Consider the following 144,179-nt stretch of genomic DNA (forward strand, 5'->3'; position numbering starts at 1 on the left):
TGAGAGGCATTAGAGGAAATGATGTTTTAGTTTTATCTTCTCCCAAGATTATTTATTTATTTTTTTAAAAATAAACACAAGGAGAAAAAAACTAGTGTCATTTATTTGGTCTGCTCATCAATAGAATCAAGAAGCAATTTGAGATTTTAACTTTTTGGGTAAGACTACACAGACCTGTCCAGAGTTTTTGCTAGAAAGACTTCCCCTAACATTTCTAAAAAGATAAGGAGCTCCCTTTTCCCCCAACAAATTTGATCTTGTAACAAGAATGTTGTTTTTTCAATCACCGACTTGAGTTATGTCACAAATCATTCTTGTTTTTTTTGCTCATATGTTATGTGTTTTTCTTTTCATTCTCTTGTAAGCCTTGTTGAAGTGCATCTTCTTTCATGTTACCAGTTGAAGTGGCATCCAACCACTGCATAAATTTGTTATGTTCTTGGGTTGTGGAAGGGGCAAAGCAATCATGGCTGGCTACCTTTTGTTTATGGCGAGGTGCAGCCACAACCACTTCATTGCTTGCCGGAACAACCTGGAAAGAGTAGGAGAAAGAGAAGCTGATGGATCAGCTCCCTCTGCTTTTGTTGGCTACTACAAGCAGGTATGCCATTTATAAGGCCCTCAAGACACAACAAAAGTACTTGCCAGTAGAGCCTACTCAAGGTAGAGGCCAAGGAGCAAGGAGGGGTAGGAACATATGATCGTCTTCTCATGCTGTTGGGCTGGTGGTGGTGGACATCATTAGTGAGTCTGCTGTTTATTCCACCCTGATGCTGTTTTTGGATTACCCTTACTCTAGGAAAATCTGGGAAATGTGATAGATATCTTGTTTGTTGATGACAGTTACTTATATGGGAGTACAGGACTCAGTTTTGTTGGTTTCTATCTATGTTAATGTAGTTAGCTGTAAAGGGTTGGAATTGTTCAATTTATATATTTGATGTGGGAATGATGAACGTGTTGGTTTTTGTTTATACTAACTGAAATATCTTCTGATTATACAAATAAAAACAAGAAGATTTTTTTTTCCTGTCAATTTTCATGTGCACGTGTTTTAATGTGTGAGCTGGTTATTGCATACTACAAATGGATTGGAGTAGATTGATTCTTGCTGCAAATGGAAATGTTCGGTTTCATATTTGTCTTTGTTTTACAAAAAGTTGGTAGGTTTATTCATGTTTCTCGCAGTCAAGTTGTATTTGTTGTATGAATAGTTAAAACATGAGTTGTTTAAAATGTCTTGAAACATGGACTGATGTAATATACTGATTATGCTTATACATGTGTCGTATGTGGACAGATTATTGATTCTGGTTGTACTTGGGACAGACTATGATCTTACTTGAGGACAAATTTTTTAAATTTTGGCTAGTAGGAATTGATCTCAGTTTTTATGAGCGAAAGATTGTCATTTCTTTTGTTGACTTATTTCCTTCTTGAAATTTTGTCCTGAAAATCTGTGCAGCTGTTGAGTTCAGTTGGAATGAGCTGCACGTTTGTATGCCCTGTTTTAACAGGTTTGAGTTGTTTTGGACAGGCTTGACTCTTTAGCATGCTAGAAATATGCACTCATGTCCGACACTTGGTTTATATTATTTGATAGCAATGGAAATGTTGGCTGGAAACTAGTTCAGGGTGTCTTTGGTTCTAAAAAACTTGTATGCTCGTCTGATATTCATATTTGTCGTTGTATGTGGATGGCTTTTCATGTTCATGTTTCCTTCCAGTCATTTTGAGGATGTACAGGAACTGTCTGCTGTTCTGCCCTTTATTTTATTTGATATGATGCACTGAAATGGACTTAAAATGATGGAAACCATTGTTTTATGTTTGTTTTCTTGCGAAGTTAGAAGAGTCCAATAGATTGAACTTTTTATTCATGTTATGCTAGTAGACTGAGTGAAAATGCAACATGGGGTGATTGTTTATTTTGATTTTCAAGCATTATAGTGACAGGTTTACACTTTGGTACATTACTTGACAGCTTTATACTCTAGGGTTAGATGGACTAGTTTTTTATATTTACATTATAAAGAGCACCTTCAACATATGAAATCACACTTCCAAACACAATCATTGAAGTTCATCTCGCAGTTTCAGATAGATGTCAAGCAAGCTACGTATCTATAGTCTTTGAAGTTAAATCTTGCAGTTTCAGACAGCCATGGGGCATTCTACATTTCTATGCATTTCCCTTTGTTCTGCTTAGGTTACATCAGCATTGAGTACACACTTACCCAAAAATTGCTTCCAACCATGGCAGTGAAACTAGAAGAAAGGGACATGAGGGCCCCTGAATAGATGAACAACGTTACCCTTACAACCCACGTTAATGTTAAATTCCCCCGTATTCTATTTTTATCAGGAGACCCATAGAAGTTTTTGTTGTCCGTTCATGCCAATTTTCAAGGTAGTCTTTAACATTTTTTCCTTTCAGCATTCTCGTTGTGAAGCTTGCATTTGATTAGGCCATCCTAAAGAAAGGGAAGGAAGGTTAATATGTTTAGTTAATGTTGTAAAATTTAAACAAATTTAAAACTTAATTAAACAAATATCCAATTGTCTTTACGTAATTTTTAAAAAATATGATTAAAATATAAAAGTAAAAAATAATACAAATTAAAAATACTATGCAAACAAAAATTATTATAATTATTTTCCTTGTTATATTCAAAATCTGCTTTACAATAACAATCTCATTGTGCATGACAGTTGAAAAATGTCTTAATTTTTTTTTTTAGTTCTTTTGGGAAATTATTAAATATTTTTATTTTAAATATATTTAAATTTATATGATAATTTTATTTTAATTTTAACTAAGCATTTTGTATAAAATGAATGATTTAATTCAAAAAAATTACTTTTGAAATACTAGAATTTTCTGACATGTCAAAATGATTGAAAATCATAATATCAGTTTTCAACTATTTTTCCTAGAGCCATAGTTTAGGTAAAGAAACTTGACAAAGGTATTACAAACTTAAGGTAAGGTTTTCCTAGACAAACATCTTCTGCCTATAGAATCTCATCATAATCCAATTTTTCCTAGATTAACATCTTCTACCTATAGAATCTCATCATAATCCTATCACCATCAACATCCAAAGTGAACACAACCATTTTTCCAAATCCTTTAAATTTGAGTGGATGTGGACTAGAGATCATACTTGCTAAAATGTGATTTAGCAAGCTTAGGCTCAATCAGTTATAGGCTCAAATGTGTACATCCTTTATAGGAAATACTAATACCAAAAGAGCTCCAAGGAAATGGAAAAGAGAGCATTTAGGGAATTATCTTACCAAGATAATCTTGCTAAGGAAGCATATTGACATGATCTAACAATAGCAACCAAGATACCAGAATAGAGTGTAAGAGGAAAAGCCCAAAACTCTAGTGAATGAATGGATGGCACATGAAAAATTATTTTGGAGACAAGATTCCAGGTGATGCAAACACAAAATTCATCCACCTCTCAACAATAACCAAAAGAAGAAAAAACATCATTGACATATTGAAAAAGATGGGGGCTCTTGAACTTGTAATAGTAGGGAAATTGGGGAGGAATTCACAAACTACTTTGACCAAATATTTTCTAGCCAAAATACTTATAAGAAACTTGATCACCTAATAATCCCTTGCATCAGTTAGGATGAGAACATGAATCTATTTACCATTCATACATCAAAGGAGATATTGGAAACCTTTTTTCAATACATCCCATCAAAAGTCATGGTTTGGATGGAATGTCTAGAATTTTCTACAAAATCTATTGGTTTATAGTATGCAAAGAAGTGGTGATAATGGTGCAAAGCTTCTTTAGGAATGGAAGAATGCTGAAGGAACTAGCTACCTTTGTTCAACATTTTAGACCTATTGGCCTCTATAACACAAGCTATATGTAATAACAAAGCTCATTGCAAATAGTTTGAAACTTTTCACAATGGAGAAATGATCTTCCCTACCCAATTAGCCTTCTTAAGAGAGAGCAATCTCTAGCAACATAGTGCTAGCATAAGAAATTTTTCGTAGCTTTCAAAAATAAGAAAGGCAAAGGTGCTCTCATGGGAAGATTGATATAAACAAGTCCTATAACTCGATGAATTGGAAACTTACTCATTGCTCTAAAATGCTTTGGGTCCAACAAAATATTTGTGAGCCTTATCAAAGAATTATAGAAATAATTTCTTTCTCTATGTTGATAAATGGGGGACCATTGTGTTGATTTAAAGCAAGAAGGAGACTTGGAAAAGGACAACTCTCTCTTTCGCCTTTTTTTTCACAACGACCAAAGTTCTCTCAAGACTCTTCCTTTGTCAAGAGGAATTTAGGGAATTACAGGTTATAAAAATTGCTAGAAGTTGTCCTACTAATCATCTCTTATTTGCAAATGACATATTCATCTTCTATATAGCAGATATGACAAATGTGGAAACCATTTCTGAGGTGCTAGATACCTTTGCGGTTTGGTTTGGCCAAGAGGTGAATAAAGACAAGTCTAGCATCACTTTTTGTCCTAATATGAACCATCCTTAGGCTGCTTGAATCAAGGACAAACTACGACTCAAGGAATTGAAGAACAAGACAAATTATTTTGGGATTTCTTTACTTATAGGGAAGCCAAAGAAAGATAACCTAATACACATCATTGACAGAATAGCTAATAAGTTGAAAAGTTGGAATTCCAAAGCACTTTCTTATATAGGTAGAAGTACCCTGCTTAACTCTATAGTCCTTGCCATGCCCTCTTATGCAATGAATGTCCTAAAGATTCCAAAATCCTATTATAAGGAGTTGGACTCCTTTGTAAGAATTTTTTGGTAGGGAAGGCATAAAGAGGATGGTAAGAATCCAATCCTAAAAAGTTGGGTTCCCTTATGTACATCAAAGCAGCTTGGAAGTTTGGGCTTTAAAGCAATGAAGGATATCAATACAACACTATCATAAAAAAAAAAGACCATCCTAAAGATTCCAAAATCCATTTATAAGGAGTTGGACTCCTTTGTAAGAATTTTTTGGTAGAGAAGACATAGGATAATAAGAATCCATTACTAAAAAGTTGGGATCTCTAATGAACATCAAAGTAGCTTGGAAGTTTGGGCTTTAAAACAATGAAGGATAGCAATACAACAATATCATAAAAAAAAAATATATATGAGCTAGTAGGTAGCTTCAGGAAGAAAGTCTAGGTGGGTATATATTTTTAAAAAGATTCATATACCCAATCCCACCTAATGAGACTTAAGGGTTGATTTAATGTTGTTGTATTCAACTTCATGTTCATGGAAGAAGCTCCAAATGACTCTTTTATATTGGAAACATTTTCCGTGCCGAGGGGGGGGGGGTGCGAAGTGGGTAAGGGTATCATCAAAAGAGGTCTATGCTACTTGGAGGGTTCTAGAGAAGGGATAAACATCTGGAATGACCCTTCGATCCCTATAGGCCTGGATATAAGGCCACTTCTAACCCTAAAACAAAAAATCTTCTTGCATTGGTGAAAGATCTTATTAGCACAAACTCTAGCGGTTGGAATCATCCAAAGATTAAGGAGATGTGTTGTGCAAAGTGCTAAATGCCATGCGCAACAAAAACTACAAGTTGAATAAGAATGTGCAATGTAGTAACCAATGCTGAACAATACGTAAACAATCAATCACAAAGAGAATAAAGGAAATCAATAAAATTGCATGACATAAGAATTTACGTGGTTCAGCAATGTGCTTACATCCACGGGAGCAAGCGGTTGATTTTCACTATCATTAGTCAAAAGCTTACATCAAAGGTTACAAAATAATATTTATATGCTAACCCTATACGTACATGAGGCTTAGAAACTATCTAAAATACTCCTGTAGTAAATCCCAGAGGAAAATCCTCCAAATCTCCTAATCTACTGATCTGCCCGATTCAAAATCCGTGTTTAGCGTCAAACAATACCGTTGACGATTTCAGCACAACCGTTGACAATTTAATACTGAGGCTGAATCTACAGACTGAAACCCTCGATAGTTTCAGGTAAACCATTGACGATTATCTCCCGAGGGTAAACCGTTGATTATATCATCGACCAAACAGTCGACGGTTTCTTCCTACAGCCTACTTCCTTGTTCTTTCCTTCACCATGCTTTCCCAGTGCATGCGTTCCACCTAATATAGGCCACATATCCAACGATCTCAACCTTGGAGAATATTCAACAGTTAGGAGAAATATGAAAGCATAACCCGCTGCTCCACCTAGGACAGTAGATTGGGACAGCCTCCTGTCTAGCACATGGAGACGTTAATCAAGTCCAAGCAATGCTTGAACTTGTCCGTTGTGACAGACTTTGTCAACATGTCTGCTACATTCTCAGACGTGTGAACTTTCTCAAGTAGAAGTTCACCTGAAGAAACCAGTTCCATAATCCTATGAAATCGCATATCTATGTGATATGTCCTTAGATGATACATTTGGTTCTTTGCCAAATAAATGGAACTCTAACTATCACACTGTAGCCAAACTCCACCTTGCTAGATACTCAGCTCCTTGACCAATCTTGTTAGCCACAACACTGCCATATACTCCGATCCAGTAGTTGATAAAGCAACGAGCGATTGCACCGTAAACCTCCAACAAATAGGTCCTCCCACAAGGTGAATACGTACCCTGTGGTTGACCTCCTATCATCCAAGTCCCCTGCATAGTTAGCATCCACATAATCTACCACTAATGGATCACCCTATTGTCTATTGAACATAATGTCGTATTTGGTTGTACCCCTCAAGTATCTGAGAATCCATTTGACCACATCCTAATGTTGTCGACTCGGATTCGAAAAGAACTTGCTTACCATGCTAATAGCTTGTGCCAAGTCTGGCTTTGTACATACCATGACATACATTAGACACCCCACTGCACTGGCATAAGGGACTTTCAACATGTCTCAAACCTCGTCGTTCATTTTTGGGCACTGGGGGTGTACTCACTGGTTTAGTATTAGCCATGCCAAACCTTTCCAACACCTTCTCCACATAGCCACCCTGAGATAACCACAATCTCCTTGCAGCTTTGTCCCTGGGAATCTCCGTCCCAACTATCCTTTTGGCCACACCCAAGTGTCGAGCTCTTTACTCAACAGAGTCTTCAACTGATTTATCTCAATCATTTTCCTTGCAGCAATTAACATGTCATCAACATAAAGCAACAGAAATATGAGAGAATCGTCCTCAAGACTTCTCACATAGACACAATAATCGTACTCACACCTCTTGTAACCAATACGAATAATGTAGGCATCAAACCATTTGTACCATAAAATTAATGTTATGTCAGATAAAGACAATAACTTCATGTCATGCCATGTGCTTATATATACATTTTTATTTTTTGTAGGCATTTACTATTTCCTGAGGGTGTTTAAATGGTAGGAAGCTTAAGCAGTGTTTCGATGATTGTGTTGTTGTATATGGGGGGGGGGGGGAGGGGAATTATCACAGGAGTAGAAGGTATTAGTTATAGTACTAGGGTTGTTCGAGCAATTCAAATTGGTAATAGGGCTAAATTAAACAAATTGTATGTGAAGATATACAAATATTTACATATTGATCAAAACTAATATGCATTGTGGGTGTCTGTAAGATACTCTATATGGAGGTTAAATGATGTAGCACTACTCTATGAGGCTATTTGTATAACAGATGACTATGCTCTATGCATTGTGTTGGTTGCACACAGCTCAGGTGCAACACATATAACTATGTAGTTATATGTGGAGACCATTCCTCAAATTGGTGTCGCCGCAGATAAGCAGAAAAAAAGGCCTGCCAAACATGTGGTTGAAGTGGAAGAAGACACCCAACGAACACGTCATTATGAAATGACCGCGTCTGGTTGTATTGAACCATACATGAGTGCGGAGTTTTTGAATGAAGGTTTGGGACAGTCGTTTAAGCCACCGATGTATAAAATCCCTGTTTGATAGTTATGGTGTAACCCCAAGAGGAGGGAGGGGGGGGGGTTGAATTGGGTATTTAAAAATTTGTTACCTAGGTCTACAGATTTTAACAACAATGTAATTTAACCTAGGGTCAGTCTATGCAATCATCAAACAAACATACACGTGCAGTAAATGTAAATTGCGGAAATGTAAAGAACATGCACAATATGTTATCAGGGTTTGGCCAATTGTGCCTATGTCCCCGCCTTGGCCACACCGGCACAAGGATTACCACTATAATGCTCACTTAAACGGGTGGAGCGGCACCTAATACAACCAGGTCAATTCAAGGGGCTGACCTCAATCGACACGCCTTAATAGGATGACGCACCTAGCTTTCATAATTGGGTCTAAGCCAATCTGAGACTATTCCACAAGGCTAGTCCCCCTTTTCAGGCCCGTGCCTGGAATACAACCAATGTATATAAATTGTTTGTACACAGAATTGCGCTTCAACACAAGCAGATGTGTGCACCAATATAGCTCAGTCAATAATGCAAGCACCAATTATATGTAAATATGCTCAGTGCTCTAATGTGTGTTAAACACTCAATCACGTATATATTTTCAGTCCAGATCTAGAGTATATATCTACACAAGATTTGAAACATACTATTTGAATATCAAAAATAGATCAGGGTTTCAAATATGCTAAGCAAGATAAATCAAACAAACTCAATAGGATATTTCAATGTATAAAGCACAATGGAGTTGTTTGAAAGACTAGTTTTATAAAAGGATTTTTGCACACAAAATCTAGGTTTAGGTAACTTGCAACAATAATGCAAGAACCAGAAACCCTCAAAGGCTTTTCACACTAGATTTATCAAATGAAATCGGTGGAAGAACTTTAGGTTATACTCTCAAGTAAAATCAATCCATCAATCAATATACTAAGAGAGAGTATTAGCTAGAGAAATTTAAGCACAATAGCTTTAAAGAAATACTCACAATGCTTAGAGAAAGAGAATGAGGAGTATGTGAGTGTTCGCAAGAAATATTTGGCTAATATAGGGTTTTTCGGGTTTTGAAAGTGGAGAGAATTTTTACCCTAATCAAGTTTGCTAATCCTTGCTAATTAAGACAAATGAACTGGTATATATAGGCAAGAAATTTTTTTTGACCGTTGGGGACACAATGGGTATAATTAGAATTATCTAAAAGACCATTAAGAAAGTTAACCCAGTTTACCCCATTTAAAAAATTAGTAAAAATTATTTTAACCCGCAAGGTTTGGGTACTCGGCTTGAGGTTCAGGTGCTCGAACAGACAGTCAAAAATTTAACTTTAAGAGGTTCGGGTGCCCGAGTTAAGGACCAGTTGGTTGAACCAAAGTTAGTAGTCAAATGTCTGAGGTTCGGGTGCTCGAAGCTGAGTTCGATTAACCGAACCAGGCAATTCGGTCGCCCGAGCCTCTATTTGAACGTAAACATTCGGTCGCCCGAGCAGTTGAAAAGTGCTCTGACAAGCATTCGGGTGCCCGAGGAAGATACGTGCAAAAGAGGTTCGATAGCCTGAAGCTAAGTCAAAATGTTGACTTGTTCGGTTGCCCGAGCAGCTTTACACGGCATAGGTTCGGTCGCCCGAACCCTCTCAACCTTTTCAATTTTTCAGTCCAAGTTTAGCCAATTATTATTCCCTTGATATGAAGATGATAATGGGGACTGTTTGTGCATTTGTTTAAAGATCTAAGGACTTTCTATCCTACCAAAAAAAATTCGGTGTCAGTCGACCGAAGGGTGATCCTTAAGGTCTGTATAGGTACCTAAAATCCAACTATGGTCGTTTTGAGCATTCCTACCTATTATGCATGATGCAAATTATTACAAGCCATACACGTGCATAGTTCATAATAAATTACATACCAGAATGAAGAAATAAACAAATAAATATAAAATACAACGCATAGATCTTCATTCTTCGGCACGAACACCGCACACCATCATGATATGTCTTTCAGTCCTAAAGTGCGCACAAGGTGAACCTGCTTGCAATTCTCAGTACAACCATCAGTACCAAGAGTTTTTTTCATAATCAAAACTGGGTGTGACCAATGAGGTTAACACTGTTTATCACACATATGAAAAAGGAGGCTGCACTGAAGTTCCTGCCGAAGGTCCGAAATCGTTATTTGCGATAGCAAATGTTGCGTTAGACGAGGGGATGAATATTACGAACGATGTTAATTTAGAAGATGAAGAAACGTATGAGCTGTAAACCATAAATGAGTTCACTGATGAGGTGAACCCACCCCCCGATGAAACAAATGATGCCTCCAATGTACACTCAAATTGATGTAGATGCTGCAGATTTGTCACGCGAAGAGGGTCTTCCTAAACAATTGACTAGTTGGGATGAGTCGTCAGAGCTAGGTAAGGGGATGCTATTCCGGTCGAAGGATCGATTGATAGCTGCAGTGCGGATTTATCACGCTCGAACCCACCATGGTTTCTATGTTGTGTAGTCTAACCCAATGTTATGGGTTGCTAAGTGTAAGGAGTTTGATTACCGATGGAGATTGCATGCAATGTTTCTCAAGAAACACAATTTATTCGAAATCACTCAATATGGTGGTCCGCATATGTGTTTGAATGAACTGCTATTGTAGGACCATAAATAAATCACATTGTCCCTAATTGCTGGGGAGATAATGAATATGATTAAGGGAGATGCGTCGACATCAATCGTCACATTAAAAGAATTCATAGATCGTCGCTTCCTCTATTCGATCTTGTATAAGAAGGTTCAGTTGGGAAAATAGAAGGCAATTGTCCAAGTCTTCGCCAATTGGGAGATGTTATCTCCAAACTAACCTTGTGAAGTGTTTCAACGCCATCCTGAAAGAAGCTCGTAGACTCCCAATAATGGCCTTTGTGCAACTAATATTTTATCATGTTGTACATTATTTCTATAGTCAACGGGAGGCTACTCATAAGGCAATTGCTGGAGGAAATGTATTTACTCCACATATACTACTAGCCATGGGAAGAGGGAATCTTAAGGTGACTGGATATCGAGTCACAACGTTCAACACGTCCACTGGTACCTTTAGCATAACAACGGTGCAACATGGGCCACATAAAGGAAACAATATTCAAACTTTGAGCATCAATGGACGCGAATGATCATATGGGAAATGTAAAGATTTACACTTTCTTTTCTCCCACCTGTTAGCTACATGTGCCGAGACACAATTGAACACTATCAGGTTTGTTGACCCCTGCTATAGCACTGCCGAACACTAAGCGACATACGCAGCCAATTTTAACCTGATTAGGCACGAAGCGTACTAGCCAACATCCTCGTTGTCGACATTGCAAGCAAATTTTGCTTTTTCTTGACATAAAGGTCGGTCTAGGAGCTCATGTCTACGTAATGAGATGGACGCAAGGGAAGGTAGGAAGAAGAACATGTACAACATATGTCATGAAGGAGATAACCGCACAAGGTGTCCGAGAAGGACCCAACTTGGGGATGGAGCTGGCCCATCGCATTGACTAATAACATCTACGAATTCCATTTTATAGAATATGTTACTACTTGATATATTTTTTTAATTTTTATAGTGATTGTATTCAACTTTCTCATTTTGTAGCATCGATCTAGGTCGAGGGATTGTTTCGTGTTGACGCTAGGCAAGCGGCACCGGTCCAGCTGAGCATGGACCAAGGGTCACGTGGAGCCCTTATACTGCTGAGGGGGCATGCAGTTCTTGGAGCTCTTATTCGATCCGGATGGCCGCATCATTGCATGGATCCAGGAAGTGGGATTTTATGGTATTTACCATATTAGCCATATCCAGTTAGATTGGCATTTAGTCATGGCCTTCGTTGAGCGATGGAGGCCAAAGGCACATACATTCCACCTACCACACAGTGAGGCAACAATCATGCTACAGGACATCGCGATATTGTTCATACTGCCCATTGATGGAACACCCGTCACTGGTCATACCTGTGGACTAGTAGACAGTGATGCAAATCGGCAAGGATGAGTGGCATTGCGCCGTATGTGCCAGCAATTGTTAGGGCTTGTGCCACTTGACATCGAGATACAAGGTGCTTGCATCTGCATGCGCTATCTATAATAGCAGTTTGGTCTTTTACAGACAGATGCAGATGCCGAGAATGTAGCATGCTACGCACGAGCCCGTATTTTTTGGTTGATATGCGGGATACTATTTTGCAACATGTCGAGCAATTACGCCAATATGATGTTCCTACCACTGTTAGCAGACCCCGCGCAGACTCGCTCATATAGCTAGGGAATTTGCGACTTCGGTGAGGTTGTACAGAGAGATGTGTCGTGCCACACACCCATCAAGCGGGAGATATGCGGTCCTCTATGATTACTACAAATCAGGGCCTGGGAGAGATGCTCCACTCTAGCTCCTTTATGCCTTAGTGTGCTACAGATTCAAAGGGATGAAGACGGATGTCTAGTTGACCCATTACCACTGGCATACCGGTTAATGACAACATCTGTTACAATGAAATTGTGCTCTAAGTACTACAAATACAACTTTGTAGTACTTACTGCTCGTTATATTCTAATATTTACGTTTTCATTTTGTACAGGTGGAGGGACGAGATGAGGGCGCCGTCAATTGCACAACATACATTGTCCTGGTACAAGTTTGAGTTGGACATGCATTGGGAGCATGAGGTATTCAACTTTAACAAATCACGATTTTTTTATATGAGATATGTATAGTTTGCTTAATTTTACTTTTGTTTATGTGCAGTTCATATGGAGGTTGTACATCGATGTGGTTATAGCCGACTGACCCGTTGATTATGGCGTCAGGAGTGACTTGTGGGTAACTAGAGTGCCACTCATATGCTTTCATATTGTTGAGTGGTATCTCCCTGAACGAGTTCTGCGGCAGTTTGGATATCGCTAGGGCATTCTTGACCCCTTCTTGACATCGGGAGTACATCTACATCCACATGACCTCCATACAGCTGATGGACGCGGTCGAGGGGTGACTGATTGGACAACTTTCCATAGGATGTATTTGGCTGCATGGTGGCATCTGAGAGCGCATATCATCCCAGTGGAGTTGGAGGACAATTCTTTGCATCCGAATGACCAATACTTGAGGTTGTATAGGTCCATCACATGACGCTTCGTGGACAGGAACGTCGCTGTATATATAAGCCTTGTAAGTATACATTAACCCACACATTGTACTTTTGTTATGGGTATTTTATGATGTGAATATACTAACTAAATTTTGTTCTATACTACAAGCTGACATACTGCACGAGGTAGATCTGATCTCTCCAGATCCTGCAGTATAAGGATTGGTGAGAGCTACATTGACGATTATCCACGAGGACGAACGATAGACCCATGTACCTCGACTTGACCCGCCTGCACGAGGAGGTTAAGGAGCTCTAGTACGAGGAGGACATGCTCCGCCTGCATCCAGTAGTTCATGGAGCCGCTTGTTATACAAAGTGAGTACGTGTTTGGCTTATTAGCATTCTATGCATGTTTGGCTGGAGCTGATATTGCGGGGACATCCAGTAGTAGGTCGTACGTTGGAGATGTTCCTTCATCCTTTAGGCCTTCAAGTTTGAGTTCCCCGTTCGACACTGCTGCCACCCCATCCATGTCATTCCTCTTGGACGAAAGTGTAGATGCGAAGGACGTGGATGCACCAGCCATGCCACCTCATTCTCGTCCAACATCATTATATGAGTCATCTCCCCATCCGCTTCATATGGATGATGATGATGCAGTACCTTAGGGCGGAGATGATAGACATACAGGATGACAACGGGGCAAGAGACCGAATGGAGATGGCCATGAAGGAGAGGGCGAACGCAGACGACAGTCACCCCGAGACCGAAGACGACCTCCATGTGGCACTTGAGCACTTTATTTGTTGTATATATACTTTACCCCTACATTGTGTTGTACAATAGTTGATTCTTTTGATTTCATTTGTATAGCATTGATTCTTTTAATTTTATTTGTATAGCCTCATTACATTATTTCTGTATAATTGGGGATGTATATTTGTTGTTCCGCAATATGTATATGTGAATGAAAGTTGTGAACATACTGGTATTGATTGTCGATGAAAAATGTTTTTTTTTTAACAGGTGCATAGATGGATAGACATGATTTTAAGAGGAAACTATCGAAATTTTTACAGTTATTCAATGTACTATGAATGTGTGTGAAAATTGTGAAATATTGTTATCGATTGCTGGTATTTATACATTAATTCAACTTAGTGTGAATGTCAACATTGGTGCATGAAAGTTGTGAACATATTGGTATTGATTGCTGATGAAAAATGTTCTTTGAACAGGTACATGGAAAGACATACTCAATTTTAAGAGAAGACTGTCGAAATTTTTACAATAATTCGATGTACTGTGAATGTGTATGAAAGTTGTGAAAAACAAAATAATATTTATTGTAGTTATTTAAAGTCCTAATTGAACTCTTTGCTAGGCTGCTGTTTTACTCATCAACAACAAAATAAATAAATTAACAGGCAAATTAAACTGTATGAGCCTTTAAATAAATAGGTTATACATTTAACTAATTGCATAAAAAGAGTTATAGTCGTATTTTCAATTTTTTTTTTTTTAAATTTCAAAATCACCAGAAATTAAGATTGACAGTTAAAAGGGACCAAAGAAGTCCCTTTGAACACACTGGTCAATTGGCTAAAATCAGGAGTTTTTTTTCCTGTTACTGTTTTGGTTTCTTAATAGAAAAGACATTGTATGCAGCATGCCACGTCAGTTCTATAGTGACTTGGGGGCATTCTTCCATCCGCTTGCGCTGCTATGCTTATGCAAACAATTAAAAAAATGGGAAACTGGTAATGCCATATACAGCCTGTAAAGAGTGGGTAACACAGCACTTCATTAGCAATTATTTTGCTGTAATCCAATTAGATTACATATTCTTCAGATGAAACAAACAACAATGTAAAACCCTTATAAGTCCATAATATAAAATAGATAAGAAATAACTACTATCATATTTCACTATGAAAAATATTTGTTCTTTTTCTATTACATGTTAATTTTTCTACGCATTTCCCAACCATTTAATACATAAAAAGAACAGTAATACATACAAAGAACTGTCTCTGATCATCCTTCGGGGCTTTACTTTTCACTCTCTCTAGCTCCTTAAAAATCAAGCAAATTCTTTTGTGATATCTGGAATGAAGCACCCTATGCTCTAGCAGAGCCAAGGCTAAGAATCCTCGTAATGATGATCTGTCTCATCAAAGATCTCCTCCTGCATAAAGCAAAATGAGCATCAAGGTCGAAGTCCATCTATGAGACAATAGGTGTGAAATGAAAATAAGAAAATCTAACTGCAGCTTGAGTTTATCAATGGTACCTGTAAAAGCTCTTCTATGACATCTTCCATTGTAATTATGCCGACAGCTTCTTCTTCTTGGAGCTTTGGAAGTGGTTTGTCATCAATCTGTAATATTTCCGAGTAGATGTCCCTTGTCCACCTCTTGCTCCTAGATGTGCCTCTCTGTGAATTACTTGCACTGTGGGGGAAGCTCTTCCACTTCTGGAGTTCTTTTTTTCCTTTTAAGCTCTTCTCTTGGGTATTCCTTTCTCTGTCGATGTCTACCCTAACCTCTCTTACTAAACCAAATATTGAGACACAAATGGAGAGATTAAATAAAATAATCACATTACAACAGTATTCAGGACACACAATGGGAAAAGTTTATGTTTACCATCAGAAGCAGGGCTCTTGCTGGCAGCCTGCTCTGGTGCCTTCTTGTATTGTCTCACCACAACAGCCATATGGCTGTGACCTTTTTGAAACTCATTCAAAATGTCATACAAGGGCAAGGTTTCTGAAACCCTAGAACATAAGAACACACCTATACATCATTTTACAATTATGATGGGCATTAAACATGCACAAAATATTTTTTCAGAAAGAAAAACAGCAAACAGAAAATGACATTAAAGTTTTGCTAAGGTGATAGATGCTTGACTGTGAGCTCAGTATGTTAATTTCATCTCAACAGTCAGAAGTCTTGTGGGGTAAATAGTTTAAATTCCATTCACATGTGGTACATTATACAAGTCTAGATATCTGCTCCAAACCTACAGCACATTTGCATAGACAGATATGAACAGTAGATATTGCGTGCCAGAGCAGAAATTACACCACTCTAGGAGTTTCTACATTCCACAATCATTAACTGCAGTGGCCAAACATATTCATACTTTACAGAAAAAAAAAAAGGAAAAAAAAAGAAGATAAAAAGGATGTTAATAGTGAATATAATCGCACCATCATTAATTCATCAACTAAAATGATATCTCTGCCTCACAATTAGAGTAAGTTTAGAGCCACCAAATAGCATCACCCACGAGTTTAAAAAGATATATTACATTGGACAACACATGTATTCTATTTCTTTTTACAGAAGTGATTTGAAAATGTCAATAGCATTCTTGCTAAGGATTCTTAGGTTCATAGTAGAAAGTTCTGAGACTATTTAAAAGAACTGCTGATTAGAGGAATTAGTGTGGAAGACTGCAATCAAACAAATGGTCACCAATCAATTTGAAGCTACTACAGGCAGAGTGTGCCAGATTGAAGAGGTCACATGAGCGCGTGCGCGTCTGTGTGAGAGAGAGAGAGAGAGAGAGTTTAAGTGCTAAAATTTTGTGATTTTTGACTCCGGGAAAGTTATCCAGAGTTTAACCAACATTTTCCCCACATACTAACCTTCCAGGAAGTCTAGTTAGAAGCCTTTATTTAAAATGACCAAGTGCTTCCCTATAAATGTTCCAAGCTACAACAAGAACATTATTTCTTTACCCTGAATCAAGTTGGCAAGAAAAGTCTTTATCCAAAGGCCCTCTTAAACAAGGCCTCTTCTCACGCACCAAATCATCAAATTTCTTTCAGCAAGCCACCAAAAACAATCACGTGCACAAAACGTTCAATCAGCACAAAGTTATCTGGAACACAGATTGTTATGGTATGTGGGAGGGAACAGGAATGTGGAACGAAGGCTAGTATTGACTGTCAGACAGTGGGGGTAGGCTTCTGTATACAGAGTCAATTTAGAAAATAAAAACCACTCTAAAATGTCATGACGAGGCAAATGAAGTGTCATGGAGTCGCAAAGGACCACAAAAATTGGAAGTCTTCACTGTTTCCACTTTTATCTTATTTGTTTTGTTTATTCACTGACAATCCGATGTTACATATTAGGAATTCTATAAATGACGGTATGTCCACATTGTTCTTATACATTTCGCTGAAATGTTTAATATTGAATTTCAAATTGCACGCAATCCTACTTTAGATTGAAGCGTTCCAAATCACCATTTGTTAAGGGGATAACGTATTATATCAACTGAGTTAGGGCTCAACAAGAGCTCTATACAGCTGTAAAAGTAGAAAGAACATGTCCTCAAATAATTCCAAACTCACAACTTTCAGATCATGTTACTATCACTATCCGTACCTAACGTCATTGCCCTATATCTATTCAGAATTTCTTTCAAGTCAGCTCTATTCACACACCCCCCCCCCCCCCTTTTTTTTTATTTCAATCAGGCAACCTAACCCCAAATTGATTATCCCAGCATTCATCATTAGTAGGAAGAACTAAAGATCACTATTGCCCATCTTCTGCCAAGTTAAATTTAACTTTTCCCATAAACAGAACTAGTCAAGCACAGTCAGCCTAAATTTTGAATAGCTCACACTCCATATCAATGAGTGTCTACAAACATACACTATACTATTGGCATCTCCAAGTATGCCCCTCCGTTGATACATTCAATACATTAATACAGGGGACTGCTGCCCACAGACAGAAGCATAAAACAATTATGCTACATATGGCAAACTTAGTACTTATGAATGAAATTCACTCATGCTATGTTTGGAGAGGCCTTTGATTTGGATTTGTATTGGATTTGAATAAGACGTTATATAAAATTGTATTGAAATTTGTTCAAATTCACCAAAATCCATGCTTCTAAATGCAGCGTTTGAATCATCAAAGTACAAATACAATGTTCGCACATCCTTGTCCCTTTGGAAAAATGGATAGTCCAAATACGCATATTCACTAATCAACTTCTATTGCTCCCACTCCCTATAGATCATGCATCATAATAAGTTGATACTATGTTGATTTGTTAAAATTCATAACAATTTAAATTGATATAAATTTGCTTAAACTATATGGTCAGCAATACTTCCAGGTATTGATTCTTGATTTTCTCTTGCACAATAAATCCATAGACAAGCAATTTCAGCCCCTCTCCAATAGCCCATTTTGATACTGTACATAAGTAAAAATGAGCCACCCCCCATCTTCTTAGTTCTGCACATAACAAAAAAACAACCACTATTCTTTCCCCTTGTGAGAAAAATAGCATCCGCATCTAAAATTTTGATTCCAATTGAAGTTTCAAGGCTTCAAAAGTATGAAAAGTTTTCTTTTGATTTTGATATATTTCAGATAAAGTAAGGAATGAACAGACTTGTGATAAATTAGGTGTAGCAAGAAGAAGATAGGATAATGGGAGGGCAGATAAGACGGTTTGGGCACTTGCAACATTGACAAGACAACGCTGCAACATGAGAAAGAGTGTTTTAGTTCATTTAGAGGCTTAAGAAGTGGCGGTAGCCATGGTAGAGGTGGTTGTTCTAGTTTTTGATTTATTTAAATTTTAAATTCACAGACTAGCATTAGAAGGCAGAATTTTTTATGAAACACTAAGAAATGTTAATAGAAGTAATAATGCATGATTTGGAATTAAAATATTATAGATAAAATACATATATGACAAGTATACAATATGAAAGTACAACAAGTATACAACTGGTGAGCATATTTAATAGCGCAAATATAGATACAATTTACAAATTAACAAACATGCCATATTCAAATGCACACATTTACAAGGCCTAATAAAAGAATGTAAAATACACAACTAATTAAAACCACATTTATAGTCATATATATCCCAGACATAAAGATTTAATAAAGTTGAGGTAGGTTGTATATAAGCACAATACTGCATAAAATTCCAAAAGAATTAACATTAAGATTTCCATCATTACCCCATCTTTTCTAGTCCTAAGATTATTAGATATTCACAGCCAATTAAAGAAAAAATCTATCTACAATTACTACTAAATATGTTACAAGTAGTCGCTACGTGCCTGACTACGTGTAATTGTAATTATGTATAATAACTACTAAATATAGGCTAGCAAAAAATGGAAGATTTTTATGTTAAATCTTATTGTAGAAACTGGAACACAGACATTGCAGTGCACTGTTGTTGCTAGAGAGGAAGGGCAGCACAAAAAACAAGGAGCTGTGGAAGGTCGTTCCTCTCACTTGATTCTGTTGAAGGGAAAGGAATGCAAGGGCCTTGGATGGTGGTGTCAAGACCTCTTTGGAAAGCATGAAAGAGAAATGGTTCCACAAATTATATTTTCAGGTAAGAGAAGAATTTTGCTCATGTTGGATATACTCTTGTATATTTTGCTTAGCATTTTTGTTGGATACATTTAATCTTGCATGCATCCAATGAACATGGGTTGTCTCCCTTTGGAGTGTCTTTTTCTTTAAGGGTGTGTTTGGATCAAGGATTTTAGTTGAGGAAAGGAAAGGAAAGGAAATAGTGGAGGAAACTCATTTTTCATTGTATTTTCCTTCTATATTAAATACTATTGAAAATGAAATTTTATTTTAATATGATTAAAAATATGAAAAAGTCAAATATTAATGATGTATAGAATCAAAATATTGCCCATAGATTTGGTGAATTTTTTATTTTTTTTTCATTTTCCTTGGTAACCAAACATAAAAATGTGAATTCCTCGATATTTTCCTTTCCTTTCCTTAGTGTTTTCCGAGTTCCAAACGGAGCCTAAAGGCTTATTATAATTCTCAAATAAATAACTAAATAAATAAATAAACATATTGGAAAAATGAATTATTTAAATACAAATTTATAAAAATAAATTAACATGTGTATGACACTATTTAAAATTAGAAAATAAAACATATATTTTTAGTTACTAATTTTGCAAATATTTTGCAAATGAAGTATTTGAATCAACAGTACAAACTGGAGCAGACTATTAATTGAAATTGAAATGACATTTATGTATAAAAAATTCAATAGAATGTGAAATTATGACTCAATGTGATGAATCCATCAAATAAGTGAGAAGTTTTTAAGAAGCTAAAAGAAAAATAAGGCTATTTTTATTTTTATTTTTATATTAATACCTGGGATGATTTGTAATATTGCCAAAATTTTGTCCAAATTCCTATAAATTCATTCAGATCAGGTCATTTTCTAAACAAAATTAGTCAAAATATTATGTGTGTGCACCAATTGGAATGATCAAAACCTCAAAGCTCCCATTTGAAGTTTGGAAGAATATATTGACTTAGTGATGCAGGACAGTATCACGAATTTGCAGCCATGAGAGAATGTGGGAGAGACAGAGGGGTGCAGAGGGGAAGGAGAAGAAGAGGGAAGAGAAGGGGATACAAGGGGGAAAAAGAAGCATTTATTTCAATTCAAATTCATCAATAACCAACCTCCTACATGGATTTCACTCACTATTTCAATGAACTTGAACTCTTCCAAAAGCTGCTGCTTGATTGACATGACCAACCATGTACAAATGGCAGCAATTTGGTCTGAGTCTGATGCTGGCAGTGCTGTTTGATCCATAAAAATGTGTACCAAACTTCACAATCAAATTTATCTTAAAGTTCTTCAAAAATTTCCAGTTCGTTTTTTTAAGGAAAAATCAAAATAAAGTGGCTGGAAATAGATATTTTACAGTATGAGAAGTAGCAGAACAGGGGAAAATTTTCCCACATGAGCGTCGCTGGTGCATGAAGCACAAGTCGCCAGAGGTGACTTTTTGGCAATGATATGTGGCACAAAGGTAGATCAGAGGCTGATGGCTGAGTAGTCTTCTAGCGGTTTACACACGTGGTCAGATGGCAATGAATTTTCGGAGTGAGGCTAATCGGTAGTTCTGTTTTTAATGTTTTGGAAAGTGTAATGAGACGGTTCCTGGAAATTTGAGTCCGGATTTAAGGGACATGATCATAATTATTGAAGAATTGCAGTTTTTTTTTTTTTTTTTTTTTTTAAGGGGCTGAAATCTGGGATTGGTATTTAAATTTGTGGATGATTTTGAGAGAGAGAGAGATGTCAGATGAAGAGAAAAACAGATATCTAGAAATGCAGAATATCAGGAACAGAAAGAGTGAGAAATCGAAAGAGATTTGGGAGAGAAAACAGGGAAGAAAAGAGAAGTAGAAGAGAATTAAGGGAGAAAATTAGAAAGAAGAAGAGAAGAATAGGGGAAGAATAAGAGAGAGACAATAACTGAATGAGATAAATAGAGAGAGGAGATCAGAAGATCAGATTCATGAGAAAATAGAAGCAGAACAGGGAAGAGAAGGGAGGGAACAGAAGATCAGAGGAGATGAGAAGCTGTTTTGAGGATTCTGCAGAAATTTGAACACTGCAGATGGAGAGTAAAGGGCTGTAAGTTACAATAAGATCAGAAATAGAGTGAGAAAGAAGGGAGAAAAAGAGAGAGAAATGGGAAGAAAAAGAAGAAGATAGAACAAGGGAGAAAGGAAAGAGAGGAAGCAACAGATCAGGCAGAAATTAGAAGACAGCAGAGACTTAGAGACAGAAAAGAAGGTAGAAAAGAAAGAAGGAAGGAGGAAGAAGAAAGGAGTAGAATAGTGAGGGCAAAATGGGGGATTGAAAATGGAAGAATGATGTGACCATAGTTGGGCTCTGATACCAAATGATGCAGGGCAGCATCATGGATTTGCAGCCATGAGAAAATGTAGGAGAGATAGGGGAGGAGAGGGGAAGAAGAAGCAGAAGAGACGGAAGGGAGTACAAGGGGGAAAAAAACACGCTTTCATTTCAATTTAGATTCATCAATAACCAACCTCCTTCATGACTTTCACACACTATTTATAAGAGAGCTGATAATACAAGAAATTACACATATACCCGTAAAGATACATGAAATTACAAACAAACCCCTAAAATACACTAACATTACAAATAAGGCATTAAGGCCCCAAATACACATTATCTTATACTATTTAGACTAAGCACACAATAAACTGTTAAATAAACCCTACAATCCCTAGACCCAATTATTCTGAATTGGTCTCCAACAAGGGTCTACCCATGGTCTGGATTCTTGTCCCAAATCACCAAGTTTTTGTATTTCTGTAAATTTCAGATGATCCAATCAAAACCTTATCAAAAGGAAATCAACACCCTTTCTAAATGGATTTCAAAATGGTAGCTATACCAAATGAAAATGATTTATTCAAACCGTTCCTATGAAGAATGTAACTTATGTTGTGTAGGACAGGCTGGAGGTCAACCCTGTTATATAACCAATTAACCCCAAAGCTTATATTGTTAGAATTTGGCACCAGCAGTGTATAATAATCTATGCAACACTGTCTCACACATGCAAGTCTGCAACACCATCTTGCATGTGGAGATGTGAATACAGTAAACTTGGACTGGTACACAAAGGAAAACAGATCAAAAGCACCATAACAAGCATAACCTGGGAACAAACAAGACTGGAACCCAAGACATCTTGGAACTAGAGCTCTGAACCCATGTTACAATCTAGACCATAGTTTTAATTGAGGGAACAAGAAAGAAAAAGAGGGAAAAGACAGAGATGAAACACTCAACCTAACTCCTTAAAGGTGAACACTTTGCTCGAATCCATGCTCTAACCTCATTTGAGCAACACGAGTGTCACAGACATGCAGAATTCCAAGGCCATGAGGAATCCTTGTCTTGATCTGCCTAAAGTGTGATGGAATCACGCTCGTGTGGAGACGAGACTACACCACGTCCTGTTAGCCGTACTTATCCTCATCCATGGAAACACTCTAATTTCCGACCTAGTGGTCAAGTCTCGCGGCTTGAAAGCCCTCATCTCGATTGAGGTTGTCACAGAGGAACCATGATTTGAGTAGTAAGGGAATTGCATATACATTCCACCAGCATTGAGGGAAACTCTCATACCCACAGCACAATCCTCGTATTAGAGTATCTATCACTTACCACCCAAGCTAAGGGAAGTGACACCATAAACTACTTGAGTAAGACATACAAAGGATCAACATCCCTCGGTAGTCTAATCAAGTATGAGATGACACCGCCCAAGAGTATGGTTGAGGGCCAACAAGAACGAACAGCACAACCTCTGGATTACGAGTGATGCACAACTTCATTCTCAAATGAATCATCCATAGGGCTCTCAATCCCAGGTGAAAGCTCAAGACACCCCTCGAGGATGTCAACAGCCCACCCTTGAGCTCTCCTCAAGGTGAACACTTAGTACCCAATAGGATACCGGGGGAGATAGGTTGCTCACTTGGTGTTCCCCCAAGAGTAATCTCTCCAAAGCATTCTCGTTGGCGAGTAACCAACAAGGAGTCTAATGATCATACATCACAGCTCGAGAATGCTACCAACGCAATTACAAGATCAATAACAACGTCACAATGACAAACCAAATCCATCCCACGACATTTCCATAATCGAAACCATATTAATGAAAGTTCCCCCCAAGGTCGAACAACAAGCCAAAGACGTGCCATGGTTACAAGAATTGTAGCACTGTGACAGCAAGCTTTATATTTTGAACTTAAGTTAATATTAAGTCAACTTAGGTTCAGTGAAGCAAGAGTACATGGTTTAGCTAGAAAACAAAGAATAGAAAGATGGAATTAAGTAAATAGAGCCATTACTTCTAACAGAGATAATAACACAAATTTTTCTACCAAAAATTAAGAGTTAAATTCAAATAATTCTAGAACAAATTTGAACATTCCTTTTCCATTCACTAGAGAGGAAAAAAGAGGAAGAGAGAGAGAGAGAGAAGGAGCATAATACTTTGGAATCTTGCGAATAGTGACACTCTTTACAGGTACTTCATTTTCTGGGTAAATGGTTAACAAATTCTTCACCTAAAAATTTTGGGGAAACATTAACATAAGCATTTAATACCAGACAAAACTTTAGATACATATGCATGAAAAATAAAAGCAAAAACAAAAAATAAAGCACTGAAGTAGAAATTAAGGGCAAAAGAAATAATATTGACATTTTACTTCTGAATGATAAAACTACTTATATAGAATGCTTGGGCCGAACGAGTGCGCAATTCATACTTAAAGCTAAAAGAGAAGCATAAACCAAAAAATGATGGCCACACTGCACCTTTGCATTTTTTGTTTTTGTTTTTAATTTTTGCTTTTTTTTTTGGCTTCATTTTTTTATGAACTCTAAATCATGTAAACCTTTTTTATTGTTTATATTCTCCTTCAATATTTTCTTATAAAATAGGGAGTGAATCACCATTATCAATCCAAAACAGTTCATGACTAACAAATAGGCTCAAGCCATTCAACAAAGATTGGGATGACCAGTTTTTGAATTTGTTTTCTACCTACCTGGCAATGTAGAACTTTATAGTTAATAGATGTTCAAGACTCGGCTATACTAGGGACAGCTAAAAGGGCCTTGGCCTCCAAACCTCATTAAAAACTCTCTCTCTCTCTCTCTCTCTCTCTCTCTCCCCCCCTATACGCCGATTTTGTTAGAATAGACCGATCTTGATTCAAATTCTCTCCTCACACACACACACACACATGTATGTACATACACACACATACATATGTTAGCAAATTTGTAAAAATAATAAGTCAGTTTAGTTTATGTATTAAAAGCTCCAAAACCCCAAATACATAAATTTGGACCATTTATGGGTTTTAAACTTTTAATTTTTCAAATCAAATTCGGGAATGTGATAAATCATTTTAAGTTTACAGAATAGACCATCATTAACACTTTCCTTTTTTTTATTTATTTACATAATATAGAGTAGCTTACGGGACTACTTAACAGTGAATTTGAATTAAGATCGGTCTATTCTAACAAAATCTGTGTATTGGGGGCGGCCCGGGGTGGGGGGAGAGAGATTGATTGATCATAGTAGTGATGCTATTAATTCTGACCATAACACAATTTTATATTTAATTTGTACCTTCGTAAAACAATCCCATGGCTTCTTAATGCTCAAGTATTATATCGACATTGAGCTATAACATATTGGTGATAGCCTAATTTTTTTTTCACCTTGTTTAATATTTTTTCCATTTACTTTACATTTTTTTTAGTTATTTATTCTCTGCTATAATTAACGAGTTATATTTATCTGCAAAATACAAAATAGCAAATTCAATGTGCAACAAATAAACTTTCTTTTAAATGGTTTGCATCAATTTATCTTCCTTCCACATTACTTACTGTCAAAAAAAAAAAAAAAAAAAACATGGCAGGCCACAAGTGTAGCCTCCTGGCAAAAGGAGGGCCTTGGGTTCAATTCTGCACAAGGCCATCTCTTTACTAAATGGAAGGTTCTTTGAGAGCCCACCTCCCTTCCCGGTTTGTGCCACCTTTGAGGTTCCAAAGGCTCGTAAATGAAGGCAGTCCAGGTTACCCAAGAAAAAGAAAGAGAAATGAGTTTCATATTTTATTTAATTATGTTTTTCATCTGGACCTATCCAACCATGAAAATGAAACTTTGTCCTTGGGCCCACAAAATTTCTAGATTCACATAATAAGGAATTTAAAAATATTTGGCAGCGGATGACTCTTTTTCTGAGTCATTGCCCTGTACATAATATAACCTTTGCTTTTAAAGTGCAAGAGTGCAAGTTTGAGTTTCAAGAGTACCAACTCTATGGTAAAATGTTGAAGGTTAAGGTCCAGCATTTGTTAGCTAGCAGTAGAATGTCTACTTTAAACTTGAAATTTTTCTATAACATCCTGTTGAATTTTCTTCCAATTATGAAACATCTTTGCTAAACTATTCCATTGCTTCTTTCCTCTCATCTGGTTGATGAATTTCTATTCATTTAGGGCACCCCCATCGGGAACATTGTAAAAACTGCATGATGTATGAACAGGTAAGTTCAATTTCTCCTTTACCCAGTTAAAAAAAGTCCAATTTTGCTTTTGATTGACATAGTTTTAATGAACAGGGTTGTTTCTATATTGACAACCCTAATACTAAAGTCCTTCATCCAAACCAAGAAATGAAAAAATGTCTCCCACTACTATCTGTTTTTCCATTGCTTTCCTTGGATATTTGCTCCTGTCTTTCAAAATTGCAGGCATGAAACCAAGCTTTTAAGCAAGATCCAAATCCTTACCTCCTTTCTAATTTCTTATAATATAAAATAAATCAGCTTCTCATAATTTAACTTCAGCCAGAGCATCCTTCTACAAACAACAAAACAAAAACTAATTGATTTTCATTGGAAATGAAAAAGTTAGCAAACATCATACCAGAACAAGTCCAATTATGTTTCTAGGTTGCTCATAAAAAACTGGCAGTCGGCTATGCCCTTTCTCCAAAATTAAACCCATCAATTCCCTGGAGTTAAAAAAAAAAAAACAAATGTAATTTAGAGGAGCAAACAAGAGTAAGAACAGATGCAAGGTAACCTCTATACAGTTCATTATAATTTTAAGAGCATACCCCACCTGTCAAGCTTGGCATTGATGTCAAGTGCAAAAGTTTCGGATATGGGAGTCATGGCATCACTAGCCATTTTCTCAGTGAGCTCGAGTGCCCCAGCAATGATTGTTGTCTCATCACGTGTCAGTTCTCCACCTTTTCCAGCCTGTTTTAACTTGCAAGTCAGTCAAAAAGATTGTAAAGCTACAACAGTATAACAGCAGGAGAAAGCAGCAAGGCGCAGATGTATGAGGGGGAATTGATAAAGCAAAATTTAAGGGAATTTTATGAAAATAGAAATTGATATGAGAGAGAGAGAGAGAGAGGGAGAGAGAGAGGACTACAAATATGAACCACAACAGCTTGTGAGCACTTTCATAAACACCATTCTCAGTAAGCCATATAGCATCCAAAGTGGGTGACTTCTCCACATAGCTAAATATCGTCGAAAAGCATCTGGAGGAGAATGGAGAACTTTAGGGTCTGTTCAGAATAATTTATGGTTTTGCTTTCCGTTTTTGTTTTTGTATTGTGAAGAAACAGATCATGAAAATGCATTTGTTTTACTTTGTCAATTTTCTATTTTTGTTGTCGATTTTCAACTTTTTTTTTAAAAAACTTAAAACCATATTTTATGATTTTTAATACTTGGAAACTGTTGCCAGAATAATTTCGCATCCAAGATTAATTTCTGTGGATTAAATCATTCATATTACACATAAATTTCAATTAAAATGACTTATAATCAAAATAAAGAATTTCCATAAATTTTCAAATAATAATAATAATAATAATAAGAGCCATTTAGAAAAATGTTTGTACTACTTTTCAATTTTCATGAAGAATATGATTGTCCTTGTAAAGTGAATAATGAAATGCAATAATTAAGAAAAATAAGTACAATAATTTTGTATTATTATTATAATATTTTTTATTTGTATCTTTTGTTTTTTTATTGTTTTAATCATATTTGTTATTTGGTTCAAGGACATTGAGCATTTTTTTTTTATAGCAAAAGAAAATTATATTAATGGGAAAAGAATTTACAGGAGGGAAAATGAGAAATCTCCCAAAGAAAATCTGGAACAAACAACAAAAACCTAGAGAAATAAGAAAAACTAAACAAGCCAGCATGTTACTCCAATCATTTTGAATCTCCTGTAAACTATTTCCTTTGAAAAACCAAAACCAACACACCACGGTGATTTAAATTTGTCCAATCAAGTTTTAAATTTGTTTTAATTTTAGAAGTATTAACCAAATAGGTTGCTGGTTTTTGATTTTTAGTTTCTGTTTTTAGTTTTCATTTTGATTTTGATTTTCATAATCTTAGACAGTGATATCTAATGACCCCTTGGACGTTTATAAGCTAGGATTTTTATTTTAGTTTGGAAAATTTCAGGTTATTTTAGAAGTTCAGTCAGTTTGGTTTACTTTGTGTATCTTAAGTACTTTCGGATTATTTTGTAATTATTTATTTTAGTTGGGGTTATTTTGTGTTATTTTTTTTAGTTGTATTGTTTAGTGTTTAAAAACTTTCTTTGTATATTATTAGAACTGCTATCAGATTTGAATTCCAGAATTAAAATTCAATTACCCTCACTCTCGTGCAGCCTCCCTCTTCTCTCCTCCTTCCTTCATCTTCCTCCTCCCTTATTCTTCCTTTTTCTCCTTCTGTTTCTATTGTTTAGTGTTTAAAAATTTTCTTTGAATATTATTAGAACAGCTATCAGATTTGAAATCCAGAATTACAATTCAAATACCCTCACTCTCGTGCAGCCTCCCTCTTCTCTCCTTCTTCCTTCATCTTCCTCGTCCCTTACTCTTCTTTTTTCTCCTTCTGTTTCCTATCTGTTCTGCTTCCAATCTTCCTGTTTCCTGTATTCTGCTGTCCCTCTCTCTCTCTCTCTCTCTCTCTCTCTCTCTCTTATTCTGGTCTCCTTCTCCATCTGTTCTTTAACTTCTCTCTCTCTCATTTCTGTCCTAACTTATTCTCACAATATTCCTCTGCAGTCACAAATCAACCCAAAGAAATTTCAAAGCTACATCTAAGACAAATATACAGTAATTTCACTGCCTCTCTCTCTCTCTCTCTCTCTCTCTCTCTCTCATAATCTGGTCTCCTTCTCCCTCTGTTCTTTAACTTCTCTCTCTCTAATTTCAGTCCTAACTTATTCTCACAATATTCCTCCGCAGTCACATATCAACCCAAGGAAATTACAAAGCTACATCTAAGACTATTTTACAGTAATTTCAATTCAATTCCCATAGCTGTAAGTGTTGAGCACAACTACAAGTCCCATGAAGCATTCAAAGTTCAGAAATTGCAGTAAAAGCCCCTGAAACTGAAGCGCTGTACATCTACAACTTTCTAAGAAATTACAGTTGTGCCGCTCAGTTTTCAAACCCCACTTTTCCTGGATGATTTTCATGACGCCACTCACACCATCCAAAAGAAAAATCACTGAAAGGCCTACCTGTGAAGTTTCATCACCGCCCAACCGCCACAGAACCCCCACACCCGGCCAAATGCTTCCTGTCCAAACCCCTTTCAAAATAACAAATCTCTGACCTTTACTTGCCTAACTGAAATCAACACCCCCTCGACCCACTGCCATCTGGAAATCTGTCACCAGAGAAGCCTCTCTGGCAGTGCACTTGCCCCATGTGCCAGTGGTGCACATGTGGGACAGTTCCAGAGTCTGCTGCATTTTCTAGAATCACAGGAATTGAGTTTAGCCACAATATTTTAGATTTTTTGTGATATTTTGACTTGGCTTCTTGAAATATTTTGATTTATACTACAAGATCTTGGATTGCAAAGCAAATTTCAGTGTTTTGAAGGCCTACCAGCATCCAGATTGAGGCCCAGCAGCAATATTTTGATATTTCTGCAACAAATTAGTTTTCCATCTTCAATTGTTTGATATGTACTTTGGACGATAAATTCAATCTGCTAGCACCCTTTTTCAAGTTTATTTGTGGAGTTTTCTTCGAGCATCTGCAGGAAATTAAGTGAATTGAAGAATTAAAACTACAAATCTATCACAAGGACGTTTTGGTAACATTGCATAAGCACATTACCTACCTGTATTCCATAAAAAAATTAGAAATTGATTTAATGTTACTTATCTAATTGGTAGTTGTTTGAATTTGCATTGGACCATATTTTTTCTCTCATTTTCTTGTGGTTGAGTGGGGGAGAGTGTTAGGGATCACCTTGTAGGTTTGGAGACTCTGTGCACGTCTAAAAGAGAGGGTTTTGGTCTGGTAATTTGATGTCCAAAAACATTTCTTTTGTGGGAAAGTGGTTATGGCACTTTCCTTTAGAACCTAGTTCTCCTTGGAACAAGGTAATTCACAGTAAATTTGGTCTACTAGAGACTGCAGGATGCTAAAGTTGGGGTCAGTATTACTCATGCGAGTCCTTGGAAGTTTATATCTCAGATTTATTATTATTTCTTTCCAAAAATCCAGTATATGGTGGGTAATGGTGAACAAATTCATTTCTAGGAGGACCTTTGGGTTGGGGAGATGCCATTGGCTATTGCTCCTTTTCTTTATCAAGTCTCTATTCTTTATGATACCACTATTTCTGATTTTGCCTTTTTTTTTTTCAAGGGTATAGCCTCTAATGGAATTTTCATTTCAATAGAAATCTTAATGATAGAGAGAATTGATGAGTTGGCTCTTCTAACCAGTTTGCTTGATTTGTTTCATGCCCATTTGGGGAGTGATAGAAGGGTTTGGAGTTTAAATCCCTTTGGGGAATTCTCTTGTAGAAAAACATTTGAATCACAACCCTAATGCGGATCCTTTTGTTTTTGTATTCTTTGATCTGGAAAGGTAAAGCTCCCTCAAAAATAAAAGCTTTTTATTTGTACCGCAGTTTTTGATAATACTAATGATGTGCTTCAAAGAGATGGCATAGTAAGGCCCTACCACCAGATGTTTGTGTTCTTTGTTTGAGAAGTGGGAGATTTGCTAACATCTGTTTCTTCATTGCCCTTTTGCTTGGGTTGTCTAGAATAAATTATTTGGTATATGCGGGTGAAGATTGGATTTATTTCCCCACCTTGAAGGATATATACATTCTCACATTTACTGCACATTTGGTGCATCGAAATGGAACAGAATCGATTTTATCACTTGATTTCGTCATGTTTCATTTCAAATTTTCATCCCATTCCTTTCTTCCTCCCATTCCATCCACAAACAAAACATGACATATGAGGTTTTGGAAAAGGGAAGGATAGAAAAGCCTTGTGGCAATGCACAGTTATGGCTGTTATTTGGTGTCTGGTTGGAGAGGAACACCAGAATATTCAAAGGGGTGGCTACTACTAATAACTTGCTTTGGAGTAGAGTGGTATATCTTGCGTCACCGTGGGTGTCAGCTAATAGCCTTTTTCATCATGTTTCTTTGGAAGACCTGTAGCAGGACTAGTTGGCTCTGTTTCATTGAGTTGATTTTCAGTTTATGATGGTTTTTTTTGTCATCACTTGTTATTGTTGTAAAGGGATGATTTCTCATTCCCCTGTTTTTTTTCCCTTTTATTTTTATTTTTATTTTCCTCTTTTCTCTTTCTGATGTACATTCTTCTCACTTCTAATAAATTTCTTTGTTTAATAAAAAAATAAAAAATAAAAAATAAAAAAATCACTCTCTCATTAAATGAAATGATGAGTCAATTCCACATATCAAGTTCCCACCTAGTTCGCAACCTCAACAATTGATAAAACTTAGATGTCCATGTGATTTTGATGGTTTTTCAAGTCCTCAATTTCTTAGATTGGTTGGATCACATGGAGAAGTTATTAATTGATATTTGTGTGATCAACTATCAATTAACTAAAAATCAAAACCTCTTGGTTTAGCAAAGCAATATTGGCAAAAAGTTGGAAGGGACAATCATATAGAACCTCCTATCATATCTTGGTCAAACAGATATATTTTAAGCAAGAGAGATGCCCAGATTTTTATAGGGAACAACTAGAAGAACAACTTTGTAGTCTTAAGCAACTTTCTTCAGGTGTCGTAGCCGTCGCTAATTATTACCTTAAATTTAGAGACCTCATTCATTGGGTGTGCTCTTAGTAAAGAATCTAGAGTGGTGATTATGCTCTAAAATGGGTTAATAGATGAAATTAAGAGGGATGTTAGTTTGCAAACCGAAGACATCCCACCACTTTCTCTTAGACTTAACACATGTTGCTTTTGAAGCTGAGATCTCTCTAACTATCCACCCAAAACACTTCTTCTAATCTTGAATTTCAGTAGAGTAGATCAATTTCTAAGTGGTCAGGAGGTAGTCATAACTCCACCCAAGATATTCAAGAAAAAACTCAAAATTGTTGAGGATAAACAATCAGTTCAAGCAAATTGTTGCATAATTGAGTCTCAAGACTACATAAATGAATTGCATATTATTAATGTACAACTATTTGAGACTTCAACGTATATCTGCCATTAATCTTCTTATGAAAACTGGGCCTTGGACTTGTCTTTAAAGACCCTAAACACGGTTTCTGCTTCTAGGCTAGAAATGGACATTGATTTTTCACCTAACTTGGTTGTTGAGACTTGCGGGGAACTTCAAGACAAGTTGCCAACTACTAGGAGAGATATGTTTGTCCATGACCCTACTCTTGAACCTCAATTATCCATTTCTAACCCAATGAATAAGCAACAATTTTTTGCTCCAGAGTTCACTCAAAATTTTTTAATCATGGATCCTGTTGTTGAAAATCCCCTTGAGATGATTTCACCTCCATCTAGTAAAAATGTGCCTCCATTCTTCGCATCTTCTCGCTTCACTTCTTCTCTAACCAAATCTAGTGAAACATTTTCCATCCTTCTAGAATATGACCAAATGCATATTTGCATGAGCTGCCAATAGATTTGGATATGAAATTAATTTCTTGTTAGAAAGAACTTGTTATCTTAACGGAGGATATTGCAGCCTTCTATGCCACTTGCAGTTGGAGGACCTATTAGATACTCTCCAATGGTGATTGATGATGCAAAGCAGTGCGTGCTACCACTTGATTTGCTTACATCTTCAACTTCGTTCCCATTCATGGAGTTAAAGCAAGCTACTACATTTCAAAACTCAAGGTCGAGTTTTCTCAAACTAGAGGGGTTTAGTAGAGAACCACTGATGGAGGACTTTATATGTTCATATTGTAGCTAGGTTTTTTATTTTAGTGAAAATTTCGGGTCATTTTAGAATTTTAGTTAGTTTAGGTTTATTTTGTGTATTTTCAATACTTACGGGCAAGGTCTTAAATTTTGATTTTTGACTCAAATTTCGAAGCTCCAAAACTACGGAAATTTAGACAGAAATTTCGATTTCGATTTCAATTTGAAAAAAATAATAGAAACCAATAGGAGAACAAGGAATTCTTTTATGAAGCTTTAGAAATGATTAATAGACAACCTAATGTAAGTTTTAGGACTAATATATTACAAATAAATACATCTATGCTGTGTATAAGGTGGAAAAGTTGTAATAAAATATGTGCGTCAAACATATTTGTAAGATAATGTACATTAAACATATTTAGTGAATCAGTTAATACAAATGAAATTCATAAATCATTTAAATATTATTTATTATACAAATAATGATAATTTAGGAAAAAAAGGTTAAATAAAATGTCGTTATAAGTTTATTTTTTCAAATAATTTCAAAGGCACTTGTAATAATCATTTGTTTTGATAAAAATAAAATAAAGAGAAATTTCATTTTACTCTTAAATCCCTCATTTGAATTCCGAGGAAATTTCATTATATAGTTCAAATTTCAACAGGTTTCGCTAAAATTTTGAGATTTCGATAAATTTAAGATGATTTCTTGAGATTTCAACGGAAATTATGCAAGACGGAAATTGACGGCCATTTCGATTTCGAGGGTGACGGAAATCAAAAATTTCGACGGAAATTTCGACAATTTCATGGAAATTTAAGACCATGCTTACGGGTTATTTTGTAATTGTTTGTTTTAGTTGGTGTTATCTTGTTGTTATTTGTTTTAGTTGTACTGTTGAGTGTTTATATACTTAGTCCACATTGTATTTGAATGGTCATCAGATTTGATTCAGATTTTTACATTGATTCCTCTCTCTCTCTCTCTCTCTCTCATATAGGTTCCCCCTCTCCACTCCTTCCTTCTTCTCCCTTCTCTGACTCTTTTTCTTTCCCTCTCACTTCTCTTCTCTGTTCTGTCCTTCTCTAACTCTCTGCTTGCCTTCTAATTTCAATCTGCAAAGCAGTCTCTCTTTTCTTCTCCCTTGTTATTTCTTCTTCTCCTTCTCTTCTTCAGCCTATTACCCCTCCTCCCTTCCCCCTCTCTCTATCTCTCTGGTTCTGATTTTCTTTTCCCGTCCTACAACAGATAATCCATAAAAGTCCAGACTCTGCCCTGTGGCTGAGAAACGGGAGGCACCTGTGCAATTGTAGAACCTATACGCCTTAGAAGACAAGGCTGGAAGCTGAATTGTGCCTCAGTTAGGTGTCTAGTCCGTTGCATTAAAAAATAAAAACTAATTCTCATATGACTAACGTTCAATATGATCAGACAATCAAGCAAATATGCATTAGGTCCAAGTTTTATAAGAAAGTAGAATGGGCTATAGGCATGGGCTTGTAGTTTCTTAAGGAAATTATAGGGTCGCATTCAAGTCTCATGTGAACCATGACATCATTGCTGAAATTAAATTTTATAGCCATACAATGCACATTAACCCGTTTATAATCCATATTACTCCTATGAACTAACCTCAGCATGCAAGTCATGGATCTAAGGAACAAAAGACACTGGAGGGTCAAAAATTTGGAAATCTGGTGGTGAAAGAACAAGATAAATGGGTGCATAGGATTTGCAATTGAGCACACACCTGAAAGGACCTTCACTCATGGACCTATTCAAAGAGATGTTATAAGAAAAACCAATAGGAGATAGCACTAAGTCTCATTGTGCTCTTTTTTTTTCACTACACAACAAAGTTCACCAAATTACGATTAGCAACCTTAGTTTAAGGATCGTCTTGGGGATGACAAGGAGAAGCAAACATCAAATTAGGGTCACATGTTTTCTAAAGAGTTCCACAAGTAACCAACAAACTTGACGTCCTGATTGACCATTATGGAATTTGGAAAACTATGTAGCTTGACATTTGACAACCTCCCTGAAGAACAACTTAGCTATGCAGCCAATGCATGATGCATCAGGGCTCTTACTGCACGGGATGAAAACAGTGATTTTGGAGAAGCAGTCAACTACAAGCAAGATGGAGTCATATCATTGAGTTGTTTTAGGGAGTCCAAGAATAAAATCAACACTCAAGTCTCTTCAAGGAATGTGTAGCAGAGAATAGGGGTATAAAGACCAATGTTTTGTTTCCTAGATTTAGATATCTGACAAATACAACACTGGCAGACAATCCTAGCAACTCAGCAAAGATAAATTATATAAAATGAGGCATCAAGGGTGTTAAAATATCAATCCCGAATATCTTTGTAAATAAAATACGAATTAGGAAAGTGGGTTATTATGGGGGATTTGATATTATTTAATAGGAAATTGTTTCCTTGTTTAGAATAGGTAATCATATTATATATTGGATTGTACAGAAGAACAAAATAATGAAGAAAAATATTTTTCAATCGTTTCTTCTTTCATGGTATCAGAGCTAGGATTTCTTAAACCCAGCTGAACGATGGCTAACAGCAGAGGCTCTACCTCCTCTGCGAACATCACCGGTGACTCAGAGGTTACGTTCGGTGGGGGTACGAATAGACTGGATAACACAGTCTTTCCACTCTCATTGGAAAAACTAAACGGAAAAAATTTTCGTGAATAGGTTCAATCCATGAAACTGGTGATTGAGGGAAAAGGGAAGCTTGGATATCTTACCGGTGAGCAGAGGAAGCCAGACCCTTCCGACGCTGTAGCCCTGCAAAGATAGAGGTCCGAAAACTCCATGGTCACGACTTGGCTCGTCAACTCGATGCAACCATCAATCGGAAAAAAATACTTGTTCTTGCCGACAGCGAAGGAAATCTGGGAAGCCGTACGTGAGACGTACTCCGATGTAGAAAGCTACTCACAAATCTTTGACATCAAGACCCGATTGTGGCAGATGAGGCAAGGCGAGAGAGGTGTTACCGAGTATTTCATGCAGATGAGTCATCTTTGGCAGGAGCTCGATCTGAGCATCGATGAGGAGTGGGAGTGCTCCGGTGACAGCACTCGATACCGAAGGAGGCTCGAAAACGAGAGGGTCTTCAAGTTTCTTGCCGGCCTGAATCGAGAGCTCGATGACGTGAGGGGACAGATCCTTGGCCGGTGACCTCTCCCTTCAACCCGAGAAGTCTTCACAGAGGTTAGGAGGGAAGAGAACAGGAGGCGGGTGATGCTGCGGCCTCAAAATGGATCCGCTGGGCTGGACCCGGCTGTACCTGTATCCGCCCAAAAATTAGATGGGCTACACGCTGGGCCGGATGCCTCAACTCTTATATTAAAAGGCCCAGGGGGACCTAGTCAACGACCGCAAAGAGGAAAATTATGGTGCGAACATTGCCGAAAAACAGGTCATTCAAAAAATACCTGCTGGGAGATTCATGGAAAACCAGCACATTGGAAACCGAGACAATACCATCGTGGGTACCAGGTCAACATTGACGGATCAACTGAAAGATCACAAGGAGAGAACAACAATACCCCGTCTAGCAGTGCATTCAGTCTTGAACAATTGGATCAGTTATATTTGATGATTTCATCAATGCAAACATCGGGTCAATCTTCCTCTCGTTCCCTGGCTCACCGAGGTAATCATCTGTCAGCTTTAAAAACCACATCTTGTTACAAATGTCCTTGGATAATTGATTCGGGTGCATCCGATCATATGACTGGGTCTTATCAATATTTTTCATCCTACTCACCATATGCCGGGAATTTGAGGGTAAATATTGTAGATGGCTCTCTCTCACCAGTTGCTGGAAAAGGAAGTACTCGCATATCTGATTCCTTAACTTTACAATCGGTCTTACATGTCCCCAAGTTATTGTGCAATTTGTTATCTATCAGTTAGTTAACAAAAGATTCGAATTGTTCCGCTAAATTTGTTTCCTCTCATTGTGTTTTTCAGGACCTATCATCGGGGAAGACAATTGGCACTGCTAAAGCGTATGAGGGACTCTACTACTTTGAGGAGGCAAGTTTGAGTGAACTATGTAATACTGCAATTTGTGATTCTGCATCTACTTCTAGAAATAGTGAACTTTTGTTATGGCATTCACGGATGGGTTATCCCAATTTCCACTATTTAAAATGTTTGTTTCCTTCTCTTTGTTCAAATAAAATGGCTTCTGAGTTTCAATGTGAAGTATGTGAGCTTGCTAAACATCGTCGTACTTCTTTTCCATCATCCATATACAAACCATCTCACCCATTTGCTATGTTTCACAGTGATGTATGGGGTCCCTCACGTTCCCTAAATCGCACCAATACAAAATGGTTTGTGACCTTTATCGATGACCATACTCGTCTTTTTTGGGTCTACTTACTGAAAGACAAAATTGAAGTCCACTCCATTTTCATCAACTTTCATACCATGATTCATACACAGTTCAGACTCATATTCAGATCCTACGTACTGATAATGGTACGAAATATTTTAATACCATCCTGGGAACTTATCTTCAAGATAATGGGATTGTTCATCAAAGTTCTTGTGTGGATACCCCTTAACAAAATGGGGTTGTTGAACGAAAAAATAGACATATACTTGAAGTAGCTCGGGCATTAATGTTCACTACCCACATGAAACATTATTTTTGGGGCGATGCCATCTTAACAACCACACATCTCATTAATTGAATGCCAAGTTGAGCACTCTCATTTGTCACCCCTCTTTAGAAATTTCAGGAACACTTTCCTACCTCTTGACTCCTTTCTAGTCTCCCACTGAAAATTTTTGGTTGTACTGCCTTTGTTCATGTCCATGCACACCATCGCAATAAATTGGATCCTCATGCCATTAAATGTGTCTTCCTTGGTTATTCACCTACCCAAAAAGGCTACAAATGCTATGATCCGGTCTCAAAACGACTGTTCGTTAGTCTTGATGTCACTTTCTTTCACTTTCTTTGAAACCACTCCTTACTTCCCAAAGCCCTCTCTTCAGGGGGAGAAATAGAGTGAAGATCGGTTCTTTGATCCTTTTACTACTGAATCTGCGGTTACTCCAGTTACTCCATTCCCTGACCCATCTATTGAGTCTTCCATTATATTACTTCCCAACTTGCCAAACACAACTGAACACTTACCCTCAAGGGGAGATGCAGGAGAGAAAAACAACGCAGACATACTGGTTTACTCAAGAAAGCCGAAAACAAAGGAGAGGGAGAATCTCATACCTGAGGCACTAAGAGCGTTGGAACCGGTGATGGCTCCGAATAATCATGAATCCTCGCCTTATCCTGATCTGGAAATTGAGTCTTCCTCTGATAATTCTGCACCTGATGATATCAATTTACCTATTGCAATAAGAAAACAAACCAGGTCATGTACTCAATACCCTTGGTCGAAATACATGTCTTATAAAAGCTTGTCTATAGGATATCGTGCGTTTGTCTCTAATCTTGACAGGATGAAAATGCCAAAAAACATTCTGGAAGCTCTAGAAATACCAGAATGGAGAGAGGCAGTCATGGAAGAAATGCAAGCCCTAGAAAAAAATGGAACTTGGCAGTTGACAGATCTACCGAAAGGGAAGAAGTCAGTGGGTTGTAAATGGGTCTTCACAGTGAAATGTAAATATGATGGAACAGTTGAAAGATATAAAGCCAGACTTGTTGCAAAAGGCTTTACACAGACCTACGACATTGACTATACTGAGACATTTGCACCAGTGGCAAACTTAAATACAGTTCGAGTTCTTTTGTCCCTAGCAGCCAATTTAGATTGGCCATTACAACAACTTGATATTAAAAATGCTTTCTTAAATGGAGAATTGGAAGAGGAAGTTTACATGACTATACCACCAGCATTCAGTAGAACAGGTGAAGAAAACAGAGTGTGTAAATTAAAGAAATCGTTATATGGCCTCAAACAATCTCCTAGAGCGTGGTTCGACAGATTCGCAAAGGTACTAAAGAATCAAGGGTATCGACAAGGGTAATCAGACCATACACTATTCTTCCAACAGTCTGAAGGAGGTAAGAGAACAATCCTAATAGTGTATGTCGATGATATAATTCTTACTGGTGATGATACTGTAGAAATGGAGAAATTGAAAAAGGTTTTGGCTACTGAATTTGAAGTTAAAGACTTGGGACAGATGTGGTATTTTTTGGGCATGGAAGTGGCAAGAACGAAAAAGGGAATTAGTGTTTCTCAGTGAAAGTATGTTACTGACCTCCTAGTTGAAACTGGCATGCTAGGGTGCAAACCCAGCGAAACCCCGATAGAAACATTAAAGAGGGTTGAAGATTGTGGAAAACCAGTAGAAAAGGAGAGGTATCAGAGATTGGTTGGCAAGCTGATCTACCTATCACATACTAGACCAGACATTGCATTTGCAGTCAGTGTAGTAAGTCAACACATGCATTCACCAAAGGATGTTCACTTAGATGCTGTATACAAGATCCTTAGATATCTCAAGGGATCCCCGGGAAGAGGACTCTTCTTTAAGAAATGTGAAAGCAAGGAAGTAGAGATCTTTACAGATGCAGATTGGGCAGGATCAGTGGAAGATAGAAGGTCCACCACAGGATATTGTACATTCGTCTGGGGAAAACTATTGGAGGAATTACGGGTATCGGTGAACCTTCCTATCAAACTCTACAGTGACAATAAGGCAGCTATTAACATCTCTCTTAATCTAGTCCAACATGACAGGACTAAACATGTGGGTGTGGACAGGCACTTCATCAAAGAAAAAATTGAAGAAGGAATTATATGTATGACTTATGTGCCAACCAAGGAACAAACTGCAGATATCCTCACTAAAGGTTTGGGACGACAGAGCTTTGATGATCTTATTAGCAAGTTGGAGATGATTAATATGTATGATCCAACTTGAGGGGGAGTGTTAAAATATCAATCCCGAATATCTTTGTAAATAAAATACAAATTAGGAAAGTGGGTAATTATGGGGGATTTGATATTATTCAATAGGAAATTGTTTCCTTGTTTAGAATAGGTAATCGTATTATATATTGGATTGTACAGAAGAACAAAATAATGAAGAAAAATATTTTTCAATCGTTTCTTCTTTCAAAGGGGATGCCACCCAAGTACAAAGAAACAAAGAGAAAGAAACACCCCTTACTGAAAAATATCAAGGAAAACAAGGATACAAAGGGGTCCCTTTCAACTAGCTCAGAATGCCAACTAGAGATCATAGCAATCCAATGTTTGACGACAGCCTGAATGGAGAGAGAATTCTTTGAAAGGCTCTTCTTTTCCTCTCTCTCTCCACATGGCCCATAAAATAGCAAGGGGAATGAAGGAGAGATCTTCTCCCTTCCTCATTAGATCTGATCCCTTTCCAAACCCATAGCTCACCTCCCACTGTAGCAACATCCTTTTTCATAAAAGGCCAGCAGAACCTATTCTCAACTAAGAAACTGGTCCTCACTCTACCCAAATGACCAGCTAACCCACTAACATGCATTTCCCAAACTATAAAGTTCTTAAAAGAGTGCGAAGGATGCATAACCTATCCCCCTAAATAGAAAATCCTCATGATGAGAAAGTCTACAGACCCTCTTTGATTACCTCACTCACCTCTGGGAAAATGAGCCCAAAACCAGTACTCATCGATTCATCATTCAAGCGCTCAAATCATGAACTTGGCTCTCATGGCATGATGAGTGGCTACAACCATCCTAGGCTATTACCTACCTTATTCTTAATGCCATAATGGTAGATGAGGACAACAGTGTACTCATTAAAGAACTCTTCCCAACTAGCATGCTTTGCACTCAACTTTTTCTGTGAACTTAATATCGCACAACTATGTGGTAAAAAAATAATACATACTCCCAAGGTAAAAGATGATAGCCCCACTACCACAACATAAAAATCTTCATCACAGGTTCTATATTATTTAATGTTAAGAGAGATATTGACTAAAATCGAATGCTGCAGGTTCTCCTTCTTGGCTTAAATTACACCTATATGCGCCTAGGGAATCACAAGTAAATTCAAAAGATTTTACTAAATTCTGGATGCCCAAGTAGCTTTATCTCTCCAATAGTTCTATCATTTGAAGGGTCCAATAAAACTCACCTTTCTCAAAGAAATCAGTGGTGGAAGCCATAATGATGCCAAAATCCTTAATCTTACAAAATTGTGAAAGTAACTAAACTGTGAAAGTCATGGATGTAAAAAAGAGTCATAGGCTGAGGCCAGTCCTTAATAGCTCTAAATAGGATTGAATGCTATACCTTGTGCAAAAACCACAAAACCAAAAAAGTGTAGAAAGCTGCACTCCTTGAGGTTAGCATACAACTTGGCTTGCCTTAAAAGTGACAAAAACCTGACAGTCCCACTATACAATCATTATATCATCAACATAGACCAAAATGAATTTCCCCATGAGCGAGGACAAGACCTGAATCATGACCCTCATAAATGAGCCAGGTGTGTTAGATAGTTTAAAGGGCATTGCTGACCACTCAAATAAAACATCCTGGATCTTGAATGCAAACTTCCATTCACCCCTTGAATTCTAATCTGGTGGTATCCCTTGCACCTATAAATTTTAGTACCAACCAGAACCAGCTACCATATCAAGAACATCCTCAAGTCTATGTATGGGAAACTATACTTGATGATAATATTATTTATAGTTTTGCAGCTTTTGCTATCTATGCACATCCCTCTCTAAAAGCTCTCCTACCCGTCTATTCAATTGACCACAGATTCATTCTGTATGGCAGAAATCAGGTAACCGGGGTTCAGGAACCAGATCTATGAATGCTGAATATCTATAATAGATGGAAACTCCCAAGGGAGCTCATCTGGAACATTTTATATGACAGCATGAGACAACTCACTAACAAAATCATTGACCTGCAACAGAGCCTGTGTGACACTAAATAATGCTCACTCCATAGTTGTCAAATCGAGGCTCGAATCGTGAATTGAAAGTCCAATTTTGGGAATTGAGAATTGAGAATCGAATCGAATCGTAAGATTCGATATAAATTTCCAAAATAAATTCTAAATGACATGCATATATTGCTATACAAACACGCAAAATAGTAAAATACGTTTTAATTTTGACAAAAAAAAAATCATATTTCATTTCTATGCTTTCCCTAAACAAATGAATAAGAGAATGAGTCAAGAAATATTAACAAAAAAATGAACTTTGTGTTGTTTAAGGGAAGGTATCAAGAAAAAAGTAAGAAAAATTTGAATTTTTGGTATTTATCAACAATAAAAAAAAATAATAATATTGCATGCATATTCTTTCTTGGATTAAAAGAAAAAGAAACAATTAAGCCAAAAAATGATAATAATTAAAAAAAACTATTGAAAAAACCAACTAAACCTTAACAACACAATGAAATAAGAGTACCATCATAGCTGGTGAGTATTCTACCACTTCTTCTCAATGGCAGAACGCTATAGTCTTCCTAAAGTGAAAATGATTTTGTGAAGACAACATGAGATCTAAAATTCTATTTTCTCCTCTTTTTTAGTACAAAATTGAGATAGACAAGGAGTGGTGAAGGTAATTGTCTGAAAATTAAAAAAACAATAAAAAAAGAAAGAAATTTTGTTTTGGGGGTTTTAAACTAGTTGGGCTTGTCAGGATATGATAGGTTCAAAATCGTGTGAATCGATAGATTCAAATCAAATCATTAGATTCATGAGGTGAATAGATAGATTTGGCAATGATTCAGTTGTGCTTAGATTTGCTAGTAAGATCCAAATCAATTAGGTGTAGAAGTGATTCGAATCGTATGAATAGAATTGTGAATCGTAAGATTCTAACAACTATGGCCCACTCTTCAAACTCTCTTTTCCAAATGCTCTATGATCTATGATATGGACTTCTTTTCCTGCTTGAGACTTGCAGGAAGTGCTTATTCCTTAAGTCCTTTGTTATTGGGTTGGAAGGATCCTTCCCCCCATTGTACACTGTGTTGGAAATTTATATATATATATTTGTGTGGGTGATCTTCATGATCATAATATATAAAGGTACATTGACCAAAGTCAAGTACCTTATTTATTAGTGTGCAAGATACAATGATCAAAGTCATGTATTCATAATGGTTAATGTAGATTCTCCCAATATACATTGGCAATGGAGATACATTATGTCAAACTCATGAATCTCATAACCATAGTATTTTTAAGGAGTGTATCACATTTAATCAAAGCACATTTGCCTTGGAGGAAGGAAAGGGATATGTATGCATTTATGACTCTTCAGTGGATTGAGTCGCATACAAAATTTTATATATAGGCTCTTGGTCCCTCTCACCACTCAACCAAGTTTGATAGAATCTCCATGACTAAACCAAATATAAAAGTGAGTAAGGGGAGAGAAGATCAAGTAGTTTCTGAATAATAGAGAAAAATAGCCTCTGCATCATAGAGACTTGAAAGAATAGAAGGAAAGAAGAGCTAATTACATTGAAGTTCAAATGTCTCGGTGGAAATGTCGTAAGGTATATTTTGAATTACTTTCCTTATCTTTACTGGATCATGGTTCGTAAAACAAGCTGAAGATAATGTGGTTGAAGCTTATTTTATGAAACTATATGAGTTTTTTCATGTATAAGGATATCTTAATATATAATCAGCCATTATGTTTGTATTGGATTTATAGTCACCAAACTAATGTGTCATTAAGAAGTCTATCACATTTAATCAAGGTACATTTGCCTTGAAGGAAGGAAAAGGTATATGTATGCATTTATGACTTGATGGATTAAGTCACTTATGGAATTCTATATATAGGCTCTTGGTCCCTTTTACCACTCAACCAATTGTGGCAGAATCTCCATCACTAAACCAAACATAAAAGTGAGTAAGGGGAGAGAAGATCAAGTGGTATCAAAGCAATGAGATTGAAGCTTATTTTATGAACCTATAAGAGTTGTTTTCGTGTATAAGGATATCTTAATATATAATAAATCATTATGTTTTTATTGAAATGGTAGACACCAAAGTGGCTATTCAGATAATATGATTCCAATAGGATAAAAGGGAACTAAAAGCTTGGATATCGGTATCAGGCGTATTAGGCCTAACCTCTAGTTTAACAAAGCTATGGCCACCACTAGCGAAGCCAATAGTTTTTCCTTCTTTCCCTAAATTTTGAAAAACAAAGAGTTGGAACATTTTAATTCTTGGCCAATATCGACAGTGGTTCTTAAGTTTGGTTGATTATATTAATTGAAATAAAAAAATTCATGGCATAAGCCTATCAAGTATCATGGAGTGAATCAATGGAATGTCATTATCTAACCCAAAGTGGATAGGATGATGCACTGGATTACTGAATGTCATATGTCTAATATTCTAGAGTTGAAAGGTTCTAATTTCCAAATTGGAAGGAACTCTAGAATGAGATAGCTTCTTGTGGAAATAATTCTCATTAATCATAACATAGGTACAGGTCTATATAAATAGATGTACAGCAAAAGAATAAAAGGAAAGAACCAAGAAGGAAAGAACCAAAGATGCTAACTTCTAAGGAAACTAAATATTCTAGGACATTCACACATTTACAGCCAAGATTCCCTAAGAAAAATAGGTAAGTTGACCAAACAGATTTGAAACTTTCCAACACTCCCCCTCAAGCTAGCTTGAAGATATCTTCCATGGCCAGCTTGCTAATGAAGTTTTCAAACTGTTTCTTCGGCAGTCCCTTTGTTAGTATGTCTGCTACTTGCTCAGTTGTCGAGATATATGGCAGACAGATTACTCCGTCATCTATTTTCTCCTTGATAAAATGCTTGTCTACCTCCACATGTTTAGTTTTATCATGAAGAACTGGAATGTGAGCGATAGCTATTGTAGCTTTATTGTCACAATATAGTTTCATTGGTAGTGAATTAGTAATCTTTAATTCTTCCAGCAACCTTTTGATCCATAGTGCTTCACAAATTCCATGAGCAACAACCCTAAATTCCGCCTCTACACTACTCCTTGCCACCATATTTTGTTTCTTGCTGTGCCATGTTACTAGGTTTCCTCCAACAAAGGTCCAATAGTCAGAAGTTGATCTTCAATCAGTGATATTTCTAGCCCAATCTGCATCAGTGTATACTTCAACCTGTAAATTCCCATGTCCTCCAAATAATAAACCTTTACCTGGAGTCCCTTTTAGGTACCTTAGAATCCTATATATAGCATCAAAATGCTTGGGTCCTAGTGAGTGCATAAATTGACTTACCACGCTTGTTGCAAAGGCTATGTCAGGACGTGTATGAGAGAGATAAAGGAGCTTTCCTACCAATCTTTGGTATTGCTCTCTGCTGATCACTTCTTCAGCCTTAGCTGGTTGGAGTTTTATGTTCGGCTCTATTGGTGTTTCTGTTGCTTTGCACCCTAGCAGACCTATTTCTCCAATAAATCAAGCACATACTTGCGTTGGGAAACAAAAATTCCTTTCTTTGACCTTGCAAATTCCATACCAAGAAAATACTTCAAGTTGCCTAAGTCTTTGATCTCAAATTCCTGAGCAAGGATCTTCTTTAACCTCTCTAGCTCATAGCTATCATCACCTATAAGAATTATATCATCTACATAGACAATAAGGATAGCCATTTTACCTTCACTTGTGTGTCAATAGAACATAGTATGATCGACTTGACCTTGACTGTAACCATGACTCTTTACTACCTTCCCAAAGCATTCAAACCAAGCTCTAGGAGATTGTTTGAGTCTATATAATGATTTCCTCAATCTGCACACCTTGCCGTTGCCACCTTTCCCTTCAAATCGTGGCGGTAGATCCATAAAGACTTCCTCCTCTAAGTCTCCATTTAAGAAGGCATTCTTCACATCTAGTTGATATAGGTCCAGTTAGAGTGAGCTGCTAGAGAGAGCAACACACGAATTGAGTTCATCTTGGCTACAGGAGCAAATGTTTTCTGTAGTCAATTCCATATGTTTGATTGAACCCCCTCACCACAAGTCTTGCTTTGTACCTTTCTATACGCCCATCAGCCTTGAATTTTACTGTAAATACCCATTTATAGCCAACAGTCTTCTTCCCCTCCGGTAGGTCACCAATTACCCAAGTGCCGTTAGCAATTAGTGCATCCATCTCTTCTTGAATAGCCAATCTCCATTCCGGGTGATCTAATGCTTCCTGAATGGTTCTTGGAATAAATAGATGAGAAACATTTGAAGTAAATGCCTTATGAGAATCGGAGAGTCTATGATAGGATAGATGGATGGAAATAGGATGTTTGGTATAGGTTCTAACTCCTTTCCTAAGGGTAATGGGCAGGTGAAGATCAGAAGAATTATCAAAACAAGGATCTGGAGAAGAAAAAGTACCTGGAGTATGTGAAGGACCAACTTGTGTAGGTGATGATGATTGGCCTTGCTCTGGATTTGAAGAAAGAGCTCTATTATTCTGATGATTTCTTCTTTTGGTATAAACACGAAGCTCAGATGAGGGAATATTTGATAGTACTTCTCCCCCTATTTGTGAATCAGGTATGCCTTCTATAGGTAGACTAGGATTTCCATTATTTTCGCTAGTTAAAGTATCAGTTTCCTGACCCTTTAAAGAGGGGATGTCAATGTCAAGGAAAACATTTGGAAGAGGCTTAGAGGTTTGTCAAAACTCATCTTTAGTTTCCTTTTTCTCACCCTGAAGATAGTTATGGCCAAAAAAGGGCTGGTTTTCAATAAAAACAACATCCATACTGATATGAATTTTTGGTCAGAGGGTTAAAACATTTGTACCCTTTTTTATTAGGAGCAGATCCAAGGAAAACACATTTTTCTGCCCTAAGATCAAGCTTGGATCAACGATTGGTAGGAATATGAACAAAAACAGTGCATCCAAACACTTTTAGTGGTAGGTCTGATGTTATCCGACATGTAGGAAACAATTTTTTTAGGCAATCTAAGGGAGTGATGTATTTTAGCGCTCGAGTAAGCATCCTTTTAATGAGATAACATGCAATTAAAATAGCATCACCCCATAGATATTTAGGAACTTGCATTGAAAACATTAGGGCCCGTGCAACCTCTAACAAATGGCGATTTTTTCTCTCAGCAATGCCATTTTGTTGTGGGGTGTCATGACAAGTAGATTGATGTTGAATACCCTTTCTTGAAAGAAACGTTCCTAAACATTTTTTAAAATATTTAGTACCATTATCAGTTCTAAGGCTATTGATTTTCGTTTGAAACAGGGTTTCAACCATATTATAAAAATCCTGAAAAAAATTTTCAACCTTAGATTTGTCACTTAATAAATACACCCAACACAAACGTGTATGATCATCAATAAACGTAACAAACCATTTCTTACCATAAGTAGTAGTGATTTTTGAGGGACCCCAAACATCACTATGAATTAAATGAAAAGGTTTGGAAGAATGATAAGCTTTTGATTGATAGGTGCTTCGGTGACTTTTGGATATGTGGCAAACATCACAATGAAGAGAATTGAAATTCAATTTTTTAAATAAGCGAGGAAACAAATGTCTTAAATAGAGAAAACTAGGATGTCCTAGTCTAAAATGCCAAAGTATTATTTGTTCACGTACAAAAACAGAACTAGTACTACTACTCAAACCCTGAGCTTGTTTATTGTTGAATGAAGTCTCATCAAAGTAGTAGAGTCCATCAATCATCCTAGCACTGCCTATCATCCTCCCCGAGAGTTGGTCCTAAAATTCACAATGGGAATCAAAGAAAATGACACAACAATTAAAATCCCATGAGAGTTTACTAACAGACAGTAGGTTACAAGCAAGTTTAGGGACGTGAAGGACAGATTTGAGTTCTATTTTTTTAGAGATTTGGACAGAACCTGTTATAGCAATGGATAAAAAACTTCCATCTGCAATTCTAATCTTTTTATTACCAGAACAAGTAGAATAAGATTGAAACAATTGCGAGGTACTAGTCATGTGATCAGATGCACCAGAATCAATAATCCATGGTACAAGATTTAAGCAACAAGGGTAGGCACTAGAGTTAGCACCTGCTTGGGCCAATGAACCAATAGGAAGACCAGAGGTAGAAGTAGATTTCATCAGTTGAAGAAAATGATCCACCTGCTCAGCACTTAGGAAATTAGCTTCATTGGCTTTAGGGACTGCATGATTGCTGCCAAAGGGTCCAAATTTGTTGCTCTTCTAGTTTGCTGGCTTTCCATGGAGTTTCCAGCAATTTTATCGAGTGTGGCGTGGCTTATTGCAATAGTCACACCATACTCTAGGCTTATCTTCGAACCTCCTTTGATTAGAGTAAGGCTGCTGTGCAGAAATATTGGCAGTAGCCAAATCTGTGTTACCAGCAGCATGAGAAGCAGGATTATTGGCAGCAAGTAGAGCAGAATTTTCCACAGTCTCATCCTCCTTTTTCTTCATCATCACACTCCTTCGACAATCTTCTCATCTTACTTCAAAAAATACTTCCCTAAGTGGGGGTAGAGGCTGTCTCCCTAGGATTCTTCCCCTTACTTCATCAAACTCATCATTAAGTCCAGCCAATAATTTAAAAATTATTGCATTCTCCACCATCTTCTTATTGTGATTGCAATCAACAGGATTTTTCCATTCATAATCATTGAATAAATCCAGATCTTGCCATAGGCCCTTAAGAACATTGAAATACTTTGTTACACTGCTGTCTCCTTGATAAGTATTGCTGTTCTTTTGCTGCAGTTCATAAATCTAAGAGTAATTCCCAAGGTCAGAGTACATCTGACTCACATTGTCCCAAAGTTCCTTTGCAGTAGAATAGCACATGTAATTAGCATTAATCTCTTCATCCATAGCATTCACGAGCCATGCCATCACCACGGAATTTTCAGCATCCCATATAGCATAAGATGGGTCTGTCTTCTTGAGCTCCTTAGCTTTACCAGTTAAGTTCCCTATCTTCCCTCTTCCACGAATATACATCCTGACAGATTGTGACCACCGTAGGAAGTTGGCCTCATTCAATCGTATATTGGTAATTTCGACAAAGTAAGGTTCAGAATGAGTAGGTCTAGTTTTAGGTTTGGTTTCGGGTTTAGCTTTGTTTGAAGTTTCAGCCATGGCTACAGCAACAAAAGAGATTAGGATAGAGTTGAACAAGGAAGAAAACCCTATAGAGATTAGGGTCAGATTGGAGCCGCCAAGGGAAACTAGGGTTTACACAAAGCGAAAAGCCGGACCTAGCTTTGATACCATCTAGAATGAGATAGCTTCTTGTGGAAATAATTCTCATTAATCGTGACATAGGTACAGGTATGTATAAATAGATGTATTGCAGAAGAATAGAAGGAAAGAACCAAAGATGCTAACTTCTAAGGAAACTAAACATTCTAGGATATTCACACATTTACAACCGATATTCTCTTAGAAAATAGGAAAGTTGACTAAACATATTTGAAACTTCCCAACACAAATTCTCATTATATTAGAATATTTAGACTTAGATCTATGTCTCAATGTTGGTGAAACTCAAAAGCCAATTGACAAGTTTGACTTGGAAGATAGGTCTTATGAAAGTTGGAAGTGTTTTAATGATGTTGATAAGAAACAATTTCAATTTTTGATAAGGCATTAGCAAGTAAACTAATGGCAATTTTGATTATAAATGAATATGTTTGGGTTAATGGTGTGCGAGAGCGCATAATGGAAACTATTGTATAAATAAAAGAAATCCATATGTGGACTGATGACACAAGTTTCCCATCAATGGTATCTTAGGTTCCGTGGAATCATTATTTTGATCCTTTAACTTCAAAGGAAATGATGATGATGAATGTATATATTTAAAGATCAGCAGAAGCGAATATGTATTTTTGATTTTATGTATAGGTGGTATACTAATTAGAAATAATTTTGATTTATTACATGAAATTAAAGGATTTTTTTTAAAAAAAAATTTATAAGAACTTTGGAATGGAAGACATAAGAGAAGCCTCGTTATGTTGGGCATTGAAGTTTGTTGTAGTAGTAGGTCTGAATGAATACTTGATTTCTCTTTGAAGACCTATATATATACTAAAAAAACATTCTTGAAAGATTTAATATTTATAGTCCCTATCATGGAAAGTTATGGATTAATTGAAAATCAAAGTTCTGCCAATGAAAGTGAATGGAAGCCAATGAAAATTATTCCATATGCATTTTCGATTGGAAGCATGAATTATGCTCATGCATGTACTCACACCAATATTTGTTGTGCATTGGATGTTGGAATTATTTCATGACCTCCCAAGTAATTTGGTTGAGGAATTTTATTTGGGACTTTGAGTAATGAATTTTATTTCATGGCCCATCAAAGCATTATGTGATGATTTCTTCTCTAAAAACAACAAGTGTTTAAGAAGATCAAAACATATAAAGTTGAGATATAGATATCTTGTTGTTAGTGAGAGCATGTGAGATAAAAGGTGTAGATGAAACACATTAAGTGCTAACATAATGAGCAGACCCAATTAAAGTATTGGCAACTAATTAAAATGCATAATGAGCATGTATATTTTATTGGACTAGAAAATGTTTGTAATTCATGTATGTGCACATCATTGAAAATGAAAGATGATGGAAAATGATTATGGTGTTTTGATATTATTGTGGGACCAATTTATGATATGAACATAACTAAATAGTTCATATTCTTCCTTGTCATGACTTATTTAAATAAATGCTACGTATGTGATATATGTAAGGAGTTATGTTAGATGGTTGACATAAAACCGCCATGATCCACCTTGGTTATTTGTGAAGTGTACAATGAATGTTAATCTAAATAAAAGAAATGTGTTTCTTGATGTGATCATTCGATCAGATGGGACAATGTTGGAAATTTTTATATATATGTGTGGGTGATCTTCATGATCACATACGGTGTGTGTGTCTACATATAAATAAATAATTAAGTATAAAGCTTTATATTAACATGTTAATGAATATATAAATATATATTTACCAAAGTCAAGTACCCTATTTATTGGTGTGTAAGATACAATGACCAAAGTCATGTATCCATAATGGTTAATGTAGATTCTCCCAAGATACATTGGTATAATGGGGATACATTGGTCAAACTCATGGATCTCATAATCAATGTATCATTAAGGAGTGTATCACATTTAATCAAGATACCTTTGCCTTGGAAGAAGGGAAAGGCATATATATGCATTTATGACTCTTTGATGGATTGAGTCACTTGTAGGATTCTATATATATAGACTCTCGGTCCCTCTCACCACTCAACCAAATTTGGTAGAATCTCCATCGCTAAACCAAACATAAAAGTGAGCAAGGGTAGAGAAGATCAAGTAGTTTCCGCATAAGAGAGAAAAGTAGTTTCCTCATAATAGAGATTTCGTCAACAAGAATAGAAGGAAAGGAGAGCCAATTGCTTCAAAGTTCGGTTGTCTCAATGGAAATTTCATAAGGTATATTTTGAATTAGTTGCCTCATCTTTACTTGATCATGGTTCATAAAATGAGCTGAAGATGCTTATGGAAATTTTCTAAAACTTTGTACCTAGCTACTTAGGTATTCTTCTTTCCATGATTGCTTACATTCATAGGTAATAAAGACATTGACATGGACAACAATCACAGGTAATACATCACCATAATAAGGTATCCCTATATTCTCTAACTAGATGGGCACTAAACACCTTTGTGCAGCCAGTAAAGGGATTTTTGTTAAGTCAAGCTACTCCGAAAAGGGCTGTCTTCTATCTAACCAAAGTAGTCTTAGCATCATTAATACCCCCAATAATCACCAACTTACAAGACCCATCATCACATCTACTGAAAGTGTGTAAGATATCCTCTTCCAGTCAACATTACACGGTAGTGGAAAAGACAAAACTGACATCTCCAACATGCTGTTGTGAACCTGAAAGTCATCAATTATCTCACTGTAATCTCCTGTAAACGAACGTATCTAAAAGTTGGTCATCCCTCTCCCATGCATGAACTAGCACACACACACTAAAGCTAAGGCTCACTAAGGACATCAAGTAGGTACATGTGACAATGGTAACACTAGATCGAAGAACTACTAACAAAAGGATCACTGCAAGATGCAACAGGATGTGATGGATTAATTCTGCTCTACAATTATAGCAATACTCTCCTTAGAAGCAAATTGGGAAGTGGTGCTAATAGAAAACATGTTTAGATTGTATGGAAGGCCTTGCATGTCGTGACTACTTCACCAGAATCAATGTCTTACGAGAAGTATCCCTTAGGTAATTATCAATTGCAAGAGGTGGTAGACATCTTCAATAGTGTTAGGACAATACAATGCAAACTCTCTCCTGATTTCCTTTTCAAGACCATTGACAAACCCAGTGAGACTGTGACATGTATCCTCTGCAAAACTGCTACAGAGCATAAGCTCCTCAAAACAGTCCATACAACTGGACAGAGTTTGAGGTTCATTTATGGTCCAAGAGTTGCCCAAAAGCTGATTCTTGCATGAGGAAGGAAGGTACTTCTATTATCTCTAACTCGTGATCACCAAGTGGTTGGGATCTTAATGAGTAGAAGATCACATTTTGCTGATATTTCTTATTAGCTAGTTCAACCAACTTCATTTTGGAAAAATGTAATTTCTCCTCCTCTCACATACAATACCACTCAAAATAATTCACCTGCTCTATCCAACCTAAAAACGTACTGAGATCAATTTTCCATCATATGAGTGTATATCAGCCTTAATCCTCTTAGTGATATCTCCTTAATGTTCCTGTTCATGTCTGCAATTATGTAAGTATTCCGAAATGGTCAATCTCATCAAAACATCATCAAACATGAACTCCAGATTGACTTGAGACTTAAGAGGCTGAAGAGGTAGGAGGTCCATGACCTGATTCATCCTGTTGGTAGCTATAGGAACTCACAACTCAGTAAAAATACAGTTGGCTGACCCTCCAGATATGGAGAACCATTAGGCAGCCTAATTGGTTGCCCTGGTCCACTAAGGCAATGACCAACAGTAGGACTAGTGCAAATTGTTCATTAATTTTCTAAAGCTTTTGGTTTACAAAGTCTTGGAAAGTTCCTTAACAGTTGGACAAAGTTTTGAGTGTCTATTTGCGCACGTTGACTGGGAGTGTGTTTTTCATTGGTACTATTAGTCGCCATGGAAAAATGCAATAAAGTGCAGTGAAGCGGAGAGAGACAAAATTTACTGCAAGTAATATGAATCCTAAAATCACTACACTGCAAACACACTAGAACTAACAACATAATGTAAAAAGTTGCTGATTGCATGAGCAAAGATGCAAGCAAATAAAAATACAAAGGGATTCATAGGAAAATGGCGGCAGTATTATTTTGTATTTTGGCTTTTAAAGAAATGAAAGCAAGAATATTGAGAGTGTAATTACCTCACCATATACCCTAAACAGAACCTTGCATTCAATATCAGCTGCTTCCACAAGGCTTTGTTCCCAATTTCTTGCAGAAATTTCAAATGTCCCAGGAACAATCTTTAATTTCTTGTTGTATAAGTAAAAAAATATCGAAAAATACAATCAAAATGTCGCAAGAAACATCCAATATTTATTGTGTATGATAGAAATTAAACAGGAAATGGAAACAAGAAAAAGCTGCTCCACTTGCATCACTGGTGTGTGGGGCACAGTGCTGTTAGTGATGGTCCCCTAGGATGATCCTCCAGTGGCTCCAGTTTTGGTAGATATGTGATGCAGCACAGAAGAGGAAAACAGGAAAAGAGAAAGAATTAAAGGGGAGAAAGAGAAAGAAGAAGCGAAGGGTAGAAGGAAGAAGGGAGAAGAAGACAAAGGGGAGGAGTGTACAAAGGTTGTAGAGGGAGAGGGAAGAGAAACGCAATTCTGTTTTCCCAGCATTTATACCACACAAGTAACAAAAACACATAATTACAAAGTAACCCTTACGAAACATAAAAATATATAGTACAAGCTCCAATTCATGCATTTGTCCTAGATCTATGCCAAAAACAAGTTTGCCAGATTGGAAACTTAAATCATAAAGCCGGTCCTCCATCACTGTGTGTCAAGAAAAACTCCAGCAAGGGATGGATTTCAAATGGGTGGCAGCCAAAAATTCTCTGGCCAATGTGTAGAACCACATTCATGGTGTGGTGATGAAGTTTTGGGAGGGGATTATCTGTGGGTTCTGTAGACAATGGTAGGAGAGGTGTTGCAAAAAATTTCCAGAAAAGTAGTGTTAAAAAATAAGGGCCACAATAGTAATTTCCCATTTGTTTTCTCCTAGTGATCAACAGTGCAGCATGGATGTGACTCAACTTCAAACTTGCTATGGTACCAAATTGATGCAAGAAAATAGTGGGAATGTATGGAAGACACCGAAAGAAGATGATGATGATGATAATGAAAGAAGTTGCTGTATGTTGGAGGGAGAAAGAAGAAAAACACAGGGATTTTCTGATTTGAAATTGATAACCAATCCCAACATAAAGCTACCAAATGTAATTATACTCTACAACTAAGTAAAACACATATTTACAATTATGAATTAACCCACCTAAATAAAAGAAAAATAGACAACAAACAGGATTAATACATGCATCCATTTTCCTAAATTTACACCTAAAAATATGCTGAATAGACAGCTAAATGGTGATAGAGGTTCTGTAAGAAATAATACAACTAATCTTCAAAAAAATAACCAGACAAACTAGCAGGCAAAAAAAGTGATGAATGCATAAATAAAAAGCAAAGAAACAAACTAAATGGTAATTTCTCATACAAAGTGAACTTTAAACAATATATACATCGTATGTTTATAAAAATGCAAAAAATAGGGAGCTCAAAAGAAAAAAGAACAAACAAACAATAAATAAATAAATAAAAATTATGCCATGATCCTGCAAAACTTGGGCTACAAACTTGAAATACACACCTCATTGCCATGCAAACAAAAAGCACCACACAAAGCAAACTTTAAACAAAAGCAACACATCCAATGCTTATAAACATGCAAAACATAGGGACCTCAGAAAAAGTATTCTTTTATTTGTGAGTCTACATAAATGAAGATCTAAAAACTACACACCTCATTACCATGCAAATTAACAAGTGTTTTCAACTCAGCTCTGCGGAAAAGAGCTACATGTCCATGGCCCAGGAGAAAGTCTAATAGCTGGAGAGTAAAGAAAACATGGGTAGTCAATACAAATTTACAACAACAAGAACAATAGAAACTTATTTGCTCTATTTTGGAAGGAGATGACCAAAAAGGTATTACCTTACTTATTGGATATGCAACTGGATAGCATATCCAAACAAGCATGCGGACAACTGGAGCAACTGCTGCTCCAACAGCTAGACCATGTCGAGAACAAACAGACTGTGGTATAATCTGTGAAAACAAATAGCAATCAGTGCAGATAAACAGACTATTGACTTCATCATCAACTTAAAACATTAACCTGACTGAAAATCAAAAAACCAGTCTACAGAACTTTTATCATGATAGACACAACAAAAGATGACGATGCCCCCTCCTGTTTGTATAAGGCACAAGCTAAGATCTAAGGCACAAGCGCATGCCTGAGGAAGAGGAGACATGCATTTATTAAATATATGCATAAGATGGCTACACAGTTGTGGTGCATGTAAATACAACTCTAAGATTTAGAAGGGTGCAGTCAACTAATTCAATGCAAAGAGATAGTTAATTTTTTATCTGGGCTTTGGATCACCATTTAGAAAGTAGTATTTGTTTCTTTAAATGAAATTTTTGTTGGCACAAGTTGTAAATTAAGAAACAAAACAGAGAGATTATAGGAATAAACCAATTAGAGAGATTATGGGAATAGTCATAATTGCAAAATCCCTTCCATCACAGGATTAACCATGATTATGATTCCTAAAATCTGTATCATGATTTTTAGCATTATTATAGTCATAAAATTTGTATAGCCAAGGATACGGTTGTTAATCTCTCTCTCTCTCTCTCTCTCTCTCTCTCTCTCTCTCTCTCTCTCTCTCTCTCTCTCTCTATACAAATATATATATATATTTGTACAATACCTATGTAAATCGATGAAATAAAAAGATAGAGAATTTGATATGATATCAAAGCCACATGATATCTGGCGCTCAGTTCACCTTGACCCCTAGCCCATAGCCTCCTTCTGCTCGATCCCTTCTCACATGGGAGACGACGACAAAATTCTGACGGAGTCTGGTGACTCTACCACCAATCCTAATATGCTCCTCTCTAAATTAGTTACCACCAAGATGACCAAAGCTCTGTCCAAAGCTCAGGCTCCGACCATATCTCCTGAACCTGTGGCTGTCCCAATTGGCATCAAGTTGAATGGTTCCAACTATGCTTTATGGTACCAAGTTGTCAAGATGTACATCTCCGGCAAAGACAGGTTGGGCTACATCAATGGCAAGTTACCTCTGCCATCTCCAACTGACCCGTCCTTCCACAAGTGGCGCACTGACAACGCCATTGTCAAAAGCTAGCTGATCAACTCCATGGATCTAGCGTTAATAGGAAATTTCATTAGATTTTCCACAGCCAAACTGGTTTGGGTTGCTACCACCTATTTTGATGGTGGCAATACCTCTCAAGTCTATTCTCCTGCGAATCCAGGAAACCTTGTTCATGCCTTACTCAATCATCGCCGCGATGTGAACGGTGGTGCTTGGCTCCTCGAATCTGGAGCCACAGATCATATGACTTCTGATCTCGCGGATTTCTCCCACCACTCATCTCCAAGGCACACCAGCATTGCGAATGCTAATAAAGTCGTCTCACCTGTCACAAAGGTCGGATTTATACTCTATCACCCTCTCTTCATTTATCCAACACTCTACTTGTTCCCTCTTTATCCCACAAGTTATTATCTATTAGCCAAGTTACTACAGATCTAAATTGTGTGGTACTAATTTATCCCGATTTTTGTCTTCATCAGGATATTCTCACCAAGGAGATCATTGGGCGTGGTACTAAGATGGAGGGATTGTACGACATGGAAGATTTCAGTTTGGGTCGTGTGCATCACGAGTCTTCTTCACCTAGTTCCAAACCTCGATATGTTTGGCTGTGGCATCGTCGTTTGAGGCATCCATCATTCGGTTACTTACGCCATTTGCTTCCTAATGTATTCTCCAACGTGGATATTTTCTGAATTTAAATGTGATACTTTCATTTTAGCCAAAAGTCATCATGCTACTTATCCATTAAGCATGAATAAAAGTGATACACCCTTTGCTTTAATTCATTCTGATGTATGGAGACCCTCCCTTGTATCCACTACCTAAAGTGTATGTTGGTTTGTGATATTTGTTGATGACTACACCCGAATGACCTGGCTATATTTGATGAAACATAAGGATGAAGTGTTTCGTACTTTTCAGTCATTTCATGTTATGGTTCAGACTCAGTTTTCCGCTAAGATCCAGATTCTCCACTCCGACAATGGTGGCGAATATGTTAATGACCACTTTCATTCCTATTTTCAACATCATGGTCTTATCCACGAGACCTCATGTCCTTAAACCCCTCAACAAAATGAGGTTGCTAAATGGAAGAATCGACATCTTCTTGAAATTGGATGGGCTCTCCTCTTAGGCACTCATGTCCTTGTAAAACATTGGCCTGATGTTGTTACCATTGGCGTGCATTTAATCAACCGACTTCCATAAAAAATCTTAAATTTTAAGACCCCACTCCAGTCCTTGTCGGCCTTGGTCTCCTTACCTATGGCCATCATGCTCCCTCCTCGCATATTTGGGTGTGTGGCATATGTGCACCTCCCTAAGAACTAGCGCACCAAACTTGACCCATGTCCTATTCAATGACTCTTCTTGGGCTATGCTGCGCATCAAAAAGGCTACCACTCCTATGACCTTGCTATCAAGCGTACCTATGTGACTATGGATGTCACCTTTATGGAGTCCGAAGTGTTCTATCCTTCTTCGGCATCCAATTCTTCCCTTCAGGGGGAGACGCTAGATGAAGAGTTGAATTGGCTGAGTTTTGATTGGCTTGAAGATCGGAATGACACACCAATAATTAGCGAGGAATCTATGGATACATCTTCAGGGCCGGACATATCCTCTGAATCTAGAGGGCCTTCAGCAATTGAGCCCACACCATTAGGCGATGTACCAGATTCCCCCCATCTCTTAGTGCCTGCAGACCCATCTCTTGAGAATATTCCCGCAGTAAGCAATTCCACTACGCCCACATTTATGAATAACATCGATACTTCTGCTAGGTATATCTTACCTTTCAGGCATAATCGTGGCAAGCCACCAAACAGATACTCTTTAGATATTGAGGAAGGGAGGTCGAGGTATTCAATTGCCGACTATGTCTCCACTGAAAAGCTACCTAGACCTCTCAAGACATTCGCACATGAGCTTTCCACATCTCATATTCCCACTACAATTCTAGAAACATTAACGGATCCCAAGTGGACTCAAGAAATAAAGGAAGAAATGGGGGCACTACTAAAAAATCAACCATGGATCTTGGTTCTGCTGCCCAAAGAAAAGAAAACAGTCGAGTGCAAGTGGGTCTTCTCTGTCAAACATAAGGCAAATGGATCTATAAAATGATATAAGGCAAGGCTAGTAACAAAGGGATACACTCAAACATGTGGCGTAGATTATGAAGAAACTTTTTCTCCGGTAGCCAAGTTACATACAGTTAGGGTCGTGTTATCTCTCACAGCCAACTTGGATTGGCCATTGCATTAGTTTGATGTAAAGAACACATTTCTCCATGGTGATCTTGAAGAGGAAGTCTACATGGATATTCCTCCAGGTTACACAGCATCTTCAAAAGTTGAAGTCGTGTGCAAATTGCAGCGAACACTGTATGGACTAAAAAAATCATCTCGAGCATGGTTTGGACTGTTCAGTCTGGCAATGAAAAAGTATGGTTTCCGCCAATGTAATGTAGATCAAACATTATTTCTAAAGCACCAATAGGTCAAGGTAACAGTTTTAATTGTATATGTCGATGATATAATCATCACAGGGGATGATACGGAGGAAATCGCTAAGCTTCAAAAACAATTGGCAACCGAGTTCGAGATTAAAAATCTAGGAGGACTTAAATATTTCCTAGGACTAGAGGCGGCTAGATCAAGGCAAGTTATATTTCTTTCCCAACGAAAATATGTATTAGATTTGCTAGCTAAGGTAACACTCCAATCATTCAGAACCACAAGCTCGGTGAGTATCCAAGCCAAATGCCAACAGACAAAGGAAGGTACCAGAGATTAGTTGGTAAACTTATTCACCTCTCACATACTTGTCCAGATATTGCTTACACAATAAGTGTAGTAAGACAATTCATGCACCAACCCAGCAAGGACCATATGGAAGCAGTGATCCGGATTTTACGATACTTAAAATCCTCTCTGGGAAAAGGACTTATGTTTTTGAAAAATAACCATCTCAGAGTTATGGTTACATAGACGCAGATTAGGCGGCAAACACAAAGGACAGAAGATCCACCTCATGTTACTTCATGTTTTTCGAGGGGAATCTTGTTACATGGAGAAGTAAGAAGCAAAAGGCGATGGCTTTATCAAGTGCCGAAACAAAATTTCGTGGAATGGCTAAGGGACTTTGTGAACTCCTGCAGCTCAAAAGACTTCGAAATTAAATTGGGTTTGCTCCTACCTCCGAGATGGACCTATTTTGCGATAACAAGGCAGCTATCACCATTGCCCACAATCCTATCTAGCATAATCATATCAAACATGTGGAGGTTGACAGACACTTTATCAAAGAAAATCTCCAAGCTAAAATAATTCAATTTCCATTCGTGAAGTCCGAAGAACAACTGGCAAATATTCTTACAAAGGTCGTATCAAGCAAGAATTTCTACAACTTACTAGACAAGTTGCGCATTAAGGAGTTGGATGTTTCCACTTGAGGGGGAGTGTTGGCGTGAGTTGTCAAATAAAAAACAAATCAAAGAGATTATACAAATAAACCAATAAGAGAGATTATAGGAATAGTCATAACTGCAAAATCGCTTCCACCAAGGGATTAACCATGATTATGATTCCTAAAATCTGTATCATGATTTTATGCATGATTATAGCCATAAAATCTATATAACCAAGGATAGGGTTGTTAATCTCTCTACATATATTTGTACAATACCTTTATAAATCGATGAAATAAAAAGATAGAGAATTTGACAATTTCTTCACATAATTTGGCCTAAATTCATAGCTTAGACAATGTTGTCAATGAAAAGAAACAAGAAGAGACGAATTTATCAACAAAAAGCACTGACATGGTGGGTGAGAATGTGGAGAAGGTTTGACTCGGGAGTTGAATTGAATTTGTGGGACTCAAGATACCACTAACATTACTGTAGCAATACCATTTCCAAGGAAAAGCTTCTTTTTGGTTTGATAAGTTGTTGAGCAGTGGTCCCTTTGCTGAGTGTTCTTACACGGTCCATCATCATGAGTTAAAGATTCAAGACTACTCAGAGTTTGAGAATTGGGATACTAATATACTAAAAGAATTGGTAGGGATTCCTAAAACGGATAAGATTTTGTTGTCGTCTATAAAGCACAGAGCGGGGCCTGATGTGTTTATTTGAAAGCCTTCCATAAATGAAAAATTTTCAACCGCCTCGGCTTGGGAGGTGATAAGAATGAAAAGGGAGCAGTGCCCGTGGATGGAGTGGGTCTAGCATAAACTACTTCCTAAGAAAGTATCGCTGTGTATATGGAAAGTCGTGTTCAAATGTCTTCCTATAGATGAAAGAGTATGAAAACTGGGATTTGATATGGTCTCATGTTGAACCTGCTGCGTGGATCAAAAAGAGGAGTTTCTCAATCATGTTCTGAGTACGGGATCCATCGCAAGTATGGTTTGGAAGAGAGCAGTGTCTGTTTTGGGAATTCTAAATTTTGTGGTTGAACCATGGAGGGTGAAAATTAGTAGATGGTTCAGATGTACCAAAAAATCAAAACAAAAAGGTACGATCATCGGTTTGTTACCTACTATAATTTCTTGGAGACTGTGGCTTAAACGTTGTAAAGCCTGCATGGAAGATAAGTATTAGACAGGGAATGCAATTTAGTTATTTGTGAGGTTTTGGCTCACAAGAATTGCAGAAGGCGTCAAGTGAAAACGAAAACGCCGAAGTTTAGAACTCCTCGAAAAGTAGTCTGGGTTAAGCCTCCAGTAGGTTGGTTGAAGCTAAATATAGATGACTCTTATAGAGAGAATTCGGGTTCCTGTGGTGGTGGTGGTATCATCTGTGACTCATCGGGTAATATTAAGGCCGCTTTCTCTGAAAAATTTGAGCCAAGTACTAACAATGGAGCGGAGTTGCGGGTTCTTACTAGTGGTGTTCGACTCTGTAAAGAATTGGGATATCAGAATATTTGTATTGAAAGTGACTCGAAAGTGGTGGTGGGATGGCTCATATCTGGAATTTGTTTCTCCTGGTACTTATGGGACTTTTGGGAATTGTTAGAGGAAGAGTTACAAGGTCTTTAGTTCTCTATAAAGCACCAATTTAGAGAACGTAATCAGGTTGCAGATTTCTTGGCTCGTCATGGCGAGGGAGGCAACATGAGGAGATATTTTATAGGTGATGTGTTGCCGAGTAAAATAAGAGGTCTCATTCCGATGGATAAGTTAAGTATTCCAATCCTTCATCTTTAATTGTCATCTTTTGGTTTTACCTGTTTTTCCCCCGATTTATGTTTGCAGGTAATTGACATCATTTTGCAGGTAATTTGTTTATGTTTGTTTTGTTTGGTTTTGATACATATAGGCAGGTTTAGATTGTTTTAGTTGGATAATGGCACTGGTTTTTTAGTATTGGTTTTGATGCCTGAGATGTTTTTGATAGTTTAATTGTAAATCTCATGTGTCCTGCTTGTAACCACGGTATTCCTCCGCCATACGTGAGGGCTATCAATAAAATTGGGGTTTTCAAAAAAAAAAAAAAAAACTCTATTTTAAGCACTTCATAAACACCATTGCCGGACTGTTCAGAGTTTTATGTCATGGGTTTTTAAAAAAAAAATCTCATGGTCTTAATTTATGAGATTTTGGCTATTTACTTATAGTTTTTCTTTTAGTTTATTTAGTGAGTTATCTAGAGTCAAAACTAGTTTATTTTAAATGTTTTGGTCATTATTATTAAGGATAAGGTAGTAAGATCCCTGTATAAGCTTTGTAATGCTTCTCTTTGAGGACAAGTGAAATTGTAATGTCTTCTATATCTTGCTGAGTTTCCTATCTGTGAGGTAGGTAGTTGTCTCTTCCATACTTCACAGCTACTTTATTTTCTGCTTTTTTTAGATGATTTCAGCTGGATGGGCTTATTTTCATCCCTAATTTTACATAGGAAAACAAAACCTTAATTTACGTGAATAGAGGATTTCCCCTATACCATGATGTTTTCGCATCTTGCAAGCTTGTAACACGCTCAGATTGACATGTTGGAAGCAGTTGAAGAATAGCCAAAAGCAAAAACATCATGATGAGCTCTATGGTTCTCAACAAGGTAGTTGATAATGGTTTATTATGCTTCAAAGATTTAAGAATTAACCATCAAGCGTTGAGATGACTATAGCCCAATTTAAGAATGAGTTCAAATATGAAATTCAAAATAATACTTCTCAGGTACATAATTAGTTGATGCCAAGATGCAATTGAAGTGATTATTTTATGAGAGAAATAATTGATGTTTATGAGATCTGGTATCAAAGTAATGGAAACAGCTTTCATATCATCAAACAGCTAGTAGAGTTACCACAAGCTTTTCATAGCATCAAACAGCAAGTAGAGTTACCTAAAGAGGCAAATCAACAAGCTGAAAAATCTAAACAGGGGACTGCACTGCAAAAGCAGTGGGCCTGCAAACAAGAAGCATGCAGGAAAGCTTCAGAGTAAGATGATCAATTACAAGAGTGGAAGCTGTCTGCTGAATCACCTCTAACCACATATTAGGAGTCCAGGCACCAAGCTGGTAAGTAAGAAGTAGAAGCCTTTTTTCCCCAAGTAAAGGGGGAATAAAATGATCTAATGTAAAAGCTGAAACTAAGGGACACTGCTGGGGAAAAAAGGAATTGAAGATTTGGTGATTGAAAAGCCAATTAATTTTCCATATTCCACAGCCAGCCACAAACTAATTTTCCTAGAAGAGGCAAAAGCTATGGCCAGTGGAAGATAATTACTTTAAAAACAAATTATGCTTATTATTAATGGGATTCTAATTCTCCAAGGGGAAGTCATCCATATACAAGCAGAATAAACCATAGACGATCAATCACCACAAAACAAACTGTCAATAAAACCCACGAATGAATCAACATTGTCATAGAATATTCCATCAACCAAATGCAAGAAAGAACTACAACATTTCCAACAGAGTTTCAACTCCAAAATTTACTCGTTCTCCCTCCGAACAATCCAAATCAAACCTTGTGGGATGACATCCCAAGGTCTTTTGTCCCTTCTGCATGTAGAACCCCACATGCCATCAACTCACATTCAAGCTTTCATGCTGCCACACACCTGATGCTCAGTGAAGAGGAAACCAGACACGACAACCCCCTTGCCCATCTGCAATGGGAAAGGCGGTTCACCGTTTACACAATCTAACATAAAGAAAACATTTGTTTGCTGACATAAACCCGTCTCCATCAAGTTATCTACCTAAGAATTCTTTCACATGCCACTTCGAAAATGAAAAAAAGTGATCCTGGACGTTGCCTTCGTATCCAAATAGGACTTGACTTTACAGTTAAAAAAACTATAATTCTTAGAATGAATCCACCTGACCCTGTCATCCTCCATCCTTCACCCAACTCTTATGAAACAGTTCCAATGGATGATGACACTTCTCAGCTCTGGATCTCCAAAGTTTCTTCGAACACACAAATCTCATCTAACATGACCCCCTTCCCTCCAAATAAAATTTCTGTTTAGACCTTCATTGTTAGAATCCAAGCTAAAAATGTTTGGGACTCGGATTTTAAGTGGATAATTTTCATACGAGACAACAAAAAGGAAAAATCTACCATTATCAACCTAAAAAGCTGTGTTTGAGTAAAAACTCTTGCCACCCAGTCCTAATGATCTTTGACAAACTCAACCCATATGGACATCTAACAACAGACATCCACAAACCAATTATCATATGCCTCCCCATATTTTGCACTAATCAGCCTCCTCCAAAAATTATTCTTTTCCTAAATACAACTCCACAGACACTTCGTAATGAGCATCCTATTCATTGCCTAAAGATTTGATACACCTAAGACATCTTTTCTGTACAACAATCCCCCAATCTGACCATATCTGTGATACCTGAAAACACCTTCTTGCAAACCAAAAAAAGTCTCCGTAAACTTTCTTCTCTTAACTAGTGAAAGAATGACAAAAAAAAATGACAAGTAAACATGGGCATTTACAAAGTGCTTACAATCAAAGTCATCATTTGTTCTTTGGAGAACAACTTTCCTTTTAACCAGCCAGCTACTATTCAGAACTTCTCCCTCTCTTCCCCTCTAAAATTACATACTCTAAACCCTTGTAGCAGCCCTTCCTCTTCAGCTTTTCTCAATCTCTCACTGAGCATTTCCATTACCAAAATATTCCTAGTCCCAAAACCCTACTTGACAAGAAACCAACCAGCATCCCATTGACAAATGGAATACTTCAGAATGTAAGTGCACCACAGATCCACTACTCAATTTTCAGGCCAAAATGGGAACAAATTAATGGTGCAATCCCCAACAGTTTGAATAGCACGGCTGACAAGCACTTTAATGGTCATCAATTCTACTCCTAAAAGGGTGTGAAGTGCTATCAAGTTCAACCTCATCAGCTAAGCATGCAATCCAAAAAATTAAAATCATTCAATTCTATAGCAAAGCTCAAGAACAATTTTTTTTTCCATACAAGAATGTTTCAATCAGTAAAAGAAACGAGGCAAATTAATCAATTACAAAAATTTATTTGGTGGGATGATGGTGAAGGAGGTTTTAACTTTGATGATGAATTGAATTTGGGGCAACTTTGGCGTTGGGGGCTCAGGGCACATTCAGAGTTCAATAGCAATACTGTTTACTATAGCAACAAGTCTGCTTACAGAACTGTCGTGTTACTATCCAGTGTAACGCCCTGGGGTTTTTATTTTTTTTATTTATTTATTTTTGTGTGGGCCTTGTTTGAGGGATGTCCTGTAGTTTTTCCTGTATTTAAATTAGTCATTTAGCATTAATGCTAGTTTATTATGGTTGAGAATAACTGTTACTAGGATTGTTCTAGTAAGAGTCTTATACAAACTTTGTAATGCTTATCTTCAAGGGTGAAAGAAATTTTCATAAACCCTAGAATACTTTCTATGCCTCAGGTATCACTCCTAAGAAACTACCCGTGAGAGGCAGGTAGTTTTCTATAAAGAAAACTCTATTTTCTGCTTTTTAAAGGATTCCATATTTGGTTTGGTTTAGTTTCAGGCTTTGAGCCCTAGTTTCAGAAATCACAATCCACAAAAACCTTAAGCCTAATTTACAGTAACTAATGTCAGTATAGGGTTGAAAAAGTAAAAGCAATCATCTTAGTCTGTATATTTGACCTAAGGGCCTGGCCAATGCCTTTGGAAATAAGAACTACTTTTGAAATGAATTTCCCAGTGTTTTAGTTGCTAATCATTTTCAGACTGCATTAATTTATAAAATTTGATCTGAAGGATTTTCTTTAACTTGAAATTGGAAGAACCAAACTGTGTCAAAATTTTCCACTTTTGCAATCTGCTTTTGGAAGGGAGATTTGACTATTTTTTTCTTTAGGAATTTTATTTATTTTTTCAAGCATGTTTAAAGAGCTCAAATAAGTAGCATTTCCTTACATGTAGAATGTTAAATAAATGGAAAGGAATAACAAAAATAAATGCAATAAGCTCTTGATTCTGCTGCAAATCAAGTACCAGAATACCAAATAGAACAATATTTTCATTAGACCATGCCTTCTTTTGCACTTGTCTTGAAGCCTAGCTTAAAAGCATATGTCTTGCTCATGCAGGTCCCCTCACCTGAGGCTATCCCAGGTGCTAGCCCTTTTTCCTTGGCATCAAATGTGCACTTTTAACAACTATTCCCTCTTACCATACGCATTAAATGGAGGTGATGCAACCCCATTCATTGTGATCCAGCTGGAATAGCATCAGCTAAAATTTTTTTGATTTTTTTTAATAAAGAGAATGCAGTAACAAATTGGATAGACAATTATTACTCTACCAAATTCAAAGCTCTGTGCTCTTTTACAAATATAAAAATAATCTCAGATGGATCCCCACCTCACCAAACAGGAGGATTAGTGTCACCGAAATAAGAATAGCACCCCAAGCTGAAACCAAACCATCAAGAAAAATGGGAAGTGCCTGAAAAAATAAAGTAACCATATCAACAGTAGTAATCTGTTTTTCAACTCTCATGATAAGTCGCTGCCTAGATTGTACCTCCATAGCAGCCGCATTGCAAATAAGGAGGGTGCAAAGCAATAAATGCTGATTTTTGACAACTGGCAGTATCTTTGCTGTTACAACAAAGTCAAGCAGTCAGTATGTGCCAATTAAACTAAAAAGTTCCAAACAAATAGTATCATTAGGTTGTACTAGACGTTGCTAAGTTCAGAAGCACTACTACCATATTCTAATTATTGATATTGACAGTTTAAATCACAATACAAGGGTAGCCCTTGGATCAATGGTGAGGTTGCTCCTTTGTGATTGGCAAGTCACGGGTTTGAGTCCAAGGTAACTGCCACTCTGCATATAAAAGCATGGGAAAGGCTGCGTAAACTGTGATGACCCTTCTTGTACCCTCACAAAGTGGGGAGCCTTGTGACCCAGGGATGCACCCTTTTAGTTTAAATTACAACACAGTTTTTTTATCATGTTACTGGTATTTCTTTTTCTTGGCGTGTCCATAGGTTCCTACTAATATCAACCAGACAATAACAACAAAACTCCTTCTTTTCTGCATGGCAACGTGTCACGGTCCGACTATTTTCACACCCTTGTGAAGGGCCGTGTGGCACTAGCTAAAGCACTCTTGTTTAACTAGCCAGCCTATCGTTTACCACCATTCATCCACAAAACACTTTCATTAGCATTCAATCAAATGGCAGCGGAAACAGTAGGCATTCATGAAAGCAGTGGCAAGCAAGCAGTAAACATTGAATCTACGCAATTCATTAACAACACCTCCGCTGACATCGTGTGCTTAGCGAGGGAGGCAAGCAGGCTAAACACATTGACAATAGCTAGTGAGTTCTACAATGACTGATGAACACTCACCCTCCACTAAAGAGCTTTCTAGGCCATTCCCACTCTAGTACTAGGAAACATCAAAGTGACCAAGGAATCATACTACCTTTTTGACATACAAAGACACTACTAGCAAAAAATAACCCTACACTAGTATTTACATGATGGAAACTCATCCCAAGCACACGAGATAAGCGGTCACAGGCAAGCATAATGCCCTGAACAAGCTTAGCTCATGACTCAACGAGTAATAACGATGCATGACAACAACAATAACAAAACCAAGCCTTAAGTCCCACTAGGTGGGGTCGACTACATGAATCCTTTTCCGCCAATTTATGCGATCATGAACAATTTCTTTCAACAAATTCAGGGCTATTAAATCCTCACTCACTATCTCATTCCAAGTTATTTTAGGTCTATCCCTACCCCTTCTACTACCCCTCACAACAATTAACTCATTATTCCTCACCAGTGCGCTATGTGGCCTAAGTTGTAGGTGCCCAAACCATTTGAGTCGTCCCTCCCTTATCTTATCTTCTATAGAAGCTACGCCTAACTTACTGCGAATATGTTCATTTTTTAATTTATCTTTCAATGTTATACCTTTCATCCATCTAAGCATTCTCATTTCAACAACTTTCACTTTTTGGATATGTTGTTTCTTAGTTGCCCAACATTCAGATTCATATAGCATAGCTAGTCTTATAGTCTTCCTATAAAACTTTCCCTTTAATTTTAAGGGTATTCTACGATCACAAAGCACACTTGAAGCACTTCTTCATTTTACCCAACCTGCTTTAACTTTATGCATTACATCCTCTTCAATTTCTCCTTCAGCTTGCATAATAGATCCAGGGTATCGAAATCTACAAGTGCTATTCATTTCTATATCATCAAGTCTAACTATATCCAATATTCCTCCTACTATTATTTAAATTATATTTCATATATTCTGTCTTATTTCTACTTATCCTAAGGCCTCTAGATTCTAAAAATTCTCTCCATAATTCTAACTTAGCCTGTACTCCACCCCTAGTTTCATCAATCAATACAATATCATCTACAAACAACATAAACCATGGAATCTCATTTTGGATACTCCTAGTTAGTTAACTCATCACTAAAGCAAAAAGATAAGGGTTCAAAGCAAATTCTTGATGTATACTTATTGTGATTGGAAATTCTCTAGTCTCTCCACCTATAGTCCTTATACTAATCATTACACCATTGTACATGTAGACACCCTATTTTGTCCTAGGGCCAATTTTACAAAAGACAAATTTTATATTACAATAATTATAGCCGAAAATACAAAGGTACAAAAATACAAAGGAATTTTGAATTACAAAAATACATTTAAAAAAAAAAACACACACAACAGAAACTAAAATCAATGCAGATGTCTTGGGACTCTGCTAATCTGCACGTCTGCATAAGGAGCAAAGAGAAAGTAAATATACACATAAGAACTTAGCCGTTATAAAATTGGTTGAGGGTTTGAAATTAAATGCCTCCCTAAGCCTATAAATTGAGGCTCGGGGAAAGTAGTGGAGATCATGGACAGAAGGAAGAGAGCGCTGGATGGAGCGTAGAAGGTAGCCGAAAAAAAAAAATGCTGAGAAAAAGAAAAGAGGGAGATATAATTGGAGAGTACCCAGAGAGAAAAGGTGGAGATGATCAAAGAGTACCTAGAGAGATCACCCTAGGCAATCTGAAGCTGCAATATAGTCAGAGGGGTCATCCTTGCTAACCTGAAGCAGTTAGAAGCCACTCGGAAGCCAGTCAGGAGGCTATTGTAGATTATTCAAGCAGTCCATGTAAAACATAAATAAATTGCCTCAAATAAAATTATGATTATATTTATTTAAGTAATATGAAAGGTTTTAAATTATGATTATATTTATTTACATGATATGAAAGGTTTTTAAATATAATAATGTTATAATAATATTGGTTTCCCAAATATGAAGAGTCTATTTACAATAATGACTTCTAATGACTTCTCGGAATTTGAGAAGTCATAGTTATGATAAGTAATGAATGTTAATTAATCACTTGATGGAAGTGATTAGTATATAATGGTGGTTGGGGCTGGTCTATCTCATTCTAGGAAGCTTGTGCTACTTTTCCATCAAATTAAGAAAAGCACAAGGAAACGTAAGGTTGTGAGATAGAAACACATCCCAAGGATATACACTTGGAAGCATGGATCAAGGTATTGGTTTCTTGTTTGTTGTATAAAATTATGAGTTTCGAAGATCCAATGATTAAATCATGTTTATACTAAACTTACATGTGGTATCAAAGCATGATAAGTAGAAAGTCTTTACCCAATTCATTGTGGATGTACACTTTAAAAATTGCCATGTATGTATTAAACCGTGTTCCTAGGAAGGCAGTTCCAAAGACACCATTTAAGCTTTGGACTGGCAGGAAACCAAGTTTGCGACATCTGCATGTTTCGGGTTGTCAGGCAGAAATTAAAACTTATAATCCACAAGAAAAGAAGCTGGATGCAAGAACAATCAGTGGTAATTTCATTGGTTATCCAGAAAAAGCGAAAGGGTATATATTTTATTGTCCTAATCATGTCACAAGAATAGTTGAAACTGGAAATGCTAGGTTCATTGAGAATGATGAAACTAGTGAGAGTATGGTTCCATTAAATGTGGAAATTAAGGAAATTACAACTCCCACTATTCAAAATAAACCTATTATAGAAAAACCACAAGAGGTCGCGTTAAGGCGATCTCAAAGAGAAAAGAGATCTGCTATCTCGGATGATTATATGGTTTATCTTCAAGAGTCAGATTTTGACTTAGGAATTGAAGATGATCCAGTTTTGTTTTCATAGGCCATTAGCTATGATAATTCTAATAAATGGTTGGATGCCATGAAAGAAGAGTTAAAGTCTATGGAACAAAATGAAGTCTAGGATCTTGTAGAATTGCCAGAAGGTTGCAAGAGAGTTGGATGTAAATGGGTTTTTAAAACCAAACGAGACTCTCGTGGTAACCTTGAACGTTACAAGGCTAGACTTGTTGCTAAAGGCTTTACTCAGAAAGATGGTATTGATTATAAAGAGACCTTTTCACCGGTCTCTAAGAAAGATTCTTTTAGAATCATTATGGCTTTAGTAGCTCATTACGATTTAGAGTTGTATCAAATGGATGTGAAAACTGCCTTTCTAAATGGGAATTTAGATGAAGATGTTTATATGGATCAACCATTGGGTTTTATAGTTGAAGGGAAAGAAAATTTGGTGTGTGAACTTCAGAAGTCAATATACAGACTTAAACAAGCTTCCCGACAATGGTATCTTAAGTTTAATAATACCATTGGTTCCTTTGGATTTAAAGAAAACACTATGATCGGTGTATATATCTGAAGATTAGTGGGAGTAAGTTTATATTCCTAATTCTGTATGTTGATGACATTTTGCTTGCAACTAATGATCTTGGTCTGTTACATGAGACTAAAGAATTTCTCTCTAAAAACTTTGAAATGAAAGATATGGGAGAGGCAAAGTATGTGATCGGAATAGAAATATTTCGAGATCGGTCCCAAGGACTGGTTGGTTTGTCTCAGAAAGGTTATATAAATAAAGTTTTAGAGAGATTTAACATGGACAAATGCTCATTATCACCCATTCCAATTCAGAAAGGAGACAAGGTTAGTCTCATGCAATGTCCTAAAAATGATCTGGAACAAAGGCAAATGAAGGATGTACCTTATGCATTTGTTGTTGGGAGCTTGATGTACGCTCAAACGTGCACAAGGCTTGACATTAGCTTTGCAGTTGGAATGCTCGGAAGATATCAAAGTAATCCAGGAATGATTCACTGGAAGGCTGCAAAGAAAGTTCTAAGATACTTGCAAGGAACGAAAGATTACAAGCTTATGTATCGAAGGTCTGATCATCTTGAGGTGGTTGGATATTCGGATTCTGATTTTTCTGGGTGTGTGGATACAAGAAAGTCCACATTTGGCTATGTATACTTGCAAGCCGGAGGAGCAATTTCATGGAAGAGTGAGAAGCAGTCAATAATTGCTGCATCCACTATGGAAGCTGAATTTGTAGCTTGCTTTGAGGCTACAGTTCAGGCTAATTGGTTGCGGAATTTTATTTCGGGACTTGGAATAGTCGATAGTATCGCCAAGCCACTGAAAATTTATTGTGATAATTCCACAGCTGTCTTCTTCTCTAAGAATGATAAGTATTCCAAGGGTGCTAAACATATGGAATTGAAATACTTTGCTGTTAAAGAAGATGTACAGAAACAAAAGGTGTCTATTGAACATATTAGCACTGATTGTATGATAGCAGATCCTTTGACGAAAGGATTGCTGCCCTAAACATTTATTGGTCATGTTGAAAAGATGGGTATTATTGAATCTTAATGTATGTTCTTCAATTGATATTTGAGCTCGATAATGAAAATGTTTCTATTATTTTTGTTTTCCATTTTGTATACATAATTGTTATGGAATAATAATAACATAATTAAAGTTGGACCTAATGTATGCCTCTCAACTAAAAATCATTATATGTAGTGGAACTTGTATTGTAGTGCATGGAAGGAACTATGTTAATAAATGTGATATGGAACCGCCATGACTCCTACAAGTTTTCTACATATTAATGATAACTAATGTATGCATATTATGATCAACTATGTTAAGTAATTTCACTTGAGCCAAGTGGGTGAATGTAAGACATAAATAAATTGCCTCAAATAAAATTATGATTATATTTATTTAAGTAATATGAAAGGTTTTAAATTATGATTATATTTATTTACATGATATGAAAGGTTTTTAAATATAATAATGTCATAATAATATTGGTTTCCCAAATATGAAGAGTCTATTTACAATAATGACTTCTTGGAATTTGAGGAGTCATAGTTATGATAAGTTATGAATGTTAATTAATCACTTGATGGAAGTGGTTAGTTTATAAAGGTGGTTGGGGCTGGTCCTATCTCTTCCTAGGAAGTTTGTGCTACTTTTCCATCAAATTAAGAAAAGCACAAGGAAACGTAAGGTTGTGAGATAGAAACACAGCCCAAGGATATTCACTTGGAAGCACGGATCAAGGTATGAGTTTCTTGTTTGTCATATAAAATTATGAGTTTTGAAGATCCGATGATTAAATCATGTTTATATTAAACTTACAGTCCAAATAGAAGCAAAAGAAGCAGTAATAATTTCCAAAGAAGAGCAAATCAAATTAAGGGCAATTTCTCAGTAGCAGTATCATTATATTTCCATAAGGAGGCATCGGTTTTCTAAAGATGAAAGAGTGGAAGATAGAGGTAGGTCTTTATACTTATTTATTTACTTATTTATTTTTAATATGTACTATTTACTTAATATTCATTCAAAACGGGAATAGGAATATATTAAAATCAGTCTGATCCAACCCGTGAGTTCGGATCCGATCCGTTAACTGGATTCATGACTTGACCCGTTGGCCTAGGTCTATCTGGACCTAATTCCATGAACCCATACCATTGTTAAAAGAACCCCAAGCCCCTTTTTCTAAAACAAACATGCTAGGCTGAAATTTGAAAGCCTCGGGCTCATTTTAAAATAAAGAGGGCCAGACCCCTAATTTTTAAACAAAAAAAAAAAAAAAAAGGCTCGGGGCCCAATCTTTAAACCCATGACTTCTAGCCCATTTTCAAAATGAAGGACCATAAGCCTCAATTTTTAAACACCCAAGGCCTCAATTTTTAAGCGCCCAAGGCCCAAATTTTTTAAATACTCAGAGCCTAATTCTTTACAAAGCCCACATAATTTTTCTTTTTTAAATATATATATAGGGTCCAAGGCCCAAGTTTTATAAAGCCCATTTTTAAAGCTCATTTTATTTAAAGTTTAACGTAGGCCCAAAATATTTTAAAACGCAAAGCCGACTCCTTTTAAAACAAGCTCAAGCCACTGTTTTTTTTTTTTAAGGAGCCAACCCATCTTTAAAATATAAATCAGGCCTACCAGGTTTTAAAAAGAAGGCCCACAATTTAAAATAAGACCAGACCCAATAAAAATTCTCCAATGGTAAAATAAGCCCAACCCACTAATAATGAAAAAAAAAAAACCACCAACGGCCTGGGCCCAAATTTTGAAACAAGCGCTGCAATGGGTCAAGTCATCCGAACTCAACCCCTATGGGTTGAGTCACATTCGAGCTAACTCAATGGGTTAGCCCAGCTTGGTGAGTCAACTCACCCAAAATCCCAAAACAACACAATTCAAATGAAAACACAGATCAAGGTGATCTGTGCAATCCAAAAATAACAAAAATGAAATTAAAAAAAAATGAAAAGAGGAGGAAACTCATCTAGGGAGATCATGGGAGGATCTCCGATCCTTCTAACCTGCAAAACAAACATGAGAAATAAACACAAGAAAAAGGGGCATATCACATGTTAGATCAAAAGAAAAAAAATACAACAACAACAACAAAAAATCGGAGTAGATCCGAGGAGGGTCGGGTGAGCAGAAGAGATTTCCGTCTTCGAAGACAGTGGCGACTTCTTCGGCATCGGAGCTGGGATCCGGAGCATCGGCAGCGGCAACAGCAGTGATGCAGCCTGGACGAAGAGATTGAGAGAGAGCGGAGAGACCCACGGAGGTGAGAGAAAAGAGAGGAAAGAACAGAGAGGTTGGGAGAGTAGAGAAATTGAGAGCGAGAGAGAGAGAGAGTGGTCTTTCAAGAGAGAGTGGAGTGAATAATTTTATATATTAAATTGATAGTGAAGAGATTGGGAGAGAAGAGAGATTGAGAGAAAGAATTTGAAAGAAAGGAAAAGAAGAAAAGAGAGGAAAAGTGGGAATAAAATATGTATGTGGGGAGTAAAGAAATAGAAAAAGAAATAAAAGAATACTCCTTTCTAGATAAAAGAAAAATAAAATATATATTATAAAATGTTAGACCAAATAGTTAAAGGTCTTTCATTCCTACTATATTTTGATGTTATCAACCCATTAGCTGCTCTCAAGGTCACTAACGTTTTTCTAAGATATGTTTCAGGTATACAGAATGGCATCTGAACCAACAAACAGTCAAAGCAACTTATATCATAACCAGAAGCACAAGTCTCTCAAAGCATTCATGAACAATACAAATGTGCAAAAGTCATCTGAAAAATGAGCGTGTAAAATAAAAGAGATATCATCTTGTAAATATCCTCTACATAGAGTAAAACTCAATACTAAGAGCAAGAAAGGGGCGTATCACACACACACAACAAAATACTAGTAAAGTCATTTAAAAGTGTATAAAGAAACCCCCAAACGTACAAGAACCTCCTTAGAAACTTAAAAGGACAAAATATTAAGAAGGAGGATCTCGTCGACGAACACAGGTTCTCGTCGACGAAAATATACCGAGGGGCATCTGAATTCAGAACCAGCAACTCGTCGACGAACACAGGGCTTCATCGATGAAATTGCTGAATAGATCGTCGACGAACACAGGGCTTCGTCGATGAAATTGCTGAATAGATCATCGACGAAAAGATACCGAGAGGTACTTGAATTCAAAACCAGCAACTCGTCGACCAACACAAGGCTTCGTCAACGAAATTGCTGAATAGATCGTCAACGAACACAGGGTATCGTCGACGAAAAGATACCGAGAGGTACCTGAATTCAGAACCAGCAACTCGTCGACGAACACAGGGCTTCGTCGACGAAATTGTTGAAGAGCTCGACGACGAACACAAGGCTTCGTCGACGAACGTTGGGCAGCAGCGAACATTAAATGCTGCAAACGGCTATTTTTGAATTTTGTCTTACATTCATAAATGCCCAACGGCTCTCCAGCGTTGCTCTTGCCCATTTAATGTATAAATAGAAGTAAATAGCATTTACTTCACATCTAGAGAAATCATATTGAAAGAAGAACATTCATTGGTGTTGTCATCTTTAGGGTTTACTCACAAACTCACTTCCCCTCTTCTTGCTACTCTTAGTATTGCATTCACTCTATTGACAGAGGATCTTGAGTAAGGATTTTATTGGTTTAACTACCTCAAGAGAGTATTCAAGCTTACATTTAATCTTCATCTACTCTTTTGTAAACAAAGGCTCTTTGTGGGCTGTTTTTGGGTGTCTCTAAGTGAGCACCTTGCTGAAGCTCTTTGTGAGCTGGTGTGTATTGGTTTCTCCGCCCGAAGGAGGATTTTAGTGGATTTTGGGAATCCTTGAGTTGGTCTCAAGGCGTGGACGTAGGCGGGGTGCCGAACCACATAAATATCAATGTGTTAAGCTTTCCTCTCTCTTATCTCATTTATATTGTTATTGTGATTTGCTACATTTCCTTTTACACAACAATTTTATGCACTTGCTCTTGGTAAGATTTCTGTGTTTGTAGAAAGTAATCATATCACTGAAGAAAGTCTATTCACCCCCCCTCCAGGCCAACATAAAATATTAAAGGGGATTGGATTTATCTGAAACGTAAGATCTTCGAATGGCCCTGATTGTGCCACATCAACGATCTGGGTCACCTTGGACCGCCAAACCGATGGTCAACACGCGGCTAATGACACCGCTCTGATGTCATGCCTTGCAAGATATTTATTACGCATACATATATATATATATATATATATATATATATATATATATATATATATATACATATATTAGTATGGACACGTGGTCTTACCCGAAAGACGACACATGGCCTGTGTTGATCTTGAGTGGTTCCCCTTGAACCAGTCGACCCCCACTAAACCGGTTTTGAAATGGTATCTTGTATTTTCTTATTGATTTTCTTACTATTTTATTTATTTGAAAATTCGGGAAAAATATGGAAAAATCACAATAAATCAAGAAAAATAAGAAAAAAATTTTGAGGTCAGAAAATTGTTTTTACACACGTTTCATCCAAAAAAATAGAAAATGGTTCCCAAAATCTCCCAAAAAATTTTGAAAATATGGTTTAATATTTAGAAAAGTTCTATAAAAATTTTTGAAATAAATCTATGTGTTATTTTCATAAAATATTTTCTCGATTTTAATCCCTATGATTACAAAAAAAAAGGGCATGGGCTTTTTCAAGCCTCCAATGCCTTAGTTCTAAGGGATATTTTATTATAAATATACTATGTAAAAAAATATGAATATTTTTGTGGTCTATTTAAATTTACAAAGGGAGTAAAACAAAAGGCTATTAAAATTCAAATTAGAGATAATTCTTAATTAATTAGGTACCGTTCGTAGAACGGGTGTGTAGGGGGTGCGAATACCTTCCCCTCGCATAACCGAACTCTCGATCCCAGTCCTAGTATACGCAGACCGATACTATTCTTAATTGAATAGTAATAAGGTATTCTAACCGCACCAAGAAAATAGGTTAGTGACGACTCCAAGTTTCAAAATATTTTCAAAAATCATATTTTATTCACACCTTGTGGTTCACGAGACACCTCGCTCCTAGGATGTTGCGACGATACATATCCTTAATGACGTCAATATACCTATTACATACACCCTTTTTTTTTTTTTTTTTTTCCTAAAACCCACCATAGAACTTCTCTAGGTACCCTATCATACGCTTTCTCTAAATCAATAAATACCATATGCAAATCCCTTTTCTTTTTACTAAAATTTTTCATTAATCTTCTTAAAAGATATATAGCTTCTGTAGCAGATCTCCCAAGTATAAAACCAAATTGATTTTCTGAGACCTTTGTTTCTGACCTTAATCTTTGTTCAGCTTCCCTTTCCCACAGTTTCATCGTATGACTCATAAGTTTAATTCCGTAATAGTTATTACAATTTTGAATATCTCCTTTATTTTTGTATATAGGTATTAAAGTGTTTTTCTTCCATTCATCTAGCATTTTCTTAGTTTTTATAATTGTGTTAAATAAATTAGTTAACCATATAATTCCATTATCACCTACGACCTAAGCATTTCCAAACTGCAATTGGAATGTTATACGATCCTATATTTTTTCCATTTTTCGTCTTTTTAAGTGCAAACTTAACTTCGTCAACTCTAATCTTGGGAATAAATCTCATATTTTTAGTCTTTTCCTCATTTGTCAATTTTAAGTTTAAGTCTTCTATTTGGTTTTCATTAAATAGCTTACTAAAGTAACTCCGCCATATTTCTTTTATATTTTCTTCCTTAACCAAGACAATACTATCCTCACTCTTTATACATTTTACAATACCTAAGTCCTTGCTTTTTCTTTCTCTAGCTCTAGCAAGTTTAAATATACCTCTTTCCCCTTCTTTTGTATCTAATCTATCATACAAATTATTAAATGATCTATATTTAGCTTCACTAACAACTTTTTTTTGCTTATTTTCTTACCTCTTTATACATTTCAAAGTTATCCATTTTTCTATATTTTTTTTCATGTTTTATACAAATTCTTTCTGTCGTTACGACTTTTTGAACATTTTGATCCCACCACGAACTTTCTTTGCTATTCAAGAATCTTCCTTTTGACTCACCTAAAATCTCTTTTGTTGTTTTTTTAATAGAGCTAGCTATCCTACTCCAAAGAGTGTTTGTGTCTCCACTACCCTCTATAGTCCAATTACCATCTTCGATCATTTTATCTTTAAATTCTTATTATATTTGCTCTATTTAGGTTCCATCACATAGTTCTCTTACACTGATTTATTTTATCCTTTCTCTTCCATTTTTTAATACATATATCTAACACTAAAACTCTATGTTGTGTGGTTAAGCTTGCTCCTGAGATAACTTTGCAATCCTTACATGATAAACAATCTACCCTCCTAGTTAATAGAAAATCTATTAAACTTTTCTTTTGTCCACTTTTGAAGGTTATTAAGTGTTATTCTCTCTTCTTAAAGCATTTATTCATTGTAATAAAATCATATGACATAGCAAAGTCTAAGATCATCTCCCCAGACTCATTTTTGTATCCATATCCATTTCCTCTATGTATCCTCTCATAACCTTTATTATCCCTTTCAATGTGTTCATTCAAATCTGCTCCTATGAATATTTTTTAGTCTCTGATATACCTTGTATAATACTATCCATATCTTCCCAAAATTGTCTCTTAAGAATTTCTGATAAGCCTGCTTGAGGAGTATAAGCACTAATGATATTTATTATCTCTTAACCTAAGATCATCTTGATTTTTATAATTCTATCCCCTACTCTATTTACATCTACAACACTATCTTTTAAGTTTTTGTCTACAATAATTCCTGCCCCATTCTTATTTTTTTCTTTTTCAGTGTACCAAAGTTTAAATCCTGATTTATCAATTTCTCTAGCTTTCTCCCCCACCCACTTAGTTTCTTGAAGGCAAATTATATTAGTTTTTCTTCTAATCATTGCGCCCACAATTTCTATGCTTTGGCCTGCAAGTGTCCCTATATTCCAAGTTGCTAATCTAATCCTAGTCTCCTAAACTAACTTCTTTACCCACCCACGTCCAAAATGATGCGAGAACCCTCGCATATTTGACAATGCACCCAGGTGCTGACACGTCCCATCGCTTCGGGGCGACGACCTAGCTCAATCTCACCTACTTTTCGCTACACCCAGGTGGTACAAGTGCAACGCGTCACTCGTAGAAGATGCCCAAGCAAAAAATTGGTAAGGATTAATATCATAGTGATCTAACAAGTTTTACGTTGCCTATCAGCTACCTAACGCAACCCTCCTCCTTTACCAGGCTTGGGACCGACTGTGTATGAAAAGATTAGGGCATCAAGTGCATCACAAGAGGAGTTATAAACCAGCTATTCAACAATGCCAAATTTTCTGGTTCTCACAGATAGACTATCGTTTTTTTGCCTCCTAATTATTCACAATTTTTTTTAACTGTAAAATATCACTTGTTAACAAGAAGGCAAGCAAACAAGTAACATAATACACCATTGTAAAAGTAATGGACCTTCCATATAAGCGATAACAGTCAAGAAGACAATTTCAAAACCTAGAAAGCAACAAACAATATTGCTCTGCAACCCTTTCTACTGTATATTTTATTTAGTTCAGTTCTGAAACAAGCTAACATTTAGAAAGCAAATTATAGGTCTTACATTTAATTGGTTCTTATTGGGAAACCATATGCTTAACCTGGCCACCAATGTATATCAAGCTTTAACACTCCCCAGCATGTGCTAGCCCCATTTCGAACATGTAAGTAAACAAACCATGAATAAAACCCATTTAAGGAATAATTTACAAATAGATGACAAAAGCAAGCAACAGGAATTGATCTAAGAACCTACTGAAAACTAGACACCATGTTAGATCACCATTTGACCCAAAAGCAAGCTAAAGTATTACATTATGGGCTAACAGCATATATCAAGCCTAAACAGTTCAGTTGCCAATTTTCCTATTCTCCTGAAATATTAAAAAAATGCCCATGAAATATATTTGCCATAACATATCAGTGATAAGCCTTGTCATCCATAACAGGTCATATCTTTTGAATTTCATTTTTCCTGTTCTTATCTTATCCCTACATCTCTACACATATTATTAACAATGTATCATCATAAATATTATACACAGCACTGACTATGAGTGTGGGTGAATCGGGTGATCACCCTTTATTCAGAATTTCTTGATTCTTCTATTTTATGGCCATAATGGTACCAAATTCCCACGGGCAGAATTTGTTTTTCAAGTCATGCTGTATTTGATGATTCCAAATTCCCATATGCATCTTGATGTAGGACAAGTATGGGAAGTCAGAAATAGAGAGAGAATTGAGAGAATTAGACGAAGAAGAAGAAGAAGCAGCAGCACCAGGACAGAACAGAGAATTTAGAAACAGAAAAGGGGAAAGAGACGGACTTAGGAGAGAGAACAGAACAAAGATGAAAAAGAAGGGGGAGGAAGAAGAGAACCAGCGGGCAAGAGAGAGAGAGAGAGGAACTGCACAGAAATTCTGATTTGAAATTGATTAACTGTACATTAACTTGCATTTCCAACACTTAACCACTACTAACTAAAACACATATTTACATAAAAGCCCCAATAAAACAAGAAATTATAAAATAAGTTAAATTAACCCCAAAGTAGTTAAATACACAAAAATAAACCTAAACATAACTGAACTTCTAAAATAGCTAGAGTTTTGCCAAACTAAAATACAAGCCCTAGCTATAATATAAACATCTAATGTTCTCCACTGGTGGTTCTCCATAGAACTCCCCTGAGAAAACTCAACCTCAAATTCTGAAATGGCGTGGTAGCTTTGACTCCATGAGTGGGAACAAAGTCAAACATGCAGACAGATCAAGTGGAGGCAAGATCTGCATTCATCATCAATCAACATTGAAGATCCTCCAACTGCAAGCACAATAGAAGGCTGCAATCCCCTCCGATAAAGTAACAAGTCTCTAAACAAGAAATCAATTTAATATCGAAATCTATTGACAGCTAAAGCAAATATGCATTTGGTCCATGTTCCAAAATGATGGACAATGTTTCACTAGCTTTGGTTAAGGAAACTGTAGAGGGAGAATATAAGAGGGATGGAGGCACAAGTTATTAAGGAGAAATAATCTCAAGGAGATTTTCAACAATAGGTTCCATGATTAAAGAATTTTCAACAAACTTTGAAGCAACCAATTGTTCCTCACTCTTTGGGTTAGAAATGTAAAATTGAGGTTGAAGAGCAAGGTCATTGACAAACATATATGTTCTGGTAGTTGGCAACTCATTTGGATGTTTATTGCAAGTCTCAACAACCAAGTTTGGGGACAAGCCAAGGTCCATCTTTGGCCTAGAGGCTCTACCAGTGTTTAAGGTCACTAAAGGCAAGTCTATCACATTATTTTGAGAAGATTCACAACTCAAGTCAGCTGAAGAATCAAAAAATTGTGCACTAGTAATATACAAATCATTTATGCAGTCATAATACTCGATGATGAAACAATTTAATGGGCACTAGTGATATTTGATAGCTTATCCTCACCAATTTGAGTTTTCTCTTGAACATCTTGGGAGGCTCTAGGAATACCCTGTGACCATGGAGAAATTGATCTAGACTCGTAAATTCTTTAAGATCCTGTGGTGTTATGAATTGGTAGTTGGAGAAATCTCTCAACTTCCAAAGCCATATGGGAAGCCTCAGGTAGAGTAGTGGGACATTTTCGAACATTCATATACCTTCTGATTTCATCCCTTAACTCTTTCTTAAGAAAAATTACCATTCTAAGTTCCTTACTAAGAGCACAATGATAAATGAGGTCTCCAAATTTAAGGGAAAAAATCAGAGATGCCAGAAAAAAGTTGCCCAAGACTGCATAGTTGGTCCAGTAATTTCTCCCTATAAGAATAGGGGGCATACTTTTCTCTTAACATACATTTCATTTCAGACCGGTTCTCCAAGACAATTTTTGACTCTTTCAACTTTTTTCCAATATTGATTTGCTAAACCAAGAAGTCTTGATTTAGCTAAGTAGATACTTAAGTGATCAGACAATCCATGCCAAATAAAAAAATTGTCAATGTCATCCAACCAATCTCGAAAGGCTGAGGACCTGAACGACCATCAAAATAAGGACATCTAGGTTAACCTTACCAAGTGTTGAGAATTGCCCACTAGCTGGGAACTAGATATGTGGAATCAAGTCATCATTTTCTTTCATTAAACCAAAGAGAAATATGGACCGATGCAAATTCAAACAAGTACCAATCAAAGTGATATTAAATCAATTTCTATGGAGGCCAAGTAGTGTAAGATTATGCAACCTTACTAAAGGTCCTTAGATGTTCCACGAATAAACTTGAAGAATGATTCTGTTACACTGAATTTGTCCTTCCAACTATATATATTGAAAACAACCAAAGTTGAATTCCTTTGGACCAACATCAAAATCTCATGAAGGCAGGCTAATTTGTCACAGCAAATCTCAAAATACAGCAGCTAGGCCTCAATCTGAATGCTGGAAGGCTTCAAAAATCAGAAATCTACTTTGGCAGTCCAAGATTAGGCTGAATTAGTCCTTAGAAATGAGAACCAAGCTTTGATCAATCAGTTGTCAATAATTAAAAAAAAATAAAAAATAAAAAATAAAAAAAAATAAATAAATAAATCTTCAAAATATCAAGAGAAAATCCAAAAAATCTTAGATGGAAGCAATATCTTGTATGTCTGGAAAATATAGGGGAAGTTCAGTAACAACCTCACATGCGTGGCTGGAACGTGGGACATTGGCAAGGGACCACAAGCAATGCTGTTCCGTCTGGTGGCAGATCAAGGGGTGGGGATCCCAGCGAGGGTGGTGGTGCAACAAGCGAACTGCAGGAAATTGGAGATTCAGAGGGGGAGCTGAACAGAAAAGTTTCAGCTGGCACGTGGGGGCTCTCCGGTGATTGGACAGTGATGAAATTTTGGAAGGTGGTGTTTCAGAAGGTTCAGCTTTTGATGGTGTGGGTGGTGTTGTTGCAAAGGGTGTTAGAATTTTCAGGGGTATGGCTGTAATATTTCTGGGAAGTTACAAATGAACAGTGGTTTAATCCCTGCAATTTTGAATGGCTGCATGGTGATCATGGTTTGCTCTGATATCAATTTGATGTAGGACAAGTATGGGAACAGAAATAGATTGAGAACTCTTCTTCTTCTTCTTCAAGAAGCAAGACAAATAGAGAATTCAGAAAAAGAACAGGGGAAAGAGACAGAATAATGGGGCAGAACAGAACAGAGATGGGGGAGGAAGAAGAAAAAAGAAGAGAACCTGTGGAGAGAGAGAGAGACTGCACAGCAGTTCTGATTTCAAAATGATTAACTGTACATTAACTTGCACTACTAACTAAAACACATATTTACATAAAAAGCCCCAATAAAACAAGAAATTATAAAATAACTTTAAAATAGTTAAATGCACAACATAAACCTATACTAACAAAACTTCTAAAGTAATCAGAGTTTTCCCAAACTAAAATACAAACCCTAGCTACAATATAAACATTTAAAGTTCTCCATCACATCTCTTACAAAGTCCACCCCATCTTCCTCTATTCATCAATCCTTATCATCTTGGTTCCTCCTTACACTTTACTCTCCACCTATCTATGATCTATCCAATCAAATTAAACTCTTTCATGCATTTTCCACATGCCCACTCACCCTTAAATGCCTCCATGCAGGTTCCAAGTGCCCCTCCAACGTGGAATTATGCACTTGCATGCCCCCTTGTTGGGAGAGATATCAACAAACAATCACAGCGGAATAATTCTTCTCCCTATATGCAAGCAAATATAGTGTATCTCTACTTTTATACGTGCTGAAAATAATAATAAAAATAATCAATCACACCAAGCCACAAGAACACAAGCAATTTTTACGTGGAAAACTTCTCTAGTGTGAGGAAGAAAAACCACAGGACCTAATCCAATTGAAACCTCCACTATCAACCATATAATGGGTACACCAAGTCTTCTCTAATCGCAATTAGAGGTTACAAATATATCTCATCAAGATATCAACAATCTTGGCAAATACAAAGAAAATTGGAGAGAATATACAAAAATCGCGGTTACTGTTCAAGCGCAAAAATCCCAACTCCCGAGCCCAGAATCCGATCTCCACCGTTCAGATTGTAGCTCCTTGAATCGTGAACCTCTCCTCCATATTTCAGCTCGATCGGACCACAGACGAAACGGGATCGGAGTCTTGATGAAATCTTGGCAGCATGAGAAAAATCACGTTTTTTTCTCTTTCTTTTTGAGAAGTGATGGCTCCTCCCTTCTCCCCACTCTTTTTATAACTTCCTTTAGGCTATCACACTAAAGGGCTGGGTTTTGGGCTTTTAATAAAGTCCACTTGGGCTTTCCTCCACATGGAAGGAAATAACTCCCTCTTTCGGACTATGTGGAGGGAATCGCCATCCCGGCGATCGAACAACAAACTTCAATTTTCTCCCTTGGTAGTGTCTTTGTCAAGATATCAGAACCATTATCATCAGTGCGAACCTTCTCAAGTTCCAGTAACTTATTGTTCAACGCATCTCTGATCCAATGGTATTGTACATCAATGTGCTTCGATCTTGCATGGAAACTAGAATTCTTAGCAAGATGAATAGCACTTTGGCTATCACAAAACAACACATACCTTTGCTGCCCGAAACCAAGTTCTCTCAAGAACTTCTTTGCCCATAGCAACTCTTTAGTCGCTTCTGTTGCTGCAATAAACTCTGCCTCTGTCGTAGAAAGAGTAATACACTTCTAAAGTCTCTATAGCTCCACCTGCAAAAGTTATCAAATAGCCCGAAGTAGACTTACGAGTATCCACATCCCCAGCCATATCTGCATCTGTGTAGCCAACTAACAATGGACATCCGTTTCCCAAACCAATTCTCAAACTAGAAGTGCCTCGAAGAAACCTCATGATCCACTTCACTGCATTCCAGTGCTCTCTTTCCGGATTTGACAAGAATTGGCTAACTACACCAACTGCATAGGCTATATCTGGTCTTGTGCAAACCATTGCATACATCAAACTTCCTACTGCTAAGACGTAAGGAACTCTTTCTAGATCTTCCTTTTCCTTATCTGTAGAAGGACATTCCTTTGTACTTAGTCTAAAGTATGCAAGGAGAGTTAACCACATTAGCTTTGTCCATATTGAACCTCTGAAGCACTTTCTAAATGTACTCCTCCAGTGACAAATATAACTTCTTGGCACTCCTGTCACGACTAATTCTTATGCCAAGAATTTTCTTTGCAGACCCCAAATCCTTCACAGCAAATGACTTACTCAATTGCTTCTTCAACTGGTCAATTCTTGAAGCATTCCTGCCAACAATCAACATGTCATCCACATAAAACAATAAGAAAATAAAATCATCATCAGAGAATTTCTAAACAAATACACAGTGATCAGAAGTTGTCTTCTTGTAGCCTTGCTCCCCTATAACAGACTCAAACTTCTTATACCACTGTCTTGGTGCTTGTTTCAAACCATATAGGTGTTTCTTCAGCTTGCACACATAATCCTCTTTCCCTTTCACTCTGAAACCCTCTGACTGCTTCATATAAATTTCTTCCTCCAAATCACCATGAAGGAAGGCAGTTTTCACATCCATCTGCTCAACTTCCAAGTCAAGACTAGCTACTAAGCGGAGTACTGTATGGATCGATGACATCTTTACAGTTGGAGAGAAGATTTCATCAAAGTCAATACCTTTTCTCTGACCAAACCCTTTTACAACTAGTCTAGCTTTGTACCATGGCCATGAAGAGAACTCATTTGGCTTCTTCTTGTAAATCCACTTGTTCTCCAAAGCTCTTTTTCCTTTAGGAGCTTCACTAACTCAAAGGTGTGGTTATCATGCAATGATTGCATCTCATCTTGCATGGCCTCAACCCACTCTGTCTTGTGTTCATCTTCCATGGCTTCTGCAAAACACTGGGGCTCTCCCTCGTCAGTCAATAACACATACTGTTCTGCTGAATACAGAGTGGAAGGATGTCGGTCTCTGGCTGACCTCCTAGATGGAATTTCTGGTGGAATCTCTGGCACTATCAACTGCTCATTAGTCTCAACATCTCCCTGAACCTGTAAGGGAACATCCACATCACCTTTACCCTCGTGGTCATCCTGAACATCATTCTCAACCTGAGCTGGAAAATTCTTTAAAGGAACTGGATCCACATCAGTCAAACTGTCACCCTGCTGAGACATAGATTTCTCTGCCTTCTCAATATCCTCAATCGCCTGATCTTCTACAAACACGACATCTCTGCTTCTCACAATTTTCTTCTCAACTGGATCATAAAACTTGTATCCAAACTCATCTAGACCGTAGCCAAGGAATATACACTGTCGCATTTTCTCATCAAGTTTGGACCTTTCATCTTTTGGAATATGCACAAATGCTTTACACCCAAAAACACGCAGATGATTATAGGAAACATCTTTACCTGTCCAAACTCGGTCTGGCACATCAAACTATAGAGGAACACAGGGTGTAGGATTCAACACATGAATAACAGTGCTCAATGCCTCCCCCTACAAGGATTTTGGCAACTAGGCTTGTGAAAGCAAACATCTCACTCTTTCATCCAGTGTTCTGTTCGTCCTTTCTGTTATGCCATTCAATTGAGGAGTTTTCGGAGGAGTCTTTTGATGCCGAATACCCTTGATGTCTGCAATACTCATCAAATGGACCAGAATACTCTCCACCGTTATCAGTTCGGATGCACCTCTATTTCTTCCCAGTTTGTTTCTCAACTAGGGCTTGAAATTGCTTGAACTCAGCCAATACTTGGTCTTTTGAATTCAAGGTATATACCCACAACTTCCTTGAATGATCATCTATGAAGGTCACAAAGTATCTGGAGCCACCAAGTGTTCTCTTCTTCATAGGGCCACACACATCCGAATGTACCAAATCCAGCATCTCTAACTTTCTCGAATGAGGGGAATTCTTGAAGGAAACTCTGCTATGCTTCCCTGACAAACAATGAGTACACATTTTCAAAAGTGTACTTTTTAGTCCACATAGCAGACTTTTCTTCCCCAGTAGAGCTAATCCTTTCTCACTCATGTGAGCTAGACTCTTGTGCCACAACTCTATTGTACCATTATTCTCCATTGCATTAACAATGTCGTTGGAGATCTTTGCTTGCAAAACGTACAATGCAAAGTGCTTCATACCTCGAGCCACAACCAGAGCACCCCTGGTGAGCTTCCACTGGCCATCACTGAAAGTGCTGCAGTACCCTTTGTTATCAAGTTTACCTACAGAAATCAAATTCAAACGAATGTCAGGAATATGCTTCACATCTCTAAAAACTAAACTTGTGCCATTATTTGTCTTCAGATACACATCCCCAATTCCAATGACTTTAACCAAGCCATCATTGCCCATCTTTATAGTTCCAAAATCACCAGATCTATAGGATGTACAGAGATCCTTCCAAGATGTAGCATGAATGGAGGCACTACTGTCAATCACCCAGCTGGTCTCATGGTATGCAACATTTATCATCTCATCATCATAAACAATGAGGAATTCTACAGGAGTGGAGGTAGCAACTCTATCATCACCATCTTTATCATCTCCATTCTTCGTTCCCTTCCCTTTCTCATTCTTGTTTTCTTTCTTCAATTGCCTGCAATATTTCTTGATGTGTCCCTTTTTCTCGCAATAATGACACTCAACATTTGCAAACTTGTTGGACTTGCTTCTGCTGTTATCTCTGTTCTTCGGATCTCTGCTCTTACTTCTCCCCCTTTTTCTGTAACCAAGATCCCTGATTGTGAAGAGGATCCCTGTGTTTTTCTTCTCATCTCTTCATTTAGCAAACAACTCTTAGCCATATCCATTGTGATTACACCTTCTGGAGTGGAGTTAAACAATGAAGTTTTGAGCGTCTCGTACGAATCCGGAAATGAACCAAGAAACCATAACCCTTGTATCTCATCATCAAACTTAATACCTATTCCAACCAACTCATTAATAATTCCTTGGAATGTATTCAGGTGATCAGATAAAGGAGTCTCGTCCTGGTGCCTCAAAGCCATCATTTGTTTAATCAGAAACAACTTATTATTTCTAGTCTTTCTAGCATATAACTGTTCAAGCTTACTCCATAAAGAACGTGCATTTGTCTCTCCACTAATATGGTTCAAAACATTATCATCTACCCACTGCCTGATATACCCACACACCTGTCGATGTAACAAAGTCCATTCCACATCAAACTTTTTTTCTGGTTTTTCAGCACTAAACACCGGTAAGTAATAATCTTTCACATAAAGAAGATCATCCATTTTTACTTTCCATATGTGATAATTTGAACCATTAAGATTAATCATTCTACTCGTATTTGCTTCCATAACTCAAACTGCCAACCTGACAATCTGTCAATCGGGCTCTGATACCACTTTTTGGGAGAGATATCAACAAACAACCACAACAGAATAATTTTTCTCCCTATATGCAAGCAAATATTGTGTATCTCTACTTTTGTACGTGCTGAAAATAATAATAAAAATAATCAATCATACCAAGTCACAAGAACACAAGCAATTTTTACGTAGAAAACTTCTCCAGTGTGAGGAAGAAAAACCACAGGACCTAGTCCAATTGAAACCCCCACTATCAACCAAATAATGGGTACTCCAAATCTTCTCTAATCGCAGTTGGAGGTTACAAATATATCTCAACAAGATATCAACAATCTTGGAAAATACAAAGAGAATTGGAGAGAATATACCAAAATCGCGGTTACCGTTCACGGGCAAAAATACCAACTCCCGAGCTTAGAATTTAATCTCCAACGTTCAGATTGTAGCTCCTTGAGTCGTGAACCTCTCCTCCAAATTTCACCTTGATCGGACCACAAACGAAATAGGATCGGAGTCTTGATGAAATCTGGGCAGCATGAGAAAAATCATGTTTTTCTCTCTTTCTTTTGAGAATTGACAGCTCCTCCCTTCTCCCCGCTCTTTTTATAACTTCCTTTATCACACTAAAGGGCTGGGCTTTGGGCTTTTAATAAAGCCCACTTGGGCTTTCCTCCACATGGAAGGAAATAACCCAACACCCTTCACTTGCTCACTCACTAGGGCTGTTCACAGTTTGGGTATCCGAACCGAACTTGTTTTTACCGAACCGAACCATTCCCATCAGTTTGCATATTTTCTGAACTGAAACCAAACGAATACTTCAGTTAACCAACAGCACGGTTAACCGACGGTTCGGTTCGGATAACCGATTCGAACCAAAAAACAATTGTGCAATAAATTGAAGACTGAAAAATAGAGAGCTAACCCAGATCTGCAAATTTTAAGGTGAAGAGGAGCTTGACGGCAATCATGGAGAGGTCGATCTCGTCAGAGTAGTTGGCAAGGCGACAAGGCGAAGGAGGAGGAGTGGCAGAATGGCTTGGCATCGTCGCAGCCTCACAGGCAGTCGCATTGCAAAGAATGGCGACGGAGAGGCCAGATCTGCAAGTATTTTATGATGAACTGATGAGGGACTTGAGGACAGCGATGGAGAGGTCGAGTTGTATGAGTAGTCGGCGAGGTGGAGGAGGAGAAGATAGCGGAAGGGCTTGGCATCATCGCAGATGGTAGCATTGTGGTCTCGTGGAGGGCGACAGCAAAGATTTGAGGGGCTGTAGGGGTGGTGGCTGCTGCCTGCTGTTGGAGCTTGGAGGTTGGAGAGTGGATAGAATGAAAAGAGAAGAAGGGAGCTAGGGTTTGCTGTTTAATTTTTCTTTTCTTCTTTTTAGTTTTGATTTAGTATGATTAGCCTCACAGTATGTTTAACTAAACTACTCAAAAAATAAATACATGTGTCTTCATTTTCAATTTAAAACATTGTATTATTATATATATTTATATTAATATAGTAATATATTTATACGCATTATATATAATATTATTGGTTTGGTTCGGATAACCGTCGGTTTGGGATCAATACAAACCAATAACCAAAAACCGTAAAAAATCTGAACCGAAGCCAAACCAAACAAATCGGTTAACAGAATTTTAGGTTTGGTTTCTCGGATCAGTTCGGGTTTCAAATATTTTTTAACTACCCTACCACTCACCCTCCTCCATGCTCCCATTCCCATTGAATTTGAACTCCTCCAAGCAATCTCCACCTGCTCACTGCAACATAAACTAGTCCATGTAATCTTCACATGCCCACTTCACCTTGAACTTGGACTCTTCCATATACTCTACATGTCTGTCCAATCTAGGGCTCCTCCAAGCAACAACCAAGGTCCACTCTACTATTCTTTTCCTTTCATTGCTCCCATCCTCTCAACCTCCTTCTTTATCTCATGTGTCTTTTGCCAATCTGCTACCTTTCTCTTTTGATCCTTCGAGGATTCAACTTCATGTCGACTTACCCATTTCCTCTACGCCTACCAGCATTCTTCCCATGGTGACTCAGGCCAAGGTACGTGCAAATCAACACACGTGTCTTAATTTCATCACATAATTCTCTTGATATTGAACCCACATGCTACAGTCAGGCTTCAAAATGCTCACTTGCCATGCATGAGGAATGTATTAATGTTTAATGACACATGGTTTGCACCTCCATCCTCTTCCTATAACATGATTGGATATGAACAAGTTTTTTATATTACTCAGAAACACGATGAGTCAGTTGATTGTGACAAGAAGTGCCTCCTCGCTGAAGGATTTAGTTAGGAAGAAGGCTTTGACTATACTGACACATTCAGCCCCATTGTCAAGTCTACGACTATTCGCAATGTTGCAGTTTCAAAAGATTGGATAATTGGATTTCAAAAATGCCTTTCTCCTGAAGATTTATCTGAAGTGATAACAAAGAATCATATTAAAAGAAGAAAGGAGAGAAAAATAAAATAAAAATGAAAAAAATTGAGGAGAACAAAGAGAAAACAGCTAAACAAAAAGAAAATAAATACAAGACAATTCTAATAAAGTATCACTAACCAATCCTTCCGTAGGTCTTCCAAAGAAACACAGAAATAATCCATTTTCCAAGCACCAAAGGGATGCAAGGAAGACCACTCTCAACTACTTTAAAGAGTCTAGCATTTCTTTGTAGCCAAATGCACTAAATAATAGCCAGAACAGTACAATGCAACAAAATTTTGCTGTCTTTCCTCTTATCATAACCTGAAAATGTAATGCTTCCTTATTTTATTTGCCTTGACTTTGGAACTGGCATGCTTGTTCTCGTCTATGAGGATGATATTTTGGTTATCATTAACCCATCTTCGAGCATTTCCAAGTTAACTTATGTGCTACATGAAGTTTTAATGCTCAAAAGATCTAGGTTCCCTTCATTACCTTAATGTCATAAAGGCCAATCAGGGTGACCCTAGACTTCTTTTACTATGCACTTGTGAAAAAACTTTTGATCTTCTTTCTTCAATAAAAATGCATGAAGCCAAAGCCTGAGCTACATCGATGGCTACTTTACTGTGTATCCAAATCTTCTGGTGAAGCCTTCTACAACCCCTCTTTATTGGAGCTGGGTCAGGGATTTAGAATATGTGATTACCCAACCTGAGGCTGCCTTTGTGGTTAACAGATTATGCACTGGCAAGCAGCATAGTGCGCTCTGCCATCTCCATGGCACCACTCACTATGGCTTACATCTTCAGTCATCTAACAGTTTTGCTCTGCAAGTACTCAGACTCCAATTGGGCTGGTAGTCCCAAGGGTCACCAATCTCTAACTGGTCATTGTGTCTTTTTTAGAAACAATCTTCTTACATTTGACACTTACTGCATAGACGCAAAATGTTGTCACCCTTACAAGCTCACACTGCAGTGGGACTATCCTGGGTTCAAAGCCTACTTTGTGAACATCATGTTTGCCTTTCCTGTACTCTTGTCATCATGTGTGATAACTTGGCCACCATTTATTTAAGAGAAAATCTGGTTCCTCATCCTCATGCTATGCACGTTGAACTTGACATTCATTTTGTGAGAAAGAAAGTTGTCCGAAAAGATTTGTTGATTTGCCATATTTCTACAGTTGATGAAGTGGCAAATATTTTGACTAAACAGCCATCTTCTAGGTGGGGTTACGGCTGCAAATGAACCAAGTCACTCACAAGCAGCTCAAGAGCTTGGTTCAGTAACAGCTCAAGCTCATTTATTATCCAAATGAGCATGTCCTAAACCCAATTTTTAGGCTTAGTTTGTGATCAAACCGAGCGTGAGCACAATCAGGTTCGACTTGTTTCGGATTGTAAGCAGCTTGCTAACTGACTTGAATGGGTTCGTTTATTGGACTCGTTAAGGGGAGTTCGGTATTGAACTCATTAATAGGCTTGATGACCCACTCCCAAGAGTCTAAGGGCCCAATCGCCCAAAGAGAAAGGCACAAATCTCAACCCAAACAAAATAGGTGAATGAAACTATTATTATTAGGTCATTTATAAAATTTTAGCCAGAGCTTGAGCCCAAGCCCAAGCCCAAGCCCAAGCCCAAGCCCAAGCCCAAACCAAGCCAACAAATGAGTAGATCCCAAGCTCAAGCCTGAGCCAATATTTTTAATCTCGATTCAAGCTCCAGCTCGACTTTCTGAGCTCAAACTAAGCCAAGCCCAAGCTTGAGCCTGAGCCGAGCGCCCACTCTACCAAGTCGAGTCTGAGCATGCTAAAGCACAGCTTAACTCGGCTCATTTGCAACCCTAGGCGGGGTTCAAGCCTCTTCGAGACAAGATCCTCATGGCTTCCATGCTGGTTTTCATGCTCTTGGGGCTCCCATGGTGGAGGAGAGGGGGGGCAGGTCGAGGAGGGTGCACGTTAGTGTTAAGCCTTATCAACCTCTCATCCATAACAAAGCAAATATTTTAATTTCATCTTTGTGTTATTATTTTATCCCCACATATCTGCACATATCATTGTGCAATGCATAATTATAAATATCATACACAACATGTATTATGGGTGTGGAGAACCACTCTTAATTTAGTGTTTCTTGATTCTTCTCTTTTATATCGTGGAATTAAACTTATAAGTCATACGATGAAACTATGGGAAAGGGTAGTTGAACAAAGGTTAAGGTTAGAAATGAAAATCTCAGAAAATCAATTTGGTTTTATGCCTAGGAGATCTACTACAGAAGCTATTTATCTTTTAAGAAGATTAATGAAAAAGTTTAGGGAAAAGAAGAGGGACTTGCATATGATATTTATTGACCTTGAGAAAACATATGATAGGATACCTAGGCAAGTTCAATGGTGGGTTTTAGAAAAGAAAAAAAAAGGGTATATGTTGTAGGTATACCAATGTCATTAAGGATATGTACGATGGAGTAATGCCTAGTGTAAGGACTATAGATGGAGAAACTAGAGAATTTCCAATTACCATAGGTGTACATCAAGGATCTGCTTTAAGTTCTTATCTTTTTGCTTTAGTGATGGACCAATTGACTGGGACTATTCAAAAGAAGGTTCCATGGTGTATGTTGTTTGCAGATGATATTGTATTAATTAAAGAAACTAGGGACGGAGTAGAGGCTGAGTTAGAATTATGGAGAAAAGCTTTGGAATCTAGAGGCTTTAGGATAAGTAGAAATAAAACAAAATATATGAAATGTAATTTTAGTAATGATAAGAGGAATATTGGAGACAAAGTTAAACTTGATGATGAAGAAATAAATAGCACTTGTAAATTTCGATACCTTGGATCTATCATGCAAGCTGAAGGAGAAATTGAAGATGATGTAATGCATAAAGTTAAAGCAAGTTGGGTAAAATGGATAAGTGCTTCAAGTGTGCTATATGATCGTAGAATACCCTTAAAAATGAAAGGGAAGTTTTATAGGACAACTATAAGACTAGCTATGCTATATAGATTGGAATGTTGCGCAACAAAGAAACATAATATCCAAAAAGTAAAAGTTGCCGAGATGAGAATGCTTAGATGGATGATTGGTATAACATTGAAAGATAAATTAAGGAATGAACATATTCATGGTAAGTTAGGTGTAGCTCCTATAGAAGATAAAATAAAGGAGGTATGACTCAGATGGTATGGACACTTGCAACGTAGACCAGATAGTGCACCTGTGAGGAAAAGTGACTTAATTACTGTAGGGGACAGTAGAAGGGGTAGGGGTAGACCTAAAATAACTTGGGAAGAGATTGTGAGTAAGGTTTTAATATCCTTGAATCTATCAAAAGAAATGGTCCATGATCGCATAAATTGGCAGAAAAGGATTCATATAGCTGACCCCACTTAGTGGGAGTAAGGCTTGGTTTTGTTGTTGTTGTTGTTGTTGATTCTTCTCTTTTATACAAAATTGTGGTATATAGGAATCTTAAAAAATTCAAAGTGTGAAAGTAGTAAGTGGATACTTATAAATTAGGAACCATAACCAAATGTGGTAAAGAGAGTGATAAAGTAGAAACATTAGATCACAAATTGGTCTAAAAGCTTATTGTGGGCTAATAATGTATATCAAGCCTTAAGCTCAAATACCAAAATCCCCCCTTATCCTGAAATATCCTACAAAAAATACCGCTGAGATATATTTGTTGGCTTATTTCCTTCCATATGGAGGAAAGCCCAAGTGGGCTTTATTAAAAGACCAAAGCTCAGCCCTTTAGTGTGATAACTTAAAGGAAGTCATTAAAAGAGAGGGGAGAGGGGAGGAGCCGCCACTTTTCAAAAGAAAGAGAGAAAAACGTGTTTTTTTTTTTTCTCATACTGCTCAGATTTCATCAAGACTCTGTTCCCGCTTCGTCCGTGGTCCGATCGAGCTGAAATTTGGAGGAGAGGTTCACAACTCAAGGAGCTACAATCTGAATAGTGGAGATTGGATTTTGAGCTCGAGAGTTGGGATTTGTGCCCATGAACAGTAACCGTGATTTTGGTATATTCTCTCCAATTCTCTTTGTATTTGCCAAGATTGATGACATTTTGATGAGATATATTTGTAGCCTCTAATTGTAATTAGAGAAGACTTTGTGTACCCATTATTTGGTTGATAGTGGAGATTTCAACTAGACTAGGTCCCATGGTTTTTCTTCCTCACACTGGAGAAGTTTTCCACATAAAAAATTGTTTGTATTCTTGTGGCTTGATGTGATTGATTATTTTTATTATTATTTTCAGCACATATAAAAGTAGAGATACACTATATTTGCTTGCATATAAGGAGAAGAATTATTTCGCTGTAGTTGTTTGTTGATTTTTCTCCCAACAAAGTGGTAACAGAGTCAGGTTGACAGATTGCCAAGTTGGCAGTTTGAGTTATTGCAGCAAATACGAGTAGAATGATTAATCTCAATGGTTCAAATTATCACATATGGAAAGGAAAAATTGAGGATCTTCTTTATGTGAAAGATTATTACCTACCGGTGTTTAGTGCTAAAAAACCAGAAAAAAAAGTCTGATGTGGAATGGACTTTGTTACATCGATAGGTATCTGGGTATATCAGGCAGTGGGTAGATGATAATGTTTTGAACCATATTAGTGGAGAGACAAATGCACGTTCTCTATAAAGTAAGCTTGAACAGCTATATGCTAGAAAGACTGGAAATAATAAATTGTTTCTGATTAAACAAATGATGACTTTGAGGTACCAGGACAAGACTCCTTTATCTGATCACCTGAATACATTCCAAGGAGTTATTAATCCGTTGGCACGAATGAGTATTAAGTTCGATGATGAGATACAAGGGTTATGGTTGCTTGGTTCATTACCGGACTCGTGGGAGATGCTCAGACCTTCATTGTCTAACTCCGCTCCAGGAGGTGTAATCACAATGGATATGGTCAAGAGTTATTTGCTAAATTAAGAGATAAGAAGAAAAACATAGGGATCCTCTTCACAATAAGAGATCTTGGTTATAGAAAAGAGGGGGAGAAGTAGGAGCAGAGGTCCGAAAAATAGAGATAACAATAGAAGCAAGTCCAACATGTTTGCAAATGTTGAGTGTCATCACTGCGGGAAAAAGGGACACATCAAAAAATATTGTAGACAATTGAAGAAAGAAAACAAGAATGAGAAAGGGAAGGGAACAAAGAATGGAGATGACAAAGATGGTGATTGATAGAGTTGCTACCACCACTCTTGCAGACTTCCTCATTGTTTATGATGATGAGATGATAAATGTTGCATACCATGAGACCAGTTGGGTGATTGACAGTGGTGCCTCCATTCATGCTACATCTCGGCATGATCTCTCATCCTATAGATCGGGTGACTTTGGAACTGTAAAGATGGGCAATGATGGCTTGGTTAAAGTCATTGGACTTGGGGATGTGTATCCGAAGACAAATAATGGCATGAGTTTAGTTCTCAAAGGTGTGGAGTATATTCCTGACATTCGTTTGAATTTGATTTCTGCAGATAAACTTGATGACGAAGGGTATTGCAGCACTTTTAGTGACGGCCAGTGGAAGCTCACCAAGGGTGCTATGGTTGTGGCTCGAGGCATGAAGCACTCTGCACTATACGTTCTGCAAGCAAAGATCTCCAACGAAATTGTTAATGCGATGGAGGACAATGGTTCAACAAAGTTGTGGCACAAGAGACTGGCTCACATGAGTAAGAAAGGATTAGCTCTACTGGGGAAGAAAGTCTACTATGTAGACTGAAAAGTACACTTCTGAAAAGGTGTATTCATTGTTTGTCAAGGAAGCAGAGCAAAATTTCCTTCAAGAATTCCCCTCATTCGAGAAAGTCAGAGATACTAGATTTGGTACATTCAGATGTGTGTGGCCCTATGAAGACGAGAACACTTGGTGGCTCCAGATACTTTGTGACCTTCTATAATGCCCCAGAAGATAATATGAATGGAGGTGTAGAAAAAAATAATAATAAATAAATAAATATTTAGGATTAATTATTATTAAATTGAATTAATTAAATTAAGTAATATGGAGGTTAATATTATTATAATAATATATATTATATATAAGTATATAATATATATTATAACTTATTAATCTTCCTGAAGCATCTGAATTGCAGAGAAGGAATTCCCCCCCCCCACTAGCGTCGTCTCTCACTTTTTCTGTTTCGTCTCTCTCTCCTCATCTCCTCTTCCACTCTCCTTGATTTCATCAGCCAAAAGGGTGCAGATTAAAAAACAGAAGGTACCCCTGGGTTCCATTCTCCACCACCGACATTTCTATCGGAGTGGATTTGTCGTAGGAGCGACGTAGGTATATCTCCTGAGGTAAGGTAAATTCTCACTCTTACATCGATTTTTCTTAAATATTAAGCCAAATTGACGATCGAACACCACCACGAGAATTTAGGGATAATTCTCTACAAGTCTAGTGGAGCGGATTTCTCGTGGGGTCGTCGTAGGCATAGCCTCAAAACTAGGATGAGGGGGTTATTTAGAGATTAATTGTTATTTAATTAATGTAAATTTGGAAATGTTAGAATATTGGTCATTCTGGGGTTGAACTAAAATTATTGAATTCAGGGTTCGGGTGAGCGCCGCGGGTATGACTTCGGGATCCCTGCAGGCGTAGTTCAGGAAACCAAGTAAGGGGAATAAATTATAACAGTATTTGTTGAGAATTATTGACCGAGAAATTATGTGAAAACGAAATATGATATTTTGCCTGAAATTATTATGATATGATTATCAGATAAAAATTGTGTGGCATATGAGTTATACTGAGAACATGTTTGAATTGGGTTGTGTGATCTGCATGAAGAAAATGCGAATATGATGTAAATATATATACTGAAAGGTTTTGTATAGAGATGATTTAAAAGAAACCCAGTGCTATGTAAACACTGAGCTGAAACAAAATGAGAATTGTTTTATTGCAAAACAATGAAAATAATATATGTATATGTATAGTGAAGAGTTTTCTAAGAAATGACGAAAAGAGAAACATGGATATATATATATATATATTGGAAAAATAATGAAATGTTTTCTTGAGAAATGCTAAAATGTGTGAAATGATATATATATTAGTATGAGATGAAATGTGAATATTAAAAATGGGAATATTGCAATGTAAATTATGCAATATGAATATTGAAATGTGGAAATTGAAATGTGATTTCTGAAATGTGAATACTGAATTGGGAATGATGAATGTAAATACTAGGAAATGTGAACATTGCAAAGTGCGAAAGCTGCAATGGGATCATTGAAATGTAATTAATGAAATGCCAAAACCGCATAATGATTGTGGGTATGTGGTAATGATAACCCTGACGAATGGATATGGAAACCCTAATGATGGGTAGTGATATTGAGCACAGTACTGTTGCTAGTGGTGATAGTGCAACCATACGGACTCTTGGAGCATGTGGCATGACAGTCGACTGAGTCGTTTAGTAGAGTTGTTGTGCCTCCTGAGTCCAGATCAGGGCTATAGGCCGGCCAATCGTACTACAGACGTGGGATATGTGATATGATATTTTGATCTAACCAGGTCGGCCAACCGTGGTTAGATCCAGCCTTCGAGCCGCACAACCCTGACCATGGGAAGAAACATGGCTTGGAAAAGAGATCTTCAAGGCAGCCATGAGTTACAGACGTAATATTGGTACTGGGAATCAAGGATACTCATGTGCTGGATAGTAAAATGGATATGTGTGAGTTAATAACATAAATAATTGAGACAAAGTAAAACTTTCCGCCTGAGGGCTTACTGAGTAAGGTGAGTGCCCTGATAAGTATCAATTGTAGTCAAACCCGAGTTAATCAGGTAAGTTTACAAACGACATCAGAGCAGAGGGGAGCTGCATATGTGGGCGTGCAATCTCCCCTATCCTCAGAAACTTCGCTAATAAATAAGGGTTGTGTAAGAATGAATTTGAGAAATAGCTTTAAAGTTTATAAAAGCTGGTGTTTTATATCTATATGATTATGAGCATATATGTCAGTGTATTTTCTTAGATAAATTGATGATTTGAAAAGTAAAATATGTTAAAACTAAACTCACATGCTGTAAATAATTTATTTCGTCTTACTGAGACGTGCCTCACCCAAATTATCTAAACTTTTCAAGAAATAGAAACACACAAGAGATAGAGCTCCATGTTAGTAGGAAGCTGAGACCCTGATATACAGGGTCAGTTTTTAGACTAGGGAGGTGTGATTCCCCTAGGGTTGTATTCCTTTTAGGTATGAGATAGATATATATGTATATAGATATTGATACTCTGAGTATTGTATTCTGAATGGTATGTACATTATGTATTCTGCTGTTAGGTTAATATAAATAAAATGTTTGTTTACCCGGTACCCAATGCGGGTCGGGTAATGTGAGTGGCATCAGAGTTGTTGACGTGGCCGATGTGATGTTTGATGTGTATCATTTAATTATTATTGTAAAAAAAATGGTATGAAAATCGGGGCGTCACACCTTCATAGATGATCATTCAAGGAAGTTGTGGGTATATACCTTGAATTCAAAAGACCAAGAGTTGGATGAGTTCAAGCAATTTCAAGCCCTAGTTGAGAGACAAACTGGGAAGAAACTGAGGTGCATTCAGACTGATAATGGTGAAGAGTATTTTGGTCCATTTTATGAGTATTGCAAACAATAGGGTATTCGGCATCAAAACACAACTCCAAAAACTCCTCAGTTGAATGGCATAGTAGAAAGGATGAACAAAACACTGGTTGAGAGAGTGATACGTTTGTTTTCACAAGCCCAGTTGCCAAAATCCTTTTGGGGGGAGGCATTGAGCACTGTTGTTCATGTGTTGAATCTTACACCCTGTGTTCCTCTACAGTTTGATGTGTCAGACCGAGTTTGCATAGGTAAGGATGTTTCTTATAATCACCTACGTGTTTTTGGGTGCAAAGCATTTGTGCATATTCCAAAAGATGAAAGTCCAAACTTGATGAGAAAACGCGACAATGTATATTCCTTGGCTACGGTCAAGATGAGTTTGGATACAAGCTTTATAATCCAGTTGAGAAGAAAATTGTGAGCAGCAAAGATGTCATGTTTGTAGAAGATCATACGATTCAAGATATTAAGAAGGCATAGAAATCTATGTCTCAACAGGGTGACAGTTTGACTAATGTGGATCCAGTTCCTTTGAAGAATTTTCCATCTCAGGTTAAGAATGATGTTCAGGATGACCACCAAGGTAAAGGTGATGTGGATGTTCCCTTACAGGTTCAAGGAGATGTTGAGACTGATGAGTAGTTGACAGTGCCAGAGATTCCACCAAAGATTCCATCCAGGAGGTCTACCAGAGACCAACATCCTTCCACTCGGTATTCAGCAGAACAGTATGTGTTATTGACTGACAGGGGAGAGCCCCAGTGTTTTGTAGAAGCCATGGAAGATGAACACAAGACAGAGTGGGTTGAGGCCGTGCAAGATGAGATGCAGTCATTGCATGATAACCACACCTTTGAGTTAGAGAAGCTACCTAAAGAAAAAAAGGCTTTGGAGAACAAGTGGATTTACAAGAAGAAGACAAATGAGTTCTCTTCACGGCCATGGTACAAATCTAGATTGGTTGTAAAAGGGTTTGGTCAGAGAAAAGGTATTGACTTTGATGAGATCTTCTATCCAATTGTAAAGATGTCATCAATCCGTACAGTACTCAGCTTAGTAGCTAGTCTTGACTTGGAAGTTGAGCAGATAGATGTGAAAATTGTCTTCCTTCATGGTGATTTGGAGGAAAAGATTTATATGAAGCAGACAGAGGGTTTCAGAATGAAAGGGAAAGAGGATTATGTGTGCAAGCTGAAGAAAAGCCTATATGATTTGAAACAAGCACCAAGACAGTGGTACAAGAAGTTTGAGTCTATTATGGGGGAGCAAGGCTACAAGAAGACAACTTCAGATCACTGTGTATTTGTTCAAAAATTCTCTAATGATGATTTTATATTTTTACTGCTTTATGTGTATGACTTGTTGATTGTTGGCAGGAATGCTTCAAGGATTGACCAGTTGAAGAAGCAATTGAGTACGTCATTTGCTATGAAGAATTTGGGGCTAGCAAAAATAATTCTTGGCATAAGAATCAATCGTGATAGAAGTGCCAAGAAGTTATATTTGTCACAAGAGGAGTACATTGAGAAAGTACTTCAAAGGTTCAATATGGACAACGCTAAAGTGGTCAGCTCTCCTCTTGCTACCCACTTCAGACTGAGTACAAAGGAATTTCCTTCTACAGATAATGAAAAGGAAGACATGGAAAGAGTTCCTTACGCCTTAATAGTAGGAAGTTTGATGTATGCAATGGTTTACACAAGACCAAATATAGCCTATGCATTTGGTGTAGTTAGCCGATTCTTGTCAAATTCGGGAAGAGAGCATTGGAATGCAGTGAAGTGGATCATGAGGTCTCTTCGAGGCACTTCCGGTTTGAGACTTGGTTTGGGAAACAAACAACCACTGTTAGTTGGCTACACAGATGCAGATATGGCAGGGGATGTGGATACTCGTAAGTCTACTTCGGGTTGTTTGATCACTTTTGTAGGTGGGGTTGTAGCTTGGCAATCAAGACTTCAGAAGTGTAATGCTCTTTCTATGACAGAGGTAGAGTTCATTGCAGCAACAGAAGCGACTAAAGAGTTTCTATGGGCAAAGAAGTTCTTGAGAGAACTTGGTTTCAAGCAGCAGAGGTATATGTTGTTTTGTGATAGCCAGAGTGTTATTCATCTTGCTAAGAATTCCAGTTTCTATGCAAGATCAAAGCACATTGATGTACGATACCATTGGATCAAAGATGCGTTGAACGATAAGTTACTGCAACTTGAGAAGGTTCACACTAATTATAATGGTTCTAATATGTTGACAAAGACACTACCAAGGGAGAAGCTTGAAATTTGTTGTTCGATCGCCGAGATGGCGATTCCCTCCACATAGTCGGAAAGGGGGAGATTTGTTGGGTTTCCTTCCATGTGGAGAAAAGCCCAAATGGGTTTTATTAAAAGCCCAAAACCCAGCCCTTTAGTGTGATAACCTAAAAGAAATCATAAAAAGAGAGGGGAGAGGGGAGAAGCCGCCACTTTTCAAAAGAAAGAGAGAAAAACATGTTTTTTTTTTTTTTTTCTCATACTGCCCATATTTCATCGAGACTCCGATCCCGTTTCGTCCGTGGTCCAATCAAGCTGAAATTTGGAGGAGAGGTTCACGACTTAAGGAGCTACAATTTGAACAATGGAGATCGAATTTTGAGCTCGGGAGTTGGGATTTGTGCCCGTGAAGAGTAACCACGATTTTGGTATATTCCCTCCAATTCTCTTTGTATCTGCCAAGATTGATGACATCTTCATAAGATATATTTGTAACCTCTAATTGTGATTAAAGAAGACTTTGTGTACCCATTATTTGGTTGATAGTAGAGATTTCAACTGGATTAGGTCCCGTGGTTTTTCTTCCTCACACTAGAGGAAGTTTTCCACGTAAAAAATTGCTTGTGTTCTTATGGCTTGATGTGATTGATTATTTTTCTTATTATTTTCAGCACGTATAAAAGTAAAGATACACTATATTTGCTGCATATAGGGAGAAGAATTATTCCGTTGTGATTATTTGTTGATATCTCTCCCAACAAATATATTGTTGAGAATTCCACTTGTGAGCTTGTCCCACATTGAAAAATTTGAATTGATGATGAGGGCTTATATACATGGTTGGGCCTAAGACCCAATAAGCTTAAACTTTTGGATCAAGTTGGTGTTCACCCATGCGTATCAAGCCCACTCATGGGCTCTTCCGTTGCTAACAAGTGGTATCAGAGCCGACGGTTCGTAATTCTGGGTGAGCGACATCATAAAAGTCGAGACATGAAACTAATTCTCCTGACATGCTAACTGTTGGAGGACCAAGTGTGTGACTGAGGCCAATAAGGATCATCTAGGCCTGAGATGGATCCGAATAGGGTCAAGACGTGGGAGGTAGGATTGGTTCGAAGGCACGTGGTATGTAATCCAAGGCACGTAAGGCACCAATGGTAAGGTCCACTTGAGCAACTATTGGGGAATTGGGCTTACTCCCATAAGGGAGACGGTTTCCGTTTGAGGGGGAATAGTTGAAACTCACAAGTGAGGGGGAGATTGTTGAAAATTCCACTTGTGAGCTTGTCCCACATTAGAAAATTTGAGTGGATGATGGGGGCTTATATACATGGTTGGGGCCAAGACCCAATAGGTTTAACCTTTTGGGTCAAATTGGTGTTCACCCATGTGTATCAAGCCCACCCATGAGCTTCTCCGGTGCTAACAATATTTGCTATTACAAAATATTGTGGTAAATAGGAATCCTAAACAATTCAAAAAGGAGAGAAAGAAGCTGCCAGTGGATAATTATAAATGGGTAAACATAACCAAATGCAATATATGAAGGGATAAAAAGAAGTAAGGAGCTCAACCATAATTGTTAACAAAGAGACAAACTATAGGTCAGCTATTAAAATGGAGAAAATGCAGCAGAATGGCTATTACAGCACAGACATCAGGCTATTTACATTTTTTTAATATAATGTTTCTTGCAATTGCAAACTTAACTTAGAGCGCTTTGTGTTATGTTTATCAAAGAACTTCCTGATGCCTACAAGTTCAGGTACTAGATACTCTAGCTTATACCTTTCTCATTAAATGCGCAATAGACTATTCTGATTAAGAAAATGAAAAGAGTAAGCCTTGTTCTTCCAGCAAAGATTGAAATCCGAAGGGTAAACCATCACTAATTAGCAGACCATTAAAGACATGGAGACCATCGGCATAAGTTACAGCACCACCTTCAGAATTTCATAAAACAAAAACTTTGGTTCACACTATCATTTGTACGACAAGAACCACCATTTCCTTGCACGAACACAGATGAGTTTGTCCACGAAGCCACGTAAAAATACCATTAAACTATCCAATCACGGCCAAATATTCTAAACACTAATTAATTGTTAATACTAAAGCTTGCAAAATGGATATGGAAATTAAACCGTTAAGCATATAATTAGACAATTTTTACAACTCAATGAAAGCGCATTAGAAACCAAATGAATAAATAAAAAATACCGGCATGTTTTCGATCCTTGGGGGTTCCAGAATTCGTCAGAACTTCGAGATCCACGAGGCTCATCGACATGAGTCCCAAAGTGAGTCCAGACATCAACCCAGCGAACAAAACCAACAACACGATTATAGCTATGTAAATGAAAAACTCCGACCCGCAACATCTATACTCAACCGCCATTCAGTCCCTTCCCGCCCTCTTCCTCCTGCCGAGAGGCTTTGACAATAAAAGAAAAAAGAAATCCAACTAGACTCAGTTAAACAAACACCAACCAAAGCTCAAGAACTTCCATCGCCAACGTAATCTCCAAAAACAAGCTCCAGAAGAGAAAAGAACGTCAGCTACAAAAACAATTCCTCAGAAACTCAAATTCCAGATTCCATTTTCTTCGAGAGAAACATAAAAACAGAGAAGCGATTTTAAAGAATTGTATCCAACTTCAAAAACTCTCAACAATCCTTCCACAGGAAGAATCCGCGGCGTTGAGACATGGACACGAGGTTGAGACGATCACGGGAGCAACGAGTACGAAGGGAAAACTCGGAAACATAACGGAATTGTCCGAGCAGTGATTCGCCGACTGTCAAGCGAGGAGATTTTCCCGGCAAAAATGCCACGAGAGCGTTTATAATTATAGCGTGCCTGAGTGCGACGTGTGTGACTGTCAGTCTATAAAAACCGGGAAAAACGGAGTAGCCAGATTTCCCACGTTTATGATTTTATGCAAATCTCGTTACTTAAAATAACAAAATTTGATTGTCACGCATCTTTGCCAAATTTGGTCTGATATTTAAATTTCGCTACATCTCGTACCCGGAGTAGCAAAATTTTCTATGCACCTATTTATTAGTTTTTACTTTATTATTTATTTATTAATGATTAATTAAATTATTTTCTGAATTATTTGAGCGAAGAATCAGTTATTAATTTAAATTTTCACATATAATAAATTACAGTTCATAATTTAGTTAAAAATATTTGTTTATCAATAATTAATATAACAGTTATACACTATAAATATACACTAATTATATTTAATTAAATAGGAAAATCTTCTATTATTTTATTGAATAGGAAATATTTAAATATTAATTGAAAATAATTAATATTTAAATAATTTAACATGTTTCAAATAGAGCTTCTGCTTCTTCTGTTGCCGCTGTCTCTAGCACAAAGAAAGCTGTTGATTCTGTTGCTCAAGAAGTTGTTGCTGCTGCTGGCGTTGTCAGCATAAATATTTATAAAAGCATAATGCTTCTTTTATTCTCTTTCGGTTCTCTTTTCGTTCTCATGTTTTCTTTTACCATTATTAATTTTTTTTTTCTTTGACAATGAGTTTCAGTGATACTGTTCCCTTTGATGGAGTTAGGATCTTAATTTCCGCATTTCTGACATTTCCTATTTTGGGTTTGTTCCTCTCTCCCTTTCTCTCTCTCTCTCTCTCTCTCTCTCTCTCTCTCTCTCTCTCTCTCTCTCTCTCTCTCTCTCTCTCTCTCTCTCTGTTTCTGTTCCACCATTTTCCTTATAAATTCTAATGTCATTTTTATTTTGCTGATATGGGTGTTTCGATTTTTTTTTGTTAAGGGTTAACTATTCTTTTATAAATTGTAGAGAAAATTGAAATGATGAATAGTAGAGAATAAAATCTTGAAATGATGAATGGTCCTAAGAGAGAAGTTCGTTCAAACACGTGTGCAGACCACCATATTGGGTGATTTCGAATAATCGGTGTTTCATTTGATACATTACACGTAATCTCCATCCACAATCGTGGTCCTTATACCTAGCAACCCATAAATCTGGGTTAGATCGCACGACATGGAAGTTGTGGTAGGTTTGAGCGTGATACATTCACACTGCTGCGATCAACTAATCCTTCGACTCAAAGAGCATCCCCCTACTCAACTTAGAGGATTCATCCCAATGAGTTACGCATATAGGAAGCTCATCCACCGCAGTTAAATCTGCAGCATCTAGGTCAATATGTTCGTACATCGGAGGCTCGTCCTTGAATTGGGCGTCGAACGTTGCATCATCCGTGTCATGGGGGGGTGGGTTCACATCATCGGGGGCCTCATTTAACCCTTCGCCCATTTCTTGCTCGTACGTGTCTTCATCTTCAAGATGAACATCGTTCATAATGTTCATGCCCTCGTCCAATGCGTCGTTCGCAATGGGGAACAACAATGATGGTCCCTCTGTTGGGACGTCTTCGCAACCTCCCCACGGATACGTGTCAAGAACAGGTGCTTCTTACGCTGGCGGCTCGAATGACGATCCCGAATATTCGTTAAGATTGACACTAGGCATACCACCAACCTCTGCACTCACATCGAGATGACGTGTTTGTTGGATGTCTTCCTCAACTTCATCCAAATGCTCGGCAGGCGGCTCTAGCTTCCTAGCCGCGATTACACCCATTTGAGGAATGGTTTCGACATATAATTGCACTGTTAAATAAGTCTCACCTACGTAGTGTGCGTTTAAGACAATGCGCAGATCATAATCATCATATATGGGAACAGTCTCGTAGAGAGCTGTATTATTCAACTCTTGCAAAGGGTATCTTGCAGTCATCCGCAATGCATATTGATCTGGAACAATATGCAAATATTTATATATCTTCGTATATAATTTATTTAATTTACACCTATGGCCAATTCGAATTGGTCGAACTGGCGGACTACTATAACTAACACCATCTGCTCCAATTATAATGTCCCCCCTATATACAATAATATCATCACCGAAGCACTGCTTGAGTTTTCCGCCATTTAGATCAGCGATTGGGAAATAAAAAAGACCTACGCAAATCAGGAAAGTAAATCATTCAAGATAAATTTCAGAGTGTCCAAAAGACAATTGCTGCAAGTATTATTCAAGACCAAACTAGAAATGTCAAAATTAATTTTCAATCTCTATTAACAAGAAGTAGAAGCGTAGGTCAATCTTCAAGATCAAACATAACAAAAGACTTAGGAAGAAAAAGTATTTCAAGTGTTTATACTGAACCCAATAGGTATTACAAACTTAAAGGAATAAATTTCGAACTAGAAGTTCCTCAGGGATATTACTCTGAAGAGTCCAATTCACCAACAATGTCTCAAGCCTTAGATGAAGAACAACAAGAAGCCTTAAAAGAAGAAGGTCAAAGAAGAAATTTATTAACAATAAATAAAATTTTCGAACCAAACATGGAAGTATTAAGAGATGATTATAAGCATAGATTGAATAAGAAAAATAGAGATGAATTTTTTGAAAAAACAACAAGGAAGAAAGAGAAAAAATAAGAGAAGATTAGTTAGAAGAAATGCAGAAAACTCAAAGAGATATCTTATTTTTGACGTATGTAAAGAATAGGCAAGCTATGAATGTTGTTCATAATAATAAGTGGAAATTATTTGACAATAATTACGTATCTTCAACACATCCACCAAAAGATTCTTTTAAAATCCATATAAAGGAATAGAAGTTATTGCATCACCTTATAAAGAAACCAAAAACACCAACAATGAATTTGATCAATTAATAAGTCAGAATAATTACGCTACTTAGATGTTACAATCACTTGCAAATCAAACAACAAGGATGAAAAATCTTTTAGAAGAAAAGTTAGAATTTAAGAATTATAGTGCTTATGAAAAAGGAGAGTCAAGTAAAATCAATAAACAACAATCTTTATTCAAACCCTTCTCAATACCTGATATAGACTTTAAATTTGAATCTAAAGAAGAAAAGATTATGGGAAAAATAAAGGAAATGTTTAAAAAACGCAATTTAAACGTTCTAAGTAAAGAGGAAGCTATTCATAATTTAGAAAAGAATTTTAAAGAAGAAAATTATGAAGTAAATAAAATAAACAATAATTCTTGGAAGAATAAAAGTCAGAGAACTTATTACAAAAGACCAACTTTTCCAATATTTGAAGATGAACCTATAAAAGAAGAAAGAAGTTTTAATGAAGGATCTTTATATGAATGGAATCTTGATGGTTTCACTGAATATCAAGTAATCAAAATTGTTCAGCAAATGACTTTAGTAGTTGCTGCTTACAAATACAATAATGCTAGAACATCAAAACCTACTATTGTTGAATTATTAGTTCAAGGTTTCAACGGATCATTAAGATCTTGGTGGGACAATTATCTCACCCCAAATGAGAAAGAAGGTATTTTCGGAGCAATTAAAATAAAAAAAGAAAATGGTCAACTAACTCAAGTTAGTGATGTTGTTTTAGCATTACTATAGACAATATTAAAAGCTTTTATTGGAAAACCAAATGATTTAGTTGAGAAAAATAGTGTCATTCTTGTCAATTTAACTTGTTCAAAATTATTAGATTTTTCATGGTATAAAGACATTTTTCTTGCAAAAGTTTTAAGTAGACTAGATGGAAGAAGTGGATTTTGGAAAGAGAAATTCATAGGGGATTACCAAAATTATTTGCTCAAAGAGTTCGTGATAGACTTAAAGATACCTTAGGAATAGATTATAAAAGAATTACTTATGATCAAATCATTAGTGTTATTAATTATGAAGGATTAAGACTTTGTAATGAATTAAAAATACGATCTCAAATGAAGAGTGAATTCAAAAGAAATAAAGGAGAATTATGAGATTTTTGTACACAGTATGGATATGAGAAAATTCAAGCTCCTTCAAAAGGACATAAGCATCATAAGAAATTTCATAAGAAAACATCTAAGAAGTTTTATAAGAATTATGATATAGACTATTATAAAAAGAAAAAGAAAAGATATTCAAATCCCTCTAAACTTTATAAGTGAAAAACAAAATATAAAGATAAAAGGAAATAACTTGTTACAAATGTGGGAAAAAGGGACATTATGCAAAAGATTGTAGAGTTAAGTAGGAAATAAAATAATTAAATTGTGGAGAATATCTCAAAAGAAAAATGATCTCATTAATCATAAGTAGCTCATCAGAATCTGAGTCAGTCGAAACATATTCTAAATCAGAAGAAATTATTCATAAGATCCAAGAAACATCATCAAATTATTCAAAATCTTCATCGGAAGCTGGAGAATGTAATGAAGAAATTGGATTTTGTCATTGTAACAAATGTTCAAAAAATATTAATGTTATTACAAAAGAAAGTGAAGACATGCTCGAAATGATTGAACACATTGAAGAGTCTATAATTAGGAATAAATATTTAACAAAATTAAAGGAAAGATTAACTGAACAAAAAACACCAAAATTTGAAGAAGGATATAATCTTAATAAAATAATTAAGAGATATAGTAAAAAGAATCATTAGAAGACAATAAGATTAATCAACCTACTATTCAAGATTTACAAAAAAAAGTTAATAATACAAAAGAAGAAATAAATAAATCAAAACTGAAATGCATAAATTGCAAGTAAAAGTTAAAACCCTAGAAAAAGGTAAAGCAAGAGTTGAATTAATCGAATAAGAAGATGAAGAAGATATTTATACACGACCAGATTATGAAAAAGAAATTTTCCTTTGATACTTGTCAAAAGTCAATATACATAAATGGTATACATAAGTAAATATAGTTATTAATAAGACATTTGTATTAGTTGCTCGTGCTCTTTTAAACACAAGTGCTGATATGAATTGTGTTCAAGAAGGATTAATACCAACCTCTTATTACGAAAAAACAAATACCCAACTTTATGGTGCCAATGATTCAAAATTACACATAAATTACAAGATAATAGATGTTCACATATGTAACAAAGAAATATGTTTGAAGACAACATTCATACTTGTCAAGAATATACAATAGGAAATTATTCTAGGCACTCCTTTCTTTACGTTGATATACCCATTTCAAGTTGATGAAAAGGGTATACGTACTGAAATTAGTGGTCAAAAGAATACGTTTGAATTTATAGAAAAAATGAAAGAAAAGGAAGTCAATACTTTAAAAGATTTAGCCATTAAAAGAATTAATTTGATCAAACAAAAGCAAAAACACGTTAAACAATTATCCAAAGGAATTTATCATAAGAAGGCTGAAGAAAGAATTTAAACACCCGAAATCAAAAATAAAATTGATCAGTTTAAAGAAAAGTTAGAGAAAGAAGTTTGTTCAAATCTACCTAATGCATTCTGGTCAAGGAAAAAACATATGGTACGATTACGGTATGTAAAATATTTTACTAAAGACAAAATACCTACAAAAGCAAGACCTATACAAATAAATCATGAGTTACTTGAATACTATAAGAAAGAAGTCAAAGACTTATTAGAAAAGAAATTAATTAGGAAAAGCAAATCTCCCTGGAGCTGCTCTACTTTCTATGTTCAAAATCAAGCTGAAATAGAAAGAGGAGCCCCCAGACTTGTCATAAATTACAAATCATTAAATAAAGCTCTTCAATGGATTAGGTATCCAATACCTAATAAGAAAGATTTATTAAATAGACTTTGTACAGCCGTAGTTTATTCAAAATTTGATATGAAATCTGGATTTTGGCAAATACAGATTGCTTAAGAAGATAAATACAAAACTGCCTTTACAGTCCCATTTGGCCATTACGAATGGAATGTAATGCCCTTTGGATTAAAAATGCTCCATCTGAATTTCAAAATATTATGAATGAAATTTTCAATTCTTATACAAAATTTACAATTGTATACATTGACGATGTCCTTGTATACTCTATACCAATAGAATAACATTTTAAGCATCTAAATATTTTTTATGGAGTTATTAAGAGAAATGGTCCGGTAGTCTCACAATCAAAAATCAAATTATTTCAAGTTAACATTAGGTTTTTAGGCCATAATATTTATCAAAACACCATTACTCCAATTCAGATGTCATTAGAATTTGCAAATAAATTTTCAGATGAAATTAAAGATAAGAATCAACTTCAAAGATTTTTAGGATGTCTTAATTATGTTGCAGATTTTATTCCAAATATTAGAATTGTACTCAAATCATTATTTAAAAGATTAAAAAAGAATCCACCTACGTGAACAGAAGAACATACACAGGTTGTTAAAAAGGTAAAAAATCTAGTCTAAAGCTTACCATGCCTTAGTCTACTTGACCCAAAAGCTTTTATGATTGTAGAAACAGATGCCTCTGATGCTGGATTTGGAGGTATTCTTAAACAGATGATAGATTCAAAAGAAACCCATGTTAGGTTTCATTTAGGTGCCTGGTCAGGTCCTCAAGTTAATTACTCAACAGTTAAAAAAGAGATTATATCAATTGTTTTATGCATTCAAAAATTCCAAGATGATTTATTTAACAAAAAATTTTTACTCCAAGTTGATTGCAAAAGTGCAAAAGACATTATAGAAAAAATGTTAAAATTTTGGTTTCAAAATAGATTTTTGCCTGATGACAAGTCATTCTTTCTGTATTTGATTTCCATATTGAATTTATCAAAGGTTCTTCAAATCCAATTCCAGACTTTTTAACAAAAGACTTTTTATAGGGTAAAAATGGCTAGAAGACAAAAGCCCAGTGATTATTACTCGAAAGAAATTACCCCATCAAAAACCTTTCCTTCAAAGCCTTCAAAAGAAATTCTTGTTTATAACAGATATTCGCCCCTCATAAGACCACCAGATATTCAAACCCCATCCTTCAGAGAAATCATGGAAGGACAGTTGCCTTCCCCTCGGCAATCTCCTTCTCAAAAGTTGTCAAAAGGATACTTTATCAAAGATATCTTCAAAGATCTGTTTCCCATTGAACCTGAATCGGATTCATCTTCCCCCTTTGAAGTTATCAAGAAATGTTTCTTTTAGGGTTGTCATTTTGATACTCCAGACACCCTAAAGAACATAAGATTTTATGAACTTATTTTGGTCGAAACTAATTTAGTCACAATTGATCATACTTACAATTTGAAAGATGGTTCAAAGATTAATTTTTCAAAAATAAAAATCTTAAAAATTATTAATTCTTCCGAGTGGGATCAGCACCCACGCGTCTCCAAGAAGTTTAAGGAAGTTTTTTTCCCTCAAACTTATGATTATCAAGATTACGTTAGAGTCTGGTTCTTTGCAATGTATGTTAGAAATTTTACTCATTCATGATTTATCCGCTTTGATGAAAAGATTATCAAACACTTCCCCAGATGGTTCCTCACCTGGTTTATTTTCTTTGGTCCAGAAAAAGAAATTTTTCCAAAAGTTATTCAAAACGATTTTAAATTATTTCAAAAGAACTTTAAGCCCCCTCCTAAATATTCAAAAGCTTCTGCAAGTTTATTATTCTTCTGCTCAATTTTCATGATTACATGGATTACATGCTGCGACTATGTTATAGTTCCTCTTAAAGAAAGCTCCTTATGTCACACAAAAACATTACGAAAAATTTTCAAGGTTCATTGGTGGGATAAATTCTCCATACCCGAAGGAAGAGTTTGAGCATGGTTGGCTCAGTCCCTTTGTCATGAAGTCCCTTACCCTGCCTCAAAAGACAAGAAGAAAGTGTTTGAAGACGATGATACTATGTCAACAGTATTATCTAGGAAGTCAAAATCATCTACAAAGTCAAAATTACTCAAGATGCTCGCACAACTTGAATCAAATGATTCTGATTTGTCAAAAGACCATAATTCGTCTAGAGTAGTTGATTTCAATCTCTTGGGATCAGACATTGACATGTGGTACAAATTTGTTCAAAGCGATCAAGAAGAAACTTCCTCGAAGTTACCTATTTCAATAAAGCCTTAATCTGAAGGTTCCTCAATTATCAAAAGAAGACAAGCCTCTGCATCAATTTGTCAAAAGTTGCGGCCATATTCAACTTTATTCAAAATTATCAAAAGAAGGTATCATGTTGTCTGAAGCTTTACTCAAAAGTTTTTTTACACTTGTCCACCTTTTGACCAGTGTTGTATTTTCTTTCCATGTAAATTAATTGTTTATTTAAAGGTGGTGGGTCCCCACACAAATGTAGTCGTCCATGTGTTGTCACCTTTAAATAAAGTTTTTTGTTTTTTTTGCGTCGGCTCACTTTTGTAAAAGAATCTCGTGATGACTTTAGTGGACAATGGGGCCCAATGAGTACCCGCACTAATTCACCCCAGATTCCAAATGGTTTCAAGTCCTAACCTTTGTATCTATAAATAAGAGTCTCTTAGTTTGTAACAACTTGTACCAAGTTAAGGGTTTAATTTCCTTAGGAAAGCCTGAGCCTCGAGCTCCACTCAACTTTCTCTTCTTCCTCTTCTCTCTCTAACCTTCTGTTATAGGATTTCTGTCATGTAAAAATATTATTATTCAAATTTAATCAAGTAAGTTTTTAATTTCAAAATTGCTTGCACAATAAGTATGCTCTGCAGTTACATCCTTTGGATAATCCTCTGCACTAGAAATTTATCTTGAATGATTTATGCTTTAAATGTCATAAATAGATTTGTTAAAGGACAACTTTACAACGGATACCCGTAACTTAGCTTTTGAGGCTTAACATCAGGTTTAACGAAGTTGTAATGGGGTCTTTGATACATTAGTTCAGATTTTTTGCATGATTTACATTTATTTGTTTCGCTTTACTTCTTAGGAATGTTAGAGTCAAACATAGCTGAAGGTCCAATATATTTTGAATGTTATCCAAATATTAAGGCAAATCTTCATGATGAATCAATTTACAAATTATTAACATTAGATATCCAAACAAAAAATTATAATATGGATTCAAGATAATCAAACTTAGGAATGATTTATCGAGTTTATTATAAAGTAATAACTTCAACAGTTTTTCCAAATGCAATAAAAGAAAGTCCAAAAGTTGAAACTCTTTTACTCCAAGCTAATAATGAAAGAACGTCGTTGGTATCTCAACCAAAGAAACAACATCACTAAACTATCTTATAGCTTTTAAATTTTTGAGTATATAGATTTTAGAGTGTCTTTATTTCGTTAAAAAAATTTAGATCTTAAATTTGGATTTGGATGTATTTGAATAATTTTTAATATAATTTTTCATTATATTTTATTTAAATCCGATGCAAATTCACATTCAAATCCGAGGTCTCTCCAAAGATAAGGTAATTATATTTTTTATCATAAAAATATATAATTTATATATGCATGTCAGAATGTTATTTAATTAAGTATAAATCACTTCATAAGTTAGGAAAATTCTTGAACTTTTAAAATATACCTGGATCTTTTTTTTACTTCATAAGTTGTGGTGATTTCTTAGGTTAACAATCTGAATACTCAACATTTAAATAAGGAATATAGATAGTGTGTTATTTAATTATATTTTATTAATAATTAATAGGTTAATAAATAATATCAGTTTATTATATTTAATTAATAATAATCTTTTTTTTTTTTGGATTACGCACCGGGTATCCACGTATCCGTTTTACGGTCTACGTGACTAATCCTGCGCCCGTTGAAGTTGACCCCACAACTCCAATGATTTAATGTACATTTACAGCATATTACTATGATATAAATTAAGATTAAAATGAATATCACTAATTTAATTCAACATATTAATTTATTTAATGTTAATTTAAATTAATAAATAGCTCTTGTTCAATCCAGAATTGAATTTAAATAACTAATATGTCGTAATATATTGGTACATATAAATAATATCAGTTTATTATATTTAATTAATAATAATCTTTTTTTTTTTGGATTACGCACCGGGTATCCACGTATCCGTTTTACGGTCCACGTGACTAATCCTGCGCCCCTTGAAGTTGACCCCACAACTCCAATGATTTAATGTACATTTAGAGCATATTACTATGATATAAATTAAGATTAAAATGAATATCACTAATTTAATTCAACATATTAATTTATTTAATGTTAATTTAAATTAATAAATAGCTCTTGTTCAATCCAGAATTGAATTTAAATAACTAATATGTCGTAATATATTGGTACATATATATGTACGTACAATTGCATGCATACATGATTCGGAGCATTATCATTACTTTTTTCTCTTACATAGTAGTCTACTTTTTAAAAAAAAAAATTTTAAATGTATTTAAAAATATAATTACAAATATATATATATGATTTAAATATTACTTTTTTAAAAAATTATAATAAATTATTAACCTCTTCAATGAAAAATTATATATTTAACAACTTAATAATAACTAATATATCATAATACATATTAAAATAATATATAGCCATTCTTAATTATATTTTGAATAAAAATAATGATACTTTTATAATTAGAAACTTAAAAGCTAATTATTGTAATTTTTAATGCAAATTTAATTATTTTCTATTATTTAAAATAATATAATATTATGTTGTAATTAACAATAATCTTATTAATTAAATTAGTATTTATAATTTGTAAATATTAATTTAAATTAATACAAAATTCTTATTCATCATTACATACTTGAATTAAGTTTCATTAATAATTAATACATTATAATATATAATAAAATAATATATAGCAATTTTTAAATATATTTTGAATAAAATTACTAATACTTTTACAATTAGAAACTTAAAAGCAAGTTATTTTAATTTTTAATGAAAATTTAATTATTTTCTATTATTTAAAATAATATAATATTGTTTATTAATTAACAATAATCTTATTAATTAAATTAGTATTTTAAATTTTCAATATTAATTTAAATTAATAAATAATTCTTACTATCATTACATAATTGAATTAAGTTTCATTAATAATTAATATATTATAATATATAATAAAATAGTATATCATTATCTTCAATCATATAATATATGATTTTTAAAGTTCTATATATTACATGCAATATTCTAAGCAGTTTCATATACAGAAATGGCTACATCCAATTTCGAAATTTTTTGAATATGCTGCCTTTTTTTATTATTATATATATATATATATATACAGATTCTGAAAAATTCCTACAAGAGTATAATTTTCAAAAAAAAGGTTGCAATTTCAGCAATAATAATTAAAATTCATAACTATTCCCTGAAAATTAATGAAAAAGGTTACTCACATTCATAACAATTAATGAAATTCTAAACAATTTCAGAAACAATCCATATCTATTGTCATTATTCAAAAATGAAAAATGCATAACATTATAAACATAATTATAAATAAAAATGTTCATACTTAATAATAATAATTTGAAACTCCCTCTTGTTTCATTCATGTTAATATTATTGCACAAACAATATGCTAAAAATAAATTACAGAAAATATACATAAAATAAGCATGAAATACACATGAAATACATAACTGAAATGAAACACACATGAAATACATGGCAGGAAAATCAATATTAAATTCAAGGAAATAAAAAAGAAAATCAGAACAATCCTAACCTCAGTGTTGGGAGTTTCTGACAAATGATTCCAATCAACAACAAAAGAATTAAAACTTGAATCAAAATAACATATTCTACCAAAATAAAAAATGTGAGCAGGGAAGGGTTATCTATGAATCACATATCTCACCTCCTCCTTTTATGTCTTCTCCCTAATGTTCGATGAGCAATGGTCAGAGTCTAATGGTCACCTGCTAGATGAACTAGCGAAATTTGCCACACGTCCACTGCACCATCCTTCATTTAAAATAAATCTTACTACTCCGAGTGGTGAAATTACGTGAGGGTCATTCTAAGAAATATTTCATAGAATAAGGTATTATTTAATATATATTTTTTAAAAAAAAGTTAAAACGGGAAAAAAACTTAATATAAACGTACGGTTCTGATCCCTATGGTGCGGCGAAGCATGCTTGCGTGCGATGCATACCAGTACATTTCGTTCGGTTCACATCTAAATCATCTCATCCCCTCCCTTCATCCAATACAATACTTCCCTGACTCCTTGATCTAGCGGGGCGGCATTTTAGCGGTTGAATGTTCTCGATCATCTGTCAGATGACGTGGCAAAATGTGATTGGATCTGTAAGGGAGAGAAAGAGAGAGAGAAAGGAAAAGGTTTTTGTGGAACCTGTTCAATTCCGCTGTTGTAGGAATTTTTGTTTGCTCGGTGGACAGACCATTGACGGTTGTCAGAATTTTTTCAATTTATTACAAGAAAATTCTCACATTTGGAATTTTATATCTAAAAACATTTCCTTTCTTATAAAAAATTTTATTTAAGTTTGATTTGTAAAACACAATAGAGTTAGAATAATTTTTTTTTACATAAAATAAATAATTTTAAAAAATTATATTATTTTAAGGTGGGTGAGATCACATAAAAGTTTGTTGATTTTAATTAATGTAAAATAGTTTAGTGTATGCTATTTTATGTTAATCTCAATAACTCTAATTTTATATGATAATTTGTATTTTAATAATTATATTCTTGAGATTATTATCTCTCTATATTATAAATATTTGACAATTGTGAATCAAAGCAAAACACTAAGGTTATAATCTATATATATATATATATATATATATATATATTACATTCGATTTGTTGAATCACATTAAATAAAAATAATAAATAAATATTGTTAAAAAATGTAATAATTATAGAAAAAAATTCTTATTATAATAATTTGTGATGTCATTTGTTATAAAATGGCATCTTTTGTAAATCAGTATATTTAATTTTTATCTTATTCATGCTAAATTAGTCTGCATCTTATTCTTTTGTTTGATGAAGATTCATTTTGTTTCATATCAACTTCCTTAAAAAACTTTCTTGAAGTTTTAATACTTCAAATCAATCTATCCATACTTTTTCTTAAATTTTCCTACTTTGCAACTCTAAGACTCTTATTCGGGACCACCACTGGGACCACCCTTACACGCTTTCCTGGCTCAACGGGCTAACCATCAGATTTTCATTGGCTAACCAACACTTAAGTGAATTAAAGGATGCAATTTTCAGAAAATTTTAGAAAAATTTGTAAGTTTAATATAAACATGATTTAATCGTTGGATCTTCGAAACTCATAATTTTATACAACAAACAAGAAACTCATACCTTGATCCATGCTTCCTAGTGAATATCCTTGGGCTATGTTTTTATCTCACAACCTTACGTTTCCTTGTGCTTTTCTTAATTTGATGGAAAAATAGCACAAGCTTCCTAGGATGAGATAGGACCAGCCCCAACCACCTTACTATACTAATCACTCTCATCAAGTGATTAATTAACATTCATAACTTATCATAATTATGACTCCTCAAATTCTGAGAAGTCATTAGAAATCATTATTGTAAATAGACTCTTTATATTTGGGAAACCAATATTATTATAACATTATTATATTTAAAAACCTTTCATATCATGTAAATAAATATAATCATAATTTAAAACCTTTCATATTACTTAAATAAATATAATCATAATTTTATTTGAGGCAATTTATTTATGTTTTACATTCTCCCACTTGGTTCAAGTGAAATTACTTAACATAATTGATCATAACGCACATACATTAGTTATCATTAATATGTAGAAAACTTGTAGGAGTCATGGCGTTTCTATATCATCTTTATTAACATAGTTCCTTCCATGTACTACAATATAAGTTCCACTACATATAATGATTTTTTAGCTAAGAGACATACATTAGGTCCAATTTTAATCCGGTTATCATTATTCTATAACAATTATGTATACAAAATGGAAAACAGAAATAACAGAGATATTTTCATTATCGAGCTCAAATATCAATTGAACAACATGCATTAAGATTCAATAATGCCCATCTTTTCAACATGACTAATATATGTTTTGGGCAGCAATCCTTTTGTCAAAGGATCTGCTATCATACAATCGGTGCTAATATGTTCAATTGACACTTTTTTGTTTCTGTAAGTCTTCTTTAACAGCAAAGTATTTCAATTCCATATGCTTAGCACCCTTGGAATACCTATCATTCTTAGAGAACAAGAAAGCAGCAGAATTATCACAATAAATTTTCAGCGGCTTGGCGATACTGTCAACTATTCCAAGTCCTGAAATAAAATTCCGCAACCAATTAGCCTGAACTGTAGCCTCAAAGCAAGCTACAAATTCAGCTTCCATAGTGGAAGCAGCAATTATTGACTGCTTTGCACTCTTCCATGAAATTGCTCCTCCAGCTAGCAAGTATATATAGCCAAATGTGGACTTTCTTGTATCCACACACCTAGAAAAATCAGAATCCGAATATCCAACAACCTCAAGATGATCAGACCTTCGATACATAAGCTTGTAATCTTTCGTTCCTTGTAAGTATCTTAGAACTTTCTTTGCAGCCTTCCAGTGAATCATTCTTGGATTACTTTGACATCTTCCGAGGATTCCAACTGCAAAGCTAATGTCAAGCCTTATGCATGTTTGAGCATACATCAAGCTCCCAACAACATATGCATAAGGTACATCCTTCATTTGCCTCCATTCCAGATCATTTTTAGGACATTGCATGAGACTGAATTTATCTCCTTTCTGAATTGGAAAGGGAGATACTGAGCATTTGTTCATGTTAAATCTCTTTAAAACTTTATTTATATAACCTTTCTAAGACAAACCAACCAGTCCTAGGGACCAATCTCGAAATATTTCTATTCCGATCACATACTTTGCCTTTCCCATATCTTTCATATCAAAGTTTTTAGAGAGAAATTCTGTAGTCTCATGTAACAGACCAAGATCATTAATTGCCAGAAAAATATCATCACCATACAGAATCAGGAATATAAACTTACTCCCACTAATCTTCAGATGTAACGATTTGCCTAATTTACCATATATTTTTTTTTCATAATTCATTTAACATAATAAATTTGATATCATGTTCAACTGAATAACATAAACAACCTGGACCCATGGGTACCAGGGATATACCCAAAACACCATTCTAATACCTAGGCAATAGGAAACACAATCACATACATATTATCCAGCCAACCACAATACCAGAGTTCAACTAAACCTGTTATACTTACAATCATCCATCAAAAGGCCAAATGTACCCTAGGGTCATAACCCAAAAATAAACCTGACCCTAACTCAACAACTCACCCTTTAGAAGGGTAGCCTCATCGGTCTCTACTGTCGCGGAGTTCAGTCCGCTCCTCTACCTGGATTTCCTGAAATGTTTATATAGTTGGGGTGAGACACCTCTCAGTAAGGGAAATAAACTAATATCAGTGTATGGCAACATGAGTGTTTTCGTGTTATACATAATATCAATACATACATCATATCTGGTGAAAACTGTTGATATCATACCTGAATAAAACATGATTCCTCATAACATTGTATAATGTACTAAATTACTAACATGAAAATCATCTTATATAACTGTACAATACTGAAATAGACCCAGGATGGATAGTTAGCTGGTGTCATGTCTTACCCCTACATGACTAGGTTGTGCAGCTCGAAGGTGAGACCTAGCAATGGCTGGCCGACCATGTTAGATCAATCATAAGTTCGTAAGTCCGATGGGCTCGCCCCTACCTGGTCCCAAGACTGCCAGGGGGACTACTCTACTCTACACTGATGCCACATTGACTACCATCTCCCATACTATTGGTCGTGTGGTAGCACTATCATAATTCTGAACATATAGCTAAAGTACTGTGCTCCTGAAACTAAACTAAACCATACCATCCGACTTTTGATAACATATAATAAGTTTCATATACTGAACATAACTGTTCCGTATTTCATAATAATAACTGTCATATACATATTTCATAAATTCTGTCTAATCATACTTGATTATGGCATTTGCGCCAACATGAACCTCGACATCTGCATCGGCATAACTTAACATGAAACACAGCATTTGCGCCGGCATATCATAACATGAATCACGACATCTGCGCTGACATAACATAATATTCTGAACATAATTTTCTATACTGTTTAAATATGTGTAAAATCATGATTCCTGTACTGTTTTATATTTGCCATGAAAACTATCATATCATGCTTGATCTGGGAAAAACATTCTATTTTGATATACACATTATATGGAAATTAAACTCATGCCACACAGAAATAGGGTAACCTCCTAAATGTAAAATCTGCTCCAAAATGATATTTTCCGATTAAACATATTTAAATCATATTCCTGTTCATAATAGTATTTCCCAAACATAATTATATAATATACATACTTTCCTGAAATTTAATTCTGTAAAATAATAAATAATTTCATGGAAAATTTTGATTTAATTTATCCCCTTACCTGACTTACTAAGAAGCTCACAAAATCCTCAATTCCTACACTTGCAGTGTTCCCAGCACAACACCCTGAAATTAACATTTTCCCCCAACAAAACTTTAGTATTTGCTTTCCTAACATATTCTCCTCAAAACAAAAACTCCAAATATCCAATAAAATTGAAATTAGCTAACTTACCCAAATTTTGGGATAGTTCCCAAGTTAGCCTGACTTACAAATCACTCCAGCAAATGTGAAAAGAATCTTTCCAAGAGTGACATGGCGGCTTTGGATCGTCAATTCGGCGAAGAACAGGGCCGAAATCGAGGAGAGAAGGTGAGGAGGCCGAAAATCTAGAGAGAGAAAGAGGTACATTCAAATTTCCTGTGCTGAAATCCGATTTTGGCATACTTATACACCTGCCTTCGTCAACGAGACACTCACTTCATCGACGAGGTCAAGAAGGGAGTTCGAAGACGAACTCATAACCTTCATCAACGAATTTTAGGTCTTGAAATAACCCTCTCAGTAATTCCTCATTGACAAGACACGTGTCCCCGTCGACGATCCCAATAAGCCGCTTCGTCGACGAACGCGACCCCCTTTAATATTTCCTTTTCTCTCTCTTTTATTATTTAATTTCTATAATTCTTCAGGTCTTTACATTCTCCCCTTCTTATAAAAATTTTGTCCTCGAAATTTACTATCTGTACTGACACCATCTTTTAAACAAAATGGGCTACTTATTTTATTACTTACCCTTATTTATGGCAGAGGAATACTGTAGTTACATTTATGGTTTTGGGAGATTACAAATACATAAAATGAAATTCTCCCAAACCAAAACACTACTTACAATTGAAAATTATTACATATACTGACTAACCTGCATAAAAGAAACATTACATATCTACTTGTATCTCTTCTTAATTACTGCTATTCCACGCTAAACAGATGTGGGTATTTTTGTTGTATCTCTTCCTTGAGCTCCCAAGAAGCTTCTTCAACTGTGTGATTCCTCCACAAATTTTTTTACTAATGGAATCCTTTTACTACGCAATTCCTATTCCTTCCTGTCCAGAATCTGCATTAGAGTTTCCTCATAAGCCAAGGTATCACTGAGTTCTAACTCAGCATAACTGATGATATAGGAGGATAATGCTGGTGGTAAAGCCAACCGATAGGCAACTGACCCTACTCTTTCAAGAATCTCAAAAGGGCCAATGTACCTGGGGCTCAACTTACCCTTCTTCCCAAACCTCATAACTCCCTTCAATGGCACTATCTTCAAAAATACATGGTCTCCTACTTCAAATTCCAACTTTTGGCAACGCATATTGGCGTAGCTTTTCTACTGGCTCTGAGCTGCACTGATACTGTCTCTCATGAGCCGAATTTTATCATACGCCAACTACACAATTTCTGGTCCCAAAACTCGCCTTTCACCAATCTCATCCCAGTAAAGAGGAGATTGAAATCTCCTACCATAGAGCACCCCATAAGGTGCCATGCCAATGCTGGCTTGATAGTTGTTATTGTATGCAAACTCTAACAGCGGCATATACTGGGTCCAACTACCCCTAAAATCTAGCACGCACGCTCGCAGCATATCCTCTAATGTCTAAATCACCCTCTCAGTCTGGCCATCTATCTGAGGATGAAACGGCATGTTGAAAGATAACGGAAACCCTAAAGCCTCTTGAAAGCTCCTCCAAAATCGTGACGTGAAACGTGGGTCTCGGTTTGATACTATAGACACTGGCACACCATGTGATCGTACTATCTCCTGAATATATAATTCCGCCAGTCTGTCCATAGAGTAGTTGACTTTAATAGGAATGAAGTGAGCGGTCTTTGTCAATCTATCAACAATCACCCAAATAGCATTCTGACCATGCGGCGGTGGCAAACCCATCACAAAGTCCATAAATACATGATCCCACTTTCACTTTGAGATTTAAAGTGGCTGCAACTGGCCCGCCAACCTCTGGTGCTCATCTTTTATCTGTTGGCACGTCAAACACTATTGTACGAACTCGACAATTTCCCTTTTCATGCCGCTCCATCAGAAAGACTCCCGCATATCCCTATACATTTTAGTACTACCTGGATGAACTGTATACAAGGACTTGTGAGCTTCATCTAAGACCATCCTCCTGATGTCCATATCTGCAGGCACGCACAACCAGGAACAGAACCTCAAAGCCCCGTCATCAGAAATGTTGAATTCATCTCCCTGTCCGTCTTGCACCTTAGCTATCAGCTCTGCTAATTCTGTGTCATCTCTCTGAGCTATCTTAATCCTTTCTTATAGAGTAGGTTGTACTACCAGACTGGCAATAATTGCCTGAGGGTCACTCTCTACCAACTCTACACCGAGTTGCTCCAGGTCCATCTGGATCGAATGTTGAACCTCCATAACTGCCATTGCTGGTCCTACTGATTTCCTGCTCAGAGCATCAGCTACCACGTTTGCCTTCCCTGGGTGGTAACTGATAGTACAGTCATAATCTTTAATAAGTTCCAACCACCTCCTTTGTCTTATATTCATCTCCTTTTGGGTGAAAAAGTACTTCAAACTTTTGTGATCGGAGAATATCTCGCATTTCTCACCATACAAGTAATGCCTCCAAATGTTTAGTGGGTGTACCACTGCAACTAATTCTATATCATGGGTAGGGTAGTTATTTTCATACTCTTTCAATTGTCGAGAGGCATAAGCTACAACCCTACCATGCTTTTTTTCATGAACAACACCGGCGCTCCCCAGGGTGATATGCTCGGTCTAATGAAACCATTATCCAGAAGTTCTTATAGTTGCTCCTTTAACTACTTTAGCTTAGTCGGAGCCATTTGATGTGGAGCCTTAGAGATTGGCGCCGTCCCTAGAGTCAACTCTATGGAGAACTCCATCTCACGATCAGGAGGCAACCCCGGTAAGTCCTCAGAAAATACATCCGAGAACTCCTTTACGACTGGGATATCCTCAAACTTCAATCCCTCCTTTGGTGATTATTTCACACATGCTAAGTACCACTAGCAACCCTCCCAAAGTAACCTTTTTCCTTAAATCGTCGAAAGGATCCATGGTGCGGAGTGCACACATGACCCTAAAAATTTAAATTCCTGCTTCCCCGGAAGTTTGAATACTACCTCCTTCCTATAGCAATATAAGTTTGCGTAACTGGAGGCTAGCTAATCCATCCCCAGAATAATGTCAAATCCATACATATCGAAGATGATTAAACTAACAAGCAACCTTCTCCCATGAATTTCCACTGGGCAGTCTCTAATCACTTTACTACACACAACAACTAACCCTATCAATGTAACCACCCCTAGCTTGACCCCTAACGATTGAGTCTCTACTCCCCACACTTTAACAAACCCCTGAAATACAAACGAGTGGGTCGCACATGAATCAAAGAGCACAGTAGCTTTATTGGAAAGCATATAAATAATACCTGTAACTACATCCCCTGCGTGCTCGGCATCACCCGGCGTCATAGAATACACTCACGCGTGGGCGGTGTTCCCCTGGTGACCACCTCGGGGTGCCTGACTCCCTTTCGCATACGGCTGCTGCTAAGGTGTGTAATTCAATGTTGCGTGACAGTTCTGCGCCTGATGCCCTGCTACACCACACCGTTAGCAGATAGTTGTTCCAGCCCTACAGTTGCCCCAATGCTTCTTATGGCATCTGGGACAAGTGGCACTCTGAGAACTCCCCTGAGGGGCTCGTGATCCTGTCTCCTATCGCTGGCCCATAAAATTATCGGGTCACTTCCACGTACTCTGGCTGGAGCTAGACTAAAACCCTTGAGACAAGGGCCTCTTCTTCTGGTTCGCTACTCTCTCCCCCTCCTGCATGCTGGTTTCGACTGCCATGGCCCTGTCAACTAGCTCAATGAAATTCTGCGTCAGTAATGCTACCACTTGCGATTGAACAAACTTCCTCAGGCCCCTCTCAAACATCTAAGCCTTTTTCGGCTTATTTGGGACTATATATGGAGCAAAACAAGATAGCTCCACGAATCTAGCCGCATGTTGCTACACAGTCATGGACCCCTGGGTTAGATATAGAAACTCCTCTACCTTCACCTCTCTGGTGGCAATGGGGAAGTATCTGCTAAAGAATACTTCCCTGAAACGAATCCAAGTAACAAATGCATACCCTGGCCGTTGTTCCTCTATCAGCTTAGTCGATCTCCACCATCTTTTTGCCTCTCCCACTAGTTCAAAGGTGGCAATCCTCACTTTCTGCTCCTTTGTGCATTCCAGCACACCCAACAGTTCCTCCATGTCCTGAATCTAGTCTTCCACCGCAATCGGGTTCAGTCCTCCCGAGAATGCCGGTGGACTCGTCTGAGAAAATTATTGGGACGTGCAACCTCTATCGGCCATTAGCTGACCCTGCTCTCGAGAATCCCTCCGAACTTCTTTCTTAGCATGCCGTGCTATACTACGCAGCATGATCGAGGCCGTAAAGTCATCTTCGCTGGAGGTATTCGCATGATTGTCCCCTCCAGCCATGACCTCCTTTCACCTGGGATCCATCCTGAAGATAGGATAGAAACTAATTTAGAAATTCCACATTTATCAAGGTCGATGCAAGTATGGAATGACTAATAGTTAAAACATACAAATTTACCGTTAAAGGAATCACTTATACATTTATGCTACAAAACTGCCAAGGTATCGGTCCCTAATCATGACATTGACACTACCTACATACTTTTCCAACCTATCGTTCCCAACCTAAATGTCCGAGCTCTAGTCTCTGAACCTAGAAACGAAACCATCGATGGATTTTCCAAGGTTTTCCTAAAATCATCATTCCAGGAAAAGCACAGAAGACCGTCGAAAGAAATCCGCCTCCAAGCCTCCAAACTAAAACCCTCCTAACTTACCAACTCTTATCCTTATCTCATATCAACTTATACTATGGTAATCCTACTTTGGTAATCCTTAACCATCAAAGTCTGTAGAACCTAGCAAACCTAGGCTCTGATACCACCTATAATGCCCCAACCCACCATTTGGGCTTGGGGTGCTACTTTAGTGACATCTGTGTACCTGATACCATATTTATCATAATAAACGTAGCAAAAGTAATGAAACATTCTCCAAACATACATTACCAGAGTTCTAAGTTCCTTTCATACATAAAGCTTTCCAAACATCCATATTATAATTTGACTCAAAAAGGACAACTAGTTCTATCCATACGACCATTATACAAGGTCAGAGACTTACAACACAATTTACATACACCTAAGATCATATAGATCTTCACAAAAAGACTATTCTAACTTTCACTCCCTCATCCTGCTAAGCACGATACCTATTATTTCCTGAAAACATGATTTGTATATTGGGGTGAGACATTTCTTAGTAAGGATGATCAAGTTAATATCAGTGTGTGGGCAACATGCATTTAGTGCTTACAGAAAACATCCATTCTTCATTTAACCGAAAATAGCTACTTTACATCATACGTACTGATACAATTGGAAATACTTGCTTCATATTATTGATATAAACAAGTCATTAATTACATAACATCATTTACATAAATCTATAGACACGCATAAAAGACAATCCCTGGGACTAAACGTCATGTATAAACCCCCGTGGTTAGGGTTGTGCAGCCCGAAAGTTAGACAAAAGCCTAGGGTGATTCAACCTAGACTGAGTCAAACATACATCTACATCTAACTCCGACTACGAAGGCATCCGCAACTTGCTTGCATGGTTCTAATTGCCCTACCACATTTTAAAAGTCCGGCCTTCTAGGGAAGGTACACCCTCTATTGAGGCTAATCAGCTGAAACCACCCACACCACTCTCATAGCACAGTGTGAACGCACATGACCACATAAAGAACCTCTAGCAACGGTACCACACTCATAACATAAGGCTCCTCAGGGTTCCTAAAGCATATCATGCAATTTAAGTAATATAAAAATCATATTTCATATCCATTACATATAAAGCATGTCATTTAAAACTCTTGGCCCTCGTCCGTCGCATAAAACTTAGCTCACAGCCGTTAAATGTAATCATGAGGGCCTCATAATTTTGGCCCTCGCAACCGTAAACATATTCTTGTACTTTCATAAACAGTTCTAGTATTTTACAAACATTCATCGTTTCGATTATAAAATAATGCATACATATCATTCACCTACCACACAATTTTCCTGTATTTTGAACCTAGCCCATAGGCAACCAAGAAAACATAGCATATATGGTTTAAAACATAAAATTAGGCTTCCCACCATTCATTTGTACTTAAAATAGAATAACATATATCCTAGATTTGAAAAAAAGGTCTTTTGAACGGCCAGTTTTTGAAACATCAACTGAAAACATAAATATACTTACTCCAAAAACATTTTGTACGGTTCAATTTCATTAAAAAGCTGATTTAACTTAATCCCCTTACCTGATTTTGAAAAAGAAACCGAAACGGACGAAAAAATTGAAACCCTAGCTTTTCAAACCGGTGAAACCACGAGATCTTATGAGCCGGGAAGGGAGAGAGTGATTCGGGAGTAAGAGAGAGCCCGTAGGAGCCTTTTAGTGAAAAATAAATGAAACCCTAACAGAGCTCCAAAACAGAGATTTTGAAATTTTCTAAAAAAATGAGCTCACTTCTATTCATAGGTGAGTAGGCCTAGGAGAAAACCGGCGCCGGTTTCACTTGTTCCCACAAAACCATCGCGGGTTTTGTGATTGACTGGCCCATTTGACGCAAAACCGGCAACGATTTTTCTCTACTCTCAAAAACCATCTACGGTTTTAGTCTTGCCCGCTGAATTTCTTCATTTTTCTTTTGTTTTCCTTTACTTCTCTCTTTTATATTTATTTTCTTTTATTTTTTGGGTTCGGGTTTCTACAAAAGCTACTATATAGGATGATACAAGCTCAAGTGAATCAAAAAATGAATCAAGTGATTAAGATGTGGCAAATCTCTGCTTTATGGCTAAAGATGCTGAGGTAAATTCCTACACTAGTTCATCTAAAGAATCTAGTGATCAATCATGCAGTGACTCGTCTGAAAACATGCCTTTATATAGAGAAATTCAGGCTAAACTATTTACTTTGCATAAAAGGTTCATAAAAGTAACCAAAAGAAACTTAGATTTGAAAGAACAAAATGAAATACTCAAGAACCAACTTGAGACTTCAAAATCAACTGAAAAAGAAAAGAACTCACACATTGATGATCTCATGGATAAATAAATGAGATATCTCAAGACTTAATAAAGCTGCAAGTAAATGGTGAAAGTAAAAAGGATTCAGAAATTAGTAACCTTAAAAGTAAAATTGAGGATAAAGACAAAATCATCTACAATTTCACAAGAGGAAAAGAAAATTTTGAAAAGCTAGTTGGAATACAAAGAATGCCATTAGATAAAGAAGGAATTGGGTACAATGGAGTTGAAAACAAGAAGAAAAAGAATCTCTATATGGGATACTTCGTAAAAAAATCAAAACATTATGCTAGCACATCTTCCACAAAGGCCTATGAACATACTACTTGCTTCTTGTGTAAAAAGAAGGGACATATAAAGTTTGAATGTCCATTTAAAAGGAAAAATGTCAAAATCAAGAAAGTATGGACAATCAAAACTGAAAATAAACCTAAAATAAAAATAACTAAGAAGATTTGGGTACCAAAAGTAACACCTTGAACCCTTCTTGTAGGTGTGCTTTAGGACCACTCCATTAAAAGACAAATGATACGTGGATAGCAGGTGTTCAAGACACATGACCTGAGAAAAATAAAAATTTACCACACTAATGCAAAAAGATGGTGGATATGTCACCTTCAGCGATAATGCTAAAGGTAAAATTATCAGTATCGAAAAAGTAGGTAAAAAACCCTCCTTAACCATTGATGATGTGTTACTAGTAGATGGGTTAAAATATAATCTACTTAGTATAAGTCAATTAAGTGATAAATACTTTGACATAATCTTTAAACAAGACAAATGCATAGTTGAAAATTGAGAAAAACATGATGTTTTATTCACCGCTAATAGGGTTGATAATGTGTATTGTATAAACTTTGAAAATGTAATATCTCAATAAATCACATGCTTAACAGCCATAAATGAAGCTAGCTGGCTGTGGCATAGAAGACTAGGACATGCTAGTATGAATTTGTTATCTAAATTAGCTAAAAAGAACTTAGTCAAAGGTCTACCTAGTACAAAGTTCATAAAAGACAAAATTTGTCACGCTTGCCAGTTTGGAAAGCAAACTAAGACAAGTTTTAGAAAGAAGAAACACATTTTCACTAGTAGGCCCTTAAAACTTATCCACTTAGATTTATTTAGCCCTATGAATAATGGAAAGGAAGACGACCTAGCACATCTTATTTTCATGTATTTGGATGTAAGTATTTTGTATTGAATGATAAAGAAGACTTAAGAAAATTTGATACAAAATCAGATGAAGGAATTTTCATAGGGTATGCATTAAATAGTAAAGCATTCAGAATCTACAACAAAAGAACACTCACAATCATAGAATTAATACATGTAACCTTTGATGAGGAAAATCCATTCACTAAAACAATTGATATTGAGAAGCTGAAAATGTAAAGAACCAGAGAATTTCTAGTAATTAAATAATAAAATAAGAAGAAAATGAAAATTTTAAAAAGGACTTATAGGGTCTCGTTGACGACTACAGGGATTTCGTCGACAAGTATTCTACTAGGTATCGTCGACATAGACACGTGTCTCGTTGACAAGAAGTTACCGAGAGGGGGTTTTGTAGAGCTTGAAATTCATCAACGAGGGGTTCGTGTTGGGCAACGAACACCCTTTATGGACTCGTTGACGAGATGACGTGTCTCATCAACGAATCCAGCTTTATAAGTAAGCCAAAATCAAATTTTTCATCAAAAATTCGGGCAGAAACCCTCTCTCTCTCTCTAAAAATCGACCCTCTCCCCTTCTCTCTACAATTCTAGCTCCGTTTTTTGCCAGTTCAACGATTGGAAGCCACCACGCTACTCCTAGGAAGATTCTCTTCAAGTATGCTGGAGTAGATTGTTGGTTAGGTCAATTTGGACACTGTAATAACCTGAGGAATTAATCAGGGCCTCGTCAACGAACATAGGGGAGTTGTCGATGAGGATACATAAGGACTTTGTCGATGAAGACACATCTCATCGACGAGAAGATACCAAGAGAGAGTTTAGGGCAGACTGAAACTTGTCAATGAGGGTGCAGGTTTGTTAACGAACTTTCTACAGAATTTGTCGATGAGATGACATGTCTCATCGATGATTCCGGCTCTATAAATAGCTAAAACTCATATTTTTGGCAGATTCTTGGCGCAAGAAACCCCTCTCTCTCTCTCTCTCTCTCACTAACGACCCTCTCCCCTTCTCTTTTCAATCCCGACTCCATTTCTCACCGAATTGAAGATCTGAGGCCACCACGACGCTTCTGGCAAAGTTCTCTGCAAGTTTGCTGGAGCTGATCGTTGGAGAAGTTGGTTTGGAATTCATCCCAATTTCAGGGTAAGGCAATTTATTCAGGATTTGCTTTCCCTAAAGTTAAAAGAAATGTTGTATGTAGAAAAATACTAATATTTTGTTCTGGGGGATGTTATTTTCAGGATGTTGAGCAAGGAACCCTGTGGGTATAGGGCCAGAGTATAGTAGGGGTTTTCCAGAGTATAGGTAAGGGAAATATGCTATGCTAGAGATTTCGTTATATATTTTAGAAGATTATGGATGTGTATTTACAAGCATGCAAATCAGATTATTTTTCCAGAATAGCATGAATATTATTTTTACAGAAGAATTACAGAAATTGAGCATGAGATTTTGATTACCCAAATGTGTGGCATGAGTTTATTACAGTATAGTATGTAGATTTTAAAGTATTACAAATATTCAGTTATGCAGATTATAGCAATGAATGAGACTTACAGTATTTCTCAAAATAACATGATTTCTAAACCATAACACTTAGATAGAAATTGCAGACAGATATTACAAAAATTACAGACAGATATACAGATATTACAGACAGATATTAGATATATTACAGATAGATATCACAATTATTAGAGACAGATATTTCAGATATTTTAAATAGATATTACGGATAATTCAGATATTACAACTCAGAAAGATAGTGTTATGGTTGTTTTGAAATCATGTTAAAAGCAGCAAGATGATTATATATTTATATATGTATACAGTATTACACAGTTTCAGACCCCTGTGGATATTACTGACAGAGATTTACAGTAGAACACGGTACTGTTGCTAGTTCAGACACGTGCAACCACATGACTTAGATAGTATGTGGATTCCGTCTAACCGTGCGAGGAGAGATTGTAGTCTCCCTAGCATGCTGAGTTGAGGTAGCCGGGTAGACGATGATAGAGGTTAGAGATGGCCCAGAGTGATTGCAGTGGGCTAGATTTACATAGATTGGTGGATGTTAGAGATTTAGATTGACTTGCCTGGTAGGCTAACCAGAGTAAGTCCAGCCTACGGGCTACACAACCCTGTCTTAAGGGGATATATCATGATATACAGATCCCAGGGTATAGTAGAAGTTCCTATGTATAGATATATCATACAGCAACAGTTTATACTATGATATTAGCAGTACCTTTAGATAGCAAACTCAGATACACAGCTATGTTCTAAATTATATTTCATATATTCTTTACAGTTTATCAGCTTACTCAGAGTACAGTAGCAGTATTATTTTAGTATTTCAAATGTATAACTCAATCGCCACACACTAGTAATAGCATGTTTCCACTTACTGAGCATTGTCTCATCCTAGTGACTTAATGTTTTCAGGAGATCTAGCTAGGCGAGCAGATCGGGCTCGCGGGTAGAAGTTGTCTTGAGATGCGCTTGTGGGAAGGGTAAGTATATTTGAGATACCAGTGTTTTAGGATTGTTTTCAGATTATAGTGACGTCACTGGGTATTTTGTATTGTAAACAAGTTTTAGAGTGTTATAGTTTTCTAGTATTGTGTATAAGACAGTGTACTGTTTTTTAGTTACCGCTGCTTAGTTACATATGATATACAGAATTATTCTCAGCACTCCTCGGAGCCTGAGTTTGTTAGTAGTACTTCAGACAGATGACATTTATGATATTCAGATAGAAAAAAGTATATATATTAAAGAAATAGCAGGTTGTTATAGGCACCATCCCAAAACCATGGTGAGTGGATTATTTGAGCATTTTTAGTATTACCCAGTTCATTTGTAGTTAGATTTTGTATTATCTGTGAATATACTAGAGTTCTGAGAAGTAAAATTTGAGTATTATATTTTCAGGTATAGGATGTTTCGGGACCCTACAGATATGGTTGGGAACCCCAGTGAGTGTTTTTTTTTAGAGGCCTAGGTAAATTATATTTCAGAAATTTACAAGTATGTAGGTTCGGGGTAATATAGTTGATTTACTGGAAATATGCATGTGGGTATTATTTCAAGATTTTGGGGAGAGTACGTCGTGTGCATGAGGATTAAGCTGGAGGCGAGCCTCCCAACTAGTTAGGTAAGGGAGATATGCTATGCTAAAATTTTAGCAAGTTTACCAGGAAATTGTGTATATATATATATATATATATATATATATATATATATATATATATATATATAAATTTATTATTCAGTTTTTCCAGAATATGAGTTTTATTATTTGTGTGGCCTGAGTAGATATTTGCCTAATACAGAATTTATGTATTTTTTCCAGAATATGATGATTTACAGTATATACATATATAGACAGATATTTACTAGACAGATATTTATCAAACAAGTATTACAGATATTTTTCAAACTAGTATTTTACAGTATTTACAGAATATCATGTTTTCCAAAACCATAACACTCAAATTTTATAGATTATATAGTCAAATATTACAGTCAGACATACAATTATTTTATTCAAATATTACAGTATTTACAGATCAGATTTATAGTATTATGGTTGTTTTGAAAATATGATGAAAATAGTAGGGTAAATATAGTAATAGTATATACAGTATCAGATCCCTGATGAATTATTTCAGACAGATTCAGTCAGTAGGGCACGATACCTTTGCTATTTTCATATCAGAGTGCAACCACGTATCTCAAATAGTATGTGGATTCCGTCAACCATTGCCTAAAGAGTTTGCGGTCTCCCTAGTATTCTGGGTTGAGGGGGCTCGGTTTGACGAGGTAGTTTTCCAGTTCCGTGCTTAGGAGAGGACACGGTTTGACTGGACTGAGGATTGGTAAAGTACAGTTGACTTACCTATTAGGTCAACTAGGATTAAGTCCCGCCTACGGGCCACATAACCCTGTCGTGAGGGGTTAAATCATGATATACAATTTTTTAGGGAAAAATCTCAGCTATGTATATGTATACAACTTTACAAATTTTTCAGCAAATATAGTATGATATTAAAAGTATGAAAAGTAGAAAACTCAGATGATACAATTATGTTTAAACTATAATAAATGTAAGTTATACTTTATATTGATTTGTCAGCTTATACAGTTTCAGATATTGTCATTATAGTATTTATGCAACTCAGTCGCCACACACTAGCAATAGCATATTTCCACTTACTGAGTGTCGTCTCATCTCAGTAATTTAACATTTTTCAGGTGAAGTAGCTAGACGAGCAGATCAGGCTTGCATATAGAGAGATCTTTATTTTGCCCTGCGTATAGGGTAAGTGTATTAAGGGGAATTATGTTTTTGAGTAGATGGTACTGGGGTGATGTGTAAATATGTATATATGATTTGGAAACACTAAATTCTGGTATTGTATATATGGGTGTATGACTTTATGTTTTTCGTTGCATAGGTGTGTCCATTTGTGTACAGGGATACCTCAGTGCCCATCTAAGGCCTGAAATGTTATAGCAGGTCTAAGAGGGGTGTCAGAGTAATTTATTTTATGAAAAAAAATAGTGTAATTTTTGGGTCGTTACAGAAACAATACAAAAACTAGAAGACTTAGAAATTAAAGAAATAAAAGATGAGAACAATGTATCAACCTCGAATGATGGACCTATAGATAAATGTGAACTACCTAAAGAATGGAAGTTTGTAAGAAACCACCCAAAAGACCAAATCATTGGTGAACCTTCATGTGGTGTGTCCATTAGATCCTCATTAAAAAATCTATGTAATCATTATGCATTTCTATCTCAAGAAGAACCCAAGAATATAGAAGAAGCCTTAAGTGATGATTCTTGGATAATAACTATGCAAGAAGAATTAAATCAGTTTGAAAGAAGTAAAGTGCGGAAATTAGTTTCTAGACCCGATGACCATTCAATAACAGGAACCAAATGCGTATTTAGGAATAAAAAGGATGAAAATGGTATAGTAGTTCGTAATAAAGCTAGACTTGTTGTTCAAGGATATAATCAAGAAGAAGGAATAGACTACGATGACACATTTGCTTCCATAGCTAAAATAGAAGTCATAAGAATGTTATTAGCCTATGAATCTCACAAAGAATTCAAACTCTATCAAATGGATGTAAAGAGTGCATTCTTAAATGGATTTATAAATGAAGAAGTCTATGTGGCACAACCTCTAGGTTTTAAGGATACTCATAACCCTGATCATGTGTTTAGATTAACAAAAGCACTATACAGACTAAAACAAGTCCCTAAAGCTTGGTATGAACAGTTGAGTGGATTTCTATTGAATAATGGTTTTTCTAAAGGAAAAGTGAACAATACATTATTTATTAAATCTAAAAATAAAGATATGCTTATTATTCAAATCTATGTGGATGATATCATTTTTGGTGCTACAAACAAAGATCTATGTGAAGACTTTGCACGGTGTATGCATGATGAATTTGAATTGAGGATGATGGGAGAATTGACTTACTTCCTAGGACTTCAGATTAAGCAAGCTAAAAATGAAACCTTCAAAAATCAATCAAAATATATAAGGGATATGCTTAAGAAGTTTGATATGGAAGGTAGTAAACCTATAGGAACTCCAATGAGTACATATATAAGTCTTGATAAGGATGAAAAAGGAAAACTGGTAGATATGAAATATTACTGAGGCATGATAGGAAGTCTACTATATTTGACAGCCAGTAGACAAGATATTATGCTTAGTGTATGCATGTGTGCCTAATTTCAGGCAGCCCCTAAAGAATCTGACCAAATAGCCGTCAAAAGAATCGTAAGATATTTAATAGGTACCATTGACTTGGGTCTATGGTACCTTAAAGACATAGGCTTTAAAATGATTAGCTATTCAGATGCGGATTATGCTGGATGTAAAATTGATAGAAAAAGTACAATTGGAACTTGCCACTTTCTAGGAAGATCTCTTGTGTCTTGGTTCTCCAAGAAACAAAATTTCGTAGCCCTATTGAATGTTGAAGCTGAGTATGTGGCAGCAGGTAGCTGTTGTGCACAAACTCTCTACATGAAGCAACAATTAAAAGATTTCAATTTGGAACATTCAGCTATACCTATAAAGTGTGATAACACCAGCACCATAAATATTTCCAAAAATCTTATATCATACTCAAGAACCAAGTTCTTAAGAGATCATGCGCAAAAAGAAAGCATCTTGCTTGAATTTGTAAATACAAGTGATCAATGGGCTGATATATTTACAAAACCTCTTCCAGAGGATAGGTTTATCTCTATAAGACGAGAACTAGATTTATTGCACAATAGAGAAGTTGTTTAAAAAGAAAATTGGATGTATAGCCAAGAATATATTGAAAGGCAAGTGAGGTCAGGCGACTAAAAAATAAGTCGCAGTTGAATGAACTCTCTCTGACTTTCTGAAGTTTTGAGGATTAGTAACGTTAGGCGACTGATCCTCTAAGCCTTAGTTGACTAACTCGCTACTGTTTGGTTAAAATTAAAATGTGCTAAAATTGTCAGGTGACTGATCCTCGATATCAGTCGACTGACTGACGGTGTTTTAAATACCAAACGTGCGCAAAACCCTAACTTTTCATAACCCCAGGCACGTGACCCTATTTTTCTTTTCACCTTCACCTGTTCTCCTTCAATCCCACATGCTCCTTCACTCAAAATCCTTCATTTAATCTCTGAATAACATCATCCTACTTCATTCTCATCAGATTTTAAAGGATTTTTATATTTTCTAAAATCATCATGCTAAGAATGAAAAATACAATAACAAAAGGTTCTACTTTGGGAAAGGATGACAACAATAATATCGAGAAATGACTTGTAGCTCCATACGCGAAGCGGCTATACAGAGAGAATCTTTGTTTAACTAAACCTATTCTTAGTAAGGTCCTAGACACGACTTTCTTTGAAGAAGACTTTCCCAAAATTTTACCCATGTTTAGAACCTTAGGATGGAAAAATTTTATTGATTATTAGGCTAAAGGACTATATCCAAACTTAGTCAAAATCTTTTATGCGAGTATGGTTAAAGGAGACATGGTAACCACTACCGAAGTCATAGGAAAAGTAATTGCCCTTACTCCACAAACCTTGGCAACAATTTTTAATATTCGACAAGGTGAGTTTGAGTGTCCATCTTTTGGACAATCTTGGATTATGGCACAAGATTTCACCCCCGAAGAATTTCTACCGCTAGTCATGACTGAGGACCCTATCTATTTTAGTCATCCTCCATAATACAAACAACTTAATCTTCAGGCAGAAATCCTACAGAAGCTGATTACATACAACATTTTGCCTCAAGTAGGATCACACGGCTATATTTCACATTTAGATTGTTTTGTCTTGTGGTGCTTACTTAAAGGGAAAAAGCTTGATTTACTAAGCTTAATTCTCAAATCGATGATCTCTAGAATAGAAGCTCGGAGAGTAATTCTTCCATATGGTGGCATTTTGAATCTCATATTTGCTCATTTAAACATTACTTCTCCATCTGAACTTTTCATCAAGCGAACCCATTATGATCTCTTTTCATCTACTACACTTAAGCAAATGGGTTATGAGAAACTTGATCAAGGTTGGGTTTCTAAGTACAATCGTAGATGCCTACAGGCTCAAGAACAACAACAACCAGTTCAGCAACTAGCTCCGCAACCTGCTCCTCAAGCTAGTGATGCACCTTCATGGTGCCTTGCTTATCATCAACAGTTCACTGATTTTAGTGGAGAAATGCGATCTGGATTTAGCACACTTCATGACAATTTTGTATCTCTTCAAGTTAACTACTCTTCACTGGACCAATGGCTTGGTCGTATTAAACAACATATAGCTGGTTCTTCACGAGGAAAGGACCCAATGGAGATAAGTGAAGCCGGATCTAAAGAAGAAGGAGATGAAGAAACTAAAGATGATGAAGAAGATGAAGCAGGAGATGCTTAGTTATTTGATTTTTGTTTTCACAGACTTGTAGTTGACATTTTTATTTCAGATATTTGCTTTGTATCTTACTGTTTTTTTTTTGGATTCCTTGCTTACAACATGATGGATGTTATTCTCTGTTTTGTGCAAATGCTGCTCTATGCATTAGATTGTATGTGTTTATTGTCACTCTTCTCTTTTTAAATGATGTCAAAAAGGGGAGAAATTTTGAGCAAAACTAAAGCACAACTGAGGTATACATTGTGAATCTGAGATTAAATTATTATATGGCACAACTATGACACAATTGAGATATCTCAACTGAGATATATATTGCTGATATACACTGTTGTATTGTAACAACCCAAAAAAAATAAATAAAAATAAATAAAAATAAAAAAGTAAAAAAATTATTAATTTAAAAAATTATTATTAATTAATTAATTATTATTATTAAAAAAATTAATTAAATTAAGAAATTTGAGGATTGTGGATATATATATATATATATATATATATATAAGTATATGATAAGGTTAAAGAAAGGATAAAAGAAAGAAAAAAAAAAGAAAAAAGAAAAAGAAAACTTAGTGTTTAAGTTTTCTGCTGGAACAAAATAGAGGGAAAGAAGAAAAAAAAAACAAAATTTCACGCGCTGAATAAGAAAGGAAAGAAAGAGAGAGAAAGGAAAAAAATTAAATATATTCTCTCACGCTCTCCACTCCTCTTCTTTCTACGATTTCACGGCAAATTCTCGCCCAATTGGAAATCTGAGAATACCATCGAACTCCATTCTCCGCCACCGACATATCTACCGAAGTGGATTTGTCGTAGGAGTAGCGTGGGCATATCTTCTGGGGTAAGCCAAATTTTCATTCTTACCTCAATTTTTCTTAAATTTTAAGCCAAATGGGCGATCGGATACCATCACGAGAATTTAGGGATGATTCTCTACAAGTCTAGTGGAGCGAAATTCTCTTGAGATTGTTGTAGAAATAGTCCAAAATTAGGATAAATGAGTTATTTAGAAATTAATTATTATTTAATTATTGTAAATTAGGAAAAGTTAAAATAATATTTTATTGGGGTTGATTTGATTGAATCAGGGTTCGGGTGAGCGTCGCGGGTATAAGTTTGGGAGCCCTGCAAGCGTGATTCAAGGAATCAGGTAAGGGGGAATAAAATTATATTAGTAATTTATTAAAGTGAACCAATTATTTACGAGCATACGAAATTTATTATTTATCTATATGATTTTCAGAATAGTTTGATTACTGGAAAAAAAATGATGATTTGGATTAAGGTTATATTTGGGATAATTGTTTATGATATGAAATTCGTGTGACATGGGAGTAATTTTTCCTAATAAATTGAATATGAATTACGGTGATATTTAGGTTTGCATGTGGGGGTGTTTGAAATGATTATGGCATGATAAATGAGCTGTTATGTTTGACTCCTGTGTGGAAATGTATTGATCTGTTGGGATACTGTGTGGGAAATGTATTGATATGTTGGATTTCTGTGTGGAAATGCATTAATGTGTCTGTGTGAACTAACTATGTGGTTATTCGTATGCATCTCAATATAACGTTGGCATGAGGATGTTGTTATATTGCCTAAATGTAAATCATGATATGACGTTGGCAAGTCGAGGAGCTCGTCGTATTGTTATTTATATGGGGTAGGACATTGGCAGGTCGAGGAGATTGTTCTACTGATGTATGACGGATAGGTCATGGAGATTGGATACTAGTGAATAATGGCGCCTGTGTGGGCCATGTTATATACCCTGTGTGGGTAGTGGTGCCTGTGTGGGCCACGTTATATTCTGTGTGGATAATGGCGTCTGTGTGAGCCATGTTATATACCCTGTGTGGGTAGTGGTGCCTATGTGGGCCACGTTATATCCTGTGTGGATAATGGCGCCTGTGTGGGCCATGTTATGTACCCTGTGTGGTTAGTGGTGCCTGTGTGGGCCACGTGTAGATAAGAAGTGCGTAGGTGCCTGTGTGGGCCACGTACTAACATGTATGTTGTTGCTCTGTGTGGGCCACGTGCTGAGGACTTTGGAAGATGAAGTATGAGATGCATGATTCCTGTGTGGATGTGTTGTGCGCATGTGAATTTAATTATAGCCTAAAAATAATGGTATAGCACATTATGAATGCATGTGTGTGCATGCGGTGAGGTAAACATATCACCGGGGGCTTGCTGAGAAAGGCGAGTGCTCTGTTAGGTAGTTTCTTGGTATCAGTGCAAAAGGATGCTACTTGTATGGGCAGGTAGACATCCTGATCCTCGGAAACTTTCGCCTTTAAAATAATAAATATGTGTGGACTAGCGGCGAGGTAATACTTCACCTAAGGGCTTACTGAGTAAGGTGAGTGCTCTAGTAGGTAGTTTTTAGTACCAGAGCAGAGGAAAGCTACTTGTATGGGCGGGTAATCTTCCCTATCCTTGGGGACTTTCACCTGCATAAAAATTATGTACTTATGCATTTTGGATGTGCGTATGATATCATATGTTAGGGATGCTATTAATGGTACATTTACTCAGTTGTTATTGATATTATGTGAGAAGCAGTTTATTTTGAGATATAAATATTAAAACTCAATTGTCACACACTGTTATAATTTATTCCACCCTTACTGAGAAGTGTCTCACCCTAGTGGATTAACAATTTTTCAGGTTCTTTTGGAGACCCAGTTTGAAGGCCTAGGCTGGGACTATTTGTGGTAGTTTCTTTTTGGGATATTGTGAGATACTGATATATGTATAGATATATTTGTATGGAATTACGTTTTAAATACTGGTTGTGGAGATAAACATCTAGATGTTGTAGTGTTTGTTTTTGGGTTGTTATATAGAACTCTGGTATTTATTTGAGGTTATTTATTTATGTTCCGCTGCGTGTATGATAATTATGGTATCAAATGCAGGTGATTGGAACACGTGGCACTCGGGCCCCACTTGGCAGGTTTCGGGGCGTCACATGTATCGCACAAATGAGATATATATTGACAATATACACTACTAATACTATGAATTTGAAAATATACTCATCATTGATGATCTTGAAACTATGCTTAGTGTAAGTGCCCTTATTAAGGCTTACTCAATTTTGTTACTCAGTTTTGCTCCTTATTTATCATCATCAAAAAGGGGGGAGATTGTTGGCCTAACAAGGTTTAAGAATCTTATTTTGATGATTACAAATCAAGGGAATTTAACATATTTGGCTAAGTGATGATGTTTCAGAATTCAAGTGGTTTTGATAAAAGGTTCAAGATCACAAGTGCTTGATGAAGTACATTTAAAGCTTGGACTCAAAGATAGAAAATCTGATAAAGCTAAAGTGTATTGAAGAAAGAAGTCAAGATAAACTCAAAGAATGGAGGCAAAAGCATGAAGACTTAGTGTTTAGAATGTATAAGTCTTAAGAAGTCTCATGTAAGTACTTCATAAATTTCAATATAAATGGTTGAAGCTCTTAGGAACCATTATTGACTTAAAGACCAATTTTCAAACCCCAAAAAGTGTTTTTAAATAAGTCTCATTTAAGTTTTTCCAAGATCAAAAGGATAAAGTGTTGAAAATTAAAGATTTTTTGAAAGTTGTAAGTTCAGGCGACTAACCTTATTAGATCGGTTGACTGATATTTTTATGTTAAAATAATTGAGCAAACATAATAGAATCAGGTGATTGAGCTCATAAGCTCAAGCGACTGACCCCATTCTGTATTTGAAAACTTGCTGAATTATAAAGGATCAGGCGACTAACCCTATGAATCACAGTAGACTAACCTTCGTATTTTTAAATTTAAAACAGTGAAGGAAAGTTTCCAAAACTGATTATGTGGCCCCCAAACATTGTGAAAACATGGGAAACACTCTAAGAAACTTGGGGAATACGAAAATTAACATTTTCTATATATAAATACATGGTAAACCTTAAGATCAAACATACCTACAAGCAGCAATCAATCTAAATTCTTTCTACTCTTCAAAGCAATCTTGCTAATATTTTTGCTGAAGTACCTGATGTGTTCTTGCTGATTAAAGCTCATGGTTCTTTGATCTTTTACTGAAATTTTCAATCTAAGAAAGAATCCCGGTGATATTTACTCAAGCTTCATCTTTTTATATTGATTATTGATTGAAGTATATTGGTATTCAACTGTACTAATTTGCTCTTGTTGAGAGTTCTTTTTGTACACAAGTTGTTCTTATTTCTCTTGTTATTTTTTGACGATTTTGGGTTATTGAATTGTTGGCTAATGAGAAGGGGTATTCTTGTTAGAGAGGGGTCTCCACCTGATACGGAGAGGTTGAAACTTTGCTTGGAAGAAAGTTGGAAGGGAAAATCCTCATGGCATTTGTTTGAGGCAAGGATGTAGGCTGCTGGACGAACCTTGTAAAAATCCGATGTTATTCTCCTTCTTCCCTAAATCTCTTTAAATTTTTGCAAACATATTAACTGCGTGGTTGTTTTGAATATTGACTAAAAGTTTACTAGAAGTTGGGATATTATTGAAAACTGATTTGAATCAAGGAGTTTGATTGGATTAAATTTTTTGTTAAAGCTTGAAAGCTGAAACTGTTGATTACACAGTTGATTTAAATCTTGTGTGATTATCTCATCTATTTTACAAGACACTTGAGATTGATTTATTGGAACTATTCGTTAAAGATATCATTGTTCATTGTTGAAAAGAAAAATTAACTCTAAAATTCTTATCCATTGAAGTATTGAAAATTGAATTGCTAACATCATATTTACATGACAAAAATTATTGATTAATATAAATAAGGTGGTTGATAAGAGTTGGGTTGTTGGTTGAAAAAGTGTGATTATAATAAACTTAATTTTAAAAGGGTTATATTAAACTAAAGTTCCAAAAAAAATTTACAAACCTAATTCACCCCCCTCTTGAGAGTATACCTAGATTCTCAGGTGCTTAACCAATGTTTAAACTAAACTAGGATCAAGTTTATGAGATTTTATAATACTAATATTGTTTAAAACTTGTCCTTATAAAAATTTATCTAATTATAGGATATCTTGTATAAAATGCATTTGAAAACTTATTAAGTTTGTTGTTGATATCCTATAAACTATCATGCAAATGCATTTGCTCAACTCTTGCTAAATATTTTTACCAACATCATGCCACAAGAGTTACAAGAATTTCCTACCTCACACACAACCCAATATACATATAAGACTTCATATAGACTTCGGTTGGTTGTACTTTGAGTACTCCTTGTCTATGCTTTTGCTCATTGCTTCATCAAGGTTTGTCTGATCCTTATGCTTGCTCTAGTATCAACTTGTTGTCCTGTGCTAAACTGGAGCGCATAGGTTGGTTAGTCCTAAGGGTCACGAATGAGTTGTTATCATCAAAACCTACTGGATTGGGATACCTTAGCCACTAAGGTTAACATCATCTATTAACAAGAGATTGTTATCTATGTCATATTTCAATGATTCTAATTCATCACTACAAAGTGTCATAATTAGTTTGTTCTTTATTTCTTGTTCTACATCAAGAAGACTTGTTTTTTGTTTTAATCTACATTTGTTGGCATAATGCCCCTTTTCTCCACAAATATAACACCTATCCTTTTTCTTGAATTAGACTTTCTTTTGTAGTTAGTTGGCTCTTTTTTCTTGTCCTTTGTCTTATGCTCTCTATGCTTTTGTAGTATTTTCTTTCAGGAAATTTGTGTTTCTTGGTTATCTTCTTTTTCCCTATCACATCAATTTTCTAATTCCTTTTTAGTTGTCATTTTTTGAACCCAAATTATTTACATCAATTTCCTAATTCCTTTTTAATTGTCGTTTTTTTTTTCTTTCCAATTGATTTTTTAATTTCAAGTCATCACAAAGTTCTAATCCTATTATATTTATAATATGTATTATTTCTCCATATGTCCATTCAACCAAATATAATTGTATATATTTGTTTTCACTAATCCCTTTATAATCTTTCATTTTATTTCTTACTTTGTTCGCAAAAGAGTTGGTAATCCTAAAATAAATTTGTCTTTCTAATATGAAGCTTTACAATCAGTTTGTTACATTACCCTAGCCAAGAACATATCTTTATACCATTTAAAGTCTAATAGTTTTCTACACTTAAAATTTGTAAAAGTTCATATTGTCTCTCACTTAAAAAGGTAGGACTTCCTTCAAAACATAACATAATTGTCATACATAAAGTAGTCACTCCTTCATATAGTCACCCCTTCATATATCTATGAATAGATTATTGTTTGTCTTTGGTCTTTTGCGAGATAATTCTCCCAGTAGGTATAGAGTTGTCCTTCAAAACCCATTATCAAGGCTTTGGTAGCTTCCAGAACAGATTGTTTTTGTTTTAGATACATTTATTCTATTGTGAACATTTATTTGGCTAAAACATGAATTGGTATTTAGAGAGGTCATCATTATTCCAATAGTAACTTGTATTTTCAAAATAAGCTTTAAATGACAAACTTTCTTCATACTATAAATTTGGGGTTGTTGGGATAGGATAATAATTTTTTGTCTAAGTATAATTGTTAGTGACTCTAGTGTTGACATCCCATTTTGTCCGAGCTAAATATAACAAAGGCGTCGTATTTATTATTATTATTATTATTATTATTAGGATATTTTTATTATTATTAGTATTAGTATTATTATTATTATTATTAGCTTTACTATTATTACTATCATTATTTTTATTAGTATTATTATTATTATTACTATCAATAGTATATTATTATTATTATTACTATTATTTTTATTAGTATTATTAGTATCATTATTATCATTAGTTTATTATTATTAATATTATTCTTATTACTATTATTTCTATTATCATTATTTTTAAATATTATCATTATTACTTTACTATTATTATTATTATTATTATTATTATTATTATTATTATTATTATTATTAGATTTAAGGTTGGAAGCCTATAAAAGGCTTGCTACAACCCACACAAGAGGTATTGGGGGGCGGGTGCAGAGACAAAAAGAGGGCTTCCTGATCTCTCCTCCTCTTCCATCTCTCCTCCCTCATCTCTCAAACTCCATCATCACCGCACGCAACCCTCGCGAGTCAGCCCTCTCCGTTCTCCATCTACACAGACATTCAAGGCCACCATTCCCATCTCCAACCTCCAGTCCTCACGGCCTTCCGGCAGGCCAGCCCAACCTCCGGCAATCACCACCAATAGCC

At 36.2% G+C, this 144,179-nt stretch overlaps 2 protein-coding genes across 7 annotated transcripts in view; one reads left to right on the forward strand and one right to left on the reverse strand.

Moving 5' to 3' along the window:
• Positions 1–1,043, forward strand: part of LOC131164047 (uncharacterized) — a 4,412-nt gene extending 3,369 nt beyond the window's left edge. For all 4 annotated transcript variants that reach the window (XM_058120972.1, XM_058120973.1, XM_058120970.1 and 1 more), the window contains one exon: positions 400–1,043. In XM_058120972.1, coding sequence (XP_057976955.1) covers positions 400–403 — 4 coding nt within the window. In that variant the 3' untranslated portion in view covers positions 404–1,043. The remainder of the gene's footprint in view (positions 1–399) is intronic.
• A 13,805-nt stretch (positions 1,044–14,848) lies between these two features.
• On the reverse strand, positions 14,849–104,121 carry LOC131164048 (DUF21 domain-containing protein At2g14520-like). Of its 3 annotated transcripts, none has more exons than XM_058120975.1 (11): positions 103,516–104,121; positions 66,274–66,350; positions 66,112–66,195; positions 55,036–55,149; positions 54,844–54,930; positions 26,616–26,755; positions 26,418–26,505; positions 23,958–24,031; positions 15,710–15,840; positions 15,355–15,614; positions 14,849–15,249 (listed from the first exon to the last, which is right to left on the reverse strand). In XM_058120975.1, exons 1-11 carry the CDS (start codon positions 103,691–103,693, stop codon positions 15,205–15,207), a joined length of 1,278 nt encoding a protein of 425 aa, XP_057976958.1. In that variant the 5' UTR covers positions 103,694–104,121; the 3' UTR covers positions 14,849–15,204. The 3 variants fall into 3 exon arrangements, with proteins under 3 accessions (XP_057976958.1, XP_057976959.1, XP_057976960.1); XM_058120976.1 differs by lacking the exon at positions 103,516–104,121 and adding an exon at positions 73,432–73,791 and having other exon boundaries at positions 66,274–66,346; XM_058120977.1 differs by lacking the exon at positions 14,849–15,249 and having other exon boundaries at positions 15,459–15,610; positions 103,516–104,106.
• Positions 104,122–144,179: the final 40,058 nt, after the last annotated feature.

The sequence above is a fragment of the Malania oleifera genome, chromosome 9, assembly GCF_029873635.1.
Source record: "Malania oleifera isolate guangnan ecotype guangnan chromosome 9, ASM2987363v1, whole genome shotgun sequence".
Taxonomy (NCBI): domain Eukaryota; kingdom Viridiplantae; phylum Streptophyta; class Magnoliopsida; order Santalales; family Ximeniaceae; genus Malania; species Malania oleifera.

What these genes read in the sequence shown, in the direction of transcription:
- LOC131164048 (XM_058120975.1), bottom strand. Translation starts at nt 103,693, where the DNA reads ATGGCGGTTGAGTATAGATGTTGCGGGTCGGAGTTTTTCATTTACATA. An exon ending in CAAGGATCGAAAACATGCCG is followed by an intron (nt 66,351 to 103,515) that starts GTATTTTTTATT and finishes TTGTTGTAACAG; the next exon opens with CAAAGATACTGCCAGTTGTC. An exon ending in GCAATGCGGCTGCTATGGAG is followed by an intron (nt 66,196 to 66,273) that starts GTACAATCTAGG and finishes TTATTTTTTCAG; the next exon opens with GCACTTCCCATTTTTCTTGA.